Source organism: Lottia gigantea, assembly GCF_000327385.1.
Source record: "Lottia gigantea unplaced genomic scaffold LOTGIsca_57, whole genome shotgun sequence".
Classification (NCBI taxonomy): domain Eukaryota; kingdom Metazoa; phylum Mollusca; class Gastropoda; family Lottiidae; genus Lottia; species Lottia gigantea.
In genome coordinates, this window is record NW_008709945.1 from 846,640 (window position 1) to 990,818 (window position 144,179).

Sequence of the window (144,179 nt, forward strand, 5' to 3'; positions counted from 1 at the left end):
GAATTATATATTTATTATAAAGTGCTAATGTTGTGTGAATGAATATTAATAGATCAAATAATTTCTGCACTGTTGTGCAAGATTTAGAATTCCAACATCAACATATTAACAAGGTAGTGTGTACGGATGCAGTCAAAATAGAAGCGAATATTCAAGGTGAAGGTTCAGCATTTATGGAAATTTTTTTTTGATAAATACAAATTTTGAACACAATTTACATGCTCATGCATCTGCTTAAATAACTTTCTTTGTTGCTCAACTGGATCAAGATGATGTTAAGAATTAATTTCTCTATTTTTATGAAAACAGTAGTTGTACATATTTAACAGTTGTATATTTTGTTTGTTACTTTATAAAATATTTAAATGACAGACCTCATTATTTAATTTCATAAAACCCATTGTGTTGGCAGATTTCCGTGGCAACTCAATGAAAATTTATTTCTATACTATTCTGTTCTATCCCAGTGTTACCTTGGCAAGAAGTTAGCAATTTCCATCCCTCACTCTACTCTATGATTATTTGGGTGACCTTGACATATTTAGTATGGTAATCAGACAACTTTTGGCAAAGGGTGCCATGCCATCAAATTATGAAGATAACCCTATCAATTCTGATGGCCTACAAGGCAACTGATTTGCATAGTAACCATGACAACAAAATACAACAGGTTTTTTTAGAAAGGATTTATTATATTGATGTATGAGAGGAGGGAATAGTGAAAGAGATGAGGAGAGGGGAAGTGAAGTGAGGGGGAGGGTAGATTTAGGGTAAAGTGCACTATATATTGTAATATTTAAACAAACATAAATTGTGTCTCATCTCAAGCCATATCACACTGATAACAATAAATTACACACAATTATCACACACATTTACACACGAACCAAAATCATAAATCCAAGTCTCTCAATATATTTTTGAAAGGCTTTCTGAAAGGTCAGTGATGACAAGCAGAAGACAAAGCCATATTAGACCCTATCCTTCAACTGCGTCAAGAATTCTTCTCCCATAGATTCACACTTCGATAATAAAACATATGCACAATAAATCCTAAATATTCCAGTGAAGCCACAAAGCATTCTGAAATTCTCTTTCAGTCACATTATTTAATTCTTATAGCATTGCAAAGAAACAAAACATTCTTATAGCATTGAAAACAAACCTAGCATTCTTCAAGCATTGCAAAGAAACAAAGCATTCCTTCATTCTACATAATTCAATCAAAATATATCATTTCAATCACAGTCATCATAATAATATTTCATTAATAACAGTTGCACAAATAGAGGGTAGGAAAGTTCCAGCGTTGGAAACATGAATATATAATATATTATTCTGGGCTATTTACATATCTAAGGTTGATAAGGTATTCAAAACATCCAATACTCTAAATGACAGAATATGTTGTAGTTTTTGAAAGGCTAATTTTTTCTACTAGGCCAAAACCATAAAAATTCTTGCCATACCAATTTCCATACTTTGAAATAAACTGTTTTTGACTGCCACATTTACAGCAACTTGGACCATGGATGTCCCTTAAGATATTAACTGGTAACTACTGCTTTTGTTGTGAAAATATTAAAAATTTGGTCTTGGTGAAAGGGCTGATTCCTTATACAACTGTTGGATTTGCCCAATCAACAGTCACAGTAGAGAAGTATTTGTAGTTAAACACTAATACCAACATCTAAATCAAATGTGAATAAAGCTTTGACAGTCATGTAACAGATACCCCTTTTGTAACGAATAGACAATCCCACAAGGCGTAACATTGTGTGAACAGAGATTGGAAAATGCATGTTTGGGAGAGTCTTACAATATTTTAAGGGGTATCTGTCACCTGTCATGTTTTCTAACATAGCAAAATAATTCTACATTTAAAACAGAAATAACAATTTTCAGCTTTCATTCTCTCAAAACGCAAACAAAAGAAAAATTATGACACAATAACAATGATTTGCTTGCCTTTAAAAGAAATTCAACAAATTCAAATAACAAAACATTCAAATGAGGTGATTCAACAATTCAGGCAAGAATCCTTAAAATGGAAATTTAAAATAAAGTTAGATATTAACTAGAGGTGGTTGCCTTCATTGCTTTTTCTTATTGTGGAGTCAGCAAAGATATTTGTGCTCATCAATTCGAAACGTACACATGAACAGTCCACTTCATTTCAAGGTAAAAAAAGTATTAGTGAACACAATGAAAGACAAACTTATATTGTGTTCATTACTACTTAAAATACCTATTAAAGATAAGGTTATGCTTATGTTTAGAATTATCTGAAAATATCTTAACTTAACATTTTCACTTTCAAAAAATATATCCTATGAAAAAGAAATTGAAGTTAAATTCAAGCCCATACCATCAATAAAAATAAATATATTTATAATTTACAACATAAAACAACAAATATGGATTTATATAACATGAAAACAAGAACAATAACTTAATAATACAAAAAATATTTACAATGACATATATTTTTAACATAGATTTTTTATATGAATATAATATATATATTTTGTAATTAATATTTCTATAAGGGTCGAGGGATATACAAGAATTTGTTTTTAAAACTAAGCCAGGAGGCTCTATCACATATTTTATGTCTTGAAAGTATAGAAAAATCATATGCCTTTTTAAGAATTTTTGATTTTTAGTTAGTTTAGTTTTTTTCACACCAAAATGCTGCAAATTTTCTTCTTCAAAACAGAAGAATGAATTTTGCTTTGTGAAAATCTGGTATATGTTTTTTTAATGCTATACTCTTTTTAATATGCTTTGTAACATCTGAATGAGTACTGCAATCAATGCATATATTAAGTATGGTAACCAAAAGCTAAATTAATGAATTTCTTACTCTCCAAACAATACAATTGACAGGTGCAGATTAAATATTACAGGTGCATATTCTAATTTACAGGTGCATGTACAAACAATATTTATAAATAGAATTATGTTTGCATGATTTAAATATAATACTCGAAGATATAATGCAGTTATAATACTCTCTGTTATAATTTCCCATGTAAACTTCCCACTTTAAATACATTAAACTTCTCTCCATAGGTTCCTTTTGCCAAGTATCAAACCATATCTTTGAATCCATTCAAAATTCTTAGATAAAATCTAATAATAATCTTAAAATTTATTAAATGTATTACCAAATCCTTTTAGATCCTTTACAACATCCTCAAATTTGCTGTATTACTGTCTCACTAGTTTTGTCATTATGGATATATTTGCACTTTATTTGATCTGGGTTTTGCTTTGATCCGTGATGTTTCAACTATCATACTGAAACAATTAAGATAACTTTCAAGATCTTCTATCAAAAACTAAATAGAAGCCCTTAAATCTAAATAAAGATTTCTTGTTTTTATTTGAAATTCACATTTTTTCCTTGATTTAGCTAAGTCTTCATGAGATTCATCAACAAGTCCAAAACATTCCTAAAATTTGAGACAAAAACATCTGAAAAATTCCTGTTTTATTCCTGAACCACTGAATCAGAATTGGGTTTTATTGAACAAGAGCAAAAGACACACATTTACTCTCCCAATTTAGATCAAGATTTAGAGCGAAAATTTGAGATCCATCCATTCAAATATAACTGTTTCACTTAAAAACTCTAATTATATGTGATGTTAAGATGGATTTTTTAAAATACGATGCTGTCTAAAGTCATAAACTTGTCGGCATAGAAACACATTATCTGGGTTCACATCAAGAGGTGGTAGCCTCTTTCTTTTAGTACCATTTTCTTCTAATTTGGGCACCACGTTTGGTCGCGGAGGCAAATGAGATTCTACCCTACGCTGTTCAGCTTTCAATCTGTAAATAAACAAATACATCAAAGTTTCATGGATATCTTAAAGTTATGAGTAGAGCTGTAAAAAGGGAAGTTTTAGTCTGTTCCAGTTCAAACAGATACAAAGAATTGTGAGTCTTGTCTCCAATCCAAATGAAAAATAATATATCAATTAATATAAATAATAACATTCATTCATATCAATAGAGAGATTAATCCGTCTTTTATGAACTGTTATCTGATTTTTTTTCACTCTTAACATTCAGTTTAACCACTACTTTTAGGCAGCCGCCCCCACCTCACAGCCCCAAAAGCAAGTTTTTCAGGCAAAAATATCATAACTAGGTTAAAGATTCGGGCAATCTCAGATATCTTGCCCCCCTCGCCCCCTCTCGGACTTAAACCTGGCTCTGCCACTGCTTTTAGACTATAATATACATAGTTCAAAATGTACAATAAATCAGTGTATACTTCCACTTTAAAGTAATATTTGGCTGGAAATAACTACCTGCAGTATTCATTATAAGTTAGAACATAACCCTTGTCATCAATACAGGCTACAGAATTCTCATCACGATGTTTACAGGCAAACAGTTCATTATCCAGTTGACCTGGTTTACGACCAGCTTCTGTATGTTCTGGTCTATAATACCATAGTAGCGACATCATTATCTCACCTAAAAATAAAACATATGACCATTATAAAGTTCAAAGAGAAGTAAAAATATCACAGGTGTCTAAACCTTTACTAGACCAGATAATAGAGCTCAATATTGGTGAATTTGGACACAGAAAAGTGCAATGGATAGCTGAAAATGAGCTCTATCAGCAGGTAAAACAATAAATTAGGAAATTTCGAGGAGTTCATCCAATTTTTTACAAAAAAGTAAAGCAGAACTGTGGAATTTAGTACATCGTCAATGATATTCCATAAATCAAAGTCTATATAAATCATCTCTTACGATCTTCAGGATTTTCCCACAAGGCTGAGACTTTGGCTACAAATGGTATATCTTTTTTCCGTGTACCAGAACGCAACAGTACACAGTCACGTATATTGATGATGTCACCATCCACATGTTTCATAGCTGGGTAACATTTACGTTGTCTAACTGGTCCCTCTGTCTGAAATTTAAAGATTTAGATCAAGGCATTAGAAATTATATGCACAAAAAAAATTCTAGATGTTACTTACAGTTTTCAATGCAATTAAATATGGGTTTCCTTATTTTATAGTGTCGAATAAAGCAAATTATTTGATTAATTGGTGTTTCTAATGAATTATCATGTATTCTTAATCATATCATTATGTTCCTATTGCATATAACTAAGAGTTTTAACCACTGCCCATGTATGTACAATCTGGATAAACAAAAAAAGATTTTTTGACTTTTCTTGATCAGTCACTAAAACGGATTCTGCTGGTAATTCTGTAATAGTTTAGCTAATCAGAACACCTCTATTTTCTATTCATATAAGTGTTTTCATTTTCATACATGAAAATAAGGGAACCCATCATTAAACAAATCTATAGTTCCTTATGGTTCTGTTCTCTGATTAAAGAGTTAAGGTTTTCAAGCTTTTGGATATGTTTCAAGGACACTTATAGCTTATATCAACTGACATCAGAAATTTAGCTCAAATGCATAGATCATTGACACAGTGGTTGGCTCAATATTTGAAGGTGCAAATATCAGCTATAATGACCCTTTCACAATCAGAAAATCATATACATGCTCTCATAAGAACTAACATAAAAACTTACAACATTGGGTATATTTTTAATCTCAGGTTCCCCAAACCACGACCACCCATGAGCTGGAATCACAGGTTTCTCAGGAATAACTTTAATAATCTTGGCAGCTTTCTTTTCAGGTTCATCTTTACTAGGACTTTTACTCTGCTTTCGTTCGTATTTCCGTTTTGGTTTTAATTCTGGTTTGGACTTCTCTTGAGATTTTGACTTAGTTTCTGAAGATGATCTTCTCTTTACCACTGGTATTTGCGGGCTGTCTTCACTGGTGCTGTCTTTAACTTCTTTATCAAGGAAGGCACAATGATCAAGACTTGAATCAGGATTGTGGATTAGAACCTTCACCTGCGCCTGGGGAACAGGTACATGATGTGACATGAGACAAGGATCTGATGGGATGACTGGACCAGTGGTAGGTTGATAATAACTGTTACCATAGAAACCTGTAAAGTTTAATGAAATATGGTAAAAAAAAAAAATTATTTGTTGAAGATTCGAATTTGTCTGAGCTGAATTGATATCCCATAAACAAGACTCTCTAAGCTTACGGTTATATAGAATGACAGGTGTTCTCAAAACCAAAGCATAACAGACTACTCTTACTCAGAAACTCTGATAAGCCTCTTGGTACCGTTAGTTAGAATCCTCCTAAGGTAAGGACAATTCTGATGTCATGCAACATAAATTCCCAGGACAATGGCAATAAAATGCTGCCGTGTCTTTAAATATGAAGGTCCTCTTGGAGAACTTGATATTACACCCCTTCAACTTGGCAATTAATATCAACTTACCATAGTGTGGCATGCCAACTTGATTGTACGGAACGGAGAAAGCACTACGATATGAATGACCAGGATGAGTTGGATGACCATATGTCATCATCTGTAAACTGTTCAAACTATTCAATGGTCCGAGTTGAAAAGATTTAAATTGAGATGTGGACATGTAACCTTCTGGTCCACAGCAGCCAGAGCATGGTGGAACACAGGAATGACTTTGAGAGAAAAATGATCCAATACACTGTTGTGGAGGGGCTAATGGAAGAAATGGGTTGGGAGCAACGTGCGTTGTCACGTCAACCACACTGGCTGGTCGTTCCTCCACATTTTCACTATCAGTAATTGCTTGCAGTTTTGGTCCTTCAGAAGTCACTGTATCTGGTTTAGGAGCGGTAGTAAAGCAAGTACTCGTTTGTGTTACACAACATGTTTTTCCCAAACCATCAACCCAATGTGCTGCAGACGACACTTTAGTTGTCAAAGGTTCACACTGCCAGGCTACACAATACCGATCAATACGAGCGGCACGTTCAGAAGCTTCTGCTTCAAATTCCTTAGTAGCTGCCATGATTGCTTGGGCATTTAAACTTGCCATTCGACGCATACAACTTGGTTCAGGGACCACAACTTTGTCCTTTTTCTTTCCTTTAGATTTGTCTTTCACATTTTTAACAACTACAAGTGATTTTTCTTTAGATCTTTTGTTTTCTTTAGGACTTTTAATTTTCGCATCTTTTTTAGGAGTTTTCTTTCCTCCTTCTTTGACAGATTTTTTTGACTTTTCAAGTTTTTGTTCTGAGTTTGACTTGTCTTTCTGAGCAGGCGAAAGAGTCAAGTCTGTTGCACATTTGGGAGACTTTGCTGACAAATCATTTTTAGATTTGGATGAGGGGGGAACTTTCTCAAACATAATATTCACTCGCGCAGACGCATTCAAACTCGCTTCACGCTTCAATCTCACTGAAGAAAATAGATCAAGTAATGACTTAGTCATGTTTTCTGATTTAATTTTTTTCTTTTCTTCTCTCTTTTGTTTTTGTTTTAATTTCAGTTTTTTGGGCGAGATTTTGGCAGACATTTTTGTGTCCTTTTTCCTTGATTTGTCTTTATCCAATTTAGGAGTTTTAGCTTTAACCGGAGAAGAATCTCGAGATTTAATAATATTTTGATCGAGTTTGCGTTTCTTTCCTTTCTGAATATTTTCCTCATTTTGTTTCTTGGCTCTTTCTCCTTTATTTTCAGGAGTTTTATTTGGACTTTTTGACCTTTCCTTTTTTTCTGGACTATGAGAACGTTTTGGAGATTTACATCCAGTTTCATGTTTTGGAGATTTTGAAACTTTGGGTGTCTGATTCTTCCTTTCGGCCATTTTGGATTTGTGTGATTTCTTGGCAGATTCCCTCTTGATGTTGACTAGTAAGCTTATCAGATCTTCAGTGCTTGCCAACTGTTTTGATTTCTCTTTCCTGATTTTTTGACTATTTTTCTTCTTTTCAACTCCAGCTAAACTTTTTTCTAGAATCTTTGATTTTGATTTTTTATTGACTTCATCTTTTTTCTTTTTTTCCTTTTTTGGTTTATCATCATTGAAGAAGTCTTTTTCAGATTTCTTAGATGGAGATAATTCATCAAATTTTGGCTTTTCCTTTTTAGATGTGACCTTTTTATTCACATCTTTTAAAGGTTTGGGCTTTGCCTTCTTGGGTGACGTCAATGCATCCTTCCTGACCTTTGATGAAATACATGTTTTTACCCCTTTACCACCCACCATTGGGTTATCTCCCTCTACCAGTGGTTTGAACGAAGATGTACTTGGTTGGTTAATATCTACATCAAGCACAACGCAGCAGTCATTAGTAGCATTTACATTAGAGGTTGAGGTTTTGAGGATATGTGAGGCTTTATCTACAGGCTCTTTTGGTTTTTCACTAAAGGAAGATTGATTCTTCTTAGAGTTTTCGAGATAAATAGCCAGTACAGATTCGTAGATTGGGTACGTTTCACTGTATGTTACAACTTTAGTTTTCCGAGAACCAATACTGTGTCTTTGTTTATAACCCTTGGTCACCTGAAATTATATAAAGAACAAGAATTTGGTGACTACTATTAACTGATAACTGTACTGAATATGTTTGACGACGTTACATGACGTAGTGGAATTGCAGGAACCCACATACGTCTGCTTGAAAATTGGAATGGTACAAATTGATGCTATCAGTGTCCCCAATACACATAAAATTTTTAGAAAACCTCTTTACAATCCTTAAAGCTGGCAACGATTCATCAATTTCTTTTATAATTTGTTTCCTTATTTAATGACACTTTTTTAGTCAACTGAACGAGTAATTTAGTATGGTCAAATCAATCGAATCCGAACTTAACCCTGAATAATTTTATTCAATTTCAAATAATTTCATCAAAATCCATTCCTCTTCAGTTTTTTGGAAAAAAAAAACAGTATATATATATACTCCCTATGACACCTGTTTGACATTTCAAATTTTTATTCAAGTACCCTGCTTCAAAAATGCTTTCAATGCATTCTTCTTTTATGGCACAAAAATATGTATGTTCTATCATATATGCAAATAGGAATTTTATCAATGTATAATATAGATAAATTGTAACAGATGGAAAGAACTAGCACAAAATGACAGTTAAATTATTCAATTTGAAACCAACAACGTTTGATAGTGTTTATTTCATAACAGAACAATTACCTATATTGTTGATTTTAAACAATGAATTGGGTGAAATGAATTTATTCATCTGACAGTAAATAAATCATAGAGAATCAAATGAAGTCAACAGTTTTAATAAACAATTATATAGATTTCCTTTCAGAAATTTAAAAACAGAATACCAATAAAACTGTTTTCATTTTATTAATATAGTTTGTCTAAATGTTTAAATATTTAATGGTCTATCTATGCAATTGTAACAACTGAATTGTGCCTTTGCCATTATTAATTCTAAAATTCTAGTCTATTAAACTATAGGCCTAGCCTTAATAGGTAAAAATAAAAGTAGAACTTATATTTTTAGGCCTATTTTTGTCTTACAGTTAATCATATGTCAAAGTATTTTACATAAATGATAAAAGAAGAATAATTTTCAATACTGGTCTTTAATATTGTTATATTAAGATTCCATAAGTCATGTCCTTTCATAAAAGCCTGCCCAGCCCGACAATGTCGGATGTGTTTGAAGGAATTTCAAACTCAATTGCCTAGAAAAATCAAATTGCTCAAAAACGATAGACAAGATTATCAATATGATCACACAGTCACTTAAACAAATGACTGAGCTAAATGTACAAATAAAAATGTTGAAAGATTTCAGAATTTGTCGATGTGCTATTTGCATAATTTCGCAAATGAGGATGAATAATTTTACGAATTTTCACAAATTTGACAAATACCACAATATTCCACATCAAAATATGCAGAGACGCCGAAACAGAAACGCGTTAGACTCACACAGTTATTTAGACCAATCATTCTAGATTTGAAATATGTAAATTTGGATACCTTTTTACGTTTAGCTTTGTGAATATGGTTAATTTCTGGAGTAGTTTTGGTTGATTTATTTTTCGTCGTGGCAGCCATATTAAAGTTAACAGACGAATTGTTCAGAGGGCGCTGTTTAGTATTATAACAGTACAGCACGCGCTGGGCAATATCACTTTATCACCAAAATAAACTATACGGTTGGGTCTAACAATTATGAATTATTTCGTCAGCTTTCCAAAAATGATTCATTGTCAAAATCAAATTTATTAAATAATACATACAAATCTAAATAATTTTTGGCTTAGAAATAGATCAAAGGTCTAGTTACATCAAAAATGTTTGAAATGAACTGTACCGTCTTGAACAACTTTTTATAAAGTTTATAAAGCCTAGTTGTTAAATACCGTTATACCCAGCACGTGCAACTTATCACAACTATATCGCAATTATTATAACAGACTACTATTGAAAATAAAATGACTTTTTAGGACAAAATTTGAATATGACCAATACCTTTTTTTTAATTAAAAAATTCATTAGCCTATATATTGAACATGTTGAAAGAAAAAGAAACATGCCTAAAGAAAAATTATTTTGATAAAAGACAAACTATTGATATTTATGCAATAAAAGAGCATACTTAAATAGTCATAATTAAAGAACAGACGCCGAGTCAACAGTTTAATTCCATGTTTATTAGCAACCTAAACTAAACACATTAAAGATAATCTGTTTATCTTCACGACAGCACAAGAATAGTTTGAAGGCATACACTGTAAAATTCATTCGGAAATATAACATAGCGTAGCCTACGGTAATTAAATTTGCCAGGAGTTTTTACTAAAAATATATTATAAGTTTCCCGTGAAGAGAGATAGTCTAGGCGCACTAAATTTCAAGGAGATCAGTGTCAAACAACAAAACGTAATAAAGAAACATATCTAGGCCTAATAGCAGTAATAAAATACAAAAATAAAATTGAACAAACTCCTTATCAATCAATCATTTTGAATTTACAATGGCTTTCGAAACCCGGAAAAACTTTTGATACCACTTATATGCCTTTTCTAAGCGTCACACAGAATAGTCCCTTATGAAGAAATATTTTTCGGGTTACGTGACATTAAAAATAGTAAAATTTATCATCTCTGTGTCCAAGGCCAGTGTTTTTATAACCACGCAAATTAACAGGGAAAATCAAAACCTAGTACATTTAAGAATACATGTATGTTTTATTTATTCAAAATGTTATAGCACCCGGAAAACTGGCGGCTTTATCATTCATATTCTACGAACCTCCTTGACTTCCCATTATGTTAACTTGAGTATGAGAACAATTAAACTGCCAGTATAAAAAGGAGTCAAGCTATTCAAGTTTTTGCAATATGCCCAAATATTCAAATCCACACTATTAAGATATAGGCCTACACTGTTAAAATTACCCGTTAGATATGTCGTAAAAAATACACATAAATAATGGCAGCTGATTTGAAAACAAAACGGCGATCAAGATACATGAAGAAAAATATTTCATTTGCTGAAATAATTTTGGGTAGAGTTCAATTGATGAAGTTTGCAATGACATTACGAAATTAATGACGTCATTAAAATCCATATACTCACATTATATGACGTAAAAAATTTTGTAAGGAACAATCGTGTATAGACCGTAATAATGGATATTCATAATCTCATGTGATTTTTAAACTGGCCAATCAAGGCACATGCACGTAGCCAGTTTTTACGATTTGTTTTTTAAATATAAACACACATAAGAAACTTGTGAACAATACCTACCCTTACCCTAGTAAAAAAAATGTCGCAACTTTTATTTAAGTAGTTTTGTATGAGGCGTTTTCAGCGACATTTTCAGCGACATTTTCAAAACGAATCATCAAGAATAGATTGGCAAAATGACTATCAGTCCTATATTCTCTTCTGTACCTCTTTGTAACAGAATGAATTAACAGTGTTGATGAAAAGCCCGACATGAGTAATATTAGGTTTCAATGCATCATGAAAGTGAAATATCTAAATGAATAAATCACAACCTATGGTGTGATACATCCGCTCTTGTATACTATAAAAAATATATAAAAGAAAATACTAACTCAAACAGTCATACGAATTGGCAATTTTTATAACCAAATTATTTGTGAATTATTCCCATAGCACACAAATCACATTGAACTTCCAACTTCAACTAAGTGAAATAACACTATCAGTGTATGGAATTATTTTGCAATGCAGGTCGTTTCCTGCCAGTTTCCGGGTTATGATGCTAAATGTAGAATATGCATAACAGGATACATTTATCTTTGTAAACCAGGCAACTAAGCTACATCCTCCTGGGTTTATGAACAGAACACGACCCAGGGTGCGACGATGATAAAACCCATTTATTAATAGGAAAAGCCAAAACGACCACCTCACGATTAAAAATTCAATTTTTTTTTATCACAAAAATGAAAACATGTATTGGCTCCTGTCAAAGGTAATTGTGACGCCACTTATTCCAAAATGTAAATCCATAAGGTAGCATACCTAAATGCTTAGGTTATTCTTCAAGGAAAATGAGCTCAAAATGGGTTTCCGTCTTTATCGTTAAACAGAAAGTAAGACGTTAAACTCCAAATGAAGTCACGCATAAAAATTACTCAGTGCACTCAGTTAACATCATACAGTCTAGTTTGTCTAATGAACGTACTGACCTTTACCAGATTTATTTACTTTCTCTAATAACTTTATTTATATCTTATATGTATTTAGATAGCTTTTAATTTAATTTAATTAGTTCTTATTAACACACTGTAATAAATGTCTTGTGAATCTATCAATACGGACTGGCAGCATTCTCATATTTCAGAATTTCTAAGTTTATATTCACGAAATGTTACACTTTCTGAAAAAGATGTCCTCGTTCAAGGGATGCATTCACCTAATCATTCAATGTTTTTGGCATCACCAAAGCCGAATTCGTGTAGTTGTGACGTCACAAGTGGAACTGAAATAGTGGATTATGTTTTAATCACTGTAAAAATATTTGTTAAATCTGCGCCGAACGCACATCATATATCGCCTTCCAAATAACAATAAATAAAGCAAGTACAAAATGATTGTGAAAATATGACTAACTGAGGATGCATCAAGAGGACTTTGAAAAATTACCCCATAAAACTCATATAAAAAAAGCATAATATGGAAATTACTCATAGGCCTATTTATCAACGACGTCGTTGAAAATCTTCATGAAATGTTCTATACGAAACTGAATGCATTTTGAATCGAGAATACAATCATATCCGTGTAATTCACACAAATCAAGAAATCAGAACATTAAACATTTTATAACCAAGTTATTTACAATGCGTTTTATAACAACTCAGGTCATAGTCCCAAAGATATATGAGTTAACTTAGGCTATATAATTAATGTCCAAAATATAAAATAATAAAATACCTAGAATAAGCCGGAGAAATACTTCTTACCCTTACGCACTGCAACAGTTTCAACTTAACGGTAACTGCAATATTGTCGAATGAGAAATATTAAATCGTTCATTGGCTCATTCGGCAATTCTCGGCAGTAGCAGTAAAGCTGAATCTGTTTCAGAACGCTAGAAGAACTTTCACGTTATGAGGAGGAAACAGCGGTTAACCCAATAAATATGTGAAAGCCATCAGAAATGACGACCTATAACAATATTATATATACGGTATTATTAACGACAATATTTCCTTCTTCAAGCTGTAATCTCCAGGATACAACGGTAATGGTCTCAAACACGGAAACTAAGACTCCCACGAGGGCAATATTCTATCAGAATACGTGATATCGGTTATAAAAAACTTGAATAGCATGTTAAAGAGGGTAAACGACTTGACGATTTCAACTCGTAAAAAGTCACTGTCTCTCTTTCTGTTAATCATTCTCAGAACATAATATTTTTACATCTTAGGGGGATTTAAGTGGGAAAGTGTATATCTTATTAATATCTTATACTTGAAGGTAAATTTGAACTCTAAGCTATTTTAATTCTTCTCAAAATAATCAGAATAATTCATGAGGTTTCAAATATTAAATGCAATTAACTTTATGGTTGTTGTTACAAAAGTGGACAAAGGGATATGTATCAAAATAATCGAACTTTATAAATTTTCTTACCTGTTTTAATATTTTTAAATTTTGTTTTATATTAATGCTCAATGAAATGAAATGAAAACGAAAATTGACTACTGCCTCAATCCGATATTTCGTATCAAAGCATTAATCTTGTAAAAGAAAATCGGTTTATGTTTAAAAACGAGCACCTGTTATTATGATACCATGTATAAGATATTAAATATATATCATACTTTATAATCATCTTTAGATAAGATCATTTACAAGTTTCACCTTACATCTACCCTTTAATCTATCACATTGGTCTGGATTTATTCACCAAGTAGCGCATTTAGGGGAAGGGCCATAAGGCCTTGGCCTCCCCCTCGGGCCTGTGATAAGTTTTATTTTGAAGTGAAAACTAAGCACTCTAAATTCTCAAAATTCATCTAAGTCCATCTGAAATCCTTTGGCTTCTGAGGGGAGCGTTTGGGGCTTCATGCCTCGCCTTGGAAAGACACCTTTCATTTTTGGACCCCTCCTTGGGCATTTTCTAGATACGTCCCTGTATACGATTCTTAGTGGCAATCCATTGTCAAGTTCAAAATATCTACATACTCAAATATATCAACTAAGAGTCTTTAAACGAGATTTCTTTCTGCATAAATTAGCCCAACTATACACTAGACAAATCTGGATTTTAAAGCCATATTTCATGTTTTGCATTGAGTCGATCGGATTTTGTTTTAGCCAATTCATATTTCATTAGCCAAATCAGTTGGTTACTAAAACATCAGGGAATATAGGGTAGACAAAACTTGATTAAAATGCAAACTGGATGCGTCGTTGCATTTTTATCATTTGCTCAACTACTACAGGTTGAACTAAGTCCATGCTCTATTTAGGCTATTTAAATCAGATCGAACTAGATCCATGTACCTTATTTTAAACTTTATATACTTGTATGATCAAAAGGCAGCGTACTCTTAAGTTCTAAAGGTCTTTAATTAACATACTGACACACTGTAAAATTTACAGGCAAATTCTTATAATATTTATTCGTCGTATTTCATTCAAAAACTGATAATTGCATTTAAGATCTCGAATGAGATTTGGGGGCTGTTTTTAAAAAAGGTCTACAACTAAATCCAAAACATTGTAAGAGATAAAGCGTTTCTTTAATTTTCTAACCGACTTCGGTACAATGAGGAAGAAATTTAATTCAGATAAGCATGAGCTTTAAACGGTTTCGATTCAAACTTAAAGGCGCAATTAATGCCATTCCACGGTTGAAAGAACATATACAATTTTAATAATGACTATTGAAATGTCCTATCTGTAAGACATAGCCACAAATATATTCTGGAAACACATTAATGAATCAACAAATGTTTATGGACAAAATAAATGAAGATCACATAGTTTCGGTTGACTTGTTCATTCCCTTATCTCTCCTGATTTTCATTTCAACTGATTTTGATTTTTAATTATCAATAAGAAATGCCGTTTTAGTTTTGTTACTTGTTGATACAACACATGGTAGTACTAAATTAATCGTGATATACCTACCTGTCTAATAAAAGTCACTTCTGGTTTGTTATCCTACCACTATACTAGTAAATACTAACTTGGCCTTCAACCACTGTACCAAACGTTGCTTCACTGTAGTATAACGTTATCGGCTTAAAATTTCACAATAATAATCCGCGCACTAATATGACAATTATTACATACTAACTGTAGCCTAAACAGTGCAGAGGGTGAGTAGGTGTCCTTATTACAGCGAACCTTTAATAGACCCGGACCAGTTGTCAGCTATACACCATATTGTTAACAGTTAATATAGGCCTAGGTTACTTCTTACTGGAGTTAGTTCACGATCAATGACTGACTGACGTCACAAAATCTAACATCATTCAGCCAATCGGCCTTGAATAAAACACACATCAAGTATTTCTAGATAAAATGGTAATTATTTTTCACTGAATAGCGCTAGAATTTCCTCGATTACTTTGGTCCTATAATAGGCTAAGTCCAGCAAAAAATGTCGCTATATAAAACAGTCCTTATCTGGGACAAAACCCGAGACAACTATCGTGACATCAATTAAAAGCAGAATTCATGCGTTTAATCAGCTTTTATCATTAATCAGACATAAGATTAAATGAGAATCAAGACAACATAGAGGATGAAATGTGATCGAGATAAATGAAATAAGCTATTTCAACTGATAATATATTATTACTGAAATTATAGTTAAAAGCATATCTTATAATATATACGTCATGGATTTTATTTGGAACAAACATGATAGGTCTACTCAGAGTTTTGTTTTAAAATATCAATTGGAAATATTTGAATCAATTTTAATTTTTCACATATTTACCTTAAAAAATTTATCTGTGGTTATCTTGAAAAAAATCTTGATTAAGTCGAGTCGAATAAATAAATTTTTCTCGGAAATGTATTCCGTATCAGTATTTAAAACAAGTGCTGACTAAACTAATATATTTAATGGATAATAAAATCACGTGTATTTATTCCTATTCACTTGTTTGTTTATCTCTTATTCGATCACTTTCTATAAATAAATTTCTTTAACATGATTATAGATATACTGTCATTATCTTCTCTCACATCCTCACATGACAGTTTGGAATAGAAAACGTAAAAGGAGCGGTTAATGCCACTGTTCTGGCAAAATTCCTTTATTGCAAACTAATAGACTTTGCCCGTCATCAATAGCCCAGAAACAGAAAGTAAGAACGTAAATGTTCATTGCGTTTCATTACTTATCTTTATTATCAATTACAGTGACTTTGCTTTTTTACTCTAAATACGGACTTAACTAATAATTTTTACTCTAAATAGGGACATACCTAATGGTTTTTACTCTTAATAAAGACCTACCTAATGGTTTTTACTCTAAATAAAGACTTACCTAATGATTTTTACTCTAAATAAAGACTTACCTAATGGTTTTTACTCTAAATAAAGACTTACCGAATGGGTTTTACTCTAAATGAAGACTTACCTAATGATTTTTACTCTAAATAAAGACTTACCGAATGGGTTTTACTCTAAATAAAGACCTACCTAATGATTTTTACTCTAAATAAAGACTTACCTAATGGGTTTTACTCTAAATGAAGACTTACCTAATGATTTTTACTCTAAATAAAGACTTACCTAATGGGTTTTACTCTAAATAAAGACTTACCTAATGATTTTTACTCTAAATAAAGACCTACCTAATGGTTTTTACTCTAAATAAAGACTTACCTAATGATTTTTACTCTAAATAAAGACTTACCTAATGATTTTTACTCTATAGGGACTAACCTAATGATTTTTACTCTAAATAAAGACTTACCTAATGATTTTTACTCTATAGGAACTAACCTAATGATTTTTACTCTAAATAAAGACTTACCTAATGATTTTTACTCTAAATAAAGACTTACCTAATGATTTTTACTCTAAATAAAGATTTACCTAATGATTTTTACTCTATAGGGACTAACCTAATGATTTTTACTCTAAATAAAGACTTACCTAATGATTTTTACTCTAAATGAAGACTTACCGAATGATTTTTACTCTAAAGACTTACCTAATGGGTTTTACTCTAAATAAAGACTTACCCAATGATTTTTACTCTAAATAAAGACTTACCGAATGATTTTTACTCTAAATGAAGACTTACCGAATGATTTTTACTCTAAAGACTTACCTAATTGGTTTTACTCTAAATAAAGACTTATCCAATGATTTTTACTCTAAATAAAGACTTACCTAATGATTTTTACTCTATAAGGGACTTACCTAATGGGTTTTACTCTAAATAAAGACTTACCCAATGATTTTTACTCTAAATAAAGACTTACCTAATGATTTTTACTCTAAATGAAGACTTACCGAATGATTTTTACTCTAAAGACTTACCTAATTGGTTTTACTCTAAATAAAGACTTATCCAATGATTTTTACTCTAAATAAAGACTTACCTAATGATTTTTACTCTATATAGGGACTTAACTAATGGTTATTACTCTAAATAGGGACTTACCTAATGATTTTTACTCTAAATCAAGACTTGCCTAATGATTTTTACTCTATATAGGGACTTAATTAAAGATTTTTACTCTAAATAGGGACTTACCTAATGATTTTTACTCTAAATGGCGACTTAACTGTTAGCACTCTAAACAGAAACGTTGAAATTGTTTATGCTTTACTTGATTACAATATTGGCCTACTCTGAATGTGGTGAATATAAACATTGCAAGTTTACTTCACGGAGAGTTATTAGTCATTCTATTCTTAAAGGAATACTATCTATTTTTAAACTTTATCAAAATGAGTCTTTGGTCATCAGTGGACCTACCTAGTGTCAAAACTATACGACAGAATCCCTCTATAATCCAATAAAAAACAGCTTAATAATAATCCACTAAACTAAGTAATTTGAAACACACTTAGAAGCGCTTTATAATAGTTTCTTAGTTTAATGGATATATCGTCTTCTTATATATTCTTTAGTAATGACACCTGATAAGTCTAATTAATGAATATATATATTTACTCTTATTGACCAAGTTTGAGACTTCAATTTTATGTCCATTGTAAGAGGTAGTCTTCCTGTGATATGCCTAGTAGTTCGGATTTTTTGTAATGTTATAGGGATCTTCCAAAATGCATGTCGTCTGAAAATTTGGCTTGGCTGTGGTAAGCCATAAAAGTCCACCTTTTTTTTTATGATAATAGTTCCTTGTTGTAGGCTTACATCAATTTTGTGGAAAACGTTGGTAGAGAATTTTGAGACTAATACGAATGAGCGAGCAGAACAGGTTTAATCTTTAGAATTTATTGATTTATGGACACAAAACAATTAGCTAATATGGTTTCTTATACATGCATAATACAATAGTGCTAGTCGTTATGGACACATTAAGCTTTTATGCCTAATACATGGTGTAATAAAATGTTTCAAATAGGGCCTAAATTATTCCTTTTGTGAAATCCCATGTTAAGATTTTGTCTTTTTAAGGCTTGTGTGCTGTGTGATTCATGAATAACATTGAGCTTGGTCATCAGCTGAATATTTCGGCAACTATCAATTTTCATTCATAGAGAGTAGTTGACAGCTGTTTTATTCGAATTAATTTAATATTTGTCGCAGAGAATCGTGGCTTTCGGATATTATATATCATGCTTTTACACGCATTTGAATCTGATAAATCAATCGCAAAATATTACCGTAGTCTGAACAACGTATAGATTTAACGATTATCTTCCCCTGAAATTAAATAGGTGGCAGTAATGACGATTTCAACCAATCAACAATCTTTGTTTACATCACATGGCGTACCTCGCGGGAATCTCTGAACTTTATTCACAACATTTTCTCATAATTATTGGTAAATCTAGTAATATTTAGTTTGAAAAAGTTTCCATTATGTCGAGTGAAACCATGTTTTCAAGTTTAACGAAGGAACAAATCGCCCTAGAACAGAGGTTTGTTTTTCTTCATTGTTAAAGGCCAATTTTTGTTGGCCTATTTTTTAAGATTTCTGAAAAATGTAAACAAAAATCCTCGGCATTGCCTCTTTGGTGGTACCACCAGAGTCCGTAAGTAACGTTTTAGTAGGTTCGAGTACCAACCTTTCGGGCTCTTAATGCACAGCATAGCCTACTAACCCTAACAATTAACATGAAAGAATGATTATTAAGCTCATTTTCTAAACAGCTGTGCAGTGTCAGTCACTGAGTCAGTGCACCTGGCTTGCTGATCGCATAATCTTACTAGCTTAAGCATAGAACTCCTATTTATGATATTTAAATTGAGACTAATATGGATAAGAACTAGATGAACTCACCTTGTCTTCTTGGGTACCCACCAGTTCCAACCTAGCTACCCTTTGGATGTCTTCAATAGAGATGTTTGTGATGACTGTATGATTGATATGATATGAATGAAAGACTGCATTCTCAGATTTAATCAATGTGAATTATGAATATGTGATTACTCAGACCAGTGTGGGATCTGAGATTAGCTTTTAATATCGCTCTGAATTGTCTTATTGCCAATATTGCTCCGAATGGTCTGCCAAATTATCATAGTTTACCTGTTTCATTTTGTCTATTTCAGGTTTAACTGTATTGTGTGTTTATGTCCAAGATTACAGATGGTTTATGGTTTGTGTCAGCATCGCGTCTGTGTATCCTGTCTTTATAGTGAAAGTGGTGCCATTAGACTCAGCATGTTAAAATGTCCGATCTGTCAAAATTCAAATGTTTTTCCACCTTGGAAGTAAGTAAAGATGTAACAGAGATATTACAGAATAATTCAAGCTTATGATATACAGTTGCTTCTCTTGGTTCAAAGATATGTTGTGAGGCATAAGCATCCTTTTTCCCAGCTGGCAAAACCTCTTTGCATTGATCTTTCCCAGATTATTTGTACCCATTTACAGCTGATTCGACTGGAATTATGGGTGAATAGGACTTATTCAAGGTAATCAGACTTAGAGATCATCATGCAAAATGACTTGCACACAAAATCTGTTTGAATTTTCTATCTTTTTAGCAATACCCGGTACTCTATTTTTATGTAGTCAGTTTATTATTTTAGCTAAAGCATATTTTTGTTCAATAAGTTAGTATTAGTATAATAATTTTCTTCGTTTCAGACCAGATATTTTAGAGGATACAATTGAACTACAAAAATGTCTTGGAATTCGACAATGTTCGGGATGCACTATGGAACTCTGGGATTGGGAGATTGAAAATCACGAAGAGTAAGTTTCAAAGCTGAATTTTTCATCCTTCATTAAAATTGTGTTTCATTACACTGAAATTCTTGGCCATGTTTATTGTTCAATCTAAAGATTTAAGTTATCAAAAATTTGCTCTTTCTTGTAGGTATTGCCAGAAAAAGAAGCAAGTACCCAAAACACCATCAAATAACAAAAAAATAAAATTCTTAACGCGTAGCGAAAGTGCTCGAAAAAGTCGTTCTTCAACAGACAAGGATTGTGATTTAAGTCCAAGGCAAACTCGAAGTCGAAGAGTTGTTGGAAGTAGGATGTTAGCAAGGTTGCGTTCCTTCAGAAAATAGTAGAAGATGTAATGATTGTATTGTGGAATCACCTATTTATTATTTACTATCAGTGCTTTCAAATTAAAGTAGAAGTTGCTTAAGGGCAGGAACCTTATATGACCACACCAAATATGAATTCAGTGAAAAATTGTGAGATCTATAATGAATTATATGGAAAGGAACATAAAGATGACAGAAGTTTCTTATTTTTGTGTTTCTTAAATGAAGTGTTTTTTTTTTTTTAAATATCTATATAAATGTATTTTTTTCTTTAACATGTATTTGTTCATATTAGATTCTAAAGTTTGGTTTCATCAATTTTTTTATATTTACCCAATTCACATGTAACATTGGAACAAGTTGTTATTTGTAACTCTTTTGTTTTAATCACTGAAACTGATCAATTTTTGTCTTGTATATAAGCTAATATTTAAATTTGTTATGCATGGACTAGTCAAGTGATTTCTGAATATAATTTTCTGTGAAAAAATACTTGTTGTGATCCCAGTTATCTTAAATACATAAGTTTGTTTGGAGAAAGATTAAATAATGCATTGACAGAATTTAATTTCAAACTTACCTTTTAGAAAATATTAAAGAAAATATCTAAAAAAAAAAAAAGGATTGACTCATTCAGTGCTATAGTTGGGATTGTCAAATCTCATCCAGACAGTAAGGATAATGTAAAATTGTAACCAATGTAGTCTGTGTATATGTCTAATTTGTATATATTGTATATTTTGTTCAGATATATTAAATGTTTGTAAATAATATCGCAAAGATTTGTACATTAAACATATTTTGTTTGAATATTGATTGGTGTTCCTCAGGGATCATACATATAAACTTAGAAGTATTATCTAAGAGTTGTTGGATTTTGTATGGCAGCTTGAAGAGTCTGATCAATTGCTGGAAGTTTAGATGTCAGTTGTTCAATTCCACCAAGTAATTATTAAATAGAATTTGGTTGTTGAACTGAACAAATATGTTGACCACCATATCCCTATGACAGGGATTATAATAATTGTCCAAAAATACTAAACAACAAAGCACCCTATTATCCCCTGGTTGAAAACCTCTGCCCTATAAACAATACATGATGATGATTCAACATTTATTATCTAATGAGTAAAATTAAATACAATTAACAAAAGATATACAAATAATATATATATATAGACAATTATCACAAATTGGCAATGTTTTGATTCGGATTCCAAACCCTCTTGCAGTATTCTATAAACAACAATGTTCATTTGTCACTGTAGGTTTGTTTCTTAATGTTACTGGCACTCTTCACATTAGTCAGTAAGAAATTCAAAAGTCCCTTGCCGTGAATATGAAATTTTGTACAAAAAGAAAATATACAATTTGACAATAATAGAACAAAATACATAAATATTTTCTGGCATGAAATACTTCAAAATTGGATTTCTACTTCTACTAATTCTGGTCTTCATTATAAAAACAGCAGACTTCCGTTATTTTTATCATCCTGATTGTAAATTTGTGCAATACTTATTAATCTAATTTTCTTAATTTCAAATTTGAATAATGGGAAAAAAATTAGAATTTATTTTTAAGTGACCTAGCTTTAAGAAGACTTGATCACCATATTTGGTTAAACAAGAACCTACAGTAAGGAGTCTGTTTTTTCAGTATCAGGACAAAGAACTTCTTTGACATGGTCAGGTATTTTATCAACGTACCAATTGTGTTTGGACAATGTTGCTAATACGCCGCCAGAGTTACGTTTCTGAACGCCTTTATGATAATATATTTTGTTGCCGTGCATGTCTGTCAAAGTTCCACCCACAGCATGAAGGACAGCCTCTGGAGCACATGTATCCCATTTTTTACAACCAGGACTGGCAAACACATAAGCATGAACTTTACCTTCTATTAAAAGTAACACCTGAAAAGATATTGGGGAGATGAAATCAACAATCTTTCTAATGTGCTCATGTTCATAAACATTCGGTTTTTTTTTCATATTAAGAAAATTTTCCAGGTGACTCATTAATGGGGTTCTTAACCTTAGCGGTTTACAGGCCATATATTCCCCAAACCCGCAGTAACCAAGTGTCATGCTTTAAGTTATATTACTTGGGAGTTCAGGGTGTATTCCAGTTTTTTTTCACTTACACTCTGACAATGTTTAAAGTTAAGTAACGGTCAAAACATTTGATTCCAAATATCCAGAAATGGCCATGAAAAAGTGATATATTGATGTACTTAATCATTTCATCAACTTGTCCAGGGCTTAAAATAAATTTAAGATATCTTTAACATTTGAAGAAGGTGATACATACTTTGTGCCCTGCTCCACCAACTCTTACAACTTCTGTTGGTTCACAAGCTTCAACAGACTCGGTTACTATTCTATTGGAATGAGATCGAGATGTTGTTATGATATTTTTGTCCGCTGGTGGACTAGTGTGTGTAAAACCAAATGAATCTAAAATAAATTGACATAAACTACAAATTCAATAGAAAATAAAAGATAAGAGGCAAAAGGTTTTCAGATAACCTTGGACGTAGTATTTGGAAAATCTTAACTGAAGATGATTTTAGTGATACAGTCATCTGATTATTGACTCACTAATACCAACTTTAAAATCAGTTTTATTATCAAATCAAAGTCAAGTTTTTGCAGATGAGGCTCATATGCATTCGATTGTTTTGTGGATAGATGCAGTTAAGGTATAAATCCAATACATGTATATACATGACCATATTCTTGTAACAGTTGTAATGCCTCTCACCTAAACCAACAACACCCCATATACAACGACCTCTTTTGACCTCTGGTGGTTCCTGGTAATTATAATATGGTTGATAGATTACACCCCCTACTGCTGTTCCTTTTACTGCCACCCCGATTAACACAGTCACATGGTCTAAATAACCTGAAGAGAGAAAGTAGGAAACTTTGGTAATAATACTTCATTGTAAGTTTAATACAGATGTATTTGTTGGTCTTCATTATTTTACCGTTTTGAATAGTATCAGCCTTTTGTATTCAAATATCTTTCAATTATATATAGCTTTATTCAAATGAAATCCAAGGAAAAACTTAAAACTGAAGATAAATATGTGACCAAAATAATAATTCAAATCACGCTTTTTCATAAATTATAGAAAAAACAAACAAAACAACCACATCTTTATTTTTTTAATCAGATTGTAGAAATAAACTGTTGAGGGTGAACCAAAAAGAAGGGTCTGCAAGCAAAAACAACGAGAAGCCATTTATACCTTGTTTAAAAGAAGGAATAGTAATAGGTTGAGATTGATTTTTTAAACCTATGAACAAACAGAAACATATTTCAGTGGTTACAAAAAAAAAACTACATTACAAACAGGTTTAAAACAGAACACCTTGTGATTTTTTTGAGAAACCAAAACATTCTATGGATATGTTATTGTTATAAACATCAATTTTGCAAAATATTTGCTTGTTTGCATAATCTACTTTTAGCTGATATAAATGTTATTACCCTGTGTGTATTCAGCTGTTCCATCTAATGGATCCACCCAAATTACAATCTAAAATATATCAATAAATAACCAAAATATGTAATACATGTAGGAAATTTTCAGATTATGCAATGGAGATCAGAAATGATGATGCCTTGTGTAAACCAATTAAATGGAATGCTGTACTTAGTGAGTTCCTCATTTCATTGGTACACCTTCACTTTATATTGAACTATTCCGCACCATAAATCATTATAGCAATGGTATGATAGTTTATAGGAGTTCATTTGCAAAATTGAAACCTTATCGGTTGCTTGACAAACTATTTCCAACCTCAAGTAAATTTTTAAAAAATATTGATTGTTGAAATCCCTTTGCACAAAATTTCTTGATATATTCAAAAATCATACCTCTTCATCTGTGACATTTTGTAAATATTCAGGACAATTCTTCGTTAAAACTTCTTCATCATAATTAGTTTCAATAAAATCAGGTTCAATCTTTTCTGTTGGGTCTAAATCCTAAAATAAAGATCACAAACTTCTGATAATATCTTCTGAATTTTCCTTGAACCTCTAAGCATTTGGCCATTTCTGAAAGTTATTGATGTTAACTCAATGGCTCATTCCTCGTGTCACACCTGGGGTCAGAGTGATTGCAGAACAATTTTTATGGTGGTATAAACACTAGAAAATTTTTTCCATTTTCTTGAATTTTTTTCATATAAAATAACAGCGGAAATAAATAATTATTTCATCCGATTTAATAATTACAGTAAGTTCCAACAATCGATTTTCTTTGGTGCCTGAATAATAGCCACTGTATATTATTTATTGATAAAAGTCATACCTCTTCACCAAATATAGAAACTTTTGGAAACTGTCTGTGGAGAGATGCTACAATACATCTTTGAGCTGATCTGTCTGCTTGGGTTTGAAAATCATTCTTTCCCTGAAATAAAATTAAAAGTAATTATCAAAGAAACAAATAAGCAATAAGAAACTCAATCTTCAAATATATCACATTATGTTACTGTTTAACCATAAAGTATAACTATAAGAGGTAGTCCTGATTATCACATAATCAACATCTTGTATCACTGAACAAAAAACACTATCCAGTCCTAAATCATGCGTAACAAGAAAAAAGAAACCGAAAGACAACAAATACTTGACCATGAGTTGGCTTGAAATTTACCTTTTCAACGATCCCAAGTTGTCCCTTATCCATAACATCTCGGATAATTCTTCCTGCTCGGTGAGAAACGGCGACAGAGGCGGAAATAATCCGCATGACAAGTGGAGACATGGCATTTCCTGCCATTTTGAAATTGTGTTGCCGTTGCCAGTAAATATTGTTGTCGTAATATATAGGCAGACTTATGTTCTACTTTTTTTTTAGAAATATAAAGAATTTACTGCTAAGTCATTCTTGGCGTAGTGAATTCATGATATGTGACAATATATTGATATATTGTACTTGGCCTACTTTTACGATAGTCGTCTTAAGTAACGGGCACCTGCACGCATGCGCATGATGAACTTCCGAACAAAACAAGAAAGTTGACACGAAGTCGAATATTACAAGTTGATATTGTAAATATACTAAAACATCAAAGAAAAGTCTATCCGATCTTATTGGCAATGACAAGATGTGGTCTTTCTTTAGCCGAGATCCCACCAAAGACTTTAATTATGACATTGGGGAACCAGTGCCGGGATTAGAAGGCAAAAGTATTTGGACCCTCCACAATGGGAAGAAAAGGGTAGGTAACTCTTGGGGTCTTACTTCAATTACTGTCCAGTAAATTTGAGACCTTACTTTCATCCAAGCGTCCGAGGTTTCAAAATTATGATTTGAAAATATTATCAACTTTGTTTATTTCTGGTCTTTTAAATACTTTGAATTAAAGCATTAAAATTAAACACTTTAGTGAGTGGTTAATTCTAGATCTACATTATTTACCCATTACAGGGTGGTTAACTTTTATTATGTAATTATAGGGAACTGGTGAAGCTGTCAGTATTTTTATGTTTGATGTGAAAGCAGCATCTGAATCTCAGGTAAAACTTTGTAGCTCACTCAATAGGGAACACCAGTTGCGTATGGTATGCACATAACAATTACAGCAATAAGTTTCGAATACAACTCTCATGCAACTGAGTTATTAGCTGCGTTTGTTATTCATGACCTCTTTCATTAATATTCACAACCGTACAAACTGGTAATCACTCTTTAATATATTATACAGCCGAATGATATTAATTCAAGTTGATATCACCTTATCATTTAGTATGATTTTTTTTGTGTTTTAGAATTAAAATAATTTTTTGTTCTATCAAACTTTGAAATGTAAGCAAAATCCATAAATGTTGATCTAAAACACTCCAGTATTAAATGGCATAAAAAACACATCTGTTTCAATTAGAAGTTACTTGTTAAAATTGTCTAGGTGATTTTGTCTGGAAAAATGTTTGTTGAACTGTCATGATAATAACCATTTACCACAATAATGCAATTCAGTATTTTTTAATAATTTGAAATTAGTAATGATATTAATCCTTATACCGTTCTGAACTCGTCTCAAAATGTAGACTTGAGAATAAGTTCTACTTGTCCAACTTCAGTAGAGACTCAGGTTGAAAATAGGTCTGAAGATAGCATACTGTGAAAGTCTGAGTAAGTTTTTTAGGTTCTGTTTTAATATATCAATATCACTCTACAATTAATGTATTGAGCGCTATTTTAACAGTGAAGATAGTATACCTGTATTTATAGTGATACCAGTATCCTGCCCTTTCATGAGTTTTTGGTTTTTTCACATTTAATCAGATATATATATAACAGATTACAGAATGGGGGCAATTCCTTTGATTTTCAAAACATGTGTAAAAATACATTTTAATTTAAGGTCTTTGTTTTTCAGCTGACTGTAGCTAAAGGAGCTTTTAAGAGAATCAAAACACTTCGACACCCAAACTTTCTCACATTCTTAGATGGCTTAGAGGTAATAAGAGATATATTTTATGATTTCAGTCAAAACAAAAAATTAAAAATAATGCAAAGGAATGCAATAATTGTAAAATTGCTCAATTCATTTATTTGAACATCATGATTTTAAACATTTCCAATATGGCACTGTGGTTATACAAAAAGCTTACCTGATACAAGATTTACCTGCAACATTGAAACAAAGTATGTTGAAGAAACTTAATCTATTATTACATAGGACCCATGAAAGAATGAATTAGTAAGACATTCATTTATTTTGTAATTTTAGACTGATAAAGTGTTATATGTAGTAACAGAGTGGGTTACACCATTAGAAACATATTTACAGAATGATGATGGAGATAGTAAAAATGGGCTGGCCATTTCCTGGGGTCTTCATCAAATAATAGTAAGATTTTTTTAACCTACTTGATATATTATAATTATGGAATTTTTATTTGATCAAATATTTGATACAAGATAGACCTCCTTGATTTTAGTTAGTTAAAAACTAGTAGAGAAGGCAGTCAGGAGCATTTAGTTTAAGTCCTAATATCACTGATACTAACTATTCCTTAACTACTACTGGTTTATATCTAGCGGGTCTCTTTTTTTGGCCAGTACTTTACATGATTTAGGAACTTCTTCACTCTTAATACTACCTTATTACCATAAAACCTTGTGCTTAACAAAATTGCTTATTTTAGCAAAATAACAGTCTACTTTGCTTTTAATATAATAACTTTTTGATTATTTCAGAAAGGATTGTCATTTTTAGTGAATGATTGTCACTTGATCCATAATAATGTTTGTTTGTCATCAGTATTTGTTGATAGGGCTGGGGAATGGAAACTAGGGGGAGTAGAGTACATGTATTCTACCCAGGGACCAGATTCTTACCCCCCAGTTAAAATATTCCCAGCTTTAGAAAGATATGATCCTCCTGAAAAATCTGAAGCTAGATCAAAACCTAAAGGTGCAGTTTGGTAAGTGATATTTCATTAATAAGACCTACTGTGAAGAAGCTATTTAAATTTAGATGCAAATACAATGTGAGGTTACAAATTGAATCTTCAGGTTTTTTTAACTGAATTCTTCATCACTCATGTGGCGATTAAGCCCTGCATGTTAAAAATTTTTTTTTTCATTTCATCTTAACATCGAATTATAATTCATAATTCACAATTCACATATATAAGTTTAAAAGTTTGTTTTGAAAGTATATTTTGTGTGTTGATCTGCAGGTCTAGTGATATGTGGGGTTTAGGATGTTTGATTTGGGAGGCTTTTAATGGAACTTTACCTAAAACATCTTCTCTCAAAACATTAGGAAAGGTAAGATCCCATTCTTTCTCCCTATGACAGTAGAATCAAAACAGTATATGGGCTAAAACCAGAACAAAACATTTGATTGATTGTCAAGGAGCATTCTCAATTTATGGTATTTCCTGCACTGTTCTGACCTGTTTTGCTGTGTTTATCAAAATAATTATAATTTTATCTTCAGATACCTAAAAGCCTTGTACCATGTTATTGTGAATTAGTAGGAGCAAATCCTAAAACTCGTCCAAATCCAGCTAAAATGATAGAAAACTGTCGAAAACCTGGTGGTTTTATGAAGAATCAGTTTGTTGAAAGTATGTTATTTTTAGAAGAAATCCAGGTGAGTTATTTTGAAGCAAATAACTATTCATATGAGGAGTTATATCAATCATGAATTGATGAAGAGTATGTGATTTTTGATTTGGTTTGATGCAAAATCAATTGGAGAGTCTTGATAAGTCTTTATCCCAAAGTACACTATAACAAGTTGTAAAGCAGTATGTTATTTCAGGGATGTGAAGGAGTAAGGTTTGTTTGCCAGTATTGATTGGAAGAAGATCTTTAATGTCTGACAGGTTATCATTACAAAAATGACAATTTTATTCCAGTCTTGTCAAAACTATTCATCTGCTCTTGAATAAAGTTCTGTTGGTTTTTATTTTTTTAGATAAAAGACAGCTCTGAAAAGACTAAGTTTTTTACAAGTTTGACATCATCTATTGACACCTTTCCCCCTATGTTCTGTAAATATAAAATCTTACCACAACTACTCAATGCTTTTGAATATAGTAATGCTGGATCATCTGTGCTCACACCACTGTTTAAGGTATAGTCGGATTTTGATTTTCTTATTTGAGTGTACTACTTTAAGGTGTTCAAGGCTTAAATGGACATTCTGTATGAACCCTGTTACTTCATCAAGGCATAGATATTTTGCAACAGCCAGTACTATGAGGCAAATCAGTGCCATAGGAAAAAGGTAAGATGTTTGTTTCTTTGGCTTCAAAACAATCATGACCAACAGGCAAAATGTTTTAAGCAGTCAAAGTCAATGAAAATCATGACTTATTGCCACATGGAAAAATTCCTGCAGAATGTTAGATTTGTGCCATAGCCATAGAACAGATTGTACTTAGATCTGAAGTGTTGGTCTAAATGGATCATGCTGTTCAAATATTTGTATTGTATCTTCAGTTAGGTAAAATGTTGGATACAGATGAATACCAGAAGAAAATCGTCCCATGTGTTATAAAGTTATTTTCTGTACCAGACAGATCTACTAGAGTTAAACTACTACAACAGGTAAGCCTTGATTACTCCTTTATTTATCTCACAAAACTATTTATTACTTTATTGCTAGGGACCAGTGTGGTAGCACTTGATGAATGGCTATCCTGGAAGCTGGGGCCTTTATTTCTTAAGATTCCCCTTGTCAATGATGCCGGTTTGAGAGATTGACTTAAAATTTCATCTAGTTATTTCTGTGGGGCTTAAGATATTATATTCTAGAAATTTCATTATCAGACTCATATTCAGATAACATGTATTTTGATTCAGATATCATGTTCTGTATTTTAATTCAGATATCATGTTCTGTATTTAGATTCAGATAACATGTTCTGTATTTAGATACAGATATCATGTTCTGTATTTTAATTCAGATAACATGTTCTGTATTTAGATTCAGATATCATGTTCTGTATTTAGATTCAGATATCATGTTCTGTATTTGGATTCAGATATTAGATATCATGTTCTGTATTTGGATTCAGATATCAGATATCATTTTCTGTATTGAGATTCAGATCTCATGTTCTGTATTAAGATTCAGATATCATGTTCTGTATTTTAATTCAGATAACATGTTCTGTATTTAGATTAAGATATCATGTTCTGTATTTGGATTCAGATATCATATTCTGTATTTAGATTCAGATATCATGTTCTGTATTTAGATTCAGATATCATTTTCAAATCATATTGATACCAAATGAAAGTTGTACAATGTTATCTGTTTTGTTTCAGGTTGAATTGTTTGTAGAACATCTTAGTACTGATATAGTTAATAATCAGATCTATCCTAATATAGCTACAGGTTTTATGGACACTGTACCAATGGTTAGAGAATGTACCATTAAGGTGAGCATATCAAGTGAATCTCAATGCTCCAACCCTCATAAAAAGCAATGATGTTGATGAAAGGCTTACTCTGCTATGTCTGTGTATATTTTTAGTTCTCCATTGCCAATAATATAAATTTGTTGGAGGTTTGTTTGTGACACATGTCTGTTTAAGATTTGCGATCACTTTTTTTTGTGTCCATGAAGTTATCTTTTAGATGTTTTTTTGCAATCCTTAGGTTATTTCATTTAATTGTAAATACTTGTTTTTGTTCACTTTATTCACTTGAAATATGATTTACTGTGTTAGTGACCGAATATTGCTTTTTTGTGGGGGTTAATTTTCACAATGCTTATGCTCTTTAGATAACTTGTAAATACCAGTGTTTTTCTGTATTTTTTAGGCTATGTTACATCTAGCTAGTAAGTTAAACTATAAAAATTTAAATGAAGAATTGATGAAACAGTTCGCTAGATTACAGTCTAAGGATGATCAGGTAAGACAAAATTGATATAAGTTACTGATAGATAATGCCTACTTATGTCTCAGAGATTCAAGTGTTACAGTGTTATCTTGGCCTTATGTAAACAATGGGATATTTACTTGAAGACAGTCTGTAGATCAGTCATCAGATCTCTAGCCCTACATTTTTGTTATCCTTAATCTTTCCTTTCTTTTCCTTATTCTATCTGTCATAGATACATTGTTTTGTACATTCACAAGAATTGTGACATTACTAAATTCTTATGATTATTTTTAGGGTGGTATAAGAACTAACACTACAGTATGTTTAGGTAAAATAGCCATGTATCTCAACCCATCAGTAAGTAATTCATATATCTTTTTGAAACATTGTCTTTATCTTTTATTGATCAAACCTCATTTTGGAATTCAAGTTTCGTCTTGCAATTCTGATTTTCAGTCTTTGTTTTTTGGGGGTATTTCTTTTGATAATTTCATCATATAGATAGGGTTGGTTTCTTTTATGTTGGTACATTTGATGCACAAAACTGTCACTCACTCTTGCTTTTAGAACCAATTCTTACTTTGATTTTCAGATAAGACAGAAGATATTGTGTTCAGCGTTTTTACGAGCGTTAAAAGATCCATTTCCTCCACAACGACAAGCTGGTATACTAGCTATGGCTGCTACCCAGAATTTTTATAATTTATCAGAGATAGCTCAGAGATTGTTACCTGCACTTTGTAGCATGACTATGGATCCAGAGAAAGGTGTCAGAGATCAGGTACAAAATATTTCATTAAAATTGAAGAATAATATTATTACAGAAAGAGTCATTTGTTAATAATGTTTCACGTAAAAATGTTTGCCTGATTATGACTAGTAAAGTTGAATTATAAATCTTTTTAGTTAATCAAGGATGATTCCTTACAATCATAACTTCACTTCATTTTTTTATATCATCACAACAATCAAGGACATTTTATCTTAATTTCCATTTCATTGTAGAGTTTTAAAGCTATTAAGGGTTTCCTTGCCAAGTTAGAAAAAGTTTCTGAAAATCCTGAATTGTTGGAAGAAATTGGTAATTACATTAAAATTTGTGTAAAAATTGTCAAATTGTAGTTGGTACCATGTGATAAAAAGTATTTGACCTAAAAAAAAGTTTGGAACTGCATATCTAAATTGTATGTATTTGTGATTTGCTTGCAGCATTCCTACTAGATTAGATTCATTCTCAATGTTCAATTTTTGCTGAACATTTATTTAAGGCTGGATATAGTGTGTCAAATCTCAATTGAAATCTTCCACACATGTACCTCTATGAGTACAAAACTAAATATGTCTCATAGGAAGAGTTCATTTCTTAAATTAAGTTTAAATCCTGCTTTATTATCTTCTAGAACGAGAAGTGTTAACTGGGGGTAGTAACAATAGTTCTGGTGGTTGGGCTGGCTGGGCGGTTACAGGCATGACCTCATTGACCTCTAAAATATACAGTAAAACTAAAGCTGGTAATACTTCAGGTAAGAACTTGTCTTCTGTGGATTTCTTACAGCTAGAGCTAAATGCTACTAACTTTGGGCCCCCATTTTCTTATTATTTAACATTGCCTGTGAGTTTACTCTGGGATCCCTACTTAGCCCCGTCATTTAATGATTTGTAAAGCTTAACATGTTAGCTCATTTATTTGCATTTTGGCAAAAGTTTTTAGCAGCATAACCTATTTTTCGTTAACAAGGTACCTTACCACAAATTTGACTTTTTGTTTGACGTCAATTTATTTTTCCAGGCAACAGTTATCGAACTAGTCCCCCAAAACAACCCACATCAACAGTGTCCTCTAGTCATAAGGAGCAGAAAACTCCTACTCAACCAACTGTAGGTGTAGATGAAACAAGAGCTGATGAAGAGGAAGAGGAAGAAGATGGTGGATGGGAAGATGATGGTTGGGGTGATATAGAGGTCAGTTTCTAGAATTTCTTGAATTGTCAGGGTGCTAGGGTGAATTTTTTGTCAAACTGTTAAGAGTCTGTTTTATTCTTGAAAAGCTGCAAAAACCTGAGATATTCATGATTAATGCTTCACTATACTTTCAGTAGCCCAGCATCTTTAATTTTTGGTCTGTGTGTGACTGTTTTGTCTGCAGGATACTTTAAAACCCTTGACTAGCATATATCATATATGGTAATCTATGAGCTAAGTTCATAATAGTTTGACTGTAGTATTATGTTCTATGTTTGTAGGAAACTAGTAAAGAAGTAGAAGTCTCATTACAAGACAACAGTGTATCATCTGGTAAAAACACAGGCTGGGAAGATGCTGACAGTAAAAACACTGGCTGGGATGATGATGATGATGATGATTGGGGGAGTCTGGAAGATACAAAGGTAAATATATAAACTATTACTCATCCTCTTATGATACTTGATGCCACTCTGCAACTGGGTCTATCAACTTATTACATGGATCGTTAGATTTTATCCTTTGTTTAATTCTTATTTTATCACAATTTGTGCACAAGACAATTTTTATAATATACTCTACTAAAAGGTTCGAAATTTCTTTGAATTTGATTGTAGGGTTTAGAATATCTAAAATTAATTCTTGTTCTGATTCATCATATTTTCATTTTATCTTTTGCATTTCAGTCAAATAAAAGTAGAAGCGGTACTGGGACAAAGGGAGGTAAATCTAATAAAGATTGGGGAGATTGGGGTGATGAGTTTTCCAGTACCTTAGACACTGGCCTGGCTACAGCTAGTTCCTATGATTGGGGACAGGATAACGCATCTTCTGGAGGTGATGACTTTTTCTCTGAAAATATGTCTTCCAACAAAAATAAGGTATGTTTTTGTTCTAAATGTAGATCCATAATTGATGGTGCTTGATTGGTGATTTCATAATGCTAAATTTTGAATGTGACATATTCAGTTTCATACCATTTCATGAATGAACGCTTGAATTGGAACAGACAGAACCTGTACAAATCTCAACTTTTTTATCTCTCAGAGCACACTACGTGATATAGCCCATCACCACAGAAGGACAAATCATTTGTTTACAAATATATAATGTAGAATTGAAAAATATTTTAGCCGAGGTCACGACAGGGTACACCAGTTAGAAAGACAACACCACCCAGGCAAACAGAAAGAAAGACAACTCCTCCCAAGACAGCTGTTTCTTCTAGTCAATTTACTACAGATAATTGGAGTCAAAATGATAGTGGGTGGGGTGATGGTGATAATTGGACTGATGACAGCTGGGTCTCAGGTAGGACTATTACCTATTTTCTGCAAGTATTCTATGTCTTATGATTCCACCAAATAGTGTTTATTATTTGATATACAGTTGTTTGTCACATGATAAGTGACATATAAATACATCTCAAAGCGAAACTATGACTCACTGTAGTTTGTGAAAGATTGGTGGCAAATAAAAATAACAGCTCATTTAATATAATGAAGTTTGTAATGTTTTATGTCCAAATTATTCATTATAGGAGGTACATCTACAGACGAAGCAAAGAGGTTGCGCGAAGAAAAAAAGAAGCAGCGTCAACAAGAGCTACAAGAAAAACGTGAGGCAAGAAAAGGTGCAATGAAACTAGGTGCAAAGAAAATGCCTCAATCCTAGCAATAACTTATATTATTTATTTATCATTTGTTGATTTTTCATTATCCATTGTTTGCCAAATTCGTATCAGAGCTTTGTTCACTTCTAATAATAATTTCTGTTTAGGGTAAAAAGTATCTCCCCTTTGCTGCTTTGATTAAATCATGGTCTGAAGGTTTTTTTTTTTAAATGGCACTAATTCCTTCTGAAAATTGATTTCACTGTTGAAGTTATTGATGATCTTCTTTCATCTTTTTCTGTACTCCACTTTTCTTTCTCTTTTTTTAAATCCTCCAAAATATCACTTACCCCTCTATTCAAGATCCTTTGATCCATTCACCCCAATAAAAGTGTATCTCTCCCTGAAAAACTTTGACCCTCTTCTTCTTCTGAAGTGTCCTTAACATTGCCACTTTATCCCCCCCTCCCTTTTTTTATCCTCTATTGGGCTTTGGCTAACTCAGTTCATGTACAAAACTCCCAAAAATTTTTTTAATCTCTTTTCAGTAACCCTACACAATCTCCTGACAATTCTCCCCCAGTAATGAATTATTCACCCCTGTTTCATGTCTCCCAATCCTAAACTTTGGTAATTCTGTGAGGACTTTTTTGAGTTTGCTATATTTGTTGTATTCATGAATCCTTCAAAATGCTGGAAATGGTGTGATATTTTGCAAAAATTAATAGAATATAGTTGATAACAAAATTTCATATTTGACTCTACTATAAGTTTGTCTGTTTGATTTGAGAAATTATCAACAGCAAATGAAAATTGGTGAGAAAATGATATTAGCATTGCCCATTGAAGAAATGTTCTGAAACTGATCATAAGCAAATGTGTTAACATAATTATATAAGTAATTGTCAGTAAGTATAGTCTGGTTGAGATATTTGTATACAAAGGGTCAGAGTCAAAACATAAACACAAGCAGTCCACTTTACGTTTAGGTAGAAGCTATATAGAATAAACTTACATTGTGTTGATTACTAGTTTACTACTGAAACTACCTTTTATGTTTTGAATTTGACACTTTGCAGGGTGTGCAAAAAATATCTCTGCTTGACTGTTATGAAAAATGCTATAAGATTTGTTATTGTGTGGTGTGATATTGTTAAAAATGATATATTGTTGTTTTGTATCATTACATAGAAGATCTATATTATATTGTAAATAAAAGGTATATCTTATATGATCACTTAACATATACATTGTGACTTATAAGAATGCACCAACCATCTGTCCAATCTAAAGTGTAGAGGATTGTTTGGTTTCTTGGTTAGAGGACTACATGTTGTCTAAGACAGTGTTCAGAATTTGCTCCATGTGTGCCGAAAAAAGGTATAGACAGAATTCAAAATGGCAGAGATAGGAATATAAGGGAATATTTTAAATGTGACATAATCTAGTTTGGTACCGTTCGATTGCGGCACTCCATATTCCAACATAACATTCTTAATTGCCAATCTCTTCTATTTAAAGATAACAATCATATGAAATAATATTTATTTTGTAATATTCTTTGTATTCAGATTTGATTATCGTTATTATTATAAACACAGCAAAATAAAAATAATAAATTTGGAATGATGAAGGTAAAATAATTTAAACAAAATAGTACAGTGACATAAAAAATATTCACATCGAAAAATCACTATGTGACGGAGATATGGTTAATCTAATAGAGTTTTGGCAGTCAAAATTGCAAAATAAGTAGACAATAAAAGGGAAATATTGCAGAGTCAGTCATGATAAATGAAAAATTCCTTTAAAAACAAATCTGGACTAGAAAAGGCAAACTTGATGAAATCTCAATCAAGCAGTATATGATATACTTGATGTTGCCCATTAGCACTGTCAATAATATAATAATCATAATCAACAAATTATAATATTAAAAAAAAACATAGGAAACTATTTGTTTAAAACTAAAACTATTCTTTGTCAACCTCTGCACCCATTAAACTTAATCTCTGCATGTTACAAAAAAATAGATTCAAAACTATCTTGAAGCAATATTTTGCAATTCAAGTTTTTCCATAACCAATCAAGTGGGAATGTGTGCTTGCAATATCAAGGTTTAGAAATCATTGCTCGCACACTCTTGAATGAAAGATGATATGTGTATAAAATTGCACCAAAAAGCCTAACTGCACTAGACGTAACAAGATATTGCATCATCCTTTCTATTTTTTGCCACTATTTTATTTGTCAATAGAGCTGCATCACTTTATCAAATAATGCCCTTTGAAGCTTTAAGTTAAAAATATTGGACTAATAATATGTAGCATCAATAATTATTGGAATAGCACACACTAAATAAAAAAAACAAAGGGCCTTATTCTCGAAAAATTAACAAAGATGATATAAGTGTTCCCGTCAGCCGACTGTATTTCTCATCAATTGGATTTTATCAAAGTGAAGTATTCCAGAATAAAGCCCTTATATTAAAAAATCAGATATATTATAGAGATTCTGTGGGTGGACTTGATTCTTTTAATTTCTTCTCCTGGTCAGCAACTGTGGCTTGTAGTTCTGATTTCTTCTGATTTAGATTACCAATTATATCTAGAAATGAAATTACAATCTTGTTTCAATTGCTGGTACTTGGCAAATAATAAATGTACCAAATAAACAACATTAACTATGTGGACTCTCTGAAAGGGATCAGGTGATCTGAATATTGAGCACAGACTGATCAGCCATTCTGTTGAAGACTCAGAAATGATTATTTCTGTTTCTATGTGGACCCAGTCATAGAGTGGCATGAGGTGTTCCAAAAGAGTTAACTAGCCCTAAATATTTCTGAAAACCTTTATTAAACTTGTATGAATACTATAGTGATAATGATAATGATAATTTCTCTGTTTTTTAAGAAAACTAAAAGTTTCAATACCCTGTATAAGATCTGGGTAGTTATTTGTTTGTGTTATAATTCTTTCAGCTTCCTGACTTGCAGACGCTCTATTTCTGATACCAGCTTCATCATGGCACCATTTATTTTCCATTTCTATTTCTTCTACTTCCTGCAATAGAATTAATTAATATATTAAATAACGGTACTACAGCATTAATTATTTAAGAAAAAGTAAGAACGAATTGAATTACATCCATGAAATACCTGTCAGGATAACCAACAGAAATATGTGTAGATGAGTTAACTCAGTGTTGTAGACAAGTTAACTCAGTGTTGTAGATGAGATACCTCAAGGTTGTTGACGAGAGATAACTCAAGGTTGTTGATGACTTAACTCAGTTTGTTGACGAGATAACTCGAGGTTGTTGACAAGTTAACTCAGTGTTGTAGACGAGATAACTCAAGGTTGTTGACAAGTTAACTCAGTGTTGTAGATGAGATAACTCAAGGTTGTTGACGAATTAACTCAGTGTTGTAGATGAGATAACTCAAGGTTGTTGACGAGAGATTACTCAAGGTTTTTGATGAGTTAACTCAGTTTGTTGACGAGATAACTCAAGGTTGTTGACAATTTAACTCAGTGTTGTAGACGAGTTAACTCACTTTGTTGACAAGATAACTCAAGGATGTTGACAAGTTAACTCAGTGTTGTAGACGAGTGAGATAACTCGAGGTTGTTGACAAGTTATCTGTCGACAAGTTGCCATGTAGACGAGTTGACTGAATACCCTTTGGATGACTGAATACTTCTAATTCCACAAAAATAAATGAACTATCGTCAGCATGCATGCAATCCGCAATAGGCCTAATTTCAATAATGACACAACAAAGAAGAAGAGAGATTTGTTTTAGTCAGGTGACAGAGTGTCTCATTACTCATTTACTATCCTGTCACAAATATAAATACTAGGTAAATACCCTTTGAGATTCCTTGACATCATTCTGAACATCTTCAGCCAGTTTCTCGAGAGCATCGTATTCATGTCTAATTGCAGCTAGTTGCTGGTATGGTTCTCTAACAACGTCTGGCTCGTTTTGTGGTTCAGCTTCAGCCATTTTCCAATTCAGTTTACAAGAGTTAAGTTTTCTTGGATTTTGTCAAGATTGGGAATGGCTATCATTTTTGAACAATTGAACAATGGTGTAACTTCATAATGTGTTTAGGTTGAAAACATTGAATATTTGAATTTCCTTGACGTTTTTCGTTGTTTGATATGAAATAACAGAAATATAAATTATTTCGTTTCTTTTTATATTTTATCATCGACTAAAACTACCTCCTTTCTAGAAAGCTGTACAAATTGTAAACAAATACACGTGTGTTTTGTCTTGAATTTAAGTATTGTGTTAGATTTTAAAGTTTAAATTTTTGTTTTATCCTGATGCTGTGTCAATTTTTGAATTTGCTGAATCATTATTTATTAGTTTTTTGGTCTAAAGAAATTGTAATCACACGGAAAATGGAGAGGGTTTGATTTTTACCTCCCCTACTAGTATTTACTATTGCTTCAGACCACACATATATTCTCAATATGTTAATTTCAATTTTTTATTAAAGGGCTTAATTTTTTCCTTCCAATACAATACTTATACATACATGTGATAAATTCTTTTTTTTCAGGACTGGCATGTAATGTTACAGTGAATTAAGAAATTTTTTTGAATTGATTCTGTTAAATCTATTGAAATGGAGCCTTGTTCTGATAGTGAAGATGAGGACTTGATCAAATTTCAACAAAAATTTAAAACACAAACTAAAAATATAAAGAAACAGAACGAAGAAAGTGAAAATGATAGTGATTATTCTGATGATTTAGGAAAAGATTTGAAAAAATCTTTGAAGGGTATAAAACATAAACGGTTTGATAAACATGGAAACTTGGTAAGTGATGATGATGATGATGATGGGGGCATGGCTAGTGAAGATCAAGAAGAATCAGATATAGGCGATGAGTCAGAAGAAGAGGACGATCAAGAGGGTTCTGATGAAGATTTTAGCGAAGAAGAAGACAGCCAAGTAGTCGAAGAAGAGTATAACAAATTGAAGAGGACAGTTTTAGAAAGTTCTGATGAAGAACACATTGAAGATGAAGAAGAATCAAATGAGGTTGACCCTTATGTAAGTAAAAATTGGAAGAATTGAATCAGGTTTCTGATTTAGTTGTATTTGCCAGTTCACGTCTGATTGAACATATGAATTCCTTGTCTGGTATGTTAAGAATGTCTCTAAATAAATTTGCATTAAAATGCAACTGTTCATATCATTCTTGCATTATTATTGAGGTCACATCTGTTTGTCTTTTTCAGGCCACAGTTAGAAAAGGTAAGTGAATTTGATTTGAAATGAATCATTAAAATGCTGTTTCAAGTGGCACCCAATACAATGCATTTATTTGATACGGCAGATGGCATTTATCTCATTATTTTTTTCTTTAAGGTGAAGCATTGAAGCTGTTATATGATTGAACTTCATTTTTCAGAATTAATTGATATGTCTTTTGAAGATCGTCAGAAATTGAAAAACAAACTGGGTTCCAAAATGTGAGTAATTCATAGACATCATGATGTTGGCTTACTTTATATTTCAGATTATGTTTTCAAGTTTACAACATAGTAGACATAACATTTCATAAACATTTTCACTCTTATTACTAAACTGTGACATTTTCATGATAATTAAATGATAAGGCTACTTTACTTCACATTGAAGTGGATTTTTTTTCAAGAATTTTTGCGTTCTATGATCTTCATTCTGTATTTTTTTTTTGGTAGATATAACAAAATAGTTAACAGTGGTAAACAGAAACAAACAACAATACAAACAGCTTCAGAAGTTGACAAGGAACATAAAAACAGGTAGGTTTAATTCATATTGGTTCATATATGAGAGATCAAAGATCTAGAAAAATGGGGAGTATAAGGTTAGAATTGTATTAACAAGCCTGTGAATATTTACTAGTAATAATGTGATAGGTGATCATGCATATTCTAGAAGCAATGGCTGCGGCATCAGGATCTGCATACCCAGGGCACCTGTAATATGGTTGATTTCATGTTTTTCAGACCCAAAGAAATGTCGTCCAAGAAACGGGTACCAATTTTCAGGAAAGTTATTGAAGTGAAAAGAAAGGTAGTTATAGTATTTTAATTTAAATATGAAGATTATAGCACAGATAGATTAAGATGTATATGGTCTGAGAAGAAGAATAAATGATTTAAACCAATTTTCAGACTGATGGTCTAAGTGTGGCGTTGGGTCATCCCCATACATGAACAAATTATAAAGTTAGCAGGTAACACATGTGGTTTTCATTATGATGGGTTTAATGCCCCAATACATATTTATTTCAGTTAAACAGAGATCCCAGATTTGATGATTTGTCAGGGACATTTGATGAGAAACAATTCAAACATTCTTATGCTTTTCTTGAAGAAATGAAACAAAAAGAGAAAAAGGTTAGTTAATTTTTTTAATAAAAATTTGAATAGCGGTTGCATTGATGTTCATTTACTGCGTGTGGTTGTACACTTAATTTCAGCATTAACTAGTTACTTAATCTGATCGTTCTATATGGACGTAAAGTTTTCATATGTGATGATTTGTTTGACATGAAATCACAATTATTTTAATTTATTTTATTTCAGCAAATTGTAAGAGCAATGAAAAAAGAAAAAGATAAATCAAGAAAATCTGAATTAAAGTCTTTAGCCAATAGATATGTAAGTTTTGAAAAAAGAAGGCATACTCTAGTTGATAACTTTACACTTTTTGTGTGCACTTTTAGTATTTGTATTTTTTGTCCAAAAAATAGAAGGATAATGAGCTTCTTCTTTATTGCATCAAGACATGAAATGTAGATAAAATTTTATTGTTAATGATTTATTTACTTTTAGAAACAATGGTAAGATTTTGAATTTTTTTGTGATCTTTTTATCTAGAAACAATTAGAGGACTCGAGTAAACGGAAAGAAAAGACGAATAGTTTATTGAACCAATGGAAGACAAGAGAAAGGGAATTGGTACGAGATGGGAAGAAACCTTACTTCTTAAAGCAATGTAAGAAATTTAACAAATATCTGAACTGATGTTTCATCAAGGAGAGCAGACTGTAGCTCAGTTAGTTAAAGCATTGGAATCATGCTCTCATTTGTTTGGTTACAGGTCATTTTTGGTACAAATTATATTCCCTATAAAGTTTATACATTTTGCTTTAAAGTTAATACAGAAGAAATATGAATTATTTTTATGTCTATTGTAGCTGATGTAAAGAAACTAGAATTAGCAGACAAATACAAGGAATTAAAAGAAAAGGGAGGGCTTGAAAAATATCTCGCTAAACGACGGAAGAAAAATGCATCAAGGGAAAAGAAAAAACTTCATATGTGATTTTCTCAGCTTGTGACGAACTTTTTTATACACTCAAATCATATCTTTTGATATGGACAATGATTAAAATAAGAAATAGCAATGTTATAAGCTGTGAAGTCTTTAAAGAGAATGCTGAGATGAATCCAAGCTGCAAAAGGGTTGATATCAGATGGCAAGAAAATATCTTTCTATTTTTATAGACATGGACCATCAATTCAGTTTATTTGTGAAAGAAATATGTGGGAAAATTGGCAGCTGTTTGACTTGATATAGCTATTCATGTTTGAACTTGGGAAACATTTGTCTTGCATTTACAGTTAGATATTAAAACATTGCATAAATCCGTTTAGTTACCATCATGGCTGTACAACTCTTATCAAAAATAAAACAGTTAAAACAAAGATATTTAGTTTTATTTTGTTCCAAGACAAACAGAGCAAGGAATCCATGCGCGCATTGAAGAGAAAATATGAAACTATGATCCTTTTTTGACTAACATAATTCGTAGCTCTCTCTTTGTAGTTTATATGGTACTATATTAAAGAAAAAACTTCTTTTTACCACATTTCAGTAAAGTCAAAATATTTGAGCACAAAAGGGTCCAATTCAATATTTATAAACACGAGCTGTCCACTTCTTTAGGGTAGAATAAACAATAATTGATACTATACAAAACCAGACTCATATAGTGTTAATTACTTCTTAAAGTACCTAAAAATAAGATGGACTATTCATGTTATGTTTTAAATTGGTCCCAGATGTGGACAGAAATTATTGCTTTACCAAAACACTATACCAATACATGCTTGATGTATTGAGCACTAATTTAACAGTAGTATTTCTACATTACTCTACAATTATTGATGTATTGAGCACTATTTTAACAGTGGTATTTTTATATTGCTCTACAATTGATGTATTGAGCACTAATTTAACAGTAGTATTTCTACATCACTCTACAATTATTGATGTATTGAGCACTATTTTAACAGTGGTATTTCTATATCGCTCTACAATTGATGTATTGAGCACTAATTTAACAGTAGTATTTCTATATCGCTCTAAAATTGATGTATTGAGCACTATTTTAACAGTGGTATTTCTATTTCACTCTACAATTATTGATGTATTGAGCACTATTTTAACAGTGGTATTTCTACATCACTCTACAATTATTGATGTATTGAGCACTAATTTAACAGTAATATTTCTACATCACTCTACAATTATTGATGTATTGAGCACTATTTTATCAGTAGTATTTCTACATCACTCTACAATTATTGATGTATTGAGCACTATTTTAACAGTAGTATTTCTATATCGCTCTAAAATTGATGTATTGAGCACTATCTTAACAGTAGTATATTTCTATATCACTTTACATTTGATGTATTGAGCACTATTTTAACAGTGGTATTTCTATATCGCTCTACAATTGATGTATTGAGTACAATTTTAACAGTGGTATTTCTATATCGCTCTACAATTGATGTATTGAGCACTATCTTAACAATGGTATTTCTATATCGCTCTACAATTGATGTATTGAGCACTATCTGAACAGTAGTATATTTCTATATCACTTTACATTTGATGTATTGAGCACTATTTGAACAGTGGTATTTCTATATTTCTATATTTGCAATTTGCATAATACCACGAAATGATACATTTCTTTTGCAGGGCAATCAAAATCATCTGCTGCAGCTAGAATCAGAATTTCTAGAATCTATTATAACACAAGCTTTTAATATTTCTATATGTATAATATTTAATGCTCAATCTTCAGTGCATTATAACATATGGAACTATATGCATGTAAAAAGGCTGTACTCTTATGCTTTAAAACCTACAATATTTCTGAAAATAATCATAATGGGCATTCCTGTCTTTGCACTTCTGAACGGTATTGATAATGACCCTTCATTGATTCAAATATAAACTTTTGTAAAACAACAAAAGATTGAAACTTACTTTTTGCAGCCCCTTTCAAACAGCCTGCAGCTTGTTTCAGGAAAAAGGATACTGGTGGATTGTGAATTTCTAATACAAATGTTCTATCTGGCTGTAAGATACAAACCGAATATATAGATTAATTGTTTAGAGGTTTTCTAGACTTTGTGTACACTTTGTATTGGGTACATTTATAGGATAGCTTCCACTTGCACTAATCCAACTTCGTACCTGACTACTATGATAGTATTTTGTCAATATAAACAACTACAAGGCAACTACAATCTATTCAACAAATGCAAGATATGACCATCCCTACCTTACCCTAAACAAGTCATTCTGTTACGACATCCATAATTTGAAATAAAGATATGTGTAGTCTATATATAGGCACAGCTTTATGGAACAACAATCACTGGTTAAAGTTTAATGCAACGTTTTGAAGTATTTCCCTATACATCATGTGCCTGGGGACGAAAGGAGAAACACATCAAAATGTTGCATAAAACTTTAACCAGTGATTGTTGTTCCATAAAGCTGTGTCTATATATTGTGCTTACAATTGCTAAATGCCATTTAAAGACTTCATATGTTAAATATGTTATATATTTAATTAAAATTGGATTACAATTTTGATTTTTTATTTTTTTTCAGACTCTATTGTAGATGAAATTGTATTCTTATTTTAATTAGATTGCTGCATACAAATCTACACATAGCCTATCTTTTGTTTTCTACAGTAAAACTGAGCCTAACAAAGACCCTACAGGCAGCTGCACTCAAGAAAGATATCTCTGTCCCTACTTTTCCCTAAACAAGTCATGACTGTCCTAATAATAGTCACTTCCTACACTAAATACTTACAAAAACTGTTATTCTTGTTGGTAAAGGAATTCCTTTTTTTATATTTGCTGTTCTTTCATTAAATTCCTTACAAAATGCTGCAATCTGAATGCCTCTCTACAAACATAAATAGAAACATGAAATTGAAACTAAATGAGTAAATGATAATAACGCCAACACCATCATAAGGCCTGACTTTTTCTATGGTGCCAGATTTTGATTTTGAGTTTGGTATCTACCTTAATTTAAAATAAGTATCTGTCAGTCATGATTAATTTTCATATTGTCTGCTTTTATCCAAGTTCAATTAAAATACCACAAAAACCAAAGAACAACAGGGCAAGCATTTAAATTTATTAAAAAATTATTTCTTTGACATTTTCCTTGATTGGTTTTAAGACAAATTTCTGGCCTGTTGACCTTTAAATGTTTTTGAAATTTTGTCACAACTCCACTTTTTTTTTATGATGCACACACATCAAAATCTATTTAAATGTCTATTAAAGGACAGTTTACCATTCCCGGTGTAACCCTTGAGCATATTTTATTTGTTGTCTGGAGCCATTGAAATAAATGACCTTTCTGAACAAGAGAAATTTCTATATAAATGCTGTACTGTACCTGTCCAAGTTGTGGGCCGAGTGGTGGAGCAGCCGACGCCATAGCAGCAGGGATATCTGTTTTCATAAATGGATGATGTGTTACCTTTGGGATAATCTTTTTCATTACCCCTTGGCCTGCGGTTTTCGCTGCCATGTTGCCAGATGAGTTATCTTTTCCTTTCTGGCATACTTCTTTATCTTAAACATGTCCTCCAATTTCTACGAGGGTTTACTTCTTTCGAAGTTCATAATGTACGGTACTTATTGAAATTAATTTCAACTTCAGACAAACACTAAACTGTTGATTATAGCGAGGATTAAGAATATCTAATATTTCTTTATATAACATGCATAATTTTGAACATTAAAACAACGCATACAATAGGCTAAAAGGCTTTATTATGTAAGTCTTGATGCGAGAATAAAATAATATCCTGGTATAATCACCCAGCAATAAATTAAAACTGGAGGAAATTGACAATAATGAGACTAATTGTTATACGCTTTACTTTGAATTTCATATTACTCCTACGCACATAGGATATGAGAATTGGATTATTTAAAAGTTGAATAAAAATTCTGTGTTGCATAAGCGTATAGTAGTATAGCCTACTGGCCTACTGACTACACAAAAAACGTATTTAGGCTTACGGGTATCTGATGAAAAAATTTCAAATAAAACACAGGTACCCCTCCAACACACACCCTCCAACTTTACAGGCTCGGTACCTATTGGAAAACTTGCATACAAAACACGCGTATCTTTTGGTCATGTAAAAAGAAAATTTGTGATATTTTCGTACATATCATATTCTCAGATCCTTTAACCCCCAAACCATATTCTTTGGTGTATATTTTTGTTCTAACATTCAAGCGAATTTTCACACCCCGACCAATCTTCGAGATCGACAATACAACGCTTTTAAAACAGTATCCATAGATCTGTGCTAATAATATTCCCACCCACCTGTAGTATTTGCCAAGTTTAATGTAAGGTTTATTTAAAGAAAATAAATCAGCCCGTTTCGGTGACGCCAGGTTCCAGGAATAAAACTTGTGGTCACTTCTGGAAGTTATAAATAGAACTGATGAAAGTTTCTAGGATTGGTCAATTCTAGGGAACGGCTAAAATGATAATTATCTAAATAAGTTACGAAGGCCTATTCAGGCTTTTATGAAAATCGGGCATTATCATTTATCATTCTATGAGGGCTAATAGTGGCCATTTAAATTTGTTATCTCATGAAAACGAAAGTAATCGATTACAGTAATTTCGATAAAGAGATTTTTTAATGTAATATGCAAAGTAGCAACAATAGAATGTTTCCCCTTAAAATTTGTTTCAAAGAAATCAAAAGGCCAAGATGTTGAAGAATGCAGAATGACCGTGTGTTAGTCACCATATCACCGAAAACCTTACAGATAATGATGTATAGTCTATATACGTATCGGATGTCTGTATCCCTCATAGATAAATAGAGGCATGTCACACCAAATTATCACAAACCAATAGCTGATACAAATTGTTGTAAAGAGTAATGATAATGTAAGTCGTACTACACACCTACCAATATATTTTCGGCCATCGACGAAAAGGTATTTATTACGCCGCACATAATGTAAGCCTTTGGAAGATTTTCTATATAACTTCGACACTACACATTTTTAAAGTGATACTACGTCTTAGAATGAACATACAATTTAATTCTCAAGAATGGTCAATATGAGTATATATTCATCAGTGAACTTACCTAGTGTAATAAAGTTACAACAGAATTCCTGTAAAATCTAGAAAATTGGAAAATTCATAAAACAAAGTCATTATTGAAAAACGCTTAATCATAATATTAAGCGTTTTTCAATAGTTAATTGCATTTTTATTAAGTTTTTTGGATTTATCGAATTATATAAGGATCCTGTTATGTCATTTATGACACCGGGTATATCTACTGATGAATATATGCTCTTTTTGACCAAGTTTAAAATGTTCAAATTTTATGTTTATTCTAAGACGTAGTATCCCTTTAACATACCAAATCAAATTTCTTGCCCAACCAGATTCTCCATGAATAAGTTGGTGATCCGGGAACTGAACAGGGTGGGTAATCATTTTGAAATTGGTCATTGGCGTTCGAGCAAGTTATTCTGAATCCACCTCAAATCAAATTTAAATTGGATGAAGTATATCCCTATATTCGTTGACTGAAGCTGGGCTTCGAAGCGATTAAACGAATTCTGTTTTACGTATCTATAAAGATATACGAGGTAAATTTCGTACATGTTTACTTCAATGTATCACACGGTTTCGATAGTAAGATGACTAATTCAAATAGCCAAACTTTATGAAAATATGGTGTAATTTTGTTATCATTCAATTAATGTCTTGCCAGCCCACAGATACGACATGTAGACTGTACAGAAACTTTCATTAGCTATAGGTAAGCGATATTGTTTCAGATATTGCTTGTTTCAATTGTTGATAAAACTGTCGCCTGTTACATTAGGCCTACTTAATATGTGTAGACTTCTGAACGATGTGATAATATCATAACAAATAACTTCAAACAACTTCATAATTGGAATGGGACAGCTCGTTTTATAAATGATGTTTTGAAATATAGATTATAGAATGTAAATATTCCTTACATTAAGGAAAATTTGTCACCTCCAAGAAGTAGGCCTCAATTAATGAAATGGAAACGTTTATTTGGAAATATACCTTGAAATGACGCACTTATAATTAGATTAACAATATAGACAAAAAAGCCTAGTTTCGCTTTTCAATAGCAAATTTAAAGCATACGAATGAAAAAATGGGATCGAATTAACATTAGGGCTAGCGATATTACGAATCTTGTAACTTCTGAATTCCATGATATTTATCACAATAATTAAACTATTTGCTTGAGTTTGCCTTAATTATATACTGCATCAAATTTGATGTAGAATAAAGAATAATACGGAGTGATTTCTTTTGTTTCCTTTTGTTTTTTCGAACTATGGTCATTTCAAAGCATTCGGAATAATTATATGTAGACTAGTGTTTAGGTTCTTAATGATCTACTCAATTACAATATAATAAAGTCTTTGAATGGCATTTAGCAATTGTGAGTACGATATATAGACACAGCTTTATGGAACAACCAGTGATTGTTGTTCCATAAAGCTGTGTCTATATACAATATAATACCTTCATGACATAGCGCCCGGAAACAAACAAGAAAATAACATGACAAGGATATATAGATGATTATAAATGATTAGGCCTATAATGAAATTCAAAAAAGTTATAATATACCCCAATATCATAAAAAAAAATAATATAAATATATCATTAAAGAGAATTTACGACGATGACTGTTAATGACTGGAAATATTTGATATAGGCCTATAGGTCTCCCAAATTTGAAATTTGGACTACACTGTCTGTGTTTGAGCACCTCGTACCATTAATTTATTCAAAATGAAACTTTCATCGGCGATTTAAGTAATTTAAACTATTCAGTATTCAAAAGCCTATATTAATTCCAAATTGAAAATTAAGACGCTGTAATTGTATGCCTAAAAGACCAATGCCAAAAGATTTGACCAGTGACCAGCTCTATTTAACAGGATCCTCGTGAACCTAAGTTGTTATTATGTCTACAGCATATTAACAATTATCATAAATCCTACCCCCTGATAACAACATCTCAAAACACATCTACATTTCATTAAATTGTGAAATTTAAAGTAATAAAAGTGGATTTTCTGGCTTCTGTCTCAATATGAATCTGGCAATCGTTTTGAAGTTGTGCTGTGTATGATGGCAAGTTCTATTTTCATACCCAGGTTTTTACTCGAAAATTACTTTTTGGGGATACCTTTTGTATCATCAAATGGATATCCCGTGAGCCGTCTTATTAGTAGATGTGAGTTTGATTTTTTTAAATGGTTCATTTCCTGGGTAGCTATTAGCTATTGTTCGTACCAAATGGGTAAGCCTAATAGGTAGTACAAGCTGGGTTCTCAGTAGGCTACCCGACGGGTAATTTTAACCCGTTTTATTTGGCAATATTCATTCATTGTTTATTCATAGAGGCTATAAGTGACCATGGAAATATATGCAATTAAACATGTCAATATCCTGGCATTGATATTTTCTTAATTTGATTCGAAGATTTGAAGTTCCGAAATTAAAAGCACTGAAGAAACGTATTAGCCTAGAAGATATTTAAAGGTATGACGTCATTCTATTTATAGTAACACATCCGGGCGTCTATGTCACGCATGCTCGATACCCTACTTCCTGTACATTGATCTTGTCAATTTGAACATTTTCATTTTTGGGTGTTTTTGGAGACAAATGTTGTCTTTGTATAAATAGTATCGTTTCAGACAGCCAGTAAACTAATCGATATATCTTTGATAGATTATCAGTATGAGCGATTGTCCGTGTGTTTCAAATAAAAAACTTTTGTAATAAGTTGATGGGCATGGCGTCTCTCGCAAAACTGAATCGTGTTCTTGTTCGTTCAAAAGCACTTTCATAGTTGTAGTACGAAAAGTATTGTTGAGAGTTTAATGACAGGTTGAGTTTCTGTTTGAATTTGATTGTGTGTTATAATTAAGGTGAGACTAATCATCGATGATGACATAATAAATACATTGGACTCTTTCTTCTAAATTTATACAATAGTATAGGAATAGAAAAACAAACACTTGTTTGTGAAACAGCATGCATGTACTTGTAGTTGTAAGCTTATCTAGAAGTGTAAATGGATATAGGCCTATGCTTTTGAAGAGTGACAGTGCAAATATCATTGAAATGATTATGACATTTGGATCAAATAACAAGTGAGCTCTGTTATCCAAATTTATGTTAATGTTCAAAAACCAGAATTGACTGGTTTACATCAAGTGATCATTAGCCAGCATCCTAGTCCAACTCGAACTGGTGATGAAATCGATGCATTCAGTAGATGTAATGGTTTTCTTTGAATGGTAAACATGTTCTCTTTTGCAGATTGAAATATGGGTGCCTTTCTTGATAAGCCAAAAACTGACAAGCACAATGAAGAAGGGATTGGGAATGGATTAAAGTATGGGTTATGTAGTATGCAAGGATGGAGAGTGGAAATGGAAGATGCTCACACTGCTGTGATTGGATTACCAGCAGGGCTCAAAGATTGGTCCTTTTTCGCAGTGTTTGACGGCCATGCAGGAGCTAAAGTCTCTGCGTATTGTGCTGAACAACTTTTAGATCACATTATCGCTAACGAAGACTTCCGTGGTAAAATTGACATTACTGACGGAACAGAAATTCAGCCATCGATTGAAGATGTTAAAAAAGGATTGAAAACTGGGTTTCTTCAACTTGATGAGAAAATGAAAGAAATACCTGAAATGGCAAGTGGGGAAGATAAAAGTGGATCAACTGCCATTTGTGCCATTGTTTCACCAAGTCATGTTTTCTTTGCTAATTGTGGTGATTCGAGAGCAGTTTTGTGTCGAGGTGGTAAATGTGCATTTGGTTCAACAGACCACAAGCCAGTCAACCCAATAGAAAAAGAGAGAATTCAGAATGCAGGAGGAAGTGTTATGATACAGAGGGTGAACGGGTCTTTAGCTGTATCAAGAGCTCTAGGGGATTTTGAATACAAACAGGTTGCAGGGAAAGGCCCATGTGAACAACTTGTCTCCCCTGAACCAGAGATTTTTATTGAAGAGCGTCACCCCGATGATCAGTTTATGGTTTTAGCTTGTGACGGAATTTGGGACGTTATGTCAAATGATGAACTTTGTGCATTTGTCCAAAGTCGAATGAAAGTGACTCCTAGTTTAGAGCAAATATGTAATCAGGTTGTTGATACATCATTATATAAGGTAGGCATCACATGCCAAATAATAAATATACATGGGAAATGGGCAATTATTGTTTTGAATTTGCATATTTGGAAACCCTTTGACAAGAAAAATTCAGAATTTTGTAATTTTCTCCATGGTTATTTTTGAGAAATGTATTTTCTTGATTGTCAACAAATGGTTATTTATAAATGGTGGAAATGGAATTGATTACATGGAAAAGAAATTATTCTTATATACCCACGTGAAATTCAGAATATGTCATCACCCATGGATGCACAATTCTAAACAGAATTTGACCAAATTTGGTAGAATTGTTTATAACCATTGAAGGATGAACTATCAACAAAATATTTTTAGTGATACGTTCCCCTTTGTTCAATTTTAAGACAGAACACACAATTCTTGACAGATTTTGATTGAAGTTGATGAAAGGTATAACAATGTTGGAAATTTTTTACCAGTAATTGCCCTTGATTTTTGCTGTTCATTTATTACTCTTGAGCACCCATAATGGTGTCTTCAGACTGACAATTATCAAGGAATTTTTGAATGAAGTTTATTTCTGAATATTGTAGGGAAGTCGAGATAATATGAGTATAGTAATTGTGGCTATGAATGGAGCACCAAAACAGTGCGAAGAGGCTATTAAAAAAGAGAAAGAGTTAGATGATAAAATAGAAACTACAATTAAAGGTATTGTATTCATTCAGTACTGGCTGTAAGTAATTTGGCCATATCGCTTAACCATTTGACCGAATACTGGACCAATTGCTACCTCATTCTATCTATTTTACTTTGTCCATAAAGTCTCATCTAGTGGAACTGTGGCAAGAGACATCTCTAAACTCAAGCACAGAATAAGTTTAGGAAAACAGCTATGATTATTGGAATTGGATTGAGATTTTCAGTTCAATACTTTCAAAATTCATTTGTGATTTGAGAAGCTACCAATGAAAACATGAGTGTACATTCTATGAACTATTTATTTTTATTACAGAAATTCTTGAAAATGACCCTCCTGAGAATCAAGACCTTCCGTATATTGTACATGTGTTAGCCAATACCTTAGAAGATATGTTTCCACCAGGGGGTGGCATTGCATCAAAGTAAGTGGGTAGTTTGAATTGGTGTGCTATAGTGTATGCTAACCAACAGAAATGAAATCCTACTCTTCTGCACCTAATTGGGCTGATGAAGACGTGCAACACCTTACTTTGGTCAATGATGGAAACTTTGCCAGGACGGCAGCATTAGCCTACTCTTTTACCATTTTTTAACTGTCGAGGGATCTTTAACATGCACAGTTTGTAGCACATTGGACCTTGGCTAAGTGCTCATCCAAAAGACTGTCACATTTTCCAAGTTGGGCCCTATTTGCTTACCAACAAAATATCAGGCATACAAATGGATTTCCTCAAAAATAAAACCGGTTTAGTATGTAGTTATGGAAATTTTGACATGAAGCAATTTTCCACTTTTGAAAGGAATATGCATGCTCTCAGACCAATTTCAATATCTAGATTATGGTACTCTGAAAATCTTATTAAATCATCCTGTCTGCTCATATTGAAGCACCTTATTTTAACATTGTGACTGGATCCTCATATGCCAGTCTGCCAATTGGAGTAGGATTGATTAGCTTGTAGTTTGACAAAGTATTGATGTGGCATTGTAAGGTTGTAACTAGAGACGCACTGTTATTCTATAAGTTAAAGATAGTGGTTCAGACCAATCAAGAGATTAATATTATGTCATATATTCCGAATCAATATTTATTTGTTTCAGACGAACTTTAATAGAAACAATTTACCGTAAATTACGACCTCAGGAAGACGTAAGTAGAAATTTTTTTTCATATGTTTTACATAACATTTGATTAGTTAAAAATAACGTCATTAGAGCAGGACTGCTGTAGAAAATGTGTTAGATTACAATTTAATCGAAAAAAAAAGAAAAGATAAACAAAATTTGGATTAGAAAGGATTTATTAGAACTTGCTTTGCAAAAAGAATTTTTCTTGAGTGATGGTAATATTGAACACAGATTGTCCATAGATTGTAGACTGATCAGTATACCTATAAAGTTCCACTTGCTTGTCAACTCTGCCTCAATTTCTGCAAAGTGATATTGACTCCATTTAGACTCTAAAGTTCGGTTTTATTTTCATGTCTTTTTCTAAATTTCAGGAGGATCAGTAGCGGTCAATAACCTTTAACCTTTGACTTGACCTATATAGTTATATATAAATATGATGTACAGTCATGTAAAAAAGTGGTTTATACCATATATGGTAATGTATGTACACATGTGAACACAGCCTTATCAAAATACGCTCACTCTGAATTCTTCAACAAAGATTCAAGCTATTTTCATCTTCAAGAAAAACTCATCAAAATGGAAGTAGATGCTTGCAAGGAACTTCAATCTTATAGCTAAAAGAAAGAAAACTGCCCAAAAAGTACTAATACCATAGAGGTATACCGGTAGTCCATAAAACTAAAAAAAAACAACTGAGAATTAAAAAATAGTGGTTAGGAGGTATTTACTGTATGTATTTAAAACTTTAGGTGACCAGCACCATTAGATTTTGGAGCCACAGATTGAACTGGGTTTTTTTTTGTGGAATAATCATTATTTTGTTACTGACTTTAGCTGTTTTCCCAGCAATACAGGCCTGTGATGAAATTCTTATGAGGGCATCTTTATTATTATAGAGACTTGAATAGAACTGTATATTTATTTAACAAACTTCAAACATTGAATTTATATTATTGTTTTTCATGAAAAAATTTGATGCAAAAGTGTATTCATGTGTCATTCAGAAAAGATTCCATGTTAGATTTTTTAGATGCTGTGCCAAAATATTTAAATTTTCAAGGAACTAAATCATTTTAAGTAACCAAATTAACATGTATGATAACTGTATAAAAAAAGCACAAATGAGGATTTATTGGCTAAATTGTTAAAAGAATTGCAATTGAGAAAACTCTAAGAATAATCTTGTTTCTAACCAAGCTAATGAGCAGAAGCTTTTAGAAAGTTGTAACTAATTGATCTATTAATTTGGAGTTTGTTAAATTTTCCCTATCCTACTGTATAATTTGTTGGAAGACTAGTGTGTTTTTTTCTTATATAAGTTTATCTGAATGTTTTATGTTCTATACTTTTTGTTAAAATTTTGGATTGAGTTGCGATATTTTGTAAGAGAACATATCTTTGTGTCCAATTATCCATTTTAATTTCTAATCAAAGCTTAAAAGCTGCCTTTAATACTTTTGAATTGTTGAGTTAACATTTATAATTGAAGAGAAAATTTGATTGAAATTAGAATTATAGAAATGTGCATGATATTTATATGAAAGCATTACATTATAAAAGGGTAAAACTATTTCCTTATGCAGAAAATTCATTTTCTGTTTCCTCAAAATCACTGCACTTATAGGAGTAATAACCAGCATACAGTGCATTATATTAGAAATATTATTGTTTTTCTGGCTGAATATGTCTCTATCAAATGAGAACCTTTACTATATAACAAATTATCATAGAAATGATTGAACTAAAATTCATGTGGGAATATTTAAATCATGAATATAAAATATATCAATGATAACACAATTAAAATGTTTATCTGGCATTATTTACTGTATGAATTTTTTTTTATCAAAATTGTCACTGTATTGGAAATCATATATTCAGAAATGAAAATTCATTCACTGTCCCTGTACTTCATTTTTGAAGTCAATGTTGATAAATATTTCACAGTAAAAAACCAACTGAAAACTTTGACATTAGAAACAAGAAATTGCTTTTATATATGTATTGAAGATATATTGAAAATTTGAATTATCAGATCACGAGAAACTAGATATGTTACAAGTGCTACTGCTTATGAACTTATTTATGCACAATTTTTGTACCATTTTCCAACTTAGTTTGATGCAGCATCCTGACTGAAACAGGTCCAATTGACTGTATTTTGTGTGTATCAAGGGCATATGCACAAAAGTGTTAATGGTTGCTGAGCAGCTAATAAATTCGAAATCAAAAAATATAAATATATAAATGTATATTCAACGAGTACAGGAGTCTAAGTGTTATGGTAAAGGATGAAAGTTAACCCTATTATTGTCAACATATTTACTAGAAAATTCAGCCACAGAAAACGTACATAAACTATATAATCATTTATTGGTTGTTTTACTTTCAGTAGGCACGTCAAGTGTGCCGTCTTTAGGAGGGCAATCATCGTATCCCGAATACGTGTCGACGAATGACAAATTGGCGTGTAGTTCGGACACGTTGGGATGGCAATATACCCTAACAAGCGTGAAGATTGTACCAAAGATCGATATTTAGGGGGGTAAATATGCTCCAAAAATTGTCCTGACACTAAGATGGTTTCATGTGAGAGCAGTTAATCTTAACAATCTGGGTTCCAATCTGGCCATTACGTCACATGAATGAATGTACAAGTCTGGGGAAGAAGGCCTAACATTTGATAAATCTGAATGTTGCAAAGCCGTTTGTTGAAGTATGGATTGCTTACATGGATTATATTTAGGATTCGTTAAAATCAAAAAGTCATACCCACATTCACTTTTTTTACTAAATGAAATGAGTAGATTAAAATATTAAGACCGGGCAACCAGCATTCTTCATCGGATTACTGACTGTTTTTTTGGAGACCAGTGAAGATTACAAATTAAGTTGGGTCAGCCTGAAACTTATGATATATAACTCGTAATTAAAGCTAAGATCTAAGAGTTGTATTCAGGAAACATTGTAAAAGGGAAATTGTAGTTTAAGTGTAACCTATAGATAAACTGAAATTTCACTTATCCAAATCACTTATTACAATACAAGGAAAATCTGCCCTGGATTTCACAAGCGAACTAAAGTGTGGATTGTAATCTATCAGAGATTGATTAATAATTCATTAGTTTGAACAGATCTTTACTAGGCTAATTACATATTGTAGACGGACCTTACACCCAAGTGTCTCGGGAACATAAGCATCAAAATATATAGGAATAAAGTCATACGAATAGAAGTGGCGGAACCAGGTTTCCGTTCGAGAGGGGGCGAGATATCTGAGATTGCCGGAATCTCTAACCCAGTTATGAGATTTTTGCCCGATAAACTTGCTTTAGGGGCCGCGATGGGGGAGTGACAGCCCCCTTTGGCTCCGTCACTGACGAATAGGCCTACATATCGAATGGTAGAAATCAATTTTATGTATATCAAAACTCCAATCCAGCTAGGTTTGCATTTACTAAGGAGACTACTTGGGCTTGACCATAACATCTCCATGGTAGAATGTAACTAACTTTCAACGAATAGCCACAACAATTTTACTGATAGACTAAAAAAATGTTACCGGTAGTTGCCGAAAAACAAGACAATGCGATTTTTTAAAAGTCATGTCAATGAGTCTGGCGGATTAAACTTAACCAAATAATTTTTGGAAAAAAAATTGTTGATACCCCTATATATGGAAGTAGCTGAACAAGTTGTCTTTTTTTTCATTTCTACGAATAATAAACGAGAATTTTATATAATTACAAAAAAAAAAATTTGGAATTAATGACGTCATTTGATTGACAGTTTGATTTAACTACCTGTAATTTGAAAACGTGATAAATTTCTCAATAAAGGATAAAACCATATAAAGTCAAGTTACGGGATAAGAAGCCACAATAATTTATAATGGAAATGTAATATGCAGTTAGCTTGGATTGGAATAATTACTGTTTTAAAGTGAAATTTGTCGGCATACAAAATGCAAGGTTTTACTTTTATAATATGCTTGGTAAGTTTATTTTCTATCGTCAGCATTGCATTTTTTCAACATTTATTCCATTAGCTTATAATTCTTACACTACTTGCCGATAGAACTTAATTTCAGCGACATGCATAACTGTTAATAATTAGGATCCGACATGAGGTTTGAATTGCGATCAGGGAATTCTTACAGATAGGCTATCATCCACCTGAATAAGATAGAAGGGTCGATCATATAATTATGCAGGATTCTCCCTGGGTTAACGACGTCACAGGAATTACTGGTTCATTAACGTCATAAACCATATTCCCCGAGAAAATCGAACCGTGGCACCATGATTGACTTTATTCTACCTTTCATGAATATATGGAACCATGGCAGTAGTTTTTAAAATATTGAGGATCGATTTAGTTTTTGATGAAATTTTGTGTTGTTTCATGCATATTTATTCTATTAAGCGTTGAATATATTTGTTAATAAAACAATAGACAAAGCCTGTCAACTATTAATCCTATTAAATTTATCTTTTTAATCTAAATATATTTAAAGGTAATTCTTATTGTTGAAGTCACATCCAGTGAATTTTTAAAAAGATTATTAAATCACACAACGACCTATCCTTGTAATGTAAGTAAAATTCTCTTGTAAATGTACGAGCTTACTTAATTCAATTCCTTTTTATACGCCCACATGAATATGTGGTGGTATATTGTCGTCGCCCCTGTCCGTCGGTCCGTCGGTCAACATTTCTTGTGAGCACTATAGAGACTCAAGTTTTCATCTGATTTTGATAAAACTTGGTGTGATGCTTTAGATTGATAAGATCTCGGTCAAGTTCGAATTTGACATATTTCCGATGAACGGTTTTTGAGATATTGCCCTTGACTTTGTTAAAACGCGTCCAAAATTTTTCTACAGTTTTTAACCGATTCTGATGATCTCGGACAAGTTCTAACTTTCTAACATTCTCGATGAACGGTTTTTGAGTTATTCCCCCTGACTTTGTAAAAAAGTGTCAAAATTTGTTCGTGAGCACAATAGAAACTACAGTTTTCAACCGATTCTGATGAAACTTGGTGTGATCATTGAAATAGATAAGATCTCGGACAAGTTCTAACTTGACGCATTTTCGATGAACGGTTTTTGAGTTATTGCTCTTGACTTTGTAAAAACGCGTCAAAATGGAGTCAGGGCTACCTCATACGTCTTGTCAAAATGTGTTCGTGGGCACTATACAAGCTACAGTTTTCGAACGATTTTGATCAAACTTGGTATGGTCATTGGAAATAATAAGATCTCGGAAAAGTTCTAACTTGACGCATTTTCGATGAACGGTTTTTGAGTTATTGCCCATGACTTGGGTTATTGATATTGATTTAAAAAAATTTTGTGAAATTACTCAGCATAAATAACTGGCATATAATTTATATATATAAATGAATTCAAACTATTAAAATATCTTCCATATGAGAAAATTCGTACAATTGGACTAAAGTCTGTTTTATCACTTCTGACAGCTGCCAGAGGGCGTATGTTACCATTCCTTGCAAGCTATCTTCATCTAATATATTCAAATTTATTCTCAGTTTTAAAAGGTTGACATTACGACTTTTTTCTTGACAAAAATTCCTTTTTAAATTTTAGCACATGGATCCAAAATACTATCCAATCATGTCAACAAGGAAGAAATTTTCCAAATCCTACTTCTCTTGAATGTCACCTTGTAAACATTCTGATATCACCGTTTTTTATAACTTAAGCTAAAGCTTGGGTGTGGTGTGGAGTACATGAAATATTAAACGAACCAAGATTTTGACTTTTCTTTCCTTAATAGACCCTTTCACGAATATTTTATAATGACGGGTCTGACGTGTTTACTGACGTACTGACGTGTGACAGAGACCTTACTCAATGTTTTAGTGATAAAAATAGTTTACCCTTTTTTCAGAATATAAAATGTCCAGGGAATAAACTATGTATATTAGAAGTTAAAAATAAAACATGTTCAGGATGTACTGTCTCACCCCTTTGTATATCTTCAGGTTAGTAAGATTTGACATTTCATTTTATCCCCTGTACAGCATTGATTTAACCTTTGTTGTGTTTTTGTTATAAGTCACAGAGTATATAGAGTACGGAGATCCTCTAATTATAAGTCCAGTTGGTGAGCTCATCGCAAAGCAACACCCAGCAATATGGCCTATAGAAGAATAATTATGTGTTAGAAGTTTGTCTTATATTCTGTTCACTATAGAAATTGTTAAAAACATATAGTACAGAAAGTCCGCATGGACAGACAGAAATCTTCACATTATATATAACTTCACAAAATTCAATAAAAATAAATTACTCTGTATACTGGTGTAACATATAATGTTGATAATAGCGAATAGCCAAACTTAACGTCTAAAACCGTTAAAATGCTTTTTAAATTATGTTTGTTCATCTTGTCTCATTTTCAGATAAGCTTCCAGTATCAGAATGTCCAATAGAATTTCCTATAGTTAACACAAAATCGGACACCATTGTTCCTTTTCGCTGCTATCACGATGGGGATTGTCCAAGTGGAAGTTTTTGTTATGGGAAGGAAATGAACGGAATATGCTGTTCTGGATCATATTCTATCGGCAGACCTTTTCTTCAAAAAATGAAACATTTCATTGCCAATATCAACGATCATAATCTTCTGAATCTGATGGAAATTATTCTTCAGAAAAGCTTTCAAAATAAAGATTCAGGAAAACTTGGAGGTTCTGCAGTCAATTTGAAATTGAACCTTGATAAATCGTTAAAACAAATTGACAGCTACGAGAAAGTTGAGAACTCAACATTTCAAGACAAATCTCCGATTGATTTTAGAGCAGGAACTCACATAAACAGAAAAAAAATCGTCTATTTCAAACATCGAAATCGTCGATCACCAAATGGGTTTTATGATTCTCTTCATCCTTCTGAACAAGGGTTGGAAGGTAAGTGGACAAATAGTACAGGTTACGGATTAGTATTAGACTGAAAGAAATTAATTGTAATATATATAATATAGAAAAAGGACAAAAAAAAATCTGTATTTCGCATAGTTAATTAGACTGACACCATTTAAGATTTATTGTAAATCTTGAAGAAACAGCAATTATTTTTACTTTTTCAGTTCCTTTAGATAAGCCTGGAGAATGTTCCAATGTAAGGCTAGGAAAATGGTCCGGTGGTTGTATGGACACGTGTTTTAACGATGCAGATTGTTATAGTAATTTAAAATGTTGTTTTAATGGCTGTGCCAGAAGTTGTCAGTTTCCAATAGTCAACTATAATCCTGATATACCATCTAAGAAACCAGGCAGGTGCCCGAGATTATCGTCTTTTGGATTATCAGATTGTACTGGTAGTTCGTGTACAATGGATACAGATTGTCCAGCCGATGATATATGCTGTAATTCTGGAGACTGTGGTCGTATTTGTCAGCATCCGATTCCAAATAGTCCTTATTGGTGACTCAAACGCAACTTGTTTTTTACCAATGTTAGTTTTCTTGAACAATTAAAATATAGCCTCTATCATTCAGTCCCTACAGCTCCGACGAATAGGTCCTCGTTTGGGCGTCAGAGACTATTGAAATACTGTGTGCGATGACTGAGATGTCCATACTCTAGATTACACTTGGGTGAGGTGAAACAAACATAAACGATCTAAATGGTTCATGCCCTTTATTTAAATGTAATGCGGGACCTGAAGTTTTTTCAAGTAGAGTTAGGCAAGGTAAATCTTTATTTATAATATCTGAATTTTTTTCATTTAATTTATTAGTTGTACATTAGAAGAAATAAATAATTTTATAAACATTTGTCCTTTCTGAAATAAAAGGCGACATTCACAAAATATGACTACTGACGTTTCATTATACAATACAATCTTATTTTAAAAAAATTAGATAACATTTATTTAGATTGTAATAAACGTCCTATGCAATGCCGAACTGGCGAAATATAAAACTGTTAAGACTACAAATAAACTACCATCCATTAACTCCCTTCAATAGCTCTTTAACGCAGGGAGATAAAAATACCCCTCCATGATCAAAGGACAACAAATAATACAAATGAAATTCTGCGATTTTTAAAGAAATTTTAAAGATTTTGGCCAGAGTTTCAGGGAACGAAATGACTGATTTGGAAGAAAATGGCCAGTTGCTCCAAGCTGAAAGAGAAGAAACGGTAAGACTGTCTTTGATTTAAATTTGTAAGAAGATTGTAATTTGCAATCAATCATGCTCAGATTTGGTGTCTCCCTTTGGCGAATTTCTCAAGCTTGAAATTGCATTAAATTGCATTAAATATGACATGTTGGTTTTGTAATTAATGCAAATAATGTTTGATTAGATACTGTTAATTACATTTTTTTCTTTTAGGAAGATGACATCATATCAGAGGAAGAATTGAACAAAAGAAGAAAATATTTAGAGGATTTAAAAACTTTCCTAACCGAGCAACAGGAAAAGATTTCTTTAACATTAGAGCAATTAGGTTGGACACCAGAACATTTTATAAAGGTAAAAAATATGGTATTTTGTATTAAATCATACATTTAATGGCACATGAAGGTTTTTTTTTGATAAGCATTTGATAATCTTTTCGCAATTTGATAACTAATAATAACAGATATTAGTTGGATGTTAACAATGACAGAGTTCTGATGTTATATGTGCCCTTATTGTATTTCAGCCTCAGAATAAAGTGACTTGTCCTTATAACCCTAGTCATATTCTACCTGAATCTAGCCTAGATAAACATTTAGAAACTTGTCAATGGCTATCTAAAGGAGTACCTAGATATCAGTTGGTGAGTCAATTGTTTTGTTTAATGCTTCAAACTTGAATGTCTTATGATATGATATTTTGTTTTTTTGACTGACCTGGCAGCTATACTTCCTACAGAGCCTTGTTATTCTTAGGCATTTGAGCTGCCCTATTGCCCTATTGGTCGTGTCTGGAAATTAGAGTCAAATCAACTGCTCTGGTCTAAAGGTTTGATGATATTTTTGAATTCATTTTAGTTTGAAAATTGTGTGTTACATGAATTTTTTATTTTCCGATAGAGAGATGTTTTGGGTGAAAAAGAAAGGTTGAAAAATACACCAATTTCAACAATACAGTTAGGTAAATGGATCTTATTCTATTCTTTCTGTTGATGTATAGTAGTGGTCAGAAATGCTTGGATGTATAAGTCTATTTTGTTTCAATAGAAAACTTAATATATTAGTTCTTCCCAACTGTTATTTAATATTTTTAGATGAATGTAAACTAAATGGTATTCTATGGAATAAAGCTGTTAAATCAGGTCAAGGTGAGTGGAATCTACTTAATACTATATGGAAATTTACTTAATATTAAACATTAGCTGGGCCTTGATAATAATATTCAAATTTTTTTGTTTGATAAAAAATTATATTACGGTGTCTCTAATGTCATAAACCAGAAATGAATTTATTCCTTATTTGAAATTAAAGTTTTGAACATAATCTTCAATGTTGCCAACTACCCTTGATAGTTATTTGAAGCTGTATATTTTTCCATTTACAGTGTACACTGGTCAAAGAAAGCTACCTGTAACACCAGAAGATGATTCTATCATTTTAACACCAGATGAGAGACTGGCAGTGCATGAATATGTAGTCTCTGAAGCCCAGTCTCAGGGCATTATGATGAATGTTGAAAAAGATGAACATTTGACAATAGATTGGCAGAAAGTTATAAAGAAAGGTATGAGATAGTTTTAATAAGTTACTGACAAAAAAGCAACAAACAATCTTTTCTATAGATGTCCCAAGATACTTTTCTTTGGTTGTAAACCCTCATTTTTGAGATGTCCTTTTTTGATTAAAGCAAGTCTCGTTTTGATTATTTTATCGAAGCAGAGATCACAAAGATTTCGATTTTCATCCCATGTGTTTTCCAGGTGTATTGGAGAGTGAAACCAGTGATAAGTTAACTCCCTTGGAAAAAATGCAAGCATTGAGAGATTTTAAACGCAGGAGGCAGAAATATCGAGCTAAAAATGTTCATATCACCAGAAAATCTTATACAGAGGTAAGATTTTTTAGGGCTGATTTTGGTCAGATTTTATCAACTTATCAATTCACAGTTTTAGTAATCCTAGACTAATATGGTCAATATTTTATTGGACAAAATATATCGATAATTCATTGTGTTTTTATAGGGGTTTCTTCAATGGCTCTCAATAGTCAAAGAAAACACATAGTTGTGTCTAGTAATTTTTTCAAAAGTTTTATTGGAAGTCAGTAGAAGTTAAGTAAAACATATGTTTTCTTTCAGATAATCAGAGAGGTGATATCAAACCAGGTAGAAATGTGGGGTGCCGAGGAGAGTGGGGGGGAAAATGTGGATGATGTAGAGGTAGTAGAGGGTATGGATTCAGGATATTTGAACAGAGAATCCAGAGGAAGCCAAGATTCATCAGGTTATGGTCGAGATTCAGGGAGGGGTTGGTCTGATAGAGAAAGGAATGACAGAGGTAGGGATAGAGAGCCTGATAGAAGGAGGAGCTACAAAGATGACAGAGATAGGGGATCTTATTGGGGCCAAACCAGGGAATCATCCTACAGGGATTCAAACAGGGATCAATCCAGGGAATCGTATGGGGATTCAAGCAGGGGCCAATCTAGGGAATCAAGCAGGGGCCAATACAGAGAATCATCTCATAGGGAACAATCCAGGGAAACCAATAGGGATTCAAAGAGGGTACCTGACAGAGAAAGGGAAAATGAACGGAGAGATTACGAAAGGGAGAGAAGCAGAAAAAGGGAAAGAGAGGGAAGTAGGGAAAGATCAAGATCATCAGACAGAAGACCTCCAAAACGTGAGAAATATGAAATGTCCCAGATGAAGTCAGAAAGAGAGACAACTCCAATGGTGGACCATGAGAGAGAAGATTCCACTAGTAAAACATCACATAAGGACAGGTAATGACATTATATGATTCAAATGTTTTGGTATCCAAAAAGTAAATCCGAAGTTCTGATGAAAACTTTGACTTTCTGACCTACATTATCATTGCCTGCATTACATGAAAAAAAGTCAATTTTCCTGGTCTATGTGAGGTTAGAAATGAAGTCTTTTCAGTTAGATTTTCGATTTTGACTCCAAATTTTGTAGTTCGCTCTGATTACTGGTAATTGTTTTTTAAATTTCTTGGTTTGAAAAAATCTTGCACAGTTGTCTTGTTTTCAGATATCAAGAAGAGTCCAGTTCCAGATCACACAAGAAATCTAAAAAACACAAACATAAAAAGAAGCACAAGAAACATAAAAGCAGAAAAAAATCTTCAAGTTCCAGTGATTCAGAATCTCCTTCTTAGTGGCTCAGTGCTGTTTAAGCCAATATCCATGGACATGTCTCAATAAAGAAATCATATTTGATGGACATCACCAAATAACATTGCTTGCACCTTGGTATATACTGTCATAAGTTATATCATAGCATGTTATAGCTCAAGTAATATGATTCAGAATCTCCCTCTTAGTGGCTCAGTGTTGTTTAAGCCAATATCCATGGACATGTCTCACATATCATATATCAAGTAATATGTCTAGGAATTTTCAGATGCAATGCTCAGTATCATTATAATGTCAATATGAAGTCATTCAACTGCAGTTGTATACTAACAGTATATTTTGCTAATCAATGAGCTGTAGAGTTGTCTGATGCAACACCTAGTGCCATTAACTAAGCGACTGAAAGAAAGCACTCCTATCTATATGAACATGAAAATAATAGAAATAAAACACTCTACATTATTTGAATATTTAATTATTTTTTTTGTTGATGTTAAGTTTTTGTGTTTAATTAAGAAATATATTAATTAATTATAAACATTAATTCTCTTTGTTAATGACAAATTTTTACTAGAAATATACAATCAATTTTTCATATATTATTTTTTTCATTCACAGAACTTTTTCACACTTTCATCAAATTTACACATATATCACTAGATTACAAGTATTTCACAAAAATTTTAAAACAGGTATAGCTGAAATGAACTTGTTTCAGCTAAGGGGATCAATTTTCAGAATCAAAATTGAAGTTGCAGTTTGTCTGTAAATAAAGAACAATGTACCAGTGACAACAACACTTTCACAATCTTGGTTGTCAGTCTCTGAACATAAACAATATTTATATTACGTTATTGATAATCACTGCTTTTAAGAACTTTGTAAAAGCCTATTCTGAGACTGTTGTCCCTTCAGCTGGTATGTTTCTTAAATTACGAATAACAAGTGTAACAAGCTTGTTTCCCTGATGATGTAATTTTGCTCAGAAAGCATATTTTTAAACAACTATATTCCTCAGCAAATTAAAAAATTGTTTAAAAGATGAAGACAGTGGTTTAAGCTAAGGAATAGAATTGTGATAGAAGTTAGTGAGAATTAATAGGAAGTGAGAAATACAGAAGTACTACTGTCTTCACAAAGGCATTATGTCTTCCTTCATCTTATACCTTGACTGCAATGGCTCACTTTCACGCACAGCGATTTCATTGGATTGTACGCAAGTGAACACAGTCAATCAGATTATATTTTACATTCTTTTTGTCGAGGGGTCAGTTGGGTTGTTTTCCCTAGCGTGCTTTCCAATAAAATTGTTGCATTCAAAAACTTTTGAGAAACAAAGTGGGCCATTGCAGTCAAGGTATAAGATGCAGACATAATACCTTGACCATTGTGAAGATGTTGACTACTAGGAATGCTACATTACAAGCAGACAGTCCATTAGATAATTTACACAATTTTTGATTCATATAAAAGAAAGCTTTTTTATTGGCTAACATGGTTAAAAAGCATTATCACATGTTACCAAATAAACTGATTTGAATAAGCTTATGGCAACATCACTCAATCTCAAAATACAATGAATATCATTAACAAGTTAAAGATAAGCTACAGTTTTGCCTTATGTAGTCATAGGGGTTTGCTCAGAAAAACAAAAATTCTTAAAAACAGATTATATAGAAAAGAAAGTTTCTATGATCATGAAGTTTTTCATCACTAAATATCCATCAAATTAACTGATGAACTTTAAGTATTCAGGTGAAAAATTAAAAACAGAAAGTATCACAGTCACAAACCTTGTTGGACAAGTCAAGTCACATGATGAGGTCACATGATAACCATATATGGAATGTAAATTACAATTTCAAAGCACATCTGGATAATATTGAGTACTGGTAGTTTTTGCAGGTAACTGTATGTGATTAAGGTATTGGTTGATATGATATAACTATTTGTTCCATAATTTTACTGAGCACCAAGCCTGGAATCTGTTGCAATTTCAATCTTAATAACTGCAAAAAAAACTTGACATAGCACTAATTCTAACCGGTATAACTTGTTTTTGGTGGTTTTAATTGCAATAGTTTCTTCATGTTTTAAAAAACAATTGTCCTTTAAAATTGTGCCACAGTATATATTATCATCAAACAGAACACAGCAACATTACTCTATATTAAAACATATTTCCATTTTATCTTAATTCATCCACTTTTCTTGTACATTTGACTTATTTTCATCTTTCAGCAACAAAATAATGGCAAATGTGCAATTTTCCAGAAACTCAAACTACTTTCAGAACTCAGTTTTTGAACACACATTTCTTCACACACATTGTTACACTTTAATTTGACCTTTGTGTGTGTAAAACACCATCTTCATTAGACTGATCAGGTGCTGACATGAAGGACATAAAACTTCATTCATGTCAATTTGTTTCACACAATCACAGAATTATCGCACCAAGAACTCAAACCCATGTTTCAAACCTCAGCACCAAGATCCATGACTCCAGCGTCTGCTACTGGCACATATCGTTCCCCAATCTGCACTAATAATATCGTTTTATCAACATGAGATCGTTTATTAAGGTCACGATGTCCAGGTAACCATCGATGTACCACTGTCCCTTCAACACCTTTAGATGGTCGCCAGTCATTCCAAGAATTTTTACCACCATTTTGTTTCCAATCGTCATTTGGCCACTGTACATCAATTCTTCGTCCCAGATTTAAATTGTCGTAAACTTGATTAGGATCCATTATCTAAATCAATATAAAATACAGAATTTACTTATTTTATAAAAAATTTAAAGAAAGCTGACTAAGTGACTGAACAGTGTGGCACTGAGGTGATTTGAAATATAATCTGGCGACCTTTAATAAGTCATCTTTCCTTATTATTCAAGTCCATCCAGTTGTAAATGGGCATAGATCAATGCCAAGAGGTTTGTCAAAGAACAACTGGAAGTTATTATCCTTGTTAACAATGCTTATTATATTAAGCTAAAACTGACACTAGAAAAGATGATTCAATCTTACAGCTAAGATTCTTGCCATGTATGTAATTATATCCTTCACAATCATCAAAGCAGAGATAAAATTACAAAAAAAACTTACATACCCTGACTCTATATGGTGTTATATCTTTATAAGATGACGGATCCACTATAAGGTTAGCTAATGAAGCTAGAGCACTGGGTTTACTTGCTGAACTAGCTGTAGATATCAAACTACCACGGTTACCTAGATTCTGCAGAGGAATTTCTTGACCCTGATTGGTTGGAGTAGAAACTGAAATTTTAAAACAAGAGTAAATTGGATTGAAATTTTCAAGAAAATGGAGCTTGCATTTAATACCAATGGAATAAAAAGGAACCCATGATTTGGATAGAATGAAAATAAAATGTTTACCTTCTTCAGATTTGCCCAGGGTAGCTACTGCCACCTGTTGGCTATGACTAACTGTATAAGGGAGATCATCATGGAACGCTGAACTTCCTCCAACACACGTGGTGTCACATTGGTTACGTAATCTGAAATGAAATGAATTGAAATGATTGGAGTATAATTTGACAAGAATGGATTTATGGCTTGATATTGAAATGATATGAATTCTATCAGGCTGTTAAACATCTACAGTTTTAGTAAAAAAACTGAATTTCAACAACATAATTGTAATGAACGTAAATAACCAATTACTTTGCCAATATTTCCTAAAAATCTGGATTTAGCAAAAATAAGGCCCCTGATAAAAAAGGAACACAAGAAATACACACTAATCAGACTTTTACCTTCTCCAAATTCGATGGAAGAATCGCTTGACGTTAGCTAAAATAAATTCACCGCCAATCTGTTCATGTGTCGAGGAATAAGATGTTGTCAATGGCGACACGTAGATAGGATACCCAATAGGTTGATCACAAGAGGAATTTATCATATTCCGTAAAGCTTGTTTAGCATTCTGTATACTGCCTCGTTCTGGATTACGGTTACGTAAGAATATTAATTCTTGTTGTTGTCCGGCCCATAATCCTCTCACACATTCACGATTGACCTAAAATAGTGAGAAAAATCATATAATTTTCAAATGCCTAGAATCCTACAATACAATAATCATTCGCAAAGATCATTTGAGTTTAGTTTTATACACGGCTACAACTACAAATAATCTTACATCTAAAGTCTGGTGCAGAAAAAAATCACATGCTTACATCACTGATTCTGGTAGCTACAGAGAAGTTGGCAAAACAAATTAGCATGTTGTGATAATATAATGCTATCAAATATCCCTCGGCATTCTGTCATAAGATCTGACAGTGTGCCATATATAATATTCTGTCTCAGTTGAAATTACTAGATGATGAAAATCCAGTATCCTACCTTAACAACTCTAAAACTAAGATATCTTTTATTTAACATAATAATTTTATATTCATCAGAACCTTCATCAAAAACATGTCTGAAATACAGGATAATAAACATCAAACTTTCAGTTAAATTAACATCAGGTACCTAACATGATTCATTGTGGGAGGCAAATGTCCCATTTAAGGTAATAATATTCATGATGTCACATGATATTTAACACACTTTCAAAAAACTCATTTTTTTACGGTTTGCTTAAAAAATATGAATAAAATAGAGTGCAGGCAAACCTTGTTTTGATTGGTTAAATGCGTCATATACAACAAATGGATAAAGTAAACCAAGACCCCATTCTTTTCTTGATAAGGGGTGCTGTTTAAACAATAATGGGTCTAATGATATTGATTAAATCTAGTAGATCTCATAAGTTTCTTACCTCAAAGCTAAAAGTGAGGAGACGTTTGATAAAACAGCGTTTCTCCAGGCAGGATCAGCTTCATGTGAGATCACCATATTGGATTCATGATTTGTGATGGCATCATACAAACATTCCACATCATCTTCTTCATCTGGTGACGTAAAATGATCCTAAAATACAGAAAAAACATTGGTCAAAAAAAGAGAATCCAACTTATTTCATGCTCAGAATATAATGTCTCTTTTATTCAAAAAAATATCTGACCATTTAAATTTTTAAAACATTTAAATTTATTAAAGGTATATTACAGGTAGTGGTCTTTGTACAAAGAAAATTCAATTTCGTGCGGTTCAATCACAAAGAAAAATTCTAATTCCACAACCAATAAAAAAAGTGAAAGTAGCATCGCTGCCTCCAATGAATAAGTATCTCTAACCTGATGTAACTTCAAAGACATTCTAATGGCAGGGGCAACAACTCTTCTCATCATTTCCATATCAGCAAATACCCATTCATCTCTGGGAGATGTGATACGGAAATCTCCTTTAAATAAGGCATGTAAACCATACAGGAAAAAATCAACACTGAAAAACAAAATGGATTCTTCAAAAATTTCTACATATTGATATTAAAACAGAAATTTTACAGATTGTTTCATGCCAATTCATGTTGTTTCACTTGCAGAGTTGAACCACTCTGTATCCATTTTCCTGTTTGGGTTGTTTCATGCTTAACTCACTTCCATCAGAGTTAAACCACTCTGTCTCCTTTTTCCTCTTTGGGTTGTTTCATGCTTAACTCACTTCCATCAGAGTTAAACCACTCTTTCTCCTTTTTCCTCTTTGGGTTGTTTCATGCTTAACTCACTTGCATCAGAGTTGGACCACTCTCTATCTTATTTCCTGTTTGGATTGTTTCACTTACCTAGCTGAAGCTACATTCTGTGAGGCAGCCCCTAGAGCTCTTCTACCCAATAAACTGAGACTATAACATAATGATACTAGATCACTGCCTTTCTCACAGTTTACACTCTGTAAATTATCAAACATATTACATTGATAAATAGTTCTAATGTCTGACAATGGAAAAAAAAAGTCTAGTTCTTTGAGGCCCCATGTGCTGTGGATGGTAAAAATTCCCCACTAGTAGAAAATCTAAAAAGAGACAACTAATACTTCTGTCCAATAAAAATTTTGCTCATTGCACACTGCATGACATTGTCCATTAGCGCAATCAGGTGCAAAAAAGTAGGACATAAAAATTTTTTCATTAAAATAACAACTTTCTTCTGATTAGGAATTGTAGAAGTTACCTACCTTGTCTCTTCTAGAAACGCAGTATTGTATCCAGCTATGATAAACTCGACAGAAACTGGTCCTTGATATACCAGACAGCTTTGGATCATAGTCTTCATCAACATGGATATTAAATGTAGGATCAAGGTCAACATAATCTTCATTAGTTGTGGTCTGTAGTGCCTCCATAATACTGGAGTTATCTAACCATTCTACCAACCTCGGAGAGCGGACTGTATAGTAAATTATACTCTAAAACAGAAGATTAAATTGTGATCATTAGATTATGCCAACTGTCCTAAAGTTGAAATTCTAGTTAACGACATCTGTAAACTGTCTAACAAAGCACAGTGTCAGTTGCAGCATATGATTGGTATGCAATTATCGAAGAAAATTTAAAGGTACGGGATCACACACAATGCAAGCATTATTATTATCCTACACCAGAAACCATGTCTTGTTTATTGGCCTCTTCTATCTTCTTCTGTATAATAGATAAAATGTCACACAACATTATTTCTGAAAGACAAAAGGCCTGCAAGCTATGCGTGTACTTGTTCAGCAACACTGATCAAATTGACAAGAGAATCCAAAATGTTTAAACAAATCACTCACCTTAATGTAGTAAGTTATTAAAACTTTTCGAAGATCAAATATCTGTAACATGGAAGCAGCACTATTATCTGAGATACTGTAACCCTCTAAGACATATTTGGTAACAACAACTTCCCAGGCCAACCAGCGCTGGTTGAAGGCTGTGTTTAAACTGAGAAAATGAGGTAGATGACCAGGCTCAAAACAACATAATCCTGAAAAACAAAACAAGATTTAAGTATTCGATACTATTACATCAGCCTAGCATCAGTCCTATTCTAAAACTACAACATTTTGTCTTACTTTCAGTGAATTATTGTTGACATGACATGTTCAGTAGAAAAAAACAAAACATTAAAAGACTTTTCCCCAATTCAATGCAAGATCTATTAAAGAATCTGGCTGCTGAGGTTCTTAAGTATAGGTAATGAAACAAAATTGTCCTTATCATCTGTTACAAGCCATGCAGTGTGCAACTTGTGAAATTTGGAAAAGGACAGCTGTAAAGTGTACAAGGGTAAAGGGAAGACATTTAAGAATCTTGACACTTGTGAGGGTAATTTAGGCTATATAATAGGATATATGTACCTTCATTATCTTCTACTCCTTCTGTTATAGCTTCTACTTCTCTCTGTTGACAATATGTCCCTACAATCAATATTGATGAACAAAATTATATCACATATTGTTATTGAAGGTTGCAAGGGAAAAGGTAAATGCTTGTAAAAAAGTAATTCTAAAAGACTGGTTGCCCATACAGCGTGGCAACCTAAACTACAAATATAAGGTCTATTACATACAGTCAGCTCGTTTAGAGGGCAATAACAAGCCCATCACTTTACATCAAAACATGTTATATCTAAATCAGTTCATCAACTCTTAAAATTCAGTAAGTTACATTACACTGTATATTGAACCTACCTCTAAATTCTAAACCACGAAGTTGAAATGTCACCAGACCGTTTCCAGTTTCTACGATATGTACTAGAGCATTGAGGTAATCTGAGGCCATAATAAAACAATCACCCTGGGTATAATTACCCCATCGTCCTAATATTAGATCTCCACATAAACTATGTTGTAGAGATCGGGTTAGATGTTCATAAAATATTGAGTTTAAATTATTATCATCTGCACCTACAAATAGAAAAATAAAATGAAATGAATAGAGTTTTACATCCTACTTGGGCTAATCGAGATGGGCAGTATGCAATAAGTGAAATTTTGCTGGGACAGCTGCTTTAGCTAAACACAGAAGAAAATCAATGTTAACCCTTTGAACACCAAATATCAGGAAATAGAACGTCAAGCAAATCAATCTAAGCGTATGAAGTTAATATTTGATGCAGCTTCACAGGTCTCTCAGTATTTCATCATGTAAATATGCTGCTTTGTTGTAAAGGTTAAGGAAAGAGGCAAACGATGACTTTAGAAATATGAGGATTTTGCTTTCAGCCTTTTCCTGTCATTCATTATTTTGAGTGTAATAAATTTGAGTTTTTTTGCTTTTATCACAAACTTAAGAGAAAAATTTTTACCTGGATTTCTATCTAACTGTGAGGCAAGTCTGGTATTGGTATGATCAACTCTCTTTGTACTGAAATACGAAAATAATATCAGTCACTACACACATATTCACAGGGCTATTAATTCAAAACATCATCTTTGGCAGATAATTCAGTGCTCATCTCAGAATTCTTTTTAACCAAGGTGAGTTGAAAGCCAGTTTAAATCTTTAAATATCTAACCCTAACCCAGACTGAAAAAGGTCAGTTGACTGAAGATCGTAAGCATGAAACTTTGAGTAATAACATGTTTTAAGTTGTTTAAATTCTTCTATTTCTTTATATATGCTATAAAAAAAAAGACGCCATTAAGAAGAAAATGTACTTACTTATAATCACGTTCCCAGAATTTAACCGGGCGTATATAGGAGGTTATAAATATGGCGCTACCCAGAAATGGATTTAATGGGGTAGAAAATATGGCTGATATTACAGCTTGTAAAAATAACATGGCAGAATCTACATCATAATGTTAAAGAATCTAAACTATTTTAATAAAAGGAATAAATTTGTTATTCCAGGTAGATTTAATATCACTCTGGTATCTTAAGATCTATCATAGACTTCTTAACAATAAATAGAGCAGAGCATTCTCTAACAGGAACCCACAGGCAAATGATAGCAAATAAATTCTGTGAAACTATTAGGCATTGAGTCTCCAAATTTCCATGAGTGGCATTTAGTAATCAGAGGGTAAATAACTGGCTTTATTATACATTGCAAGTTATATATCAAAGTAATCCATATAATTTGTGTAAAGTTATCTCAAGTCTCCAACTGGTTATGATGTCATATTTTGAAAGGATACGAGGTACACTAAATGGTTGAGCAAAGGCATGGAATGCTGAGCCCCAGGTGATCTGCCATGGAGCTATATAAGTTATAATAAACTTCATCTTTAATACCCAATCACAAAACTATAAAATATAATAGAGAATATCATAATGATAGGTATAGCATAAAAGTTAGTTATGTATAAAATCTAGATCTTAATCTAGTAGACAAAGATGAAATTGAAGACAAACAGTTTGGTGGCTCAAATGAGTTTTGTTTCAGGCAAGTCAAAATTGATAATGGGATGTGGTATACAATGAAGGAAACTTCAAAATGTTGTCAGTTCATTGATGTGCAGTCTGTAGAATGGTGGCATCTGTTTATTGACCATTCCATGTCAGCCTCCCTGACCTGCAAACTGATAAAGGAAACATATTTTCTCTGCCGAAGCCTAGATTAAGCCACAGACCTTCGTTAAGCAGGCAAGGATCTATCGAGCAGAATCATCCACACGAATTAATACATCTGCCATGTCTAATCAATATACACATTATAACTAATTATACAAAAAATACAACAAACCTTATTAAAGAAGATGGACATGAAGAAATAATCAATAAGAAAGGTTTCTGATGTTGTACGATGGTCGTATTTAAAGAAAAATATAGTAAATGTTAATATCATATATTGTCTTGGTGTGTCACTGAATGCAAATCTCAGCAGTTTCAAACCACATATAACTATTATTAATGGCCCCATACTGAAAATAAAAAATATGTTAACATTTAATATCAAACATCTTAATTATTACATGTAAAGTGTGTGGCCATTAACAAATATATCTGGCGAATTCAAATCTACAGCTCTATACTTCGTTTAATTCATTTCTATGGGTAAACCACAAATAAAGCAATGAGTTTTAGGTCATACGTTGCTGCACCTAATTAGGCAGATGAAGACAAACAAGTGAAGTGTGCAATGAGAGAATTTTTGCCAGGACAGGGGCATTAGCCTACTCTTTTACGATTTCTAGCTTAAGATACCCTGACAAAAGTCATCTCGTTTCAACTAAAAATTACTATTTAGTACAAAACCAACTGCTCTGATCTAGGAATTTTAGGTGGTAACATTTCAGTTAAGTAATGTTACAAAAGCACAGGCATACAGGAGATCTAGGGATGTTTCATACTGTACTTACTAATGTTTAAATTTACAGGTTATTGAAGGTGCTGATGTTGTCAAGGCACATAAACAAACCACAGTATATAAACAATTTCTCTCTATAAATCTTAACCATAAATATAATCTTTCAAACCACATTATCTTGGCTGGTTCTGAAAAATAAATAATATATAATAATCATTATATAGAATTCATCATTGTTTAGTCCATGTCACTCTTTAAAATATATTTAGGCAGTGGCGGAGCCAAAGAGGGGCAGAGGGAACAGCCGCCACCCTCAAAGACCCGAAAGCAATTTTTTCGGGCAAATATCTCATAACTAGGTTAGGAATTCGGACAATCTCAGATATTTCGTCCTTCTCTCAGACGCAAATCTGGCTCCGCCACTGTACTTGAGATATGTAGACGGAAAAAAAATCTAAACATTTTGAGGTAACAATAGATCTTTTATTGAGCTCCAAAAGTACCACTTAACATGCTTTATAATATATTACTCATGTAATGTCAAGGCTCAAGCTAGGTAAGCATTTGTTTTGCTACGTACGGCAGACAATCTTAACACAAAACCTCTATAATTTGAACGTAAGAAGTCAACACTTTGGTACAATAATTGCTTTGATGATCACTATCAAAGAAAGAAATTTAAAACTTACCTTTAACTTCAAAATAATTCCTTTCTTTACTTTGTAAAATCGGATGTGAACAACATAACCAGGGCATTTCTTTACGTAACATTGGAATTATATAATGTATTATAAATCCTACACTAGCTGCTAGTAGATATAGTATATCACTCAATACAGGCTGCAATAAATATATCAATTAATATTTTGAGGACTTCAGGACGACATTTTACTTTGTATTGTATGTCATATGAATAACAACACACCTTGGTGATTTTCAGCAGATCTGTTTTGATATTTTTTCGATCCAGAGCCATTGACTAACTCTTTTACTGTATACCTAGCACAGCCTGAAGCATCTGGTCTCTGTTTATTGGTCATCCCAACAACTAGATGCTTTCTCCAGTAGGAGATAAGAAATATACAGGACTCAAGCATATAATGGTTATTTGAATTATTATACTTACATGTAAAACTGGGCTAGTAAAAACAGTACTGACATGTATAGCAAATACTAATATAGTCACACATACACATACTATCATATCAGACTGTAGCCGTTCACTCTACAAAATAAATATAGTAACACACTACTGTGAATACTCCACAATATAAAGGAAATTCTGATACCACTGCAAGTGCTTCAGAGAATCTGGTGTTAGCATTCAAAAGTTGTTAGATATCAGCAAATCCAACATCATGCCTAAAACAAGCATTACTGATACTCAACACCCATAATTGGTGCCAGCAGACTTGTAACCATGAATGAAAACTCATATGGTTTTTAAACATCTGGGAAAGTGTGCCTGTGTCTCTGCTTTGGTAGCATTGCTTAAACCACAATGTTTAATTTTAAAGGGGAAAATACATTAAGTGAGACTTACAACACAAGTTTTAAGTTTATCTGGTAGCGGATCTATTAAATCTTCTGTTTCTTTTCCTTCTTTTTCTTTCTCTTTTTCTTCTGTTTTAAAAACAGAATCTTTAATAAACATCCTGTAAGATAAAACAATGAATCAGGATTGACAATATAATCAATTATGTTAAATAATGGGAACGCAATATTTTGGTATATTACTCCCGAGTTTGAAATGATGACAATGTTAATTGTTGAAACTTTGTGTTTATAAAACTTAGGAGCATTGTATCCCAAATATGGGTTTTACATTGAAGATTACTTAATATTTTCAAATTTATTAGGATATTTATTGTATTTCTTTATTTTTTCCTTGTGATGTATTCAAACTTACAATATCAAATCAAGATTACAGATTAGAATCAACTTACCACAATATACTGGGATCACTGGCACTTCTACTCAGATGATACGAAACAGAAACTAGAACTGCTGAGAAGATGGAAAAGATGGGATTCTGAGCTGCCTCAATATCTACCTGTTTATTACAAGGATATCGACTGCTACCAACATCCTACAACAAACACATATAGTTGTCAATTTTCACATACCACCTGTCTTTGTGGTATATAGACAGCCAACCAGGGCCCTAGTTAGAAAGACTGTTGCTGCCTGTGTAACTACTAGTGGAGGACTATATTCACTAGCGTACAATCCAATCAAATCACAGCATATACAAACTTCTGTGATACAAGAAGAGAGCCTAATGATGCAAACGTTTGAGATGGAGATCGTAATAACTCTATGTTGTGAAGAAGATGTAGGAAGAATTCAGTAGATGTTTACCTGTAAGGCTGCGAAGGCGAAACCATAAAGCAGAGCAACAGCAATAAAACTTCTACATATACAATACACTGAGGAGATCAAGCTTGTGGTTGCTTAAAATAGAAATCAAATCAAATATTTATTGTTATGTAGAGTTATTGTTAAAAAATCCTATTTATCTTTCTTTCTTAGTACTTTAAAATCCCTGTACTGTTTCTATAAGGTAATTGAAGGGAGTAATCTTTGTTTTATGTACCTTATTGGCTTCTATCTTAAAACTAAGAAAATAATGAGAACAGTTCAGTTTGAACTCTATCTAAATTCAAGACACAATTAAATATAAAAACACATTGTAAATATCAAAACTGGCTTACCATTTCCTCCAAAGAAGTTCATGTCTATCTGCTCTAATACGAACATGATAAAAGTATTAACTTGAGGTAGGAGGCCCAGAGTAAATATAATAGGGAAACATAAAATAAATACTGAAATAGAAAATGATAGCTTAAATACACAACATACTCAATAAAAAATGAAAATGAATGTCTTTTTTCTTCCGATAGTAAATTCATATAATGTATATTTGTGAGTACAGCGCACAGTTTTTTACCCTAAAAAGAGCTTGTCAAACTCCAGATACACATTATAAACAGTGACAAAATCTTTTGGAATAATTCAGTGGAGACTTAATTCTTCACAATGGGAGTTTGAAAAATTTGTGTATGTCTGACTCATTGGAAATATTTCCACAGGTGCATAAATACCACTAAAAGGCTAAAATTTGTGAATTCCTTGACAAACTGACTGTTAAATTGGGCTATTTGTTTATTTAAGAACTTGGGTAATGGGTTCTAGAAAGTTATATTGTATTACCTTTGAAAAGATGTGTAGTGAATATTAGAGAGGACTTCACTGGAAACGAAATTCCATATAAGGTCAAAACTTCATTGCCAGCGACCTGACTACAGTAGTTTAACAATAACAATAATCCACAAAATAAACAGAAATAAAATGGACGGCTAAAAACAATGAGTCGATTGTATCCCTGAAATAAAAACAGCATCATCAATTTTATGTCAGCCATTCAAATCTATCTGTAAATAAATCATCTTCACTCATACATATTTTCCCACCTATTCCTCTCTTCGTCATTTTAAATACACCTACTGTACCTATCAGTTTTATGGCACAATTAGATGCGTTTTATTGAATGTCGGATAGTTTTTGTGAATCCCAAACCTGCAGAACTGACTAATCCAGCTGCCTGCTATTTAACATATTAGACCTATTAATACTTACATGCATTGGTGAAGCAGCATCTGGTTGCACGCTCTGAAAATGAAAGTAAAATTATGTAAATGAAATTCATTTTCTATTTCTTTTCTCCTGATAGAGTTAATGATTCAGTGTGCATCTAGGAAATTGTCAGCTGTCAAGAGATCTTTAAATCCTGTAACACATGGGGCCTTGTTTTAATTGTCCCATTTGAACTGAAATGAAATGAATGGAGTTTTACATCCTACTTTTCTGCACCAAGTGTATTATCCTGTTTGAATAACTCCAACAACCCATGTGTCAGCCATAATGACCTGTAGTACCGACACAACATTTTCAAACACCATCTAAAAAGCCAATCTATATTGAAACACCTACTAATCCTAATTCTACTAACAATTTAAAACATGTTGTATCTTACCTTTAACAGACAGTACTGACAACCAGCCAGATTTAAACAGAAGAAAAATATCCAGATTTCATGGTAGAAATTCGAAGATAGAACCAGGGCCCCTATTGCTCCTACTGCTACAGCCATTATCACAGTTATCAGAGTCTCTATATATGATATGTTCCTGTAATTAAATTATGGTAAAAGAAATAATATTTTGGAAAGTTCCTGTATGTATTTCCACGTTCTCTTTTATGAAGATGACAAAGGAATAGCAAATTTGACAGAGATAACAGACAAGTCATTCAAGTCAGGAACACAAGTAATAATGATAGATTATATCGACATCGATGCCTTATATTGTATCACTTTCAACTAAAAGTAATAATATCAGCAAAAGTTGGAAGAGTGGAAGAACCTGTCCATTTTCTCAAGAAAACATGGAACGATGATAGTTGTGGATTCTAATGTAGGTCAGCAATCATTACATGTTGATTGTGTTTCCAAATCAGCTGTGAATAGGCATAGATATATCAAAAGAGAACATCAGCTATAGATCTGGCAAATAAACTAGCTATAAATTATGGATATCTTTTCTTTTTTAAAACTTATACCAATAAAATCAACTAACCTGTCTAAGGCAGCTAATAAAGACAACCGATCAAATCGTATTTTTAAAAACTTTTGTCGTAATATTTTTAATTTATAAAAATGCTTGGGTTTTTCTTCAGCATAGGCGTTATTATGAGTGGTGTCGCTGTCAGACGTTATTTCTGAGATAACAGTACGACTATATGGCCCCGCCTCTAATAACGCCTGTACATATGACTGTAAAGCACTACTGGTTGTTTGGATGTCAGATTGTGGACCAGTACGGAATCCATACATCATGCTGTCCTGTCTCTCTTCAGACTTCGGTGAGTCCACGATCAAGGTTGAACCCGAGCCACTTGAACTTGTTGATTCTCTAGAACAAAATCAAAATGAAACCATCAAATACATGTTAAGATACAAGATAAAAATCCTAAGATATGTTGGTTTTTGGAGAGGAATTCTAAGATGAGACAAGTTACACAGTAGCATTAGTTGAATGAATTCTTACGCTTTCGATTCTTGGGCGTCTTGCCAGTTATCTTTAGATTCTGCAGTACCAACTCGAACAGCATCAAAACTCGTCTCTCCGAACGTGTAAGTAAACCATTCACCTATAAAAGAAGGTAATTTAGGTACTATATAATTGAGAATACAATGCTCAATAGTGTACAGTGGTAAATTGGGGCAGTAAGTGAACTGATGGGATGAGATTGTAAACAATAGGACCTTTTCCACCAGTAAAATACCTCCTCCTTACAATATGATTTTTAACCTTAATCAATGTCTAGAATATGGAAAGCTTAAGACTTGAATATCACAGGCACCTGTAGTTTTATTTCTTGTATTATTTCTTTGATAATGATGGGTGGGTTTAAAAGACAAATACAATATGCCCTGTATTGTCTTTTATATACTATTGAGCTACATCTGTATAAAATATCAGTACTATGACCTTAATCTTAAAAACTTTAGATGATTTTAGTGTTCCAGTCATCTGATTGGTCAATCACTAAAATTAACTTTAAATGTAGGTTTATGTTCTTATTATCATAATACTGTATTTCTTAAAAATCTGCACTTTAAAAAATGAAGCTTTAAAAGTAAGGATCCAGGTCAAACCCTATATTTAAATCATTTTTTTTAACTTACCATTTTCATCCTGGAAGTAATGTAAAGCACCTTCACTTGTGTCCTCATGAGAAGTAGCAAGATGACCTCCTGTTCCAACTACTTGATGTAAAGCACCTGGTGGTGGAGAATCTCTTTTCCTTCTGGCAGCCAGACGCTTATTTCTACGACGTCTGTAAGGGCAAAAATTTAAAATAGAAATTATACAATAACTATATCAAAACTCATAAATGGATTTTTCAGTTTATTCTTTCATTCTGGATTTGAAAAAGTCGATCATCAAAAGATGCAAGCGTTAACACAAGATGTTGTCAACACAAAGCTTTTCATTTAGCTCTGTAATAACATTCAAAATTCAGCACTATTCATTAAAGCAAAATGTTTTAAACGTTTAGTAGCGTTCTATTGTGTTCTATTGAATGAGTCGTGTTACATTATTAATTAATGTAAAACTAAAGTAGAAAGTAAAGTAAACTATGTAAAACTAAAGTAAAAAGTAAAGTAAACTATGTAAGACTAAAGTAAAAAGACTAACTATGTAAAACTAAAGTAAAAAGTAAAGTAAACTATGTAAAACTAAAGTAAAAAGTAAAGTAAACTATGTAAGACTAAAGTAAAAAGACTAACTATGTAAAACTAAAGTAAAAAGTAAAGTAAACTATGTAAAACTAAAGTAAAAAGTAAAGTAAACTATATAAAACTAAAGTAAAAAGTAAACTAACTATGTAAGACTAAAGTAAAAAGTAAAGTAAACTAACTATGTAAAACTAAAGTAAAAAGTAAACTAACTATGTAAAACTAAAGTAAAAAGTAAAGTAAAGTAAACTATGTAAAACTAAAGTAAAAAGTAAAGTAAACTATGTAAAACTAAAGTAAAAAGTAAAGTAAACTATGTAAGACTAAAGTAAAAAGTAAACTAACTATGTAAAACTAAAGTAAAAAGTAAAGTAAACTATGTAAAACTAAAGTAAAAAGTAAAGTAAACTATGTAAATCTAAAGTAAAAAGTAAAGTAAACTATGTAAAACTAAAGTAAAAAGTAAAGTAAACTATGTAAAACTAAAGTAAAAAGTAAAGAAAACTATGTAAGACTAAAGTAAAAAGTAAAGTAAACTAACTATGTAAAACTAAAGTAAAAAGTAAAGTAAACTATGTAAGACTAAAGTAAAAAGTAAAGTAAACTAACTATGTAAAACTAAAGTAAAAAGTAAAGTAAACTAACTATGTAAAACTAAAGTGTATAAACTAAATTTACCTAGTTCCCTGCCAATTATGTTGTTGTTGTTCTAATAGTTGTTGTTGTTGTTGTTGTTGTTGTTGTTGTGCTGAGTTTTTATTATCTGGTGATGGAAGAAGAGCTGAGAATTCTGTTGGAGTAATGGATTTGGTCTCCTCCTCTCCAACAGAGGTCGCAGGTGCTCCCCCAACGGCTCCTACCTCTTCAACTTTCTCTTTACTTTCTGGTAGTGGACCAACTTTACCTACTGAGTTTGGTTCTAAAATTACCAACAGGAATTCTTATATTATCTTAATGTGTGTGGAATGTTATTCAATATATATTACATGGTTCTCCAGCATTTAATTTGAGTTAGATGTTGGAAGAACCAGCTGTTAGAAAATAATGTGACAACTGAAGTTTTGTTGTTCTGTCTTCTATCAATGTTATTTTGTTCTTGATAAAGATTCCCGTATGTGAATTGAAACTTTTCTAAAATTAAAGGAAGGAGTAGTATATCAATAATAGTGCTTTTATTTATTTAAAATGTTGATAGCTATTTCTGATCATTCATAACTGTATATAAGCAATATCAGTTAGAGATATCATACAAACCTGATCGTCTACGTTTTTCCTCTTTATTAGGTTTATCTTTATTAGAACTAGCAGCACTGCTGACATTATCATCACGATTAGACTGTGTTTCTAAATAAATTACAATATAATGACCCCTCTGCTTAAAATACATGCAAGCAAATGGAGAGCAAAAACAATTAATATAACTCATTACTCTGACTAATCAATTCCTTTTAAAGCATCAGATAAGATGAGGTCAAATCAACTTTATTCAATGACATAATTTTGACGTTTTTGGACTATTTTAAAGTTTCAAATTTTTGAAAGTTCTACAGCTTTTAGTTTTTGAATTTGAAAAGTTCTAAAATTTCAAGCTATTGGACAATTCTACAATTTCAATACTTACTCTTCAGTTTAACAAATTCTTGTAAGCGTTTCAATTCCTCAGAATGTTCGTTAGGATCTTGTAATATTTCTATAATCTTACGACTGATTGTTTCTGGATCACTGTAATCAGTTGAACCTGGACTAGTTGATTGAGTGTTGGCTATAAACAGAATTCAGAAATTGATGAATTTATGGAAAGTTGACAGGGGAAACAACTGTCAATCTTTCAAATAGATGCCAGAAGTGTACTTATGCTATATTCTTGTGAAGTAGGAAGCGTCACAGTAGGGAATAGCATGAGAAATGAAGTTGAAGTTGTATTTTTCCCACTAGGAAACTTAAGCAGTGAGAAGCTGTACCACCCAAGTTTAGTTTTATCAACAGATTGCTTTCGTCCATTCTGAGCTTCTGTTACCTGTGGGAAACTTTCCACCAGAGGAAACAAATACAGTATTACAGTTTCAATGGATAATCATATACACAATATGTTTTAAGATATAATTCCTATAGTCTTTCTACACACAATATTTTGTACAAAATGGCATGTCAAACCATCCATTGACATCCAAAATTCAAGGCTGATAAATTTCTTAAAAATTCACCTGAAACTTTTGGAAAAGGTTGTGGCAATGGTTGAATAGTTGGTTTTTTACTGTAGGTTTTCGGAATGGCACCCTGATTACGTAATGTTTGGAGATCTTCAGTACTGGGACTACTAGGAGTAGTGGTTGTATAATCTGAAATGATATGATGACTTTATATAAGTTAATGTGAGCATAGTTGAAAGGGTTGAAAGCTTGCTCTCAGAAGCAATGGCCGTGGCATCAGTTTTTTTTTTATTACAGGTACCTTGAGAAGAACTAAAGCCCACACCATCTTACTGCAGATGACAATTCAATTTATCATTGCCTGAGAAATTAAATTACCACAAAAACAGGGTGTAAGGAGGAGAGCATTAAAATAAAATTTATCAATTGCTTGTTATGATGAGACAATGATAAATAAACTAGAATATCATTTGCAAAAAAAACATATATCTTGCCCGAAAGAAAAGTTAAATATAGCTTGCCAGGCATGGTAACATAATAATATGCCCACTGGCAGAAATGATAAAACAGCCTTTAGTGAATAAAGTATGAATTTTCTCATATTAAAGAAATTTTAATAGTTTGAATTCAATGATATATATATTTACTGACAGTTATTTATGCTGAAAAATTCCACCAAATTTTTAAAAATCAATATCAATAACCCAAACGTATCAAATTATCGCTTCAATATGCATGATCAAAAACAAATTTTGATGCATTTTTCCTAAGTCAAGGGCAATAAATCAAAATCCGTTCATCAAAAGATCGTCAAATTTGAACTTGACCAAGATCCCATCAATATAAATGATCACCCCAAATTAAAATCAGTTGAAAACTGTAGTCTCTATTGTGTGCACAAGAAATGTTCCATGTGGGCGTATAAAAATCAAACAATATTGCTGAATGATGGTCATACCTGTAGTAGAGATACCAGTTGATTCACTCTCAGATGGAGTGTCTGCTGTAGATAATCTCTTTCTTTCCAATTCAGCCTCTAATAAATATCTTGATACTTTAAAATACCCCATGGAATCTTTATTTCGCTGTCTGTTGGCTGCTACCATACTTTCTGTCAGTGTTTGACCAGAGCTGGTAGTGCCGCCACTGCCAGGACGCGAACGTGGTTTCTGACTACGGAACACAGCCTCACCAGTACTATATTCGGAACTATCACTAATACTGGAATGTGAAGAATGGTGGATGAATTTATTTCCGTCTGTAGTGAGAATCAACGACCCAGGACGCGACACTCCAGGACTGTTACTAGCAGACGTCGTCCGCGAGCTGTCTGTCCATTCCTGTTTTAATTTTCCAGGTCGCAATTTTATTGCATCCACTGACTTTGAACTTGATGCTCGACTTCTTAACTTTGACTCTTGATCCAGTTTATTTTTATCTTTTTTAGAGTTGGGAGATTGTGATGGTTGAGTAATTATCGGACTTGCGTGAATTGTAGATCCTGATACACGACTAAGGGGAGGTAAGGACATACGTAAAATTGTTTTATTGTCTATTTGTTGTATTTGAGCCACTGTACATGGTTCTAGAGCACTTTTTGATCGTCTGACAGCTCTCCTTTCTCGACGCAGTCGTAATTTGGGAACATAATCCGGAGATAAATCTGAGTCACTTTCTTCTCGAAGTCGTTTTGTGTCAGTTTCTGATGAATCTTTCGGTATCTGTGGATTTATTTCAACCTCAACTTGAGTTGTTATTGGATGTGGAATATCATTTCTTTGACTTGATGTGGAATCCAGTGTATTTTCTGGAAAGATAAAACGATTCATCATATCAACATAAAATGCTGTTTCTTTTGTTAGTAACCAAGTTGCAGGAGTGACTAATATATAGTCAAAATCATTTTTAGATAACACAAGACAGTATCATTTTTTACATGAATAACAACTAAGGCTCATAAGGATCCTTCAGCTAGTCCTTTGTCAATGGCATTGATCATTCATGAATCTGTTTCCAGTTACAGCTGGATGGATCTACACGAATTATGGAGGAAGAAGACTTTTTCAAGGTCACACAAAGACCAAGATTAGAAGTAGAGATAGAGATTAAATAAATCAACCTAGATCACTAGTCTACAGAAGCTTATTTCTTACTGTACTAATATTCTAATAACTCAAAAATGTAAATCTTTAAACTCTTACCATCAACACTGCTAGCTGTGCTGGAATTTTTCCCTACTTGACCAGAATTTTCTGGGTTTAAATCATCATCTATGACAGCTAGTGGTGCTATGCCTGTTTCCCATTGATTACCTTCAAAAATAATATCGAAAAAATCATTCTGAGCAGGTATTTGATTCAATATCTAATTCTGATAACCATTCATAAAGGCCAATTACTCCTGCTAAATCGATTGAAAAAAGATCCAACAGCTATATTGAGGGATATAGACAAGAATATGTCACTGCATCTTCTTTTCTTCAACTCCTTTGAAACTGTTGCCCTTTAGCATGTGAACCTTGTATTAGGGACTGGGGGAATAACAACGATAACAAAGCCATTTATAGGTGTTGTTTTGTAAATAATACTAATAAAATAAGAGTGTGGGCCGCTCTTGTTGTAAGATAAGGGCATGGATAAAACGACAATGACGTCATTGGTAACATTCTTTAAAATTGTTATCTATACCTTTCACAAGTTTAGCATCAGATGAACCATGAATATCAGTCTCAGAAATTATTTCTAATTTATTTGAGGCTGTAGTATCCACAGGAGTAATGTCCCTTGATCTACCCATATTAACCATTTCAATATTTTCAGGTACCTCATTCTCATTGCTGTAAAAAAAGGAAAAAATGTCAGAACCTACATGACTATTTTTTCTCTATGTCTCTGAGCTTTACACATCTTAAATCATACTTGTATAAAATCTTCAGTTTGTCATTAGGATTAAACAATTTTGGGGAATTCTTATAACTGATAGATAAATTGTATTTAAACATGATATTTCAAAACAAAGTTTAATCAGAGTTGATGAATGTGTGAGCTAAGACAGCAAAACTTGTTTGATTTTCAACTGTCTCAAAATCTTAAACAAATGCAGCTTGCAGTTCTAACACAAGTCCTCACTTTGTCATCCTACAAAAATGACAAGAACCCATTTTCTTTTTGACTTAAAACACAGACAGAAAGAAGCAAAGTTCTAAATTTGTAAATTAGTGTTAGGTGTATTGAGACAAGTCTCAATGAAAGCACTGGCCTAGGTCACAGAGCAGTAGATAAGCTTATAAATTACGTCAAAATAAGTTGAAAAGACACACACACCCTGACATATAATATACTGTATATAGCACTGGTTCCCAACCTATTTCAGCCTTCACACCCCTGTAGAAATTATTTAGATTTTTCACACCTTTTCATGATGTAAGGTGCTCTCTCAATTCACACCAGGGGGTGAAAACACCACAGGTTGGGAACCGGGTTTATAGCAATATTAGAATAAGTCCTTTGTAGAAATATATTCAGTCAACAAACTTCATTCAAATATTCATAAATATATGAAGAGATAAATGCAATTTACCATATTTCAATGTTTTTATTTGCCGCCTCTGTGGAACCTGCTTTACTAGCTGATATATTCTCAAGTTTAGCATCATCCTGTATCAACTCCCCAGTATCATACATACGATGAAGATGATAATTTACAAATTTTAAAACAGAGAACAACACAGCTACAACACCACAATAAATAGCCCATATTCCTATTGATGATTCTAATGTCTGAAAAAAAAAGAACAATTCCATTAAAAATGAGAGTGACATCTATATTAGCCTACTTTAATCAATTGGCTTACCAGTACAGCTTTCAAGCCCACCAAAAGTTATTTTTAATATCTGCATTGTAACACAGTTAGTTATACAAGTAATATCAGATCATACAAAGGTTACAATTAACAATTTATTGATGCTTGATAATTAATAACTGAAAATAGCATAGACATCATGTAGTGGTTTCCCCCCTTTACAAGATCCACCCTAGTGGTTTCCATCTCTTTTTACTCCTAGTGGTTTCAATCTTATATAGACTACAAGTGATTAAGTATAAGAGGGTGAAAGCTAACACTGGTAGTGGGGAAACTCTCCCAGGCGCGATTACGGAGAGCATAATATCATCCACACTCTGTGCATCAGTAAAGACCGAATGTATATTTTGTTTTATACAGTAAAATGTGAAAGAATGAGCATCAAGGAGAGTAAAGACACAACATAACCAAGTAACATTAGTCATTATAGTCTGTAGCATTTATACATGCTTGCGACCATTAACCTCTTTTTACTTCACTGTAATCATTTGGGATATATGACAATATTTACTAAATAACACATAGAATAAATAACTTCATAATCAATTCATATATATATTGGACAAATCAACTTACTAAATGTATAATCAATGGAAAGGCCAGAAGAAACATCCATAAATAGAAATGAAATGTGTTGCAAAATATTCCAAGATTTGGATCAAAAAACCATCCCCCAGTCAGAGAGGCCCATATTCCCTGCAGGAGAATGTCTATGATATGGGACCCCATCTAAGGAGTGATAATTCTCAACCCCTAACGTTTCATTTTCCACTAAATTCAGAATAATTTTCACTTTTCATGTCACAACTTCCATCCATTTCCTCCATTCAATTGTAACATTATTTACAAACGTCAAATAACGTCGATATTAATGAATATCTAGTATATCGTACAGATTTAATACTGAAGACCCAAATACTAAAACAAACGCAAAGTAAAAATATTTAATTTTTTCGACATTGGATTACATCATCCGAAAATGGAAATAGATTTATCATTTGTAGATTGCATTTGAATACAAAAAAAAGTCTGACATCAAAAATTCCTTTAAAAATAAGTGGAAGGTGCTGTTTTTAAAATGTACGGAGTCGAGCCAAAATAAAACCTGACGCTGTTTAAATGACTATGTAAATTAGATGAAAGACATCTCCTCCCGTCTTTTCTCGTTTGACTGACTGGGATATTGCGAGATTTCTCAGGATTTTATTCCTTCACTTTATTCTGGTTTTATTCAGTTTTTAAGTTTATTTTTTACGAGAAATATTTTACAAAAGTTTGTAGATTTTTTCTAGAAGTGTTGAAATAGATTTCTCTAGTGTAGTAGCAAGGAAAAAAGTTGTTTAAAGCAGGAATCAAGGTCAAATTTATTTCCATCTCTGCAAAGTAATAACAAAGATGGCGTCCATTAATTTTGTCTGCTGTACAGACCTTTAATCATGGCTTTAAACTATATTACTGTATCAACTAATTAGACATAAAGCCCTTTAATGCCAACTTTGATTATAAGACTTTAATTATGCCGGATTGACTTATAGGAAGTTGAAATTTAGAGAGAAATAATATATTCCTAAGTTAAACCACATTCAATGGATAAATGGGCCAAGTTTTCTTTGACAAGTGTGACAGTAGACCTGAATGTGTTGAAAGGCGAGAAAATTATCGCCATCAACTTATGTTTAAATCTGGCTGTAGCCAATAAATTATTGTGGATCGATGGATCCATATAGGTTGGATAACTGGAAGCGTAACAGCGAGCCTGATAGGTTACCATCTGCTATATGGACCGCAGTATTCGATTATGCAGCAACCAAAGAAGATGAGTTGACACTAAAGAGAGGGGAACAGGTTCAAATTCTCTCCACTGATTCCTCGATTTCTGGAGATGATGGTTGGTGGACAGGAAGTGTTAGAAATACTGTTGGGATTTTCCCCAGCAACTTTGTTACTAAAGAAGACAAACTTCAAAATGTGCAAGAGTACCTTCCGTCCAGTCGTGATTCGAAGAGACCGTTTGAAATTGATTATAAAGAGTTAAAGCTATCAGAAGTGATAGGTGTGGGAGGGTTTGGTAAAGTGTATCGAGGAACATGGAAAAATGAAACGGTAGCTATCAAAACGGCGCGACATGATGATCCTGATGAACCCCACAGTGCCATAGAAAATATTGTTCAAGAGGCCAAATTATTTTGGTTACTAGATCATGTGAATATATCTAATTTAGTTGGTGTGTGTTTGAAAGAGCCAAATCTATGCTTAGTTATGGAATATGCTGCTGGTGGTTCTTTAAACCGTGTGTTGAGTGGTGGTCGAAGAATTCCTCCAGATATATTAGTGGGTTGGGCTGTCCAGATAGCTCGAGGAATGTATTATTTACACGAAGAAGCTCCACTACCTTTAATTCATCGTGATTTAAAATCTAGCAACAGTAAGTATATATTGTTATTACATAGACCATTATGGGCATTTATCCTGAAATGCACAGCTTATTACTGGTTAAGTTCTAAAAGTAATAAGTATTGGGTGTCATAGAAGATATTCTCTTATTGAAGCACTGGCTAAGGTCATTTAGTGTGATTTGAAGTGAGGCTGGGCCCTGTCAAGACTACTGTTACATGAACTGCCAGACTAATAAGTCCTGTTTATATTTAAAAAAAACCTGAGTAAGCTTATGTGTATTAAATTTTTAACTCTCTATTTCAGTTTTATTGAAAGAAGCAATTGAAGATAATAATTTGGATTATAAAACCATCAAGATTACAGATTTTGGACTAGCTAGAGAAGTTCATAAAACAACGAGAATGAGTCAAGCTGGAACTTATGCATGGATGGCACCTGAAGTTATTAAATGTTCACGTTTCTCTAAAAGTAGCGATGTGTGGAGGTAAGTTCTAGTGCATTTCTGAGTTGACGTCATGGGTTATGAGCTCTAGACTGGACTATTTAAACTCAGAATTTATATCTTTATTACAGTATTTGTAAAGTATTTATGATAATGTCTTGTGTTTTTTGACAAACACCTATAGATCAGTTCATGAAAGCTGGGAAAAAAAAGTTCTGATTTTGAAATGGAACCAAATTTATTGGAAAAAACATTCTGAGATATTTTAAATACAAGATAAAACCAACATGGCAAGAACATAGATTAATTTGGTGCTTTCTCCGGTAATTGAAGAGTTTCTGTTTGGTAACTAATGGAAACCTGTAAACAATGGAAGGTGGGAAATGGATACCATATAATAGGTGTTTTGAGTCTTCATATTTCTCTTAAATAGTTATTAAATTTCAATTGATATGTGATATTATTATGTTATTTATAGTGAATTTGTCACGTTTTGTTTTGTTGATTCAATGAGAAATATGAATTATACAAGGTAGAAAGGTTTAAATCACAAGTATTTAAAGGCAGATCTATTTTGCTAAAATTCTAGAAATATAAACTATTTCTAGATTTGATTTTAGAAATGAGTTTTAATAATGTTATAGCCTACATAGTAGAGATTAGGGTAATTGAAAGTAAATAGTTACTATTCAATAAAAGACACTGGTACAGAGTTAAAGTTTTGTTTACAACTATTGTGGTGTTAATATTTAGTAAAGTAACAGAAAATAATTTTGAAAGATAAACCTAAAAAAATAAAAATGAATGATTTCAGTGTATATTCTTATCTATCCAAACAATTAGAAAAGATTATATATGAGTAGGTATCACAGATAAAGAACTGATTATGCATGTATATCTGTACTAGGAATTTGTGTGCATGTAATGAATGTTAACTATGTTGATATCTAAAAGTATTAAAAAGTAAATTTTGAATCACAGTTTAAGAATGTTTGATAAATAATTTCTATGTCAATGTTAGATAAGATAAGAATAACTACTAGGTTTATATTTAACTGTATTACACTACATACTGTTGATATAAACAATTTATACTAGAGTTTTCTCAGGAAGAAGATAAATTGTGGGTTTTTTAAAAAAAAAATTTTGTCAAAATTGAAAGTAGCCCTCAAGCATTACATATGGCATGAATGAGCAATTTATTTAAGTTTATTTGAAACACTTCTAGAAAATTGAAAACTTGGTGAAATTTTTTATTATCAGCCAATGATAAATTCCATTGAAATCAATGTTTATTTATTAAAAATAGTATTTTCTCTTGTTCTAAATGAAACTTAAAATTCTAAGTGAATTTGTCATAATAAAACAAGAAGAGGAACCTTGTAAAAAAAATGTAAAAAAAAGCCATATAATATCTATTGACACTAATGTCTTTCATTTTTGAAATGCAAAGTTATTCATTATCAATAGGTAAGAGCCCTATTGAAAATCAATAAAGGTCTTGAATAAATGTATGATTATAAGTTGAATATTTCATAATGGTGATGGTTACCATTCCACCAAATGTTTTTATTTGAAAACAAAGCTGCCAGTGGGTATTTATTTCCTACCCTGGCAATCTTGAACAATTTTTAAACTACATGTATATAAATCTGTAGTGGAACTTTTACCATAATTTATGAATATATTGCCTATGTTTATTTTGTAGTTATGGTATTGTATTATGGGAGTTATTGACTGGTGAAACACCATATAAGGGAATTGATACTTTAGGCGTAGCATACGGTGTTGCTGTGAACAAACTCAAATTACCCATACCAGCAACATGCCCTGAACCCTTTTCAAGATTGATGTCCGGTATGTACATTCTCTTTCATAACATCAACATATTGGGACACTAAGTTTTTATAATTACTGCTTCTAGTCCAATTTGAAGAGTAGTGTTTTGTTCATTTGTTTTATAATAAGAACACAAGATATTACTACTTCTGAATTAATTACATAATACATTTTAAAACATATACAGGTAAAATCATCATGTAAAGATTTTCTTTATGTGTTTTAAAATGTATTATGTAATAAATTCAGAAGTATTATATCCATATATCTTGAGTTCTTTTGTCATATAATATATAATGTTGCTTATGCAGTAGGATTTTCAGCAATATGGTGGTCTTAATATTTTTATTAACAAGCTGATGGAGCTCAATCCAGCTTGCAATATTGTATCACTGAAGTATTGAAGTCAAATGTCCAGTGCCTTTACAATTCATGAAAAAATGTTAATCTGTTAGCTTATAAGAAATTATTTGATTCATAGATTGTTGGGATCAAGAGCCACATGAACGACCAACGTTTGGTGAAATACTCGACAGACTGGATGACATTTCTACCTCACCTTTTGTCAGTTATCCACAAGAATCATTTCATACCTTACAAGAAGACTGGAAGTTAGAGATTGAAGCTATGTTTGAAGAGCTACGCAGCTGTGAGAAGGTTGGTATTGTTCTCTGAAATATTAGTTATTCTGGCTAAGTGATGTTTGGTTGGTAAAAATTGGACCCTGATGATATAGTTTAACTACATCAACTATAATAACCATGATACCATAATTCCTAGTGGTCCAGTCTGGCAGCATGCAAGTTGCCAACCAGTTAATCAGATGTTTGCATTTCTAACAGAAATCAAAAATGATATATCACATCCTTCTATCACATCTGAGGAACAGAGTAGGACCAGATTGTCAGGCTGAGTTTTCATGTGATACTCAGGAATCTTATATATTGTTGATTTACATTTACAGGATTTAAGATGTAGAGAAGAGGAAATAACAAAAGCAGAACTACAACAAAAACATCACGAAGAATCTTTGAAGAAACGTGAACAAGAATTAGCTGAAAGGGAGATTGAATTATTGGAACGAGAATTAAATGTTTTGATTCTACAGCAAGTTATTCAAAAGCCAACTCCAAATAAACGTAAAAGGAAAAGTAAATTAAAAAATCTTCGAATTCATGGTGGAAAATACATCAGTGAACCTTCAGGTTTGGGCTCTTTTGTTATTTATCTTTAGTTAAATGCTGAATAATATGTTCAGCTCTTAAAAAAACATTACCCAAATATGAAACAGAAATTTTAATTCTGATTGTAATTCAGATGAAGGAAAATTTGAAAGGAGGCAGGGCTAATGGTTATGAAATTATACATTGCGATTCCAGTTTCCCTGATATAGTATCCTGATCCATCTATTCCTCATCTCTGAGCTATAGCATGGTGAGATGATATGGGCTTTACCGTAATTTTGTAGTAATTTTTTTTCAATGTAAATGATAAAGTATTGCCCGATGTTTTTCAGGATTTCGTCATAATATCACAGTTCAGAAAGACATGGAACAACCTATGGCTTCCAGTCCTGAGAGCCCGCCTGTCTCTCCTGCTCAATCAGGCCAATCTATTCCACGTCTCCGAGCAATAGCATGTAAGTAGGCCAATCTATTCCACGTCTCAGAGCAATAGCATGTAAGTAGGTCAATCTATACCACGTCTCAGAGCAATAGCATGTAAGTAGGTCAATCTATTCCACGTCTCAGAGCAATAGCATGTAAGTAGGTCATTCTATTCCATTTCTCAGGAATGGCATATATTGAGGTGCAGAATGTGTGTAGATATCATTAAGGGATTGTTTTGTTATTTTCAGATCCAGCTGTTCATCGTAAAGGTAAAACATGGGGTCCAAGTTCGGTTCAAAAAGATCGCCATCAACGTTCGTCAATAATTTTCGCGGATGGTCGCTGGTCTAAGAGTGCTCCAAATCTTGAGAAATCATTAAAGAATCTTGGAGCTGGACATTCCAATACTATTTGTGAGTCATTTCCCCTTATTTAGATCAGTTAGTTGATTTCTCAAAATAAAGCATCACTAACATACTCCTGATTACCAGTTGTCTTTTGTACTCTGAGCCTGAAAATTGTTTTTCAGGTTTGTAGATATAGCTACTTTGTAATATTTAGTTAGTTTAGCAGTTAGACAATTATGATACTGATGTGTATATTTATATAGTGCCCATCTTTGAAAGAGATATAAAGAAAATGGTTTTGGTGTTTCATTTCAGATAAGGAGGAAACAGATTGGCCAATATTTAATGGAGACCAACAACGTAACATTCCAACAACCACCACTAATTCTTTAGATAGCTCAATCAAACAACGTTCAAATGTTAAGAAAAAATATCTCAATGCTTGGTGTGGAATAGGAATGATGCTAGCCTCAGTGGGAAGTGGTTTTGATATCCGTGTTTCAAACTCTGTAGCCATCCATCCTCAGCTACATGAAACTGGTGACGATGGCAGGAAAAATCGTGATGCGTATATAGGAAACAGACGTGATGCCTATCTGGCAGCTGTGAGAGATAATTTGATTGAAGGTGAAGGTGACTATCGAAATAGCCAATATGCCAATCCCTCCGCTTTTCGTCATACATATCATGGAGTGACCCCGCGTCAAAGACCTTCTATTCAAATGGAAGATTCACCTCCGGAGGGGGAAGAAAATGGCACTTTGGATCTTACACCTTTTATGTTGCAAAAATTTCAGTTTAACAAAGATACATTCGTGATCTCACCAACTCCATCCAATGATCGCCCTGGTGGTGGAAATCAGCCCTTCAGACGTCAATATTCAAAAGACAGCAATGAAGACCATTCACGTGACTCCATAAGATCAAATAAACAAAGACACTCAGTGACTTTTGAAGACAATTTTGTAGTTGATGTGAATGATTTACCGGCAGCAACCTCTACGCCTACTTACTCTCACAAAAAATCCCCATCTGACTCTTCTTCTCCTTCCCCTCAACCTTACTCTCGACCTTTCGCTACTGAACGCACAGACAATATAGCAGGTCCAATACCACCACGCCGAAAGCCACAAGGCACAAATGGAACCAAACGCCCAACAACTTTGGCTTTAAATTCAAACTCTGCCACCCCAACATCTCGTTCGCGAGTAACTTTCGAATCAACACCTCCACAACAAGTTACATCCAGTGGTCAGGAAACGCCAATATGGCACACACCGACTGAATATTTTCATTCAACTCGATCACGATTAAGTCCAGGGAACACACCACCTCACATATCTCATCAAAAAACGTTGTTGGATATCGACGTGGAAGGACAGAGTCGGGACAGCACACGTCCATTAGTTTCCCATAATCCTTTACAAACCCTTCAACCACAAGAATTAGACCGAGAATTTATGTTCTGATGTTTATTTTATTTTTAGGTTATTATTATTATAATTATTAAAGAATATTTTAAATATGTACAATTTAATGTCATATTTTTTAATGTTACTTTAATGCAAATCTTCATGAATGTAAAAAACAAAATTTGATAAAATTTTTTTGGTTTGCCTTAAAGTGATTGAGAAAATATTGAATTTATCCAAGTTCTTCCAAAAAAACAAAAATAAAATCTTATTATGTATATTAGGTTTAAGAAATTTAGGCTTAGTTAAGCAATTCTTATTTTGATGAAATATGAGACATCATTATGATTTGACCAAGAAAAATGTTTGTTGAATTTGTGGATCTATGGGCTACGTAAAGTTTATGTCGTAAACGTTGGTTTGAGAAAATGTTGAGATTTCATTCACTCTAAGTTAACATTGTATTTGGTGCATTTATTTATTTTTTCCTTTCATAAACTCAAATTACCTGGTTGAGTTTGAAATAAAGGATTTTGGACCAATAGGATTGTAGTATTTAGTTATGTAATGTGACCAGTAAACTTTTTTGTTATTAGATTTTTTTTCAATCCAAATTTTAAGCCAAAAATGATTTATAAATTGTAGATTTTGAAAATATGTTATACAATTATTAATAAGGTTATTATTTAACAATATGCAACAACATCAGTCTTATTTCTGCGATAATCTCAAATTTATTTTGTTGTGAAATTTCTTATTTTTAGCTGAAAATACTATGGCATCTATTTGACACCCCTCAAAGCTTGATTGAACTTTTCTCTCTGCCCATACATTAGATCAATATGATACTGTTTTATGAATGATAAGAAGAGTTCATGTGTGAAATAAGGGGTACTTTTAATTGCTTGTCAATTTTTTTCAGTGTTTCGAAAGTTTCTAGAAGTGGCCTAGATTATTTATATAAGAAATTTCCATCTATTTGAGATCTTTCACAGGGTAAAAGTAAATAATAAGAAAAATATTTAGTATTGAAAGAACACAGAATATTTTGAATGCAAATTTTGATTTTTCTTCATATTTTTTTCGACCAGGACTCCACTTGCTTACCAAGTGTAGAAACCTGCAGAAAAACCATGATATGAAAAATCCAGAACTGCTTTATAATCAGATGGTTTAAAAGATCGTTACTCTAATATCGTTAATTGATTATTAATTTATATCTTCTGAACTTGATCTTCATAGTGAATTCATATCATTTCACTGATCTTAACCTTGGTCCATATCATCAATAAATCTTAATCTTGCATAATAAATTCAAATGATGCACAAAGTTTTAAATTTGTAAAGAGGTCCTCACGCATTAGCGATCACCAGTTGTGTTTGGTTGCAAATTAAAGAATAGCAGTCATAAGTTTCGACCACATCTCTCATGTGAATGAGTTGTGAATTGGAACTCATGATCACTTTCATTATTCACAAGCATTCTGACTAGTAATAGCTATGGTGTGAGGGGCCACTTTACTGAGAAAAGAAAAGTTAAGATTTTACCTCTCATCACTTTCTTAGAGAAATTTTTGAATTGTATCGAATTTCAAAGAATGAGGAGAAATTTCAGCAATAATCTTGCAATAACTTATTGATGATCATTTGAAGATAATTTCAGTCTTGAATTCATCTCTTACAATTATGAATGATTGAGTTGTGATCTTCTACAGGAGCCTGTTTCACAAAACCTCAACTTAAGATGATTTGAATGTTGCAGCTATCTGATTGGTCAATTAAAAATCTGAAAAAAAAAAGTCTAACTTTATTAACCAATCAGATTACTGTTTTGGCCTCTGTTTCACTAAACATAAGTACTGCATAATTTGCCTAATTCCTTTAATTCCTTTTCAACTGTCAATCGTAAGTGAAGACATTGTAAATGTCATGTTGAGGTCATTTCACATTTTGAGCAAAAATTCGCCAATCGTAAGTGTAATATTTTCGTGTAGACTATGCACTTTAGTGAAATGGGGGCCTGGATTTAGTTTCGATCAAATTTTGTGCAATGACTCCTGAATGTTATGAGAAAAAAGCCAAGTTAAAACCATAGATAGTGTATGATGCAAGAAAATGTATTATTTTTTTTTTATTCAGATAATAATAATATATAGTAATTTCATAATAATCTTATAGAGGTTTGTTTACAGTTGAAGTTAAAGTTTATAATTTGTGAATGTGGTAAAAGTCATGTTTTGGATAGAAAGCACATTGTAGTGAGAGTTTGTAGAAATTTAAGTAAAATGTTGAGGTCAGAGTTGATAGAGCTAAGTTAAGTTGATAGAGAGGAGTGTTTTTATAGTGCTGTTTAGAGTTCTGTTTAGAGTTGAAAGTTGGGTTCAGAGCTGAAAGTTGTTTGTAGATTAGAAAGTTGAGTTTATAGTAAAAAGTTGAGTTTATTCGAAAGATGTGTTAAGAGTTGTGAGACGAGCGTGTTTAAAGTATAGGGAATAGTGTGCTTAGATTTGATAGAAGAGTGTGTTTAGAGTTGAAAGAAGAGTGTGTTTAGAGTTGAAAGAAGAGTGTGTTTAGAGTTGAGGGAAGAGTGTATTTAGAGTTGAAAGAAGAGTGTGTTTAGAGTTGAAAGAAGAGTGTGTTTAGAGTTTTGAGAAGCTTGTATTTAGAGTTGAAAGAAGAGTGTGTTTAGAGTTGAAAGAAGAGTGTGTTTAGAGTTTAGGGAAGCTTGTATTTAGAGTTGAAAGAAGAGAGTGTTTAGAGTTAAGAGAAGTCTGTATTTAGAGATGAGAGATGTTTGTCTTTAGAGTTCAGAGAAGAGTGTGTTTAGAGTTGAGAAAAGAGTGTGTTTAGAGTTGAGAAAAGAGTGTGTTTAGAGAAGAAAGAAGTGTATGTTTAGAGTTGAAAGAAAGACGTTTTTAGGTTTGAGAGAAGTAGTGTTTAAAGTAGAGTTGAGAGTAGCTTGTATTTAGAGTTGAAAGAAGAGTGTGTTTAGAGTTGAAAGAAGAGTGTGTTTAGAGTTTAGGGAAGCTTGTATTTAGAGTTGAAAGAAGAGAGTGTTTAGAGTTAAGAGAAGTCTGTATTTAGAGATGAGAGATGTTTGTCTTTAGAGTTCAGAGAAGAGTGTGTTTAGAGTTGAGAAAAGAGTGTGTTTAGAGTTGAGAAAAGAGTGTGTTTAGAGAAGAAAGAAGTGTATGTTTAGAGTTGAAAGAAAGACGTTTTTAGGTTTGAGAGAAGTAGTGTTTAAAGTAGAGTTGAGAGTAGCTTGTATTTAGAGTTGAAAGAAGAGTGTGTTTAGAGTTGAGTGAAGTGTATGTATAGAGAAGAAAGAAGAGTGTGTTTAGGGTTGAGAGAAGGATGTGTTTAAAGTAGAGTTGAAAGAAGAAAGTGTTTAGAGGTGAAAGTTATGTTTTAGAGTTGAGAGAAGGGTTTTTGTGTTTGGAGTTAAAGGTTGTGTTAAGAAGCAAAAGGTGTGTTTATATTAGAAAGTTCATCGTAAAAAAAGATGAAAGAAGAGTGTGCTTAGTGTCAAGAAGAGTGTGTATAGAGTTGAAAGTTTAGAAATTAAAGTTGTGTTTAGAGTTGCTATATGTCTGTTTTTGTAGTAAACAGTAAATGTGTTTTAGAGAGCACTAAATATAATCATTTTGAAATGCTAAAATCAAAATTTTTCAAGTAAAGGTTGTTATAGGTATTGTTTTTAATAATTAGGATCACCTTTATTCTTTATCCCAATTGCTGACATGGTCAATTTATTTCTCAATCTTCCATTTAATACAGGGTAGCAATCAGTTTGTTTGATATCCGTAAGTCTCAATGTAAGAGTTTAAAGTCTTGCTGTTATGAATCAGCCATTTTACAGCAAGTTTTAAAATAGACTTCAAATGTGTTCACAAATCTGTCTCTATGAAAGTTTTCAGTTAAAAATCCAACATTGTTCTTGATAAGTCTCAACAATCTCTTTACCTCAAATTGTTCAGAATTACATTTTCTTTTCAACCATTGAATTTTACTAGTAAGGTCAGAGTTTTTTTTTTGTTTGATGGTTTACAAAGTGGATGTCTTCATTGTTCCCATATTGTCAAATGTAGAATATTCCAATGTTTTAAATTCAATAGATCCAACATACTTCATTGATACCAGTACATCAAGCCGAATTAGTTTTGTATCTGTTTTGAATATAGTATTCACAATATATGGTTCCTAAAAGGGATAAAGACTTGTTATATTTTTACATAATGGTTACTTTTACTGTAAACAGCATCTGTCAAGCTAATATGAACTTCATTTAATACCTTGACTGCAATAGCCACCTCTCTTTTATCAAGTAAAAGCAGTGATCTGATTGGATTGTTCCTTCAGCGAATACAGCCAATCAGAGTTCTAGACAGAAAATCTGTAAACAGTCTGTCAAAGGCTATAATTTGCTGTATTCGCTGGTGTACAATCCAATCAAATGGCTGCACTCTGTGATACAAGATAGGTGGGTATTGTAGTCAAGGTATAAGATAAAGTTGACATTGACCATTGTGAAGATGTGTTAACAGGAGCATGTGATTATTTCAGCTTATAATAATCTCCAAGCCAATACGAGTACTGGAATGCTCTCTCCACAAAATATTCTGAACTAGTCAGACAATATCTAACGTAAGATTCTATATTGTAGATTTGTTATTTAGTTATCTCAATTTAAGGCCAGACTTTTTTTATTTAATAGTTTACAAGAGAAAAAAATTGATGCCTTTTCAGAGATATAAAAATAAATTTTCTTTTTTTAGAAAAATCTTGTAAAAGAGGAAATATAAAAAAGTCTGACTTAAATACATTTTAAATCAAATTTTTACATTTTTAGTAGAAAAGGCTGGACCTTTTAATTCATTTCATTTTTAATTTCTAGCACAATATATAACATTTTGAATATCCACCTGAATTGTACAGTATTGCAAGAAAGATAAAATTTTATTCAATTTTTTTAAGACCAGTGTAAATGTTATATTGAGGTATAAATTATGATGAGGGTAAACAAACAGATTTTGTCACCGATTTTTGTCACAGACTGGAGTCTTGTCAAGAGTTTCACAGATAATCTTGTCTTAGAAGAGGAAAATCAGCAACAAAACTGTTTGTGTGCCCTCAACATTAGATAGAGAAGTTTTGCTACAGCATTGGTTCTTTCTACTGCTCTATTATGATTGTGTTTTAAAATTCGCAGCAAAATTTCTCGGGTTTCATTGTGCCTTATAGAGCAATATCTAATTTGGAGTTTATGCAATTATTGATGGGCCTTTGTAGAACTCATAAAATTGTAAAAGGAATCCTTGTGTCCTGTGGTTTGCGATCTGTGAATTATTTTGTAGCATGATCTTCTTTGATACAATTCTGCATGAATCTTATATTGTGTGAGTTTGGTAGAGTAATTTTGCGAGATACCAAAATGTATTATGTGTATTTGTACTTTAGGGCCTAACCTCGAAAATTTACTCATGAAATTATAACCTTAATCTGAATAAATTAATCTGAGTTAAGCTAGCTGACTTTCAATAACTCAAGTTTTTTCGAAAAAGACACCCCAGTTTCATGTGTTAGTAGATATATGCTTAATGGCACTGGATGTTTGAGTATATAGTCCTGATTGCTTGTTAATTTGTTTGAGAAAGTATTTGTTGTTTATGTCTTAATGTTTGAGTCTATATGATTGGATGATTGAGTCTATTTATGAAGTTATTTGTTTGGATGACTTTATACTTTTATACTTGCTTTCATTTTAATACACCAAATATCTATCTATATCGTATAAATTTTAACAACTGTCGTCTGAATTTGGATTGTCAAGTAGTCGCGATTTTTTTAAGTTTGATTTTTAACCTTCATTAAACGTTAACTTATACTCTTTGGTAAATAGAAATGAAATTATTAAGCATAATATATTCTGCATATACTAACAAACCAAAGTCAATTTTTCCCATTTAGTACAATTTACAAGTCAAGTTAGGAGATAATTCCCAACAAAAGTATTTCAAGATGAAGACAACTGTCAATCATTATTTTTTGTCGTCAATTTTCTAGGATTCTGGGGTACATTCAGTTAATGAGAATAAGAAATATTCAAGAAATAGATGAAACCTAGGAATGTATTCCCATAAATATGCCTCCATTAAAATTTGATGATTTGACAGTATTTGAAATATTTGAGTAAAGATGCAATATTTGTCAAAGATAAGTAACTTTGTGTTAAGAAGGTTAGATATTTCTAAAGCCTTTCCTATATACATTTATATAATTAATATTGAATATTTAAAAATTATATATATATATATATAAGAGACTATTTATATACATTACATTACTCCTGAATTGCCTTTTTCAATTGGTGCAAAATTTTTAGTAATTCTATGCCTTCCATAGTTGCTCCTTATTAGGGTACATCCATAATTTTAGATGGAGTTTGTATGGCAACAAGTTTCTATGGTAACCACTTATATTTATTGTAACCATGGATTTGTATCTGTTGCCATAGATTTTATTTAGTAAATGTATCATTTGTTTTTGTAACCATGAACAAATGATAAAAAATTTTTTTTAATCATGGATATATTTTGTATGTGTATTGTAACCATGGAAACAATGTGTAAATATTTATATTATAATATATTAATTTACAGTCTTGTTTTTATCCGAACTCCCAAAACTTTGATTAGGGCACAAAACTTAAGTTCAAGAATTGTGGGACAAAATCAAAGAATTTTTTATTCAAACTTCACAAGATAAAATTATACGGAGCAAGGTCATCTAAGACCCTCAGCACCCTTCCCTTTTGAGAGATTCTCTCTTGATCTGGTTGACAATGTTCCAGCTGTACAACATATATTCAATAAAGGTCCAAGAAGATGCAATACAGTAAGACACATTCCAAACTTCTGCCAATAGATGCATTTTTGAAAGGGATTTGAAAAGCACTGCATTAAAAAAGTATATTTTAATATTTTTCCATTAAAATAAAACAATACAACGATAATATTAAATACAGACTACAGTAATAAAAACAATGACAGAACAGTAGGTTTTTTTTAATAGACAAATTCATGACTTTAACTTCACGTAAAAGCTTACTTCCAACAGCAAGGATTAGTTAGTGGCAACATTGAAGGATAGAATCATTTTTACAAGAATAACAACTAAAGTTGATGAAATCAGTTTTCTTGCTTATCCTTGGAGAAACCTTTTGCATTAATCTTTCCCAGTACCTATACAACTAGATTGACTAAAATACATGTAATGAAGAAAGGTGATTTATTCTCACATTGACTGACTTAATGCTTTGAAAAAATAACCATACCTAAATCTGATCCAATCAAAACTGATTTCAAATTTTGAAAATATATTTTTATGCTCTTGAACACAATTTGTTGTATGAAAAATAAAAATTTCTGCAAGAGATCAAGGAACAGAAGCTCTTTTGTTTCGGACTGAATGATTTTGTTTTTGGTAGGAAATCAAGAAGTAGTCTCCATTATTTGAGATCATTTTTGAAACAATGACAGTTGGTCCAAAGACAATCACAAATTTCTTAATATTTAATTACAAAACATGATTAATAACTTCAAAAAATTGGATTAAATAGCTAAATTTAACCAATGAAATTTTGCATTTCAATGGAATTCTTAATCTAAGATGAAAACGAGACTGGATACCATGGTAACACAGAACGTGAACATGGTTCATAAGAGTTAATAGTTGATACAGTATCATGGTTACCATCTGCAGTGTAGTCTTCAACACCAGGGTAGGTAGATGAGATCGCTGGAAAATATGCAGGTTTAACTCCACTGTACTCTAAAGGACTTGATGTTAGAGATGAAAGATGATAAGGTTGTTTTAATGAATGATGGGATACCCCATTACAATTTTCAGTGAAGTTACCCGGGTCACCAAATGGAGACTGATGTTTCTCGTGGGGGGAAACAGACGAGGGAGGGGTCATGCCAAAAGTTTCCATACCTGTTGGCATAGAAACAGATAACGATGATGTTGTGTAGGTAGCCATATTTGAATAATGGCCGTTAAGTGAAGGTTTCGAAAGTCCCGCAACACAAAATGGATGCTGTTCTTTATATTGCTCACTAGAGGGGGGTGTTAATATATTAGATGACATATCGTTGTAGTAGGTTGGACGGGTATTACAGCGTATAACTGACTCCCGATTAGCATATAGACTTCGTAAGAAATTGGTAGCTGGTAGTGTTTCAGCACCATTATGACTGTTTGACCCCGCCCATTGTATTGTAGATTTTTTACCAGATTGTCCAGAGTATAAATGAGGATCCGATTTAGAGTCTTTACTTGCTGGTAAATGTCTGTTCATGGCTACTTCTAAATCTTTAACAGAGCTAGGAGTAGTCTCCCCAGCATGTGATGTTGATCCTATTGTCCAGTCTTTATCATGATTGTGTATTAAATCTGATTTACTTGTTAGATCTTGTGGCCCTGACACTACTTGGTTTCCATTTGTATCTATGGTACCACACATCACGTCTGCATTGTCAGAAAAACTATAACAGTTCCTAAGTTTCTTGTCACTCTCAGATTCATTCAAATCAACAGAAAAATCATCCCGTTTACGTTTCCGAGGTTTATCCATTTTTCTGCGACTATTTTTGACATCTCTGCTGTCACTTTTTTCTCCATATATGATCACTTCTTGGCCAAGTTCTTTGTTATCATTGTCATTTCTATCTTTAGCATTTTCATCCTTTCCTTCATGGCAGACATTGTTATTGGTTGAAGACATTATATCTTCATCTTTACTATTATGGGATATAGAAGGTTCTAGTTTGGGACTTGTCGAATCTGAAACAAGAAAAATTTAAAACTGAATTTCAATGCAAATTATGGAGTAATAAAAAAATGTTCATCGATGAAAATGGATTTTCAAGAATTTGCCCTCGGTATTGCCTATGACAGTCATAATAAGCCATTTCGGAAATGTCTTCCATATTGGATAGATCAGAAAGGCAAATGAAAGATGATTTTCACATTGAAGAGCTATCATACCTAATTGAGAGCCGAGTTCACTCTGATCGCTGTGATCTGATTGGTCAGTTCCAAGATTGGAGGATCCTGGTAGTTGCCACAGGTCTAAAATGATGTCTTCATTTTCAACACCACTAGAATAGAGAATATAAATTATTACATAATTATTTCTACTGTTGGCTTTATTTTGCCTTGTTTATCTTTGTTATCTTTAAGCTAAGCAGTTCACAAAATGAAGGACATCTTGAAACCAAGAGGCAAAAGGCCTGAATATCAGCAACACACTGTGGAATGTGCTAGAATGTACTAAAGTAAAGGAAATTATTGGTCACAAATTTGTGTATGAAAATTGTACCTTAAAACATAGTTAATGGCCACAATACTTTGTTCATCGTTATTTTTACTACTATATATTGTAGTAGCACACGTCTGTAGCCAGATGTATCCTCCATTCTTATTGGTTAATCTATAATAGTCTGATAAAACTTGACCCTTGGCTAATACTGAAAATATACAATTTCATCAGAAATATAACTTAGTAAGACCCCATCCTATTAGGGACTAGGACCATATCAAAAGTTTAACAGGAGAAAATTTCCCAGAAGTAGGCTGTATATCTTCATTTGCCATATACCTTTTAATTTTGTCCCATTCTAAAGGGAGCCATTAACCTTTGATGGTTGGGAGTTGATAATTTCATATATTAGTACACAGTAATTTACTTTTTCACCAAAACTCACTTGAAGGAGTTGATGAAAAAGACATTAAGTTGGTATGAAAAGTTAATATCTACTTACAGTCAACATGAGCTTTACGTAGTTTATGTAAATCAGCAGCATGACAGAAATCATATATCAATCTATTGGTCATATCTTCTGATGATAAATCCATTAATTCACAAATACTAAAATATATAGATAATATCAAAAATAAAAAATTTTGCATATATTCTTTACAATTTGCTACAAGGTTTTGGTCAGAACTAGCGCCTTATTCTTGACAATTCATTGATTATAAAATTGCTGTAAGCTGATTGGATAGTAAAACTAAATTGAGTTCAGTGATTGACCAATTACTTTCATATTTGGAGAATAAGACTATATAAAAGAATGAGGAGTTTTATCAGAATTTAACATAGATTATCTCCCTTTAGTCTTCGAATCATCAACCAATACACCACAAACTGAACTTTGGAAAGCTCTTCCATTGTACAAGCTATACTATAATGGAAATTTCTTGAGATTTTCTACCAAATGAGACTTGTAAATTTGGCTTTCTTATCAATTGAATTTTTGGAAGAAAAAAAGGAAAGAAAAAAGTTGCTCTCTGGATGTGTTGGGTACTTAAAGTGTTGTAGCAAGCAGACTATGCAAGGAAGGAACTTGGACAAAATACTTACATAGGCTCACAATAGACAAGTTTAAAATCAGGAGTCATTCGTGTTATAAAAGTATCATTATCTATTCGTAACTCAGTAATGGTAGGTGGCGGTAATGCTATTGCTACGGCAACCATACCCAATAAGGTTGGTGATTGTTTACGATTTACAGTAAAGCTCATCTGATGCCTCATTCTTCCCAAAATATGGACAACCTGTAAAAGAGAAAATCAATGTCAAAACATTTCCTTGCAAAATTTTGTTCTTTTGTAATACAAACTATTGTATGCTTATAATGGGAAATGTTTCTCTCATTTATGTCACATGATTTCCTATACAAGTCATCAAATAAATTATGCCAAATACATGTGAGACACAATTTCATTAAACTCTGTATCATTTGTGCTTGTACATCAAGGTGTAAAATCTTCCAAGAGTTATCTCCCATTAGTCTACAAGCTTCACTTTAGGTACACTGAGATGATCAAAGCAACTTTCAACTTTTAATCGATTTTCAACTGTTTGTAATCTGCTTTTATTCAATGATGGCATACTATATAAAACAATTTGATCCATACCTGATAACATATGATCTTTGAAGATTTACTTGAAACTATGAAAAGATGTATTTTATATTTGCAATTATATGCTACCGTATTTCATTATTCCAAAATATTTTTTGATATGACTCTTTCTTGGTTTAATAGATAAAGAAATCAAACTTATACTGCAAAAAAAATAATTTCTCACCCTATAGCCTTGTGATTTAGTATGAACACCACGTTTAGTTAAAGTTGATTTCATTCGAATACAGAACGATCGGTCTGGTCCTTTTGCTGGGTTTGGGTTCATCACATACCCTCTCTCTCCAGGGGGAGTTGTAGATCGTGGTCGTGATGTAGATGATACATCATCTGATGGCGACCCAGGTGTTGAACTACCTGAAAACATCAAAATCAATTATGAAGTTCTTGTTAAAAATATTTGAATCTTTGAAAAAAAAAGGATGGACTAACTGTCTATATGTGGCCATGTGTGCTACAGGTTGTGCATGTTCAAGATCCCTTGTTACTTGGAAACTGAATAATAGTAGGTTAATGCTGCTATTCTAGTAGTTTCCTCCTTGAACACTGCATGGCATTGCCTGTCTCCACAGGTGAACAACAGTTGGATGTAAAACTCCACATTATTTGACTATGTACTTACATTGTGGTAAAGAGAGACCAAGTTGTTCTGAGAGTTCAGGATGATCAGCTTGGTGAGTATAATCAAAAATACTACTTCCTGTCATCTCAACCTATAATATCAACATTTTACACTCAGTGATTACACAGAAACAACCAGGCCTATATTTTACAAGGTTAACAACTTAGGTTTACAAGTAAGGATCCTTTCTACCGGCTGGTTCTTGGCCAAATTCTTGGCATTGATCTTCCCAGGATTAACCATTCTCATTTACAGCTTGGTCGATGCTTGGAAATTAGGAGAAAATTTGAATTTTATGTCATTGAATCCTAGCAAACTAGAGTAGTGAGTGCATAAGAAAACAGAGCGAGATAATGGTTATGTCAAATACAATCTTTCTCATTATTAGCTTTTAGCTTGTTAGGTATAAAGAAAAATACATAAACTATGCTGGTAGATTCTGTTGCACCTAGTCCAATACTATCACATGATCTTTGGTAAATTTTAAAACAATTGTTTGAATTATTTAACAATTATCTGGAGGCATTAAAAAAGAAGAGTAAATTTTGTACTTAATCAAAAATAGTTTTCAATCAATAGTAATTTTTGTACAAGAATTTTATTTCAACGACAATTTGACTATGAAGAACTATCATTGTGTTCAAACAAGAAATCACTATCATAGTGTCATTTTAAATAATTTTTTGGATGAAATTGTAGCAGACATTTTATCTCAAAGGAAAGGCTATTTCTCAGAATAATCCAGGTTAACTCGTTTGATTCAATTTACTTTTTTTAACGATAGTAGTCCCTGTTGTCTAATTAACCATAATCTAATTAGCTGTTTTATCATCATTAATTACACCAAGTGATTAAACTCCATCAAAATAAACCCTGGTTTTTAATTGGTTAATTTGAGGAGAGCGAAAATTGTCACATGAAAACTCTGTCAGCGAATTAACATACAGATGGCAACACTTACTGTCCAACAGTAAATTAAATGCTTGGAGATAATTTCTCATTTCCGCCCAAATTAAGCGTTTATTCACCAATCAATCAAATTAATCAATTTGCCGTCAATTATTGAGTGGGTGGAGCAACTGTAAAATGATTGACAGATCAATCTTGAGGATCAGTGTGAATTACGACAAGATAATTAGACGCTTGTCAACACCAGAAACAACATGGAGGGAAACAATTTAACCGTCAGGACCCTAGGGAGCAATTGATCAAACACTAGTCTTGTGTTTCAGGGTTGGTTTAATATGCCTAGTGCCATCACACCAAATTTTAAAATCATTATTTGTTGTAGACATCTTAAAACTGATTCCAAAATTCTGAGAAACGCACAAAGAATGCAGACATCAGACAAAAAGATCCAAAATTAATCTCTATCTAATGTTTTAAAGTGCCAGAGGTTAATTGACCAAAATAGATATGCCCCAACCAATTTCATAAGCTCTATCTATCAAACTTTATATTTGACTTATGTTTTGGGGGTGGGACAAAAATCAAAGTTCCAAGGCCAATTTGATTCATAATCCTTAAGTCCAAAAAGATTTTTTCATAGGGCATTTTACACTTTCCTATCAACAAATGATTAAACATTATTATTGTTATATGGAGTTGAAGTTAAACAACCCCTAGGGTTCACCTGCCTCAATACCCAATCAAAGTCCATTATATTCAACTCTAATTTGATTTTAGGGGTTGACCTGAAATAACCCTGGGTCACGTGGGGCATGTTGTTGTCATCCCCCCAGGCTCAATAAAATCTCTCTATTTAATTTTCCTTTCAATCAACTCTCTAATTTGATGATTTGGAGATTTTATTGGGAGTCTTACGGGACTCAGTCTAACTCTAAATTGAAGATTTCTTTGAAGTCACAGACTTGTGGAAGCTTGAAATTTTCCTGCAATTTATAAGAAATGTCTTAACAGAAATTCTTTTTTTAACATGTAATATATTTTTAACATTTAATTCCTTAATTAAAATGTTGTCACTCTTACTGAAATTTCACTCAGAAAACTAACCATCGCAGATTTCAAATTCAAAAACCATAAAGTGAAATAGCCTCAAGTGTCTGAAGTCTGAAATTTCATTGTTTTTTTTTTCTTTTTTAGTTTTTTTGGAATTTAATTTCAAATGTGATCTAAATAGTTGAAATCCAACTTTATCAGGTAGTTAAAAACATGATGATAATCAATAAATAACTAAGAACACTATTATAGATATACTACTCCTTTCTTTAATTCACATACAGGAATCTTTATCAAGCACAAAATAATAATGATAGAACACAGAACAACAGGTATATATACATTTAGAGATTATGATGATAATCATTTTATCAAAATTACCTTGCCTTAAATCACTTATCTGGATGACTTTTGAAAATGTTTCATGAATTAAAATAGACACATTTCATGATTTTTAACTGATATTTTTCATGGACAGAGGAATTTAAGGACTTGTATTTGATTTTTGATATTGACTATTCAGTATGTGATAGTTGGCCTGCATTAGTTTATTTCTGTAACAGAAGCATTTTGTGATTTCTCAAGCTAAAAGCTATAATGAAACTTTTCCCTGATATTCAATTTTCAGTTCAGATGTAAAATGTTGCAGTTTCATACTAGGGGATTATGAGATTAATATAGGATTAGCAGGAGTTAATTGGTATTTAATTAATATATAATATAACCTACCTGTGATAAGCCCAGGTATATTGACACTGTTTCTGATATATATAAAAATCGACCATCATTCGACAAAGCAAAACCAAACCCATCCAATGACTGAAATAGAAAAAAAATTGATTTTACAAATACTGAGAATGTCAGCTCCACTATAATAATCTATAATGAAAATTTCCACCATTACACTTGAAAAATCTATCATAGAATATTCTTTAAGGCCTTGACAATTCCAAAAAATATAACCTCAGTTTAAATCTTTGACGAAAAACTTAAATTACTAGTTTGATACTTTTGATTAAGAAGTTTGAAATTATAGATGAAAAATATATGCAAGCATTCAGGTAAAGATAGAAACAGAACTCTCTGTTAAAATTCTTTTACTATTTGACAAAAAAAAATATTCAAAGTTAAAAGTTAATTAATATTAACGAAGTCTATTCTGAATTAATTAGAATTTTATTTGAAAGAGAACATTAAATATTTGAAATCAACTTAAATTCTTCAATTCAGCAAGTAAAGGACGACCAAACGATATTCTTCAAAATTTTCAATCTGGTTCTTGAGATGTGGAATGCCTTTGACACAAATAACTTAGGATCAAAATAAATTCTTCTCAAACACTGGACTGAGAGGAAAACCAAATCAATTTAAAGAATAAGTAAGAGAAATTAGTGAAATGAATAGTTTCAATTTTTGGATAAAAAAGTCTGGTATAATTTGTCGAGCTCCTAATTGCGATGAAATTTGACTATGTTTGTTAAAACAGTTCAAAGAAAGTTTGTATACCAAACAAACATACAATTCATTTCTGTCAATATTTGATGGTAAGCCTTCGCGTTCTTTCTACTTTCGTTTTGTAAATACAGATTGTAGAAACATCATACAGGTCTTTTACATTAGTCCAATTTCCAATCGGATTCAACACCTAATCTAAAATAAACGTAGAGATTAGGACAGTACTTTGAAAGGTACGGTACTCTACTACTAATAAACAGTCACCTTTTGACTTCACTTGTCAAAGTCCTGATTTCAAAACCTCAGAATTAGTACAGAGGTGAAAACAGGTGAATCTGTGGTAAAATATTCACTTTTAACTATTTACTCAACTTTATTTATAAAAAATTGACAAATTTCACTATTTTTGATTTTTAATTTTTTTTTTTTTAAATAATTAACAAAACTAAATTGAGGACATAAAAAATAAATAAATCAATAAATAAATATTCATTAAAAGCACATTTAAGCTCAATTAAACAATTATTTTTAAGGGAATTCAGAGCCAATAAAAGGGATCACCAAAAAATGGTTCGAATTCTTTTAAAAATCTAATCCACCGCATATAAACAGAAAAAGGAAAATCAGAAAAATGAAAAATAAACGAATTAAAAGTTGTTGAAATAAAAACTAATACAATTAAAGTTGAGTTGAAGAGATCTTGACTCGGGTTGAAATTGTCACAGAAAATATTGACATAATATTTCAACATGAGGAAAGATAAAAGACAAGGTTTTGTTAATCCAAGTTTTTGATATTTGGGTTGACTGAAGTTGTTTGTACTCTGTTTGTACCTATATAGTCATACTGTGTGGTGTAACAAGTCTTAAATATGGAGTTTTACATCCTATTTTTCTACACCTTAATAGACTAATGTAGAAAAAGAGCAATTACTCATTCTTTCACAAGTCTGCACTCAGAAAGATAATCACAGGAAAGGTGTAATATGGTGGTATAAAGGTTTTTGTAAAATGTAAAATCTATTTTTCTTTCAGATGAGATAAGTAACCATGGAAGATTGTATAATTTTCATCTAATGTGCCTTTCAGTTTTCAATAAATAAAAATCCCACTTGATTTTGAATTTGACTGAATGGAGACCACCTCAAAGTTTAACTTTATATTTTGAATATCCAAGATAAGTCAATGTAGATTTTCAACTTCATTTTTAATAAAAACTGTACCAGGTCTTTTTATGCCTAATAAAAAAATTCAGTCTCAAATGTAAAAAGAATTCAACGTTTAAATTTGAGGTTTTAAGCTAAAAACATTTACTCCTAGCATTCAACTTGGTAATTAGCATAATGTTACTACGACAACGCTAATATTATACCAAGGTGATAAGGACTAATAAAACGTAACACACGGTAACTAGATAATACATAAATTATCTCCCTTGTCTTGTCTTTAAATTCACGCACTATTTACTCAGCTGACTTGGCTCATGTAGACAAATATTGTAGTAAATCGGTTTAATCCTAACGTATTCCTACCTACTTTTATGTATAATTAGTTCACTTTGATGAAAATAATTAAAAACAGTTGAAAACTTGAATCTCTTCACTCCATGGTTGACATTTTTTATAAAACTCTCCAGTGATATTTAACAAATGAAGCAAAGGAAGGCAACTCTGAATCTGACAAATTATCTTTAATCTGTCCTACAAAATATTTCAGACTGTCATGATTGTTGCTAAGACGTTAAAATTTACATTTTTGCTACATCTAATATGCCTATCATAGATTTAGCATCAGACTCAAAAATGGCAAAGCAAACTCACAAACCATAAAATGACGATTTAAAATCGAAGACTAATGACAAATCTATGGTCTAATTTGACTGGCTATATTTTTTATCCAATTTGTATAGAAATCAATTTTTTGTCAAATCATATCGACTGATACATAATTTATTATTTCTGGGCCGATAGTATGTCAATGTCAACTTCCTGTGGTTTATTCAACACGGAAGACCAAACAAAATATAACAATGTAAGGTTACAGTTCGTACCACTGTTATTAACCCTTTTATAATCAAATTAAGCATAAAGTTAACCCTTGACGCGTGATGTTTAATCAATTATTATCTGCCTCTGGAATTCCGTGGAGAACATCGTCACCTTGTGGTACTGGAATTCCTTCGACAGAAACATTTGTCATCATCGCCATCAATCGGAAATAAAATTTCAACGGAAAATTCTGAAGAAATTGTCGAGGGAATTGAAAAGAGAATTTCCAAGTCGTCGCACGTTCAAGTTTCATCAAAATATAATTCTACTCGCCTAATTTAATTCTGGCGTATGAATTTCCTCATTTATCTCTGTTTGTTTATTTCATAATTTAATTTTGGAATTCATGAATTTTGTTAATTGCAAATCAGCCGAAATCAACCGAAATCCTGGCGCCATTTTCTTGATATCATTATTAAGACAATATTGCTTCTATAATTAGTGTTTTTCTTCAATAACAAAATATTTCATTAATTAAACTAATTGATAATACGGAAGCAAAAGTGAATATTCAATATTGAAAAATACCACAAAAAGTTAAAATTTGTCATTTGAAAACATTAATTACACAGAATCAATTCCCCTGAATCGCTATTACACCTACCCCCCTCTACACCACCATAAATATAATAGATCATTGTGTCTCACAAATTCAAAATGAGCTGATATAGCAATAACTAAAAAAATATAAATCAAAGAAAATGAAATCAGGTGTAAATTTTAACAGAAAAATTCTCATAAATATTGAACCAAAAATACCAGAATGATACAAAACTTATACAAAGTACAGAAAACAAAATGTCGTTAATATTGGATATTAATTAACATTGACGGACAAAATGAATCAATATCCAGAATAATCTGTCAATTAACAGGAAGATTCCTTTAAATCACAGTCAGACGCCATGAAATTCCAACTTGTCAATAATCAATTAATATGATAATGAGGCTATGACTCTACGTTAAGACGTAATAATTGCCCCAGCTAAGACTAATTTACGAGTTAGGGGGATTAATACTTCAGATTGAGTTGAAATCATTTTACCATGTTTTGATGATTTGTTGTTAATTAAATTCTGATTATTTTTAGTATTTATGATTAATTTTTGATCAATAGTATTCATTGAATAATTTAAATACAAAATATCTTCAGTATCTAGAAGGCACTGATCAGCTAAGTTCCATTTTGTTTAATAGATAGTATAGAAATAAAATCAAAAAGCAATCAAATGGCTCCCAAATTGAGTTTTTCTATTTCTGTTCAGTTGATATAGATTATATGTATAAATTCATGTTTAAGTTCGTGATCTCTTCAGAGTTTTGCAAATCATAAGTCAATATTCATTGATTGATGCTTTAATTCAAAGTTGATTATTGAGGCAAAATATTTAAATTTAAAGTTTCCAACCACCCCATCAGCTGAAGTTATAAGAATCAATGACATTTTGATATGATGGTCTCATGCTAGAAAATGAAGTTATAAGTATCAAGTTACCTGTAAAACATGTGTACCATGTCGTGTATCAAAAATATCCATAGCTATATTACTCCTTCTTCTTCCTCCACCTAGAATCAAACAGATTCACATTACAACAAAATACAACATATTTTCAATTTTTTTAAACATTTCTAGACTGTGGTAAAACAGTATGGGAGAAATTGTGGGGACTTTGACAGGAGAACATTTATTAGCAGGCCTGTAGATAAGAAATCTTTTGCCCCTCCTGAAAAGTTAAGATTACTTGACTTTCTCGTTGAGTCACACAGTTGAAGCCCCCTTTGTAAGATTTGCCCCCCCCCCCCCCCCCCCCTAAAAACCTTGGGTAGCTATCTGCCTGTTTAATAGAACGTATTACAGTACAATATCAATGTTGGTGCTCTATTCTGTACTTATTGACAGTAGAGATGTAGGAATCGAGTTTTAAGTCACAATTTTTAGCACCAAAATGGCTAATAGATCGAAATTTCAAAGCAATCTCTGCACGAATATTTTGGACCAGGACCATGTGACCTTGATATGTCCGAACTGATAGTCTATATACTTTATACAGATAATAATAATCATGATAAAGATAAATAACAATATGAATGTTATCATTGTATATCATAATCATAGGGGATTAACTAACAGTCACAAGATACTATTTAAATCTAGTAATAGGACAATAAATGGGTGTACCAAAACATTTATTTTTGCTGTACTAGAAGAGCATTGTATCCGAATTTTTTTAGATGAATGTTGCTCGCAAAAGATGTGTTTTACATGCAAATGGAGCTCAGTTTCTATCTACATCACTTTTTAGAATTAAAATCTGGCATAAGTCTCCCCTACATTTGACAAAAATACACCATGGAAGTTTTGACAGTTGTTCCTTCTCAGATTAAATCAATGTTATATGCAGATATTATAGATATTTATGGCCAATAAAAATACTTTTATTCCTCATTGTATGGTCAAGTTCTTCAAAACAATAACAAAGTTCGGACGCAACAAATATGATTTTTTTGTTCTCACACAAACCAATCCTAATATCCAGTGTCTTAAAATTGACATATTTATCTTCGTGACTGTCCTAATTAATTATTGTAAAAACACGAGATGACCATGTCCTAGAGTAAAAAATATAATAATAATCATCACTGACCGACGTCCACTTGTCTAGACTACCTGAATTATGACCACTACCTTTCTCCTAATTAATTATTTTTTATTTTGTGTTTTTATTTTCTCGCAAGATGAGTGTCAGGTAAATAAACATTTTTGGATTTTTTTTCTTTTTTATCTTTTTGATTTATACTTTTTGTAGTTTGTTTTTCTCATTTCATAAACCAATATAGAATCTTTAGTTTAATAATTTACAATGTTATTTTACAGGTAAAATTTTTGATAGAACAATCAAACCTAGAGCTTAACTTGATGTAAATGTAGAATATCAAAAGGCATCAACCAAAATAATCTTAATTTTTTTATGATTTGTAATGATCAAATTTCAGATCAGTGCTAGAAAATGATCACTGTCTATTTTATGGCGTCTAAGATACTACCAGCTGGTAGCAATTCCATGCTTAGTGATTCTGAAAGTAGCAATATCATCTGAGCCCACTTTACAGCAATAGACCTTATTCACATGACGGCCATATTGAATTCTAAACAAGGCTCATAATGCAAAGCCTCCTTCTCTAATCTCACTAACTCGAAACTAATTATAATTTACACTAATTAACATTTACATCATTAAATTTGGAATTGATGAATTTTACCATTTTTGAGAAAGGACAGTTTTAGACCATTTTCTTAGTTTATCGAGTGTATAATGACGTCAAATTGGCTATTAATTCATATGACGTCGCCATCTTATCAATGGATGACGTAATTTGAGTTATGAACCTCGCTTTCAGCGTGTATAAGGTCTATGATACTCAAACAAGTGGCTAAGATGCGCTCACTGAATGGATGCTGTGAAACAAATGTGTCATGAATCTTAAATATATTTGTACCGTGTAGAACCACCCGTGAATTTGTCATGATGCTGATAACTAGCTCTGTTTAATTTCTATTTCATTATTTCCTTTTCACAATAAATTCATATTTTATCTCATTAAACTCTTCTAAAAACATCCCAGTTACTGTCACAAGTTTCAAAATGTCTTCCGAAATGACAATGCTGGTTGAGAACTGTGACAGTAACGGTCATGTCAGTTGTATAATGTAGAAATATGTCAAGTCATAATATTCTGATGATGTTGTATTATATAGAAATATCACCAATTGTAAGATTATGATAATGATTTACCATGTTCCCCTTTCCCCCGGGAACAGACCCATGGCTACAAGGGGCACAGGGGAACAATGTTCCCGAAAAATATGGATTGCCCCCCAGAAAAAATTCTTTAACCAAATCCCCCCACTCCCCACCGCCCATTTTCAAATTCTTTATTATTGTTCATTGTGAAAGAATTGCTGATTGATTCATAGAAATGGTGAAATTCATCTAAAGTATTTTGCTCATCAGGTGCTTAATGCTATCATATATTATATTATTCAAATTCATTATAAAATTTGGCAACTGAATAAAATGAAAACAATTAAGAAATTTGAAGTTTAATCAGATTGAGAGAGACATTTACAGGATATTAAATTTTGAGTTCACATCATTATTTCAAAAAAACCTGAGTATTTTTATAAATAAAAAGGGAATAAAAAAATGACAACCGTGTTGTTTGCTAGAGTTGTTGACAGTTTAATATGGCTGGTAAATAGTTTGTTACTAGAAGACAGTTGGCAGTGTTGACTGTTATTGTTTTACTATTATCTACCTGACAACTTGTCCAAAATCAACCTAATCCACAAATTTACCTCAGCTACTCTCACGCAAATATCGGGATGATGGGCCACTTATGGGCACCTTGGTCATCTGAGGATCTCGATAGGGATGCCGCTAAAAACAACCCCTCACTAAACAGTGTCAGAGCTTTCAACAAAAGCTCCAGGTTGATGGCGAGATAAGGGAACCTACAAAAGACCTTCGGACGACCAAACACATCCGACTGACAGTTTTAAGAATGTACTGTTTTCCAAAAGATTTAACAACAGAAGATGATTCCTTGAGGACTGAGGCTTCAAATCTAAAAGGTAGAGCTCAATCGCAGGATCTTGATGTTTTTCAAAAAATGTCGCCAATTGACCAAAGAAATGATCAGGTATTATTGGGACCTAAACAATACTTGGTGAAATGGGTTATTATTCCAAAAAAATGGTTAAAGGCATTCAAATGTCTAAACTAAAATGAATGACTGACAGTCTCCTTAAATCTTTAAATAAAACAATTTAAGAAAATCTGAAGGAAATTTTTGTGGTTTTTCAAGGAGCTAGGCTACAATAAATAACTGAAGTTTTTCAAGAATTTGACATTTATATCTATATGAAGAATTTTCTACGAAGGATGGGGCATTTACACTCGGAAATATCAAAATATGCTTTCTTCAGTTAATGGTTTTGTTGGCAAATGGTCAAACTGATTAGACACTGTTTCCTAGGTTACAAATGTCCAAAATGTCATTCTGGGTTGTGGATATTGGAAGAAAAATTCCTGAAAGTTTTTGCAAACATTGAGAGTGGTATCATTTAATCCATGTACTAAAGATTCTTGTGACTTTGAATCCAATTGTAAGTAAATGTTTATCAAACTTAATGTCCAAAATCTATTTTGTGGTGAACAAATTGAAGAAGCAGAAGTATATTTTGGAAGCATTGAAAGTGGCACCATAAATCTTGCACAGAGATTGTGACTGACGATTCCCTCAATAAAAGCTCTTCATTGAAGTTATCATACAGAAAATGGTTTTAAAGGTTAAAAAACCTTAAAGATAAAAACCTGATATAACATTAATGAATAAAACTTGATAAAACTAGCAGATTCTCTCACAGAGAGACTCGCCACGCCATTTTATTTCAAGCCACTGTTTTATGACATAATTATCGTAAAATTACGCTATCTGTCCCGTAAACAAGATTTAGAAATTATTATCTCTAAAAGGGTCATCTAATGGCGTGAATTATTAGCGAAATTTGACAGTTTTAGCTGCACTAGCTTTTCACGGTTTCAGGCAATTTCTGTTCGTTTACATCATTTAGATAGTGGACTGATTATTCTGACTGGAAATAGAATCAATTTAAAAATGTACTCAGGATGTGCTCAAATTGTGGGCGGTCAATGCTGGAGTTACTTGAGATGTTTTCTGTGTCAGAGAGAAACCCAAGTTTAATTTCAAAGTAAAAGATATACTTATACTTAAAGATGTAAGGGTGGTTGAAAGGTAACTAGTTATTTTTTAACAGAAGGCACTGGCACAGGGTAAAAGTATTATTCCTTAAATTTTATGTGAAAAAAAGGAAGTTACAATAGATGATCATAAGAAATTGTCTCCAAAATGCTACTTTTATTTATTCACTGAAACTAGTAAATGGTGTCTATTAGAGGGGCCGTCCTTTTCAGACTAAACATATAGCTAGATAACCAATGAATACCAAAACATGATGTCATGCTGTATTGGAGATAATCAACTCTATTTCATCGTCAATGTAGGTTTAAATTTTTAATTCTCTGAATCTGTATTTTATTAGCCTGATACAAGTCAATAAATAAGAAATTTATCATGTAATAGTTTTATAACATCTTGATTACTACATCTGGTTTTAACGTCTGCTAAATATCACTGCCATTAAAACATATATCACCTTAAATTAGTTTCTGTTAACAAATCTATCCCCCTGTCAGTGACTTGGGCAGATGCCCGCAGATGACCTTAACCGTCTAAAAAAATTTGACTGCATTTATGCTGTCAGTTTGAAAATACCATTAAGCCATTTTGAATTCAGTTTATTGGTGCACTTGACAGCCATCATTCTTCAGGCTTAAAGACCAATTCTTAAGAAATAATATAAATGGATTTTAACATACTATTCTGCATTCAATTGGGCAAATGGAGCTCGGTAATACCATTCAATGTGCAATGAGACAAATTTTGCTAAGACAGACAGACAACTCTTTTTCAATCTCCGACACAACACAATATCACAGATACACAGTTTAAAGTTAAATTGACCCTACCTTTATTTTTATTGGGAGCTGGATCTCGATTCCAAGGTGGGTCACCATGACCCGAGAAATCACGTAACCGTAGGTAACTTATAGAAAGGCGTATAATAGAGGCTTTATCCAGTTGACTAGTAATGGCCGCTGGCAATGGCAACATCTTGGCCAATTCGTAAAACTCATAATTCTCCTTCCCTCGTCTGGACCTGGCAGCATCACGAGATTTCTCTTTCCTTACTTCTAAAATACTGAAAATAAAAATAGTTTGAATTTAAACAAATGGAAACATACATGACAAATATTTTCAGATTTTCTAATCAGCTCAACTGAGAGTTTAACATCTTTGTTTGTCAGATTCTTTGATAATTCACTTTTTACATTATTGAGGTTTGGCTGACCTTGCTAGGTTAAGGGGAGATTGATCTCCCCACTTCTAAAAAGATTTAGGCTATACACAACCCCCCTTGTAAGTACACTAATTTTAAATTAACACAAGAATTTAACCGGTCCACTATTTGGATGGACAACATCTAAATTATATTGTTTGGATGTTACTGGAGTTCAGTACGTATTGTAAGGTGAAATGTCTATCTTCAATATTTGGCAATGGAAAAGTCAAGCGATAATGCTGTATTACTCTAATTAAATTCTAAATTCTAATTCTTGAACCATTCAAGAGCAAAAACCAACACTTTGTCTTTTTGTTTCTTGTTTAAGTTAAGATTAAATTTAATCAAAAACACTCAAAGGAAAAACATGTCACATTGAAAACAATAAGATTAATTCATCTTCTATAGTTCCATCATAATGGTCTTAATAACGACCATATATGGCTTGATTGACCTAATATGGTATGAACACAGAGGTTACCAATGACAACTAAAGAAGGTCATTTAGGATTAAATTAGAACTAAATGGAACCAATTTAGCCAAGAGTTGAGTATCATCAATTGATGAGGTGAGAAGAAGGACTGATGAAAACTGGAAAACTTGGAGGATTAAGATAAATTGAATCCGCTTCTATCCGAGTAAAATAATTTCGTCTCTACCAATTCCATGAATAAATTACCAGCGACGGAATGAAGAATGCCGCGAAATCCACTTCAGATGATTGATGTCTCCGCTAGAAAAATGAATCCCAGCTTAAATTTAAACGAAAATGTGATGATTTTTATTTTTCTGGAAGTTTTGAAAATGAAATTGACAGTTAGTGAGAAATGAAATGACTGATAGACGGAAAATGATGATTTATTGCCCCTGATTTGTAAATTTAGTTTCTAAAAATGGTACTTGTGTTTATTAACTGGTCTTCATGATTAATAAGGTTAAAAACTGTGGGAGCCCAATATACTTTTATTCTGTTCTTATAGAGAAACTTTCCCAGTTCATGTTTTATATTCAAAAAAGCTTCTAGAAGATGAAGTCAAGTTTTCAGACAATGGAAGACTACCTAAACGGTTAAAAAATATCACATTGATGTAATGGGCCTCAAGTGGACTGAAAATTCAGGACAAAATGTTCTTAACTATATTCCATATATGTGCAATTTTATAAATATAAAAACATGTCCTAAACCCTAAAAATTAACTCTTTTACTGGTGTTGTAACTATCAGAAATTGTGAGATTATCCTCAATGTTCCTATGTAGCACCAATTTAACAACCTATGTCTTACCTTCTATATTCTTTATCCCTGATAATACCTATTGTATATCAAATTCACATAAAAAAAACTGTACCTTGTCTGATATAGAAATTTACAAGGAAACTTTTCAATAACAGACAGCATTTTGAATCAACTGTTTCTGCCAGACTGACAAGAAATTTTTTTTACTTTCCTTTTATATACAGCCTACTATTCCATTAAAACTCTTTCTAATCACCTTTATAATATGTTTTTATTGTAATTAAAGAATTTCCCACGCTCGTATGATATCAAACGTGACAAAGGTATAAAATTCTGGAATAAAGATAAAATCCTGCCACAAGGCAATCAGATTGGCATCAACCAAGTATTTAATCATCAATTTAATTGTGGTCTAAATACATTGAATTTTTAAAAAATCTAATCAGCTTTGAAAGAATTAGGTTCAAAATGAAAACAAGAGGATCATAATTTGTTTTCCAGAAAAATTGAGAATTTAAAAAAATAAAGGTGTCAAGAGGCCATCAAAACTAATGCTGAAAAAGCATGTTTCATGATCATACATAAGTAACTTTGCATTGATTTCAATGAAATTGACATTGTACAGTGAAACAGATAACAGAAACTTACCAAGAATGGTGTATTGTATCCTGTATAGTAAATTGATATCCTGAATATAGTCCAAACATTTTCACAAAAATTCTAATTCCTCAACTTACTCCTCAAAGTTTTCTACAAATTTAAGCTCAATTAAAAATTAACATTTTTACTCAAAATATTCAAATCTGTTTCATTTTGTTTCCTGATCAAAATTCATACCTCTATGTTTCTTCAAATGATTCCTTTATTAAAAATATTTCTTTGAATATACTTTTGAAAAATTTTAAAGTAAAAGATCTTTCAAAAATTGACTAAAAGATTTTTTTGTGACATAAATTTTCTTACAAAATGATATTTCAGAAAATTTGTCTTGATTCACAAAGTTGCCGAAATAATTGAGCGTTTAAATCGAGTGGTCACTTTGAATTAATTTAATAAAGAGAAGAGATGAAGTGAGGAAGTTGAAGTATCCAGATGGAATAATGAAGCCCTACTCCTCAGCAATCTATTTATCAATTTTACGTTAATCTGTTAATTCGCTCCTAATCCTAATTACTAGCCAAATTCTCCTAAAATAAACATCAATTATAATAATAATTGTTTTCTATTAGCACATTCATGATTTTTATAGACTTTTATTACACCTAACTCTTCTATTATTCAGACGCTGGGGACGATAGCGTTCAGATGAGAGCAATTCACAGAAGGTGTTCACATAAGCATGATCAACTGAAGGCATTTAACAGATAACTACATATCGCTTAAGTTCTCCTTAGTGTTCAGATGAGAGTGATCCACTGAAGGTGTTTAGATGAGGGTGATCCTATTCATGGCGTTCAGATGAGAGAGATCCACTGAAGGTGTTCAGATGAGAGTGATCCACTGAAGGTGTTCAGATGAGAGTGATCCACTGAAGGTGTTCAGATGAGAGTGATCCACCTAAGGTGCTCAGATGAGAGTGATCCACTGAAGGTGTTCGGATGAGAGATGAGAGGGTTCAGATGAAGTCAATATCATGTGGTGTTCATGTGAGACTGTTCAGATCAACGTAGTTTGCTTAATGGGTTCACATAAAGTTTTGACAAATACAAGCCTATGCTTATCCTATGCTTCAACTATAATATAATGAATATGAAATGACCTGTACCAGACAATTTCTAGCAGGACAATACAATATATTACCTAATAAAATTGTGAATTTGTTTAAGAAAATACGACCACCATATTGCGGAGAAATTGAACGAGAATTTAAGTCAATTACGTATCAAGACGATTAATTTAGTTGCCTTGATTGGATTATCTCCCTGTCTCTCAACACTAGCATAATAGTGTTCTACACTATTTGCCTAATTAATAAATCAAATTTAACCTCTTCAGTTAAGTCTGGATAATCTAATAACAATACTTGATAACCTAATCTACCGACACAAAGACTGAAATAACGTCAAGACTGATACCATCTTAGAAATATCACTACACAAGATATTCTTTGTTGGTGTAGAATGATGCTATTCAATGGCTGCAATGGATCATTTTCAGGGAATTTCCGTATTCTACTCATTGCATTGGTCAAATTTAAAAAATGAAAAAAATGTAGCCTACTTTAAATCTGAAATTGGACTGTGAAATGTCTCCATTCATAATCTCTTTTGCAAAACTAACAAAATGAAAGAAATTATGAAATTATAACATGTCACCAAATTAATATACAGTGGTGTAACCTATTTTCGTGGATATAAGGATTCAACACCGAATTTCGTCAAAGTTAAAAAAACAAAAAAAAAATTTTATGTCTTAGAAGTGTCCTCAGATATTCTACAAAATAATTAAAATTGGTTTATTTCGATTTTCTTTATGAATCCTTCACTTTGACCCATATTTCATGAACAACCAACTCGGCAACGGCGGCAGAATGCGTCACCTATTTTCGCGTACAATGTTTGATCTATAAATAAGTCTAGAAAAACTCGTTGTATGGATACCGGGTGGTATAATTAACTTCTCTTAGTATTTATCTTTAATATCAATTCATTATAACTAGTGACAATTCCTTCAAAGAACCATGATTTTAAAAAAAAAATTGTGACTGACAAAATAAGATACGTAGCGTGATTTATTGCTAAAAGTCACTGAAATAACATAAGAATACGGTCCACTTTGTGTTCCGTAGAAATTTTCTGCTGACACGGAATCTGCCAGTTGATCATGTGACTTCATTCGTTGGACTACATTCTAGCAGACGACACTTGGAATTCCGATTACCGCTTGGGATTATAAGGAAATTCAACCGATAAAAAATGGTGACGTTTGGTAATAACTGAAATCCGCCATTTTGTATTTGTCAAAGTATACATTATTACATTTTACCTTGCTTGAAACTACTGGATTCATTCTACTAGCTGATATTGTAGAGAAAACCCATGTTTATCAAAACAAACTAATGCGAAGGTCGCGCAAGGTCGCTCATGTAAATTATTAATCCTTTCCGGAAATCCACGAATAATAGGTTTCCACGAAATTAGGTTACTTGACTGTAATATATGTTAAATTGAAATCAAAGGTCCTACTTCAATACACCTGTCTGGGCTAATGAGGACCGACAACAACATACAGTCAGTGGCTCAAGCACCACAGGTACTGGTTGATGACTTACCATCTGGTCGTGATATTTTCATTAACAAATCTAAGGGGGCCCTCATCCCCCGAAAAAAAAGCAGGAGAGCATAAGTTAAAAGAAAAAGTCCCAGTTTGAGGAGCCCCTACCCACTAAAGTCCACGGACCCCAACTCATCTTCTTGTGCCACTGCATATAGTGTAAAATTAAGTCAAGACAGCATTTTGATTTCCTACTGTCCTGGTATCTTTGCTGTTTGATGTGCTCAATCTGAAGCACAAAGGGCCTCAGTTTATTGGCGCATCACTAATAGGTTAACAGGGATACATTATGGTGTAATACAGTTGATATTTATAAATCCTTCCACAAACATAATAAATAGTCCAGGTGAAAAAACTTTAAAAATTTACAGATGACATCTAAAATATTTTTAACAGATGAATATAAAATGTTGAAGTCATTAGGTGGTGAAGTTTCGTACAGGTGTTTAGAGAAGGGTGCATGGTGGGACGTGTTAGAATTTGTTTACGTTCGGATCAAGGGAGTTACAACAGATTAGAATAAACAATATTCAACTTTTAAAGGGAGGGGTGAAACGTCTGCTGCATATAAAATATATATTACAACCTGTTCTTTTATTACAAATCTAAAACTGCTTTGAACCAGAGGGCAGCTAAGTCTGCTCATGCAAGGACTTCATTTAACAATAACAATATATTTTCACTGTTAAAATCATGCTCAATACATCAATTGTAAAGTGATATAGAAATACTGGTATGAAAAATTTTGGGGGGGGGGGGGGGTATTTTTTGTGAAGTTAAGTGTTAAAGATAAGTTGGAGTGAATTCTTGAATCAAATCAGCAAGTGAAACAAAACATAAAATAACCTAAACAACCCCTTTTAAAATAAGGTTTTTGCTTGTGTAGGCCAGTAGACTATAAGGAAGATATTTTCAACTAAGATATATTTTTTAATGTGCAGCCTATATATTATAACATGTGACTAAGTTAGTAATGTCAAGACAAAGATATTACATTATTACACAGGAAATGCAGTTCATCCTCATCCTCTTTGCTTTTGTCACTTCATCTAGCATCAGAGCTAAAAATGATGAGACAGAATTGGTCAATCATGTCCAATAAAGGATCTAAAAGAACTGAATAATCTCTTTCATGATAAAAATAAACTTTCTATCACGATTGTCAAAAATTGCCTTAGAGTAATTGAATAACTAAATAAATAAATAAAACAAAATAAATAAATAAAACAAATTGAAGAATAAAGTAAATTTAACAATCATTTGTAATACTTTTTAAGCAGACACCCTTAGGCTATAACCTAATATTGAAATGAAAGAATTTAACCAATACATTTGATGATCAATAACCAAATAGGATGTCAAAGGCACAAATATAATACATAGTGAGAGCACAAGACAAAATTGCTGTTCAAGTCCAGGGCAACTGGCTTATGACATGGTACCAGTTGACAAATATTTATGCACAACTAAATTATGCTGAGGTTATGACGTATGTATAATGATAATTCCTAATCTATCTGTCAAATGACATAAGATAAAAGTTAGTGGTAAACACGACCAAATAGATAAAATATACAATCTATTGATTACAAAATATCACAGATATAAAAAATTCAAACAACACAGAAATGTTCAAATCATTGACATTTTGTGTCCAAATTTCAGATCAATATAAAGTTCTATTTAAAACTTTTGATCAGGATCACAGCAAAAAAAGATCTTCTTCATAAAAATTAGGTGCAGTTAGTTGAATAATTAAGTATCTAGAATATATAGAGAATATGAGTGTGCTTTCAACCCTATATTACAATCCTATATTCAATCTTTTTTTCCATCATTTATTAAGGCTTCATTTTCTATTGCATAGCATTGAAAAACATCAACCTTTTTTTCAATTATTACAAAAACATCAACATTTATTTCAATTATTACAAAACAAGCTAATTGATTAAATTTATTCTAATAGAAAAATGCAGGTTTTTGATATAAATTGTTTCAAAAATAGCTGAGAATTCAAAAAGTTATTTCATAGCAAAAGAAATTGTCAAAAGATTCGGAAAAACCTGCCATAGTTTAGAAGAAATGAAGAGGATACAGTGATGAGTTTCGACAAACATGGAGAGAGAAATTTCTCTGTGAATTGATTGAATTTGTTTCTGATTATAAATTCAGTTCAGGTTTTTCAATTTACAGGATTAACCCGTATTTCTGGAGCTGATTCTATTAAATATTGTCTTCACCATACTGACGGTACTTTACCCTACCAGTTATTTCTCATTTGACCAATTTACAATGGCTATCATGTTTTTGCTGTGGTTATATGCACCAAAGACCTAATCAACACATTGAAATTAATAGTTCTTGTTTCAGACCTATGCCTGTGTTTTTAATGAGTTTTACTTTCATTTCTACACAAAATCACAATGACATTCACAATTGTTTGCTAACTCTTTACTTTCAAATACTTCTTAAAGTGATGCAAATATCTACAGTCTACAGAATTCATTTTATAAGGTGATTTTTACTATATTATTTTCTACAGACATCATGTTTATCAGGTTTCTATTACAATATTATTTTATACAGTCATCATGTTTATAAGGTTTATTTTACTAAATGATGTACTACAGACATTGTATTTATCAGGTTTCTTTTACTAAATTATTCACTACAGACATCACATTTATCAGGTTTCTTTTCCTAAATTATTCACTACAGACATCATGCTAATCAGGTTTTTCTTTAACTAACTGATTTACTACAGACATCATAAATTTGAGATTTCTATTACTAAATGATCTACTACAAACATCATATTTATCAGGTTTCTTTTCTTAAATTTTTCACTACAGACATCATGCTAATCAGGTTTTTCTTTAACTAACTGATTTACTACAGTCATCATAAATATTAGATTTCTGTTACTAAATGATTTACTACAAACATCATATTTATCAGGTTTCTTTTCTTAAATTTTTCACTACAGACATCATGCTAATCAGGTTTTTCTTTAACTAACTGATTTACTACAGTCATCATAAATATTAGATTTCTGTTACTAAATGATTTACTACAAACATCATATTTATCAGGTTTCTTTTCTTAAATTTTTCACTACAGACATCATGCTAATCAGGTTTTTCTTTAACTAACTGATTTACTACAGTCATCATAAATATTAGATTTCTGTTACTTAATGATTTACTACAAACATCATATTTATTATGTTTCTTTTCCGAAATTATTCACTACAGACTTCATGCTAATCAGGTTTTTCTTTAACTAACTGATTTACTACAGTCATCATAAATATTAGATTTCTGTTACTTAATGATTTACTACAAACCTCATATTTATCAGGTTTCATTTACTAAATTATTCACTGAGGATATCATAATTTTAGTTTTCTCTTACTAAATAGTTTACAAGAGTGGTGTAACCTGTATATCTTTCTTTAAACTAATCATGAACTACAGACAACATATTTTTCAAGTTCATTTTAATACATGATTTACTACAGACATCATATTCATCAGGTTTCTTTTACTAAATGATTTACTACAGACCATTCAATAGGCTAGATTTCTCGTACTAAATGATTTACTACAAATATCATATTTATAAGGTTTCTGTTACTACTAAATAGTTTACCACAGACACATCGTTGAATGATGTAGCCTACCAAAGTCATTTTTTTGCCAAACATATCTATCAGATTTATCTTTTCATTTTCATAAATTGGTGGACTTCAAATAGAAGCTGTAATCATTGCTATCTTAAGTTTTAATAAATGCCTACCTATACTGTAAACAATACTGCAATGTAATATAATGGAGGGAAACCTTTGACTTTGCATCTACTTCTACTATTCTTATTTTGGATGCCAATTTTCCTTGGTATAAATGTTCTTATTCTATATTGCGTTTCTTTTTTCCGAAAAATGAGGTATTTTAATGGTCACGTGATAAGGTTTTCGCGGGGTCCCTAAACATCAAAAGTAACCGCAACTGATATATTTGGATCTTGCTGAATCTACTATTGACCCCTGAAACCTAATTTATTAAAGGCCAGATTAGAATGTTGATTACAACCACATAACCTAGGCCTACCAAGCAGAGAATTCCCTTTTTAAGATCTCAGAAAGACACCATTCCGAATAGCAAGAATAGTGATATTTTTGTTGACATCAACAACATTTGCACCATATTTGCAGATGTGTCAACGACCTAAGGAAGAAACTTACCGAACTTTGCTTGGATTTTGGTAACTGCCGAGTAACTTCACTTGTGGCATTTTTAGAAGACATTACAGCATATTTTAATCAAACATTTTCCGAACTTTTCTGTTCTCCAAATTACTCCTAATTTACATACGATACTTCCTTGAAATTCCGAGAATTGAGAATTGTGTCGAACACTGTCGGCTGACAAATCTCAAACTGGGTATTCAAAGCACACGATCAACTTTTATTTACGTCTGTTATCGTATACAGGTCAAAGTATAGGTCGTTTAGATAAAATTATTTCAATTTTAGTTTTTTAAATAAACTGCATTATGTTTGGGGGGAGAAGAATTTTGAATTGTCAATATCATCATATCAATCATATACAGCCCGACATATCTGATACTGACTCGTTCCTCTGACGTGATATACAGTTGTGATTTGGCCACTGTTTAGAGTCAGACATTTGATTCAATATTGGTGTTCATCCAACGCATTTTTGTGGTCGCAAGTTTTCAAAATTGTATCATGACAAAAGCCAAATATTTGTTTGGTATTTACACAAATCTGCACCATCAGTGAGTTCCTAAAGACATTACCAGATATATCTAGTATATCCCGGTGCATGCAATACAGTCATGGACGAATTGCCATTTTTTGTAAATGTAAAATTTAGTGTAAAAAGGGGTATCATTGCTTGCAGGGTGACATTTCCCCTGTTCAAAAATAGAATATAATGTAGGCCATAATAGTTTAGGAATGGTTAAAGATGATGGGAGATTGAATGGGTCGGGGATTTATATAAACATGATTCCACTTTTTGTAAAGATTAAAATTGCAGATAAGATTGATTATGATATTGGCCGTTTTATTTCAGCTTGTTGACCTTGAATTTTGGAGTCAATGACCATGATAAAAGATCCTATACGACCATGCTGTACTGTTAACTATTAATCTTTCAGTCAAAGAATTTGTAAAGTATACTTCGATGTGTAAAATATATATTAAAAATAATATTTGGCAACATGCCTAATTATGTAATATATAAGATTATGTCGAAAAAATTGGATATTTTGTTTGTATAGGCTATATATCAAAATTTTTTTTTTTTCTAATTTTTAGAAATCTAGGCCTGCATAATAATTGGTATGCTCTGATTTTTAAAAAATCTCCAAACACTAAAACACCATGGTGATACAAATTTTTTTATTGTCCCCTTATCAAAAGTTAGCCTAACCCTGATAATTTTGTATGTTTTTCTATTTGAGTTATGATACGTCATTTAATCGGCTGTTTTGTGACCTAAGTTGAAGAGCAAGGACGTGTCATAATTTGTAGGGAACGTGTTTTCTAACATGCACGTACCAAGTAGTATTATAATACATTCAATAGCCTATTTACGTTTTATCAAAATCAAAAGAAGAACCTCTTTGCTCTTTTATTCATGTTATATAATAACCTTTACAGTATATTTCTAAATAAAATTTCATAATCCATTCATTCAGTGTCCAGGAAGAAAGCCCATTGCGAAATCATTTCCTTAAAACATCCATAAAGCCTTATTTCAAATAGATTCGAATAACAAAAGGTGACATAACGAGCATGTCATATTTTGCATATACCCATTCTTTGATAAATAATGTCATGAACGATTTCCACTACTGTATTTCGGCTGAATTGTAATGTTTTGCATTCTAGACTTGGAGCAAAAAGATCAGATTCAGACGCAAACACAAAGCAACAAGAAAGTTCACTCCACAAAAATTGATTGAATATTCTAAAAGTTTAGGAAATTCAATTGTCTATTTAATTATTCCAATTATTCTACGATTATTAGTCATTTTGACTCGAAATAAGATTTCATTCGATTTCAATTCAGGTCGGACTTTTTGAAAATGACATTAAATGATTTACAAAATTTACAAATAATGCCCTACATAATACTCAAACCAGAAATATAATCTTTAAGAGTGAAAGCTTTATTGCAGATGTTTGATTTTCTAGAATTTCAAAAATATCATTCGCCAACCCTCGGAATTCTACCTCACCCGTCACTCCGTCAGTGAGTTCGCCACTCACGTCAGTGATTCCGTCATAACGTCAATCGTCAATAATACCGCTCACTGACGTACTGGCGTATGAAGTAGCCCTGACTCAACGAAATTGAACGTCTCTTTATTTTCTTATTTTCTCTTTTTTAAGCCAATCAGTAAGATCTAAATCAACCCCCAAAAATTATTGGCCAGTGTGAGTTTTTGTTTATGTTTAGATTCATTCTAATAGGTAGCATTCTGTTAAGGGCAATGTGATCTGCTATAATGTTACGATGACTCTACCATTAAAACCTTTCAACCCACACGTTTTTATTATATATCTAATAACAAGTTGTGACGATTTGATTTTATCTTATCGTAGTTTGTTTTGTCACCTACTTTTAGGACAATTGACATGATCGTCTGATTGAATAAATAGGGCGAATATTCAAACAAGTACAATTGTACTATGGGCAAAATATTCACATCAACAAATATTTAATAAAAAGTTCTACCATGGAGTAGCAGCGCTAGTGGGAACAGGGGGATGGGGTTAGAAAATTTGTTCTTACCCCTAATTGCACCCACTTCAATTCTAACGATAATTTCAGCCCCAAAATATGCGTCAGAATGTACCAAATCAATATATTTGTCATTACCACAGTGAAAGTTTCTCTTGCGTTCTTTGTGTAAAATTAATTGTTTTCGTAGAAGAGAGCCATGTCGGGCGCATTGAAAACTTTTTAAACTTTCTATCTATACAAACTCAAACCTTTTTTTATGATGACACTAAAGGTTTATATATGGTTTATAATTGGGATATTTCTATAAAATCAAGTCAAGTGTAAAAAGGTCAACAATTCGACCCTTGATTCTCACTTGACAAAAATTCACTTTAAACGACACGTTCCTCTGATCATTACCTTGCCTCAATTTTTGTTACGACCCATTTAGCCTTCAAACTTGATTTCTCCTATCCAGATCAATGTTCTGCTCATTTTTCTTTGATAACAGGATACAGTCTTATACGTAATACTCCATTCTCGTAATACTCGTAATACTTCATTGCTAAAATGCTGACATTTGCCTAATTTTTAGGGTAATTTTCAGGAGTAATCTCGCTTAATCTGAAGGGATTTGTAGAAGTAAATTAACGGCCGTAAGATATTAATGAATTCATTAGAAAACCTCGAATTTGTAGACTCAAGATTCACCGCCTTATTATAGATTCACATTATAACACAATCTAAACTGCTAGCACACACCCAGTACGAAACATATACACATAATATTACAGTCGAAACTGCCAGCAAATAGCTATAGTGCAAAATATTATATCATATAAGGAAATAATACCCATTATTATATACAAATTATGACACAATCGAGACTGCTAGTGCATATCAAGTACGAAATATATGACATTGTATAAAATATTACAGTCAAAACTGCTATCAAATACCAAGTACGAAATATATACATTTATATATGGAAACCACTGGTACATATCCATTATTATAATACACATTATAACCACAAAAAATGAAATATCTACAGCCGAAACCAGCAAATTCGATGTACATAAACGAAAAAAATTTGAATCATATTACATCGGCATTTGGTGATATGTGTATGTCATGATATCTCCATTAATCTAACTGTAGCCAACCTAGGTATAGGGTTCACATTCTGAAATGTTATTGGGAATCCTATGCATAGTCACTAAATTGGTATCGAAGCGGTTTTAGCAATACCATTTTTGAGAGCCAAAACAAAACTTTGTAGGAGTAAGAATGATTTGCCATTTTCATTTTCTCAGCCATCCTTTCATTAACTACATCCTAAACTCACGATTCAAATAAAATATTTATCAACGACGATTGATATTGGCTTAATTAATCCGAACTACTTTGTGTTGATATGTTAATCGGTTCATGTCAATATATACATCCGCTAAATTAACCCTCCTACAACACATCAAAGACAATTGGAAATGTTAAATGTATAAATCTAAATAAAGTAACAGGGTTAACTTCACCAGGATATCTTCAGATAAAATTGTTACAGTTGATCCGCCTTTTAGATAAAGTCATGCACAATTGAGAGGACGCAAAAAAAAAAAAAAAATGAAATAATAAAATAACATGAATGGAGTTTTAAATTCTACTTTTCTGATCCGGATTAGGCTAATGAAGACGGACCACGCCCTACAGTGTGCAATTAGAGAAAATTTGTTAATACAGTGGCAGTAGCCGACTCTTTTCCGATTTCAAACTGTCGAAGTATCTTTAACGTGCACAACCTCTAGCACTAGAATGCGAAACACCCAAAATTGTGAGTACGATAAATACATCAAATCATTCTCCTGAAGCATCGAAAGTTAAGTGATCTGCTAAGAAATCCTATTCACATGCTTCATTTAGCATTAACCTGCATGGAAAGTGCCAAAAGAAGACGGTTGCCCTGCTTACCCAATCCACATGCACTTTCAAAATTAGGCGTCAGTCAGATAATAAAAGTTAAAAGTCTCGTGAAATCTAGAAGCCACCTGAGCACACAATCATTTACATTTTACATTTCAGCCATTAACTAAAGGAGTTACTGTATGACTGTTATGGTATATTCTATCATACTCAATGTGACGAGGGTGGCAGAGCAAGGCTATCTTTCTTAACACTTTTCACTTCCTCGAAATCAAACGAGTCGTTGGAGAATACTAAATAAAATAGACTTTCGCTGTCTATAAAATAGAATTTAGCTATCTTTACAGAATTATTTCGCTATCTTATTATTAGAATTCAGCTATCTTTACAGTATAATTTCGCTATCTTAACATTAGAATTTAGCTATCTTTACAGTGTAATTTCGCTATCTTATTATTAGAATTTAGCTATCTTTACAGTATAATTTCGCTATCTCTACAGTATAATTTCACTCTCTTTACAATGGAATTTCACTCTCTTTACAATAGAATGTCGATGTCGTTACATTAGATTTTTTCCATCTTTAAAATAGAATTATTGATATGGCGCATACGCCACAATTTTTTATGGCGCTAGTTGTCAATAGAATTACTGTATTATAACATATTTATATAAATTACATTGTTCTAGTTGTCAACAGAATCACTGAATTATATCTATATAAATTATATGATGCTAGTTGTCAAAAGAATCACTGTATTATACTATATTTATATCAATTATATGATGCTAGTTGTCAATAGAATCACTGTATTATATCTATATCAATTATATGGTGCTTGTTGTCTACAGAATCAATGTATTATAATATATTTATATAAATTACATGGTTCTAGTTGTCAATAGAATCACTGTATTGTAATATATTTATATAAATTATATGGTGCTTGTTGTTAATAGAATCACTGTATTGTAATATATTTATATAAATTACATGGTTCTAGTTGTCAATGGAATCACTGTTTTATATCTATATAAATTATATGGTGCTAGTTGTCAATAGAATCACTGTATTATAATATATTTATATAAATTATATGGTGCTTGTTGTCAATAGAATCACTGTATTATACTATATTTATATAAATTATATGGTGCTAGTTGTCAATAGAAGCACTGTATTATACTATATTTATATCAATTATATGATGCTAGTTGTCAATAGAATCACTGTATTATACTATATTTATATAAATTATATGCTGCTAGTTGTCAATAGAATCACTGTATTATACTATATCTATATAAATTATATGATGCTAGTTGTCAATAGAATCACTGTATTATACTATATTTATATCAATTATATGATGCTAGTTGTCAATAGAAGCACTGTATTATACTATATTTATATAAATTATATGGTGCTAGTTGTCAATAGAAACACTGTATTATACTATATTTATATAAATTATATGGTGCTAGTTGTCAATAGAATCACTGTATTATACTATATATAAATCATATGATGCTTGTTGTCAATAGAATCACTGTATTATAATATATTTATATAAATTATATGGTGCTTGTTGTCAATAGAATCACTGTATTATACTATATTTATATAAATTATATGCTGCTAGTTGTCAATAGAATCACTGTATTATACTATATTTATACAAATTATATGGTGCTTGTTGTCAATAGAATCACTGTATTATAATATATTTATATAAATTATATGGTGCTTGTTGTGTATAGAATCACTGTATCCCTCAGATATACGGATATCTGTATATCACGTTCGAGGAACATATTGCTCGCGCTGCTTTAGACCAAGAAAAAACTTTCCTTTTTTTTTAATCACGATCTTTAACATCGAATATGGTCCAGCATGTTCCTTTAGCAACGGTAGTATATTATCAATATTAGGGAAATTATCGTACCGTTGCTAAAAGAATGTGATGGTCCAGTTGCAAACTTTGTTTTAAAGGCGGTCCCAAATAGTTAACCCATTTCCCAAAATACTGATAAATCTTGAGTGAAACAGTCATATATTCCTTGATGTCATTATAAGAATTAGTCCGATGTCACGTCATTTACTAACTGACACCTTCGCTGACAACTTGGCATAAATAATCCGACCTATTGGCACCCCCTTGTCACTTGTCATTGTTTACGGTAAAAATAATTATTATTTATTTCTTTTTATTGTTGTTTTATTTTCTAATTATTTACTTCACCCATCTCGACATTTATATTAGCATGTTATATTTATTGTTGGTTTTTTTATGTGTTAGAAAAATATTTTTTTATTTTCCATTTCAGCTTACATAAAAATATTATTTTGTAGTCGAGGAGTTCGGGGTATATTTCCTTCATACTGATGATACGAAATTAATGACGTCACCAATCATGCAATTATATATTGATATTATGAATTTATGTGTCTTTAATAAATTATGTATTGTTGGTTTTTATAAATGGTAGAAAATATGATCCATTTAGACATACGTTGTAAGAAATATTTTGAAGTTCTAAATCTCAGGCCGATTATCAGAATGTTCCGAACTTATGCTTTAGATTCATAAAGTCACCAATCACGCAATTATATATTTTACATATCTTTAATAAATAATGTATTCTAGAACTATGAAAATATATATTCTGTCACATGCATAGTTAGGTTATTAAATACTATTTATTCTTATTTACTACTTATACTTCACAAATAGGACCTAATCATACGAAACTCGTGACGTCACCAATCAAGTAATTGTATATATTTGAAAATTTATGTATATTTAAAAAATAATGTAATACAAATATCAAAATATATATTCCGTCATGTGCATTTTTAGCTATTGGTTAACCGTTATATTCTTCAGATGAAAAATTTTATGGTATCAAAATAAACCGCAGAAATCATTCAATTCAGCAAAAAAATAAACATCATTTACAAGACATGATTCAATGTTACATTCAATATTTCAATGTTACAAAGTAAATCTAGAATCACGTATTTTTTATATCTGCAATACGTGATGAGAAAATTTGAAACAAGAAAAAAAAACTATGTTTTTAAGATGATTTTCAATAAACAATACAATAAGTCCACTAAAGAAATTATTATTGAGATATTTCATTCTTAATATCATCGACATTCAATTAATTAATTATGAAAGGAATGCTGTCCCTTAATCATTAGTTAAACAATTAATGCGATTTCCTGTTCGTCTACAATTAAATGAAAAAAGTTAGGATGTGACAACCTTTTGATTTTAATTCAATTTTCCCGATAACTTTGGTTGTTTTGAAAGAAATTATCAGAACCGAAATTGATAGAGATTGAAATAAGGAGGACGCCATGGAGTGTGTAATGATGGAAATTTACACAGGGCAGAGACACTGGTCAACTCTTTAGAAGTCTTACATTTTTTTAAATTTTCCGCATGTCGGCAAACATAATTATTGTGTAGAGTTTCAGTAATTTCAATCTCGAGACTAAAAAATTAAAACAAATCTTTTTCGGTTTTTAAAAATGATATTAATTTGAAAACGAAATTTTCCAAGACTGAAACTGCACAGAAAACTTCGAAAACTTAACTATTAATTGGGAGAAATTTTAAAGAAATTACACAATAAGATCTTCAGTTATAGAAAATGAACATTTTTCATAAGAAAATGAATTCTCAAAATCTCCTTTAGAAATGTTCCAGACTTATAGAAATATTTCTCGAAGATTCCAGAAAAAAAGCCGTTAGAAAAATAAAATAATTATAGGCCTACACACGCTATAATTTGAAAATTAACTTTAATTAACCATTCTTTTTATTGTGAAATCTTAGAAGTTTTATATAATCATAGTATGTATTGAGTCCATCTAGTAATTCCCCTGTCATGCTGGATTGTAATTGTTCCACAACTGTCGGTACGTGTATTATATTTGACATTATGGCGATATAACCCGCTTATATCCTTTTATAATAATTTGTATCTATATAAGTTTTTTTTATATATTTCTATAACATTAATTGAAAATTTATAAGCTTTTATGACTTTAACATTATCTCAAAATCTACACTTTTTTTATCATTTTCAATTAATTAATTTCGAGTTTCTTTGACTTGACGCGTGCTGTGCACAGTCAACCTTTTTCCCCATGAATCAGGCATGTGCTGGCATCTTTTTGGATCATTTAAAAGCTGTGTGTAGGCATAACATTCCGTGTGCAGTGTGGGGATATTGATAGTAGAAAACAAGAGAAGAGATGAGGCACGGTGCCTGGTGCGGTGTGTAATCACTGCAATGTGGAGTTCTCATACAGTGGAAAAAAGGTTTGTGTCCGCAGCGTCACCAGACCTATCCTTTGCACCTTTATATGTCACAAAAGTAACAACAGTAAACTATTCCATCTGTACTGCTCTATTTTGTTTCTGCATATAATTTCATTACAAAGTTATTACTGAGTGATGAAAATTGGATTGAGTTGGGATGTGTTTGTTTCTCAATTAATTTCCAAGATTTTTACATTCAAGTCAGTCGTTCGTAATATATCCGATACAACAATAAAATCTTGATTCCATTCTCAATCTACACCCCAAAAATATTTGAATGATTTCCACTAAATCATGATATTATTATTACAACCTTATGAGGGTTCATTCCCATCCTCTTCCTTAGCCCAATAAATCTTTCATATAAAGAATGTTGGCTTCTTACCTGTTGACATCAAAGAAGGATGGAGCCATGCCGAAACTTGGTGGTTGAAGGGGCTGACGTAACAAATCCCAATGAAAATAAGTTTGTTCATTCATTGTGCTGGTTTATATTTTATAACTTTATGGTAGTGGTAGAGATTAAATGACTTTTATCTTGACTTCATTATATAGTTCATCACTAGCAGTATCACAATTCGTTATAACGATTCTTCAGCACAATTCGTTATATCAATAGTTCATTACTAGCCGCATGGCAATTCGCTAAAACGATATTATTATGGTGACCGCATCACAATTCGTTATATAACAGTTTATCAATGGTGATAATAATCACAATTTGGTATAGTTCATAAAAGTGGTATCATCACTTCGTTATAACAGTACTTCAATGGTGACAGCACCACAATTCGTTATATTACCAGTTCATCAATGGTAGCATTACACCCTGATTCGGTCAGACCAATAACAGCATCGCAATTCGTTATAACATCAGCTGTTCAAAAATTGGAATTTGTTGTGACAATAATTCAATTGTTCAGCACTGGTAAAGTAATAATTCAAATTCGCTGTAATAAGAGTTCCTATTTAGCAGCACTACAATTCAAATTTATATACTAGCTGCACCATAATTCGTCAGTATAACAGTTCATTAGCACCGGATCGTAACAACATTACATCACTACCTGCAGAAAAGCGCAACATCAAAACAAAGTTAAGTGCTGGATTCTTAAAATCTTTCAATTTTCCAGATCAAGTTAGTTACTTGGTTACACCGTTAGTTCACGTTACCAAACGTCTTGGCATTTCCAGGTATCATATTAAATATTGGAACCAGCCAACTGATCAGTCTTTACAATATGAGTGATTAACATATTGGTTTGGAATAAAAACAGAAGATATATCGAACAGCTATTGTCTTGTATTGGAATTCGATCCTGTTTATTGTCATGTTGGAACAAATTAAGATTTCCGCTTCAAATATTACCAGTAAGAAATTAACACCGTGTAGAAAAATGTTCACAGAACTGTGGGTATCACGACAAAACTTCTATTAATGTAAATCGGGATTTAGTTTGTAACTTTACATGAAGGCAAAGCTAACACAACCAAAACGCCAAGTTCCGCATTACAAATCATGGACACTGGAAACTGCTTCTCGATGTCCTGATGAGGATTTCTTATCCGAGGTTCGTTTAAGCAGCATATGTACTTATCAAACGACAATACAATATTTGCCTCTAACTAAATAATTTGATAAAATTTGTCTAAAAAAACGAGAAAATAGATAAAAACTCGTGCGATGTCAAGAGTCAATATTTGAAGAATTATTCTTAAAACACTCATCCAATGTTTTCACACAATTTCACTAAAATAAAGTCAACGGGCTGTAGGATTGTTAGCTTGTTAGCTTAAATTGTTGATATTTTATCATATATGTATAGAATAAGAACACACGTATTTCGCATACATGCACATGTTTCACACAGTCAAGAAAGAAGAGCCGGATTATTTATGAATGAAAATAGAGAAATTCTCACGATTTATTTAATTAATTCTTTGATTTTTTTAATTTTTTTAAATCATGAAAAATTAAATATCCTTTGTCTTCAACCAGTTCAAAAGCAATTTTAAATCAAAATCCTGCTTTTACGATTTCAATGTATAAATTGTATAGGACTTTTGCCGGATAGAAGAGATTCCAATGGTACAAAAACGTGCAGTGGAGCTTTGACATGGAATTTTTTTAATCCTGTTTTAGATGTTATTGAGTATAACTTAATTCGCCATCAGATTAATGTATAGTCAACCGCAGTTGGAATAAAACACACTTACATTCGATCTCTGCTGAAAATTCCGTTAATGTCCATCGCTGACGTCTCATATAAAGTTGAATGTGACCAAACAATAAAAAGCTATTTTCCTTCCCTCCAATTCTTCTTCTTTGATTTTTCCCAGAAATATCTCACTTTGGTTCAGAAGGCAGCGACTCAAAAGTCACACGCTTATGCGTAGTGTTGGCCTACTTACGGGCAGGTCTACGCGGGATAGATTAAATCAGTCAAATTGTCGAACCGATTTAAAACTCGACAAGATTGACAATCATTGACTTTACACAAATAAATACATTTCAATATTTCATTCAATAACTAACGACAAGAGTTTTAAAATCGCAACACTTCATTGTCATTGAAAATGTTAAACAGGTTGTTTTTTGTTAAAATATGAAAGAAAAAAGACCTCACCGTCTTCAACACATCTCATTGTCATTCACTTCTCTTGGAAAATTACAAATTTTTTGTCCGAAGTAAAGTGAAATTGTCAGTTTGTAAGAAATTTGTTAATTTGAGATGATGAAGGAATAAAAGGGGAGGGGCTTGCTCTGCCAATCAGAGTCGAGCTTGACAGTAGAGTGACATGTCGTTAACAGTCCTGGACCATCTCTAAAAAAATAATCGCCGCTCCTTAAGCCTAACAGACACACCAAATCGCTCATTCGGAATTGCAACTAAATCAACTGAAATATAACTTCAATGATGTGTTCCTCTTGAGACGAAAATTCGCGATTAGTTCTGATTTCAATGGCTATTCAATACTAAACGATACGCCCAATGTTTAAACATGGTCATGTTATAATGTTAATCAATAGTTTAACCCAACCCACTATAACGCGACTATTTCAAGTTAATTTTAAAAAGAATTCGAGATCCTTGTCCTATTGGATGTCGTGAGTTCGAAACCTTTAAGAAAATATGACTTTTTGATTGTAGTTTGAAAGAACATTTTTTGAATAGACTACCCGAGAAAAATTGTGACAACGAAAAAATTGTGACAACGAAAAAATTAATTCTGAGAACGAAAAAAATAATTCTGAGTTTTATGTACTTACTTTCTTCTTCTGATTGGACTACTGAAGATAGGCAATGCCGTGTAGTAGGCACTGACAGGCATTTCGCCAAGACAGCTGTTGTTTTAAAATTCAAAACGGCGAGGTAGTTCATCTTTAAAGTGAACAGCACACATACATACAGGACCTCGATTTATTGTCATGTCCGAAAGTTTAGAAGCTTTCCTATTCCAAGCCCTCTAAGCTGGTAAGGTTAAAGCCTGTGGATAAAACCGAAATACTGATCTGTCCACCGTGGAATCGAACCCGCAGGCCTCAGGAAACCAGCAAGTGATACCCCTACTTTGGATTGTTTTAAGTAAAGGGAAATAACTCCATACTATATTGCTTCTGAAAGTTAGAATTGGTCTGTAGCCACACCAAGAAGATCGCTTCCCATGTACCAAAATCGTTGATTCATACAGTGAGAACCACTCAACCGCACCCTTTATAAACCGACTGAACAATTAATTTGATGCAAGGGTATAGGCTCATACAGAATAAAGAATAAAGAAACAATCTCTGTAGCACTAATCGCATTGCTTTATAGGCTATATGTTTACAGTTTGATCATTGTGTAAGAAAATTTATTTCATCACTATTACTTTGCATTATTGTTCATTACTAAATAGAACAGCATTATGAATATCATTACTAGACATTATTCCCTTATGAACATCATTATGAATATCATTACTGTACATTATTCCGAATATCATTATGAATATCATTACTAGACATTATTCCCTTATGAATATCATTATGAATATCATTACTGGTAAGGTTAAAGCCTGTGGATAAAACCGAAATACTGATCTGTCCACCGTGGGATCGAACCCGCAGGCCTCAGGAAACCAGCAAGTGATACCCCTACTTTGGATTGTTTTAAGTAAAGGGAAATAACTCCATACTATATTGCTTCTGAAAGTTAGAATTGGTCTGTAGCCACACCAAGAAGATCGCTTCCCATGTACCAAAATCGTTGATTCATACAGTGAGAACCACTCAACCGCACCCTTTATAAACAATTAATTTGATGCAAGGGTATAGGCTCATACAGAATAAAGAATAAAGAAACAATCTCTGTAGCACTAATCGCATTGCTTTATAGGCTATATGTTTACAGTTTGATCATTGTGTAAGAAAATATATTTATCATTATGAATATCATTACTGTACATTATTCCGAATATCATTATGAATATCATTACTAGACATTATTCCCTTATGAACATCATTATGAATATCATTACTGTACATTATTGTCTTATACACATCATTATGAATATCATTACTGTGCATTATTGTCTTATACACATCATTACGAATATCATTACTGTACATTACTGTCTTATGAACATCTTTATGAATATCATTACTGTACATTATTGTCTTATGAACATCTTTATGAATATGATTACTGTACATTATTGTCTTATACACATCATTATTAATATCATTACTGTATATCATACCATTCATACAAATTATAAACATTCATGTGAACATTTTTATATAACTGACTATTATGAGCACCATTACGATGTACCATTGTTCCTTACTGAACATCATTTACGAATGTTTAAGATTAAACCCTTATGACCATTATTATGCATATCAATATTGTGCATTATTTATGAATTTCATTTTGAATATGGACTTTGTCTGAACATACTAACTGTCACTAATTGTGCTATTGGCAAATCACTAGAGCTAGCACCCACAATTATCCTATTTTCACAATTATATTTTGCAGTACGATATTAAAAGCTTTCTTACACATACACATGTTTCTGATTGGATGAGATCTAATGCATACTTGCCAAGAACTATGGTGACATTAATACCATTATACAAGTTACGATATAGATATATACTTTCTCCGGATAATTTAAATCACTGGTTCTCCGCATTGAAAGGTAGAAGGTAGTATGGTTGGCAGTTTCCTTCAGTAGGTAGCCTACCTTAAAAAGCACTTAATTTAAACAGTGTTTTCAAAGGTAAATGCATGTGGTCAGATCTCACTATTTTTCACGTTCAGCAATACATTCAGAACTCATCTTGAAAGTAAATCGCCTTTTGGAATGGGATTTGGCGCATTTTCCACGCATCAGTTTCGTCACTTCCTGTCTGAAATGGGTGTTCAATATTCCATAAATTATGGGATTAACAGCATTACTCACTAAATAAGAGCGGATAAAGATACTGGTTAACACTGACTGAAAATCGTTCATTGAAGTATAAAATGCGTCTTTCAGATGAGATCTTATAATGACGACTATAAAGAAGGGGAGGAAACTGAACACAAAACACAACGTTACTGCAAGGAGCATGCGCGTTGTTTTCCCGGGTTTATATGCAATAGATCTTTGTCTTTTGTAACTCGGTTTCATTTCTGGCTTTACTTCCGGTTTCTCGTCGCTCCATTTATCTCTTTTCTTAGTAAACACTTTTCTTAATGTAGATTCACGTGGAATTGTCTGTTCCTCATTGCGCTCGTCGTCTGAATCAGTCAAAGTACCATGACCGGAAGTGATTTCAGATTCGAAACTAGCTTCTTCAGCTCGTAAATTATCAACATGTTTATTGTGGATTTGTAGATGGTGAACTGCTTTCCCGTTGATCACCAGAGGAACTTTCGGAGTTGACTCATTTGGCAATTCCGGTCCGAAATCTTGAACACTGATTTTTGGAATTACGATTGCGATCTTTTTAGTTTGTCCGTCATTATGTGGAACCAATATTCCAGAGTCGGACTGGGACGATTGTATCAGCGGTGAATATTTCGTGGGTTTAGGTTCGTCTTGAGCCTTATCATCTGCCTCACAACTTTCCCTCGAATTCTTGGACTGGTCATCGGCATATTTATTTAATTTGAGTTCATCTTTTACACGACTTTTTCGAGTTTCGTGATTCTTTTTCAGTTTTCTGACTTCTTTAATCACAAAAGAATATAAAACGACCATGGCGACTGCAATGGCAGCAAAAAACATTGCATAGGTGAAATAGAAAATAAACGGCCACACGGTCGGTTCCATTTCGTCATCGACAGAACACGTGGTGCCATGGTGGTCAGGCAATGTTTTCGTTCCATATAACAAAATAGAAGGTCCAGCAATGAATACAGATGCTCCAATACTGCACGCACAATACCATCGCGATCTACGAACATTGAAAAATACTTTTAACGGACGACAAACTTTATAAAACCTGTCCCAGGCAATCGCTAATAAAATTAAAGATGTTGAAGAATGAAAGACATATGTTATGTAACGAAAGAATTTGCACAGTTCTGGGTTGTGGAAAGATGTAATGGTTGCTAAGAAATAAACCTCAGACGGCATACAAATCAATGATGATACCAGATCCAACATGGCGAGAGTGAAAATAAAATTTCTGGTGACAGTTTGTCGTAATTTATAGCCGAATATAAAACAAGTGACACCGTTGCCTAGAATACTTATGAACATTGTTATTCCAACATAAAAGTATACCGGTATCAATTCTAGTTGATATTCGCTATCCGCCATCTTTGATTTTGTGATGTTTGATGCATCCATGTCCTCCATGACTCTCTATCACTCTTACTTGTCCATATGCTTCGATACTGAAATCATAAAAAAAGATTCATGTTCAATTTCTATTGCGTATTAAAACAGTGCGCATTATACTCGAATATTTATGGTATATGAATGATCAGTACAAATGTTCATTAAAATACCAAATCTAATGTATGGGGCTAGTACTACACAACTATAAAAATAACTTGTCTCAAGTGCTACTTAGCTTCAATTGTTTTCATGTTCACAGTTAAAATAGTTGAAATAAAAAACGCATTTCCACTTATGCCACTTCATGTACTCTTAAAGCAAAGAAACGTGCATATCAACGACCTTTTGAATGTTTAAAAGTTTTATGGTCTATATCCATACATGTAATTACTTTTACCAAACTGCTCATTTAGTGGGTCCAAATGTGAAAATATAGATGACAGTATTATATTGCATCATTATCATAAATATATAAATTGTTGATTTTAAAATAATTTCTTCAAGACTTGTCTTATAGTAGACCTAATTAATTTCTAGTTTT

At 32.2% G+C, this 144,179-nt stretch overlaps 15 protein-coding genes across 15 annotated transcripts; 8 read left to right on the forward strand and 7 right to left on the reverse strand.

Annotated features, from left to right (window-relative positions):
• Positions 1–19,344: 19,344 nt before the first annotated feature.
• Positions 19,345–21,873, forward strand: LOTGIDRAFT_234958 (hypothetical protein). The gene is made up of 4 exons (XM_009063361.1): positions 19,345–19,479; positions 20,114–20,275; positions 20,655–20,762; positions 20,887–21,873. Exons 1-4 carry the CDS (start codon positions 19,421–19,423, stop codon positions 21,080–21,082), a joined length of 525 nt encoding a protein of 174 aa, XP_009061609.1. The 5' UTR covers positions 19,345–19,420; the 3' UTR covers positions 21,083–21,873.
• An 824-nt stretch (positions 21,874–22,697) lies between these two features.
• Positions 22,698–25,852, reverse strand: LOTGIDRAFT_127279 (hypothetical protein; the record flags this gene model as incomplete). Its single annotated transcript, XM_009063362.1, has 7 exons — positions 22,698–22,979; positions 23,377–23,522; positions 23,830–23,973; positions 24,565–24,613; positions 24,955–25,065; positions 25,394–25,495; positions 25,742–25,852. 7 exons carry the CDS (start codon positions 25,850–25,852, stop codon positions 22,698–22,700), a joined length of 945 nt encoding a protein of 314 aa, XP_009061610.1.
• A 343-nt stretch (positions 25,853–26,195) lies between these two features.
• LOTGIDRAFT_219908 (hypothetical protein) lies at positions 26,196–35,478 on the forward strand (the record flags this gene model as incomplete). The annotated part of the gene is made up of 17 exons (XM_009063363.1): positions 26,196–26,309; positions 26,548–26,607; positions 27,471–27,551; positions 27,825–27,944; positions 28,295–28,521; positions 28,780–28,870; positions 29,043–29,198; positions 29,526–29,684; positions 30,053–30,160; positions 30,884–30,997; positions 31,383–31,475; positions 31,740–31,802; positions 32,038–32,226; positions 32,451–32,526; positions 32,846–32,985; positions 34,541–34,718; positions 34,948–35,478. 17 exons carry the CDS (start codon positions 26,196–26,198, stop codon positions 35,079–35,081), a joined length of 2,103 nt encoding a protein of 700 aa, XP_009061611.1. The 3' UTR covers positions 35,082–35,478.
• A 1,070-nt stretch (positions 35,479–36,548) lies between these two features.
• Positions 36,549–39,043, reverse strand: LOTGIDRAFT_234961 (hypothetical protein). Its single transcript, XM_009063364.1, has 3 exons — positions 38,894–39,043; positions 37,955–38,084; positions 36,549–37,626 (listed from the first exon to the last, which is right to left on the reverse strand). The coding sequence occupies exons 1-3, from the start codon at positions 39,029–39,031 to the stop codon at positions 37,523–37,525; spliced, it is 372 nt and encodes a 123-aa protein (XP_009061612.1). The 5' UTR covers positions 39,032–39,043; the 3' UTR covers positions 36,549–37,522.
• Positions 39,044–39,292: 249 nt separating this feature from the next.
• Positions 39,293–42,745, forward strand: LOTGIDRAFT_234962 (hypothetical protein). The gene is made up of 10 exons (XM_009063365.1): positions 39,293–39,321; positions 39,597–40,094; positions 40,283–40,298; positions 40,456–40,516; positions 40,748–40,831; positions 41,039–41,105; positions 41,327–41,431; positions 41,621–41,695; positions 41,915–42,032; positions 42,235–42,745. The coding sequence occupies exons 2-10, from the start codon at positions 39,663–39,665 to the stop codon at positions 42,360–42,362; spliced, it is 1,086 nt and encodes a 361-aa protein (XP_009061613.1). The 5' UTR covers positions 39,293–39,321; positions 39,597–39,662; the 3' UTR covers positions 42,363–42,745.
• Positions 42,746–44,328: 1,583 nt separating this feature from the next.
• On the reverse strand, positions 44,329–45,899 carry LOTGIDRAFT_97481 (hypothetical protein; the record flags this gene model as incomplete). Its single annotated transcript, XM_009063366.1, has 3 exons — positions 44,329–44,412; positions 45,165–45,260; positions 45,765–45,899. Coding segments are annotated over 3 exons (315 nt in total), but the record flags the coding sequence as incomplete, so codon positions are not given.
• Positions 45,900–50,042: 4,143 nt separating this feature from the next.
• Positions 50,043–55,782, forward strand: LOTGIDRAFT_194163 (hypothetical protein). Its single transcript, XM_009063367.1, has 6 exons — positions 50,043–50,356; positions 50,751–51,610; positions 52,168–52,285; positions 52,590–52,698; positions 53,378–53,426; positions 53,779–55,782. The coding sequence occupies exons 2-6, from the start codon at positions 50,759–50,761 to the stop codon at positions 53,788–53,790; spliced, it is 1,140 nt and encodes a 379-aa protein (XP_009061615.1). The 5' UTR covers positions 50,043–50,356; positions 50,751–50,758; the 3' UTR covers positions 53,791–55,782.
• Positions 55,783–57,374: 1,592 nt separating this feature from the next.
• On the forward strand, positions 57,375–60,866 carry LOTGIDRAFT_166308 (hypothetical protein; the record flags this gene model as incomplete). The annotated part of the gene is made up of 5 exons (XM_009063368.1): positions 57,375–57,404; positions 57,927–58,004; positions 59,326–59,419; positions 59,840–60,346; positions 60,526–60,866. 5 exons carry the CDS (start codon positions 57,375–57,377, stop codon positions 60,864–60,866), a joined length of 1,050 nt encoding a protein of 349 aa, XP_009061616.1.
• A 665-nt stretch (positions 60,867–61,531) lies between these two features.
• LOTGIDRAFT_166309 (hypothetical protein) lies at positions 61,532–64,744 on the forward strand (the record flags this gene model as incomplete). The annotated part of the gene is made up of 9 exons (XM_009063369.1): positions 61,532–61,585; positions 61,780–61,920; positions 62,093–62,209; positions 62,466–62,526; positions 62,660–62,713; positions 62,950–63,129; positions 63,326–63,456; positions 63,703–64,349; positions 64,618–64,744. 9 exons carry the CDS (start codon positions 61,532–61,534, stop codon positions 64,742–64,744), a joined length of 1,512 nt encoding a protein of 503 aa, XP_009061617.1.
• A 2,454-nt stretch (positions 64,745–67,198) lies between these two features.
• On the reverse strand, positions 67,199–79,768 carry LOTGIDRAFT_127487 (hypothetical protein; the record flags this gene model as incomplete). Its single annotated transcript, XM_009063370.1, has 26 exons — positions 67,199–67,480; positions 67,839–68,250; positions 68,509–68,771; positions 69,098–69,176; positions 69,519–69,670; positions 69,937–70,084; positions 70,425–70,531; positions 70,817–71,047; positions 71,411–71,604; positions 71,978–72,037; positions 72,311–72,526; positions 72,928–72,986; positions 73,284–73,413; positions 73,763–73,871; positions 74,311–74,488; positions 74,927–75,062; positions 75,564–75,714; positions 76,001–76,099; positions 76,418–76,529; positions 76,821–76,927; positions 77,236–77,327; positions 77,589–77,699; positions 78,088–78,259; positions 78,514–78,546; positions 78,911–79,064; positions 79,512–79,768. 26 exons carry the CDS (start codon positions 79,766–79,768, stop codon positions 67,199–67,201), a joined length of 4,044 nt encoding a protein of 1,347 aa, XP_009061618.1.
• A 7,216-nt stretch (positions 79,769–86,984) lies between these two features.
• Positions 86,985–87,919, reverse strand: LOTGIDRAFT_79200 (hypothetical protein; the record flags this gene model as incomplete). The annotated part of the gene is made up of 2 exons (XM_009063294.1): positions 86,985–87,107; positions 87,767–87,919. Coding segments are annotated over 2 exons (276 nt in total), but the record flags the coding sequence as incomplete, so codon positions are not given.
• Positions 87,920–88,903: 984 nt separating this feature from the next.
• Positions 88,904–93,515, forward strand: LOTGIDRAFT_166312 (hypothetical protein; the record flags this gene model as incomplete). Its single annotated transcript, XM_009063371.1, has 6 exons — positions 88,904–89,615; positions 89,891–90,071; positions 91,738–91,886; positions 92,350–92,525; positions 92,833–93,073; positions 93,385–93,515. 6 exons carry the CDS (start codon positions 88,904–88,906, stop codon positions 93,513–93,515), a joined length of 1,590 nt encoding a protein of 529 aa, XP_009061619.1.
• A 211-nt stretch (positions 93,516–93,726) lies between these two features.
• Positions 93,727–95,294, forward strand: LOTGIDRAFT_166313 (hypothetical protein; the record flags this gene model as incomplete). Its single annotated transcript, XM_009063372.1, has 2 exons — positions 93,727–93,891; positions 94,141–95,294. Coding segments are annotated over 2 exons (1,319 nt in total), but the record flags the coding sequence as incomplete, so codon positions are not given.
• Positions 95,295–104,142: 8,848 nt separating this feature from the next.
• On the reverse strand, positions 104,143–119,152 carry LOTGIDRAFT_127403 (hypothetical protein; the record flags this gene model as incomplete). Its single annotated transcript, XM_009063373.1, has 9 exons — positions 104,143–104,398; positions 104,620–104,767; positions 105,062–105,168; positions 105,664–105,857; positions 106,393–106,556; positions 106,849–106,939; positions 109,537–109,626; positions 113,805–113,869; positions 118,921–119,152. Coding segments are annotated over 9 exons (1,347 nt in total), but the record flags the coding sequence as incomplete, so codon positions are not given.
• A 22,959-nt stretch (positions 119,153–142,111) lies between these two features.
• Positions 142,112–143,617, reverse strand: LOTGIDRAFT_166315 (hypothetical protein; the record flags this gene model as incomplete). The annotated part of the gene is made up of 1 exon (XM_009063374.1): positions 142,112–143,617. The coding sequence occupies one exon, from the start codon at positions 143,615–143,617 to the stop codon at positions 142,112–142,114; it is 1,506 nt and encodes a 501-aa protein (XP_009061622.1).
• Between the last annotated feature and the right edge of the window lie 562 nt (positions 143,618–144,179).

Excerpts from the sequence above, each read along its gene's own strand:
- LOTGIDRAFT_234958 (XM_009063361.1), top strand. The coding sequence starts at position 19,421 with ATGTCGAGTGAAACCATGTTTTCAAGTTTAACGAAGGAACAAATCGCC. Across the intron at positions 20,276-20,654 it reads AATGTTTTTCCACCTTGGAA|ACCAGATATTTTAGAGGATA; the intron begins GTAAGTAAAGAT and ends TCTTCGTTTCAG. Across the intron at positions 20,763-20,886 it reads GAGATTGAAAATCACGAAGA|GTATTGCCAGAAAAAGAAGC; the intron begins GTAAGTTTCAAA and ends TCTTTCTTGTAG.
- LOTGIDRAFT_234961 (XM_009063364.1), bottom strand. The coding sequence starts at position 39,031 with ATGGCTGAAGCTGAACCACAAAACGAGCCAGACGTTGTTAGAGAACCA. Across the intron at positions 38,085-38,893 it reads ATGTCAAGGAATCTCAAAGG|GAAGTAGAAGAAATAGAAAT; the intron begins GTATTTACCTAG and ends ATTCTATTGCAG. Across the intron at positions 37,627-37,954 it reads CTACCCAGATCTTATACAGG|ATATAATTGGTAATCTAAAT; the intron begins GTATTGAAACTT and ends TTTCATTTCTAG.
- LOTGIDRAFT_234962 (XM_009063365.1), top strand. The coding sequence starts at position 39,663 with ATGGAGCCTTGTTCTGATAGTGAAGATGAGGACTTGATCAAATTTCAA. Across the intron at positions 40,517-40,747 it reads AACAAACTGGGTTCCAAAAT|ATATAACAAAATAGTTAACA; the intron begins GTGAGTAATTCA and ends TTTTTTTGGTAG. Across the intron at positions 41,106-41,326 it reads TTATTGAAGTGAAAAGAAAG|TTAAACAGAGATCCCAGATT; the intron begins GTAGTTATAGTA and ends TATTTATTTCAG.
- LOTGIDRAFT_194163 (XM_009063367.1), top strand. The coding sequence starts at position 50,759 with ATGGGTGCCTTTCTTGATAAGCCAAAAACTGACAAGCACAATGAAGAA. Across the intron at positions 51,611-52,167 it reads TTGATACATCATTATATAAG|GGAAGTCGAGATAATATGAG; the intron begins GTAGGCATCACA and ends TGAATATTGTAG. Across the intron at positions 52,286-52,589 it reads AATAGAAACTACAATTAAAG|AAATTCTTGAAAATGACCCT; the intron begins GTATTGTATTCA and ends TTTTTATTACAG.